Genomic DNA, 144,179 nt, shown 5'->3' on the forward strand with positions numbered 1-144,179 from the left:
TTCCACAGTAAGGTATAAAATAGATCTTATCTCTGCGGAGAATGTTTTGAAGTATGGTTTCAGCTTTCTGTTTCCATGGAATCCTGCAGGTCACATGGTGTTGCTTTAATGAGTTACTGTCAGTGTAGCATAGTTTGTTGCTCTATAAAGGTTCACAAAAACACTGGATCACTTTGATATCATTCCTAAGTGCTGATATGTGCTGATATGTTTGTTATTCTGTTCTGGGAATTGAAACGGAGCAAGACTAAGCAGTAGTGATCGTGATTGATAAAGAAGAGAAAGTGAAAGTTAAGTTGACCAACCAGCTGAGGCGTTGGGTTGGCATCGATGACATATTTTGAAAAGTGACATATTAGAGACATGAACGATAATAATGAAACTGACACAATCACCCTAAAGATGATGACTCCCCAAAAATATTCTAAATGTACAATATTGTTTAAAAAATAAAAATAAAAAACAGAATATGGGCTGCCGCAGAATGATGAACATGAACTTATGAATAACTCATTTATATCACTGCTAGATGTCAGCTTATTGATACTTCGCAGTGACGTCACGCTGGGGGTGTTCTGTCTGTATGTTTATGATGGAATGTTCAGTAGTTACCATGGTGCACACAGTAGCAAACACTGATAAGAAAGTTTTAAGATTGTCTGAAAACTCAAGAAAAAATACAAAATTTTAACAGCACATTTTCAGGAGCCTGTGATCAGTCTGAGCATGATTAGGAGTTTGATTTTCAACTAAAAGGTTCGAGTGACTAACTGAAAAACTATTGGTTAATGCTAGTTTGCTTGTGACTAATGTTAATGAGTGACTAATGTTGAGAGGAACGTGTTTAACATCACAGATCACCTCATCTGTCATCGTTCCAGCTACGTCAGCTCTTTCTGCTCAGATTTTGTTGAAACAAAGCTCAGATTAAAGTCTAACTTGAGTAACAGACCTTCAGACAGAGCATGCCTACAGTTAGCGCCACACACCCAAGGTAGGTTGATGACATCAGCTGCAAAATATCAACAAAAATAACACTACACTATTACAAACACAACAAATATTGGCCCCAAAACTGATTCTTCCATTTATCATTTATGAAACAACGTGTCAATTTAGAATTTATGGTGACAGGTCTAGTGTTGGGTGGGTACGATTTTCCTGGCTTTTGATTGGTTCAGAGCCTGTATATTTTCTCCTCTGTCATCTGAACATTGTGACTAACATTGGGTGTGACAGTGTGACTATTGGTGGTCTGTAGTCTGAACTAAACATCACCTGTATTGTTCTGGGCCTATTACACTGGCTCCAATAATAACAGCCCATTTCCACATCTCATGAGTCATTCAGGGAGGTTTTCGGTCTCTCACTTTATGACTCACCCGCTCTTCAAAAAGCGCTATTTTGGTTTGGTTTGGGAATGTGTTTTTTTGGCCCAAATGAAAAAAATTTCGTTGGATTAGATTCGATTTGCGGTGTATGTTTTACAAGTAGGATTTTGTTTAAAGAGCGCGTTTCAAACATGTCCAGAAGCATTTATGTTTTAGGTAGCGCTGAAATCTGAGATGCTGAACTGATGCAAGACTCACATGAATTTCAGAAGGTCTAAACTAAAGGCTATACAATATTTTTTTTTTAAGTTAAGAAGGCAGTTTGTTTTTTGCTGAGTAAATTCTATAGTCGAAATAACTGTAACTTTGAGATTTGATAGTTGCGCGTATACTGAATTACGATTAGGCTTTGTCTGGAATATTTCACAGTATGGCATTTTAATACCATACTGTGAAATATTCTATCTTCATGGAGACCAAACCAGACCAAGTTACAAGTCAGATCTGTGGAGAGGCAACTCCCCACAGTCAGAATGTTTTTCTAGGTATTTTTGAGCTATAAAACCACCTGTGATTGAATAAATGTTAGGTATAGCTGTTTAATGTCACACTGTGGAATATTCCTGGCAGAGCAATGACATCGCCATAGAAACAAGCAGGTGACGAACCCTCCACCAGAAACGTTACACAATGCACCTGACCTTTCTTTAATTACAGTGCAATATTCCCTGTACATTTTCTGACAAACCTGGAGAACTTTGGAGACTAAATCATTTGCACTTGTGCTGTTACAAAACAAATATTTATAATTAGGGGTGTGACAATAACCAAAATATCGTGATATCGTATCGTCAAAGTTCTCACAATAATATCGTGGACCATCACAATATATCGAATCACAAGTTTCTTTGCTTAAATAAAGAGTTATGGTGCAGCAGTAGCTAAAAAAAGATAAAGGGAACTACATAGACCATGATCCTTTGCTCCTTTTCAATGTAGATTACAAGAAGAAATAACAGTTCTAAACACTTTTAAGTCTTAGTTGTTTGGATTAAGTCTTGTCAAGGCATTTAAGAGGAAAAAGTAGCATATTAACAGTTTTGTTTGCCTCCATAAAATATCGCAATAAATATTGTACCGTGAGATGTATATTGTGAAAATATTGCATAAATATCGTAAGAGATTTGGATATTGTTACATCTCTAATCATGCCTCTCCACCATATCATGAGGTTTCCCATGATATCGCAGTAAATATCGTACCATGAGGTTCATACGTATCATATCATGATATCTTATCGTGAGACTTGGATATCGTTACACCCCTATTTATAATAAAATTTTTATATTATGGAAAATTCTTAGTACCAATCGGTATCGGCATTGGACTTTGAAAAAACATGGATCTGTAATAAAAACTCGATAAGGCATTCTCCCTCTATCCCAGCTCGAGACTGACTAGTGGTCGTTCCAGGTACTGCAGGTCTCGGGAGCTTGGGCCCAGAAAGAATTCTCCATTAGAACACAATGCATTTTGGGAATTCAAACTGAACGTGTTCGTCTGACAGAGCATCGATAACTTTCACAAAGGTCGGATTTAGTAGGAATCGTTTTCTACACTGCAAAAACTGGAGGGTTAAAATTTTAGGGTAAAATATTTCAGAGTTGTTTTTAACACCAAAAGTGTTATTTTAACTATTTGAAAGTTAAATGGGGGTTTGAGTTGGGGTTATTTGCCAGAGTTGATGTGGTTGAGGTTAATTCAACTTCTCTTAGTGTTAATTTGACTCCTCCGATTCACCACTTCAAACTCTTGTGAGAGAAGACCAGTTTGAACCAGTTTTATACATAATTTCATCTTAAATTAACTAAAATAAAGTAAAAATAAAACACTTCTGTGTGTTGTTTAGCTAAATCAGAATAACTCTACAAAGTGTTATCTGTTTACTCTCAAAACGTTAATATAACTCTGGATTTCGGGGTTAAACAGGAACTTTGGTCCAGTGTTACTTAATTAACATTTCCAAAAATGTTAAATTAACTCTAGAACAGATTGAACTCATATAAACTCTGAGAAAATGTTAAAGTTGATTCTGTGAGAGTCAATTTTAACACTACACTTTTTGCTGTGTATTTTCACAACATAAACTTTTTAAACTTTTCAAATCCCCAAAGCGCCTAAAAGTGAGCTTTGTAAATCTTAGCCTTGCCTCGCTCTGAGCCCGCACAACCTCTGGAAGTAAATGCGGAAGAGAAAATATTTTTGGGCCCACGCGCCAGTGAGCACAAGCCACTGAAAACAATATGAATCATTTTGGGTTCACCTTCCAGATTTTATTATACTAAATGGGAAGTATATGGGAAAAACTCATATCAGTCAATCTCTATTCAGTTTCACACTTGTTATCTTCAAAGCTAGATAGTCACTTGACCAAACATGTGACAGGAAAGCTTATGAATACAAATGACAGTTTGAAATAAGTCATGAGAGTCCAATTGTTTGATGGAATCCTATGACAGATCAGGTGTTCACTACTGTTGTTAGTGGTGTTCTACCAAGTTTGCAAATCCAAAAATATTACACTTTTATATTTCTGACATAGATCCAGACTGTTCAAGAAATATAAAAGTCTGTCCGAATTATTGGAAAAAAATGGGAATTATGGTTAGAGAACATAAACCGTGAAGAGATTTCTTATGGTACCATCAAGACACACTCACGTCACTTTCATCAAGGTATTTGCTATTTAAATTGTTTCATAGCTTATTTAATGAGAGAAGCACATTTACTGAACTAAAATGTAAAAAGAAAACATTTGCAGTGTGAGTGGCAGTAGAAACTGTATCTTCCAACGCACATATAAACATGTCACTCGTCGTAGGACCCATGTTTTCTTCATTTCACTTTTTGCGAGTGGATCTTTCTAACGTTCGTGAGGATCTTTTCATGGCCGATTCTTTCGAGATTCGGCTCACAGACTCTTCGACTCGTGTTGATCATAGAAGCCCAATGTGGGTTCGTTGAATCGTAAACTAGTGCAGGTTTTCCAGGATAAATTAATTAAATTTCAGTTCAGTAAATGTGCTTCTTTCATTAAATAAGGTATGAAACTATTTAAATAGCAAATACCTTGATGAAACTTCGGGTGTCTTGATGGTACCATTGGAAATCTCTTTGCGGTTTATTTTTGCTAACTATAATCCACGTCTTTTTTTCGATAATTCCCTTGTTTGAGCTCCTGATGAGTCATTTCCAGAGAAATAGTGAAGAAACGATTCGTTTTATCCCATTCAGATCGTCTAGAACAACCAAATACACAACAAAACCTGCCCATGTTTCTCTGATGCTACTGAAGTCAATGACATAGTGTGCCCGGTGTCATGGCGGCATAGGTACCGTTGCTATAGGGGTCACGTGATGGTGCAAAGCCTCTATATAAGATTTTGTCTGGATTTATACGGTGGGTAGTGATATGACAAGATAATATAAGCCTGTATTGTCCCACACACTAGAAATAAACAACATCCAAACAGTGTCACACAAAATACATCACTCAATGCTTCTATTCCACTGACCAAGAGTTGCAAAATCCATAGAAAAGAAAAACACACATATTCACCTCCACATGCACACAAACAATTACAAAATCCCTCCCTGGCCTTAAAGTACAGTTCAGATTGCACTCTCCCACATGGCCCCAAAAGTGCAGTTCAGAATTCACACACTACTCCCTAGTATTGCATATTTCTTCCGAACCTGTGGATATTGATACTTCGCAGAGACATCACGCTGGGGGTGTTCTGCATGTATCTCTATTGTTTAATGTTGTGTAATGTTGTGTAATTACTATGGTGATACAATGCAAACATTAGCAAACACTGACAAAAAAAAGATTTAGCTTGTAATCAATATGAGCGTTCAGAGTCTTGTTTTGGTGTTTAATTTTCAACAAAAAGGTGAGAGTGACTAACTAGAAAACTGTAAAAACACAAATAATTGCACTTTTTAGTCCAATTAAGTCCATTCTTTTTGGTCAGATTGTGTTAAAACCAAGCTCAGAATAAAGTCTAACTAGAGTAGAGCTTCAGACGGAGCAGAGCCTCCAGTTAGCTTCAAACACGCTGAGTAGGGTGACTAGATGTCTCTCTTTATACGGGACAGTTCAAGTTTTGAGCCCTGTGTCCCCTGTCCCATCAGATTTATATAAAACTAGTGATTTGTCCCAGTTTTCTACAAGAAATGTCCCAGATGTCCCAATTTTTGACCAATTTGATCTAAACCAGGACTAAACGATGACTAAATCGGGACTAAACTAAGATTAAACCGGGACTACATCAACTCTAAACCAGGACTGAACTAAGACTAAACCAGGACTAAACCAAGACTAAACTAGGACTAAACTAAGACTAAACCAGGACTAAACCAAGACTAAACTAGGACTAAACTAAGACTAAACCAGGACTAAATCAACACTAAACCAGGACTAAACTAAGACTAAACTAAAACTAAACTGGGACTACATCAAGTCCAAACCAGGACTAAACTAAGACTAAACCAGGACTAAACTAAAACCAAACCAGGACTAAACTGAGACTAAACCAGGACTAAACTGAGACTAAACCAGGACTAAACTGAGACTAAACCAGGATTACATCAACTCTACACTAGGACTAAACTAAGACTAAACCAGGATTAAACTGAGACTAAACCAGGACTACATCAAGTCCAAACCAGGACTAAACTAAGACTAAACCAGGACTACATCAGCTCTAAACCAAGACTAAACCTGGACTACGTCAACTGAAAACCAGGACTAAACTAAAACTAAACCAGTACTAAATTAAGACTAAACCAGGACTACATCAACTCTAAACTAAGATTAAACCAGGATTACATGAATTGTAAACCAGGACTAAAACAGGACTGTCACAATTTTTGACTAATCTGATCTCTGCCAACAGTAAAGAGGAGCATAAATTTGTCATTTGTTTTGCCAAAATACATAAATCCGTCTTTGCGAATGACCATAAAGCAAAAAAATACAGCGACAGAAGTCTCTCAGATTATGACTGACACAAGAATGCACAATCTTGCACGTTCTTTTCACAAATTTATTCATACCAACCATCCCAAACCGGGCATGTCCCAGTTTAGAATTTTGAAAATCTGGTAATTCTAGCCCAGGGCATGTTGACGGCATCAGCTGCAAAGTCCCAAAAAAGAGAAGTGCCCAGTTGTTGAGTTGTTGTTCTTCATTCTGTCAGTAGCTCCATGGGATACTGGCTCCTGAACACAGATATTGCACTGCCACATCGCATGAGTCACGCTCAGGGATCCAGACTTGACACAAATGAAGGAAGTGTCTCTTTTGTCTGGCCCAGAATGACTCACCGTGTCTGGGGTTGAGCCAGCGGCCGCCCGGGCAGTCCGCGGTGGAGGTGGTTCAGGATGTTGTGTGAAGACAAACCAGGAATCAAAACACTGAATTCGACGAGGAGAGATTTAAAGGTTCTGCTTTTGACGGTTTTGTTGTTTCCTCCTCAAAAATATACCTGGAGTTGAGTAATCCCGATGATCCGAAGTGTTCCTCTGGGTTTTGAAAGTCCAGTCTTCCATTCTTTACCAAACTTTTTTTTGTACTTAAGCTTTATTTTTTGCTCAGAAATGGCCAAGTGACCCTGCTGAATCCTAATTTTATCACTTTTTAAGAGAAAATAATTTGACAATGAGTACTATATTCTGAATACTTAGAATACTTTTACATCAAGTTACATTTAAAGTATAGAGTAGAGACACGTAATATTTGTTTCACTTCCTATCACTAACTGGAGAAGGAAAAATGTCACATGCCTCACCACAAGAACAGTGTTTCATATTTTTTTCTTTCTAGTTATGACGTTCAAGCACTGTCAAGTTCTGTAATGTATTACTTTGATTTTAGAAAAGTAGAATAAGTATTCTCGGTACATGTATTCAGTTACTTCCCAGAACTGTGTATGTGGGGAAGTAGAGCTGAGGAATTTGAAAAACATTTTCTTGAGAAACATTACAATTATGATTAGATTTGAGATTCATCTTTCAAAAATAGGATTCTGTTCAAAGTGCATTTTAAAAGTGTCCTAAAGAATTGAGAAAAAAGCCTGAAAAACGAATACGGGATCCCATTTCAGAACGTGTTTGTACAGATCTAAAGTGCAGGGTTGGACAGGATATTTTGTCGTTTGTGGAGGAAATGATGGTAATTCAAAAACTGCAGGTACAAACTGTGATTTTGATTCGATCAGTACTGAAAAAGTATTTCATAAGTAGGACAAAGTTGGAGCTTTACCTTTTGGGAATCAAACCTAGGGTGACCAGACAGTCCCTGTTTACCCGGGACATTCCCAGTTTTGAATCCTGTGTCCCCTGACCCAGCAGATTTATACACAACCAGTGATTTGTCCCAGTTCTATACAAGAAATGTCTCAGGTGTCCCTATTTTTGACCAATTTGATCTAAACCAGGACTAAAACAGGACAATCACAATTTTTCACTAATCTGATCCCTGCCAACAGTAAAAAAAAGAACATAAATTGAATCCGTTTATCATTTGTTCAGTCGTTTTTTTTAACTATTTTTCTTCATTATTTGTCTACAAAAATAAAATGAAAAAATGGATAATGATTCTTTTTTTTTTTTTCCGTTTTCAATTTGTGTTTAAATTAATAATGGAAAAAAAGGTTAACGGCCGTTTTGTGACTTAAATTGCGATGTCGGACTTTTGCGCTGTATACAGACTGAACCAGGAGTAAACCAGTCTCAGTCCCGGTCTAGTCCTGGTCTCAGTCTGCGCGGGCACACCTCCAGGCCCGTCCCGACACTCAGTCCTGGTTAAGTCCTTGTTTAGCCCTGGTGTAGTCGTGTTTTAGTCCTGGTTCAGTCCTGGCTCAGTCCTGGTTCAGTCCGGCATCGCACTTTAAGTCACGGAAAAGAGAAACAGCCGTTTGTTTTTTCACTAACACTAAATCGAAAACTGAAAAAAACAAATTGTTATCTGTTTTTTCATTTTGGTTTTAGAGACAAATAATGAACAAAACATTTATTTTGTTTTTTTTCATTTTCTTATTTTTGGTTTTATGTTGAAAAAAACAACAACAAATTAACGAATGATACATGGATTAAATTGTCATTTGTTTAGCCAAAGTACAGAAATCCGTGTTTGACCATAAAGCAAAAAAATGCAGTGACAGAAATGCCTCAGATAATGACTGACACGAGAATGCACAATGTTGCACGCTCTTTTCACAATTTTATTTACACCAGTCATCCCAACCCGGGTGTGTCCCAGTTCAGAATTTAAAAAATCTGATCACCTTAACCCAAGGCATGTTGACGCCTTGGGTTAAGAAATCTGACCCCTACCAACAGTAAAGAGAGGCATAAATTGTCATTTCATTTGGTAAAATACAAAAAAAATAATAAATCAACTTAAAAATGCCAACAACACAAAGAAAATGTGACTATACTTATTCAGATGTTAGTCATGAGTGGTTTTCCTTAATCACGCACTCATTTCACAATTTTATTATTACCAACCACCAAAAAAACGAGGGTGTCCTAGTTTTTTATTTTGAAATTCTGGTCACTCTAATCAAACTCCAAAACTTACTACTGTGAGAAAAGGAACTTCAACCACTTTGCCACTGTAGAGAATCTTAATGGCAGGGGTGAGAGAGTGCATTTATGTGAATAGGCTGTGAGCTGATTGGCTGAGAGGCGTGAGTGGCAGGCCGTGATTGGTCGATAATGACAGACAGGTTACAGGAGGCATGAGCTCGACGAGGAAATACAGTCTTGGTAACCTTTTAAGCGGTTTTAAATGGGACTCTGGGGGATAGTGGAATGAGGCTATATACTCTCCCTCTCTCCCTGCTTCTAAATCTGATTGGTCACGGTTCAACTCCATGCGTTGCTCAATGGACTAAAGGCGCTACAGTGAATGAGTCATCTGGGAAGTTTTTTGTCTTTGAGCTTGAAGTGTTCCTGGAGATCAGAGCCCAGGTCCTGTAGGGCACAGGCTGAGGTGTGGTTAGCGTTTAGGGAAGTCAGCACGCATGCTAGCAGCCCGGCGCCATGGCAACCTGCCACAAAAATCTGGGTCACATGACTTTGTTTGAGTTTGAAGGCAAGTCTCAACCTTATTATGATTACTGTGGATTGGCAAACCACAAGATCAAGAAAGAGAAAAGAGAATGTAGTCGACTGGTGTAAAGTAAGTAAGTAAAGTCAATAAGTACATTTGGAAAGATAATTTCAATACATTTTAAAAGTATAGTAGCAGTTGTAGTAGGCCTAACCATGGGTTTCAGAATGATGAAATTTGGAACATTGCTTTAGTGATTAACAATAGTAATAAAAAACTAAATCATATGATATAAATTATATCGTTTGAGTGGGAAAAAGTTCTCAAATGATTGCATATAACAGAACAGAAAGTACTACTAACCACGGACTCAGCAGTAAAACAACTACAGTGGAAGTAGAAATACTTTGTAAACTTTATTTTAGTGAAATCTGAATTATTTGATCCTTCCCCAGGCAAACAGGCTTGTTCTTAAAGGGACTATATTACACAAAAGTGACTCTTGTGAGCTTTAAGTCATGTTAGAATGATGTTACCTCATCACAAACACATTGGACCTGGACTTGTGTTTTGTTTCATTCACATACACATAATCCTTTATTATTAGCAGAGGTGTTTTGAGCCCATAAGTCCAAGTTAAGTCCAAGTCGTCTGCTTTGAGCTTCAAGTCATTTCAAGTCTTTAAACCAAAGAATCAAATACAGCTTAGAGTTTTGCAATTTATATGAATTTTAAACTAAATTGTACTTAAATAGTCATGGTACATTCCATTTTCCTTTTAAATGTCTTATCAAGATCTTAATGTGAATCATTACTGTCAGAATAGAAAGAATTCAGATTTAAAAAGTGCTACAGTTATTTTGTCATGAAGGATCATGTTCTCTGTACTTCGCTCTGTATTGTACTGTATTGTTCTGTATATTACTGTAGTACATTTGATGACACCATATCACAGTACTTCAGTTCCATCGAAAGTAACAAACAGAGAAGTGGGAGGGACATGTTCTAGTTTGTTCCTGTAAAATGAATTACCGCATTTATCAACTGTAAAGAGAAAAGTATTTTCTAAAAACATATTTTTTTTAGCATCAAGTCCAAGTCAAGTCCCAAGTCTTAGTCCATTTTATCAAGTCATGCTTCAAGTCCTAAAAATAGTGACTCAAGTCTGACTCGAGTCCCAGTCACGACTTGCTAGTCCCCACCTCTGATTATGAGTCTGCCTACATCTCAAAGCTCAATATGCTTTGCATCATCTTGTGATGTCATGAAGTGGTAGTTTTCAATTTTTACCTTTACCTTTTGTTCAGTAGAGATTGGCAGTCCCAGGGCTGAAACAATCCAAATGATTCTAGTGAAGGTGTATGGAGTTTAAAAACACAGTGCAGCTTTCCCTGTATTGCCACATGACATCACAAGGTGGAAGGTGCTTTTCTGGTTTGTTTGTTGTTATTGTTGTTGTTGTTTTCATTTTGAAAGAAGAACTCAGCTTAAATCTGGGGTTTTGTGTCTTAAACATGTGTGAATGAAACAAAACACAACTCCAGGTCTGTTTGTGACGAGGAAACATTAGATTAGAACATAGAACAGAAGATGGCAACAGCGTATTATGGGCCCTTTAATATTTTACTTGGTTAAATAAATGTGAAATAAATAAAAGTTCACTTGTTAATCATTATAACAACCATTCTCATTTTTCATCCTTCTGAAACTCCAGAAATGTTGCCAATTGGAAACAGCGAGATCTGCAACCATCACAAATGACACAATCTTTCACTTTCCCATGACAGTATTTAGTCTTGCCAAAGGACACAAGAACAGTTTGCAATGCTGGAGGGATTGAACCAGCTCAGCGACAGACGCAGTATAAGTTGATTGCAGTGTTTTATGATCGTATTGCATACATTTATGTAACAGTACCATGACTCGGAGGTACTAGTACTTGTTTTGTGTAGTGTTTTGAAGTATCTCCGGTCTGTGCACGCTCCGGCTCCTGCGGTTTACCTCCAAGTTAATGATAATATTTGTGTGAGCAGTTTTATGGTTATTAAACAGATGGAGTGTGCCTCGACATGTCCACTTCACTTCCACTCAATAGAGCAAGATATGACAACAAATACTACATACAGTACCTGTCAACTACGGAGAATAATAGCATACAGTTTAAATCAAGTTTTTGACACAGTAAGTTCAGTTAAAGTCCACATGACGCTATTTTCTGATCTATTTTATAATGTTGTTACCTCATCACAAACAGTAACTCTGCCAGTAGCTCTCCACCCCCGTCCAAGTAGCTCGCCAAGGGAAGCCCCAATTTGTGCCCAACTTTGTGTACTAATAAATGGACAGTGGTTTGTGTTTTATTGGCGTCTAACTGTGCCCAAAGGCTCGTCCTCTTTCTTATAATCGTCTCAATTTCTTGCGGACGCTAAAATGAGTAGCTCTCTGGCATTTTTGTTTCGTAAAGGTAACTCACGGCAGGAAAAAGGTTGGAGAATCCTGCACTATACCATCCTAGACACTGTTTGTATCATGTTAATGGTCCTATATTAGGCAAAACTGACTCTTGTGAGCTTTAGGTTACGTTTACACTGAAACAAATCACTTTATCACCATATTACCATATTGGAAATGATTTGCATCCAAACACATTGTTTCTGTGTCCGCAAGTCTTCCCTGTCCACACAGATTTGAGCATATTTGTTTACGTTTTACAGAAACAAAACTTAAAACCACATGGCTAATTTGCATAAACTAAGAGCTCAAAAAACAGCTCGCTCAGCTTCTGTCAGGTCAGCTTCTGTCAGACTTAAAAAGGACATGACTCAGTGGAATATATGTGTTCTTTCTGTGACAGAGGGGTGTTCTGCTGATGTTGAGTCTGTTCTGTGCAAATAGTTCTATCTCCGCTGTTTCCCGTTTGTCTCTGTTTTTCTTAAGCTGTTTTCCACATTAGCGTCACATGACCGATGTCACGAATCCTTCGAATCAGGAAGGAGCAAGTTACATTGACGTGGTCCAATAAGGATGACGACTAGAGCTCCTATGTCAGCGTATCAACGTTTTCAGGCGTCCACACAGTGCCGCCTCTGGAGCTGTTTTCCATCGGATTAGTGTGGACGAACACTGCATCTGCAATGAAAATGACTCAGATACATACTAGTGTGGAAGGAGCCTTAAGTCACGTTAGAATGTTGTTACCTCTAGGGATGCACTGATATTGAAAACAGTATCAAATATTGGGCATCGGTTCCATGATATTGGTTAAGCCCAGTCTGGCTTTTAATGGATGTAATAAGATTATTTTGGAGTAAATATTTTAACTTTTCATACAAAGCTGTTCAGTAGTTATTAACAACCTTACATTAGATGGTTTGAATAGGCCCGACAATAATTACTATACCAACTTATCATTCAATATATTAAAGAGTATTGTTATTTTTATGTAGGATTTGAGCTTTAGAGGGTAAAATAAATAACTTCTATAACTAATTATTATTGTTTCATTCTATATTTGTTGCAGCTCATGGCTTTTAAAGAATATATTACAGTTATGTAACATCACTGGATCTCTTGTGTGATAAATTAACCGTGTTTTAAGGAAATCATTATCAGTATTGTTACGAGTATCGTTATCGGAACTGAAAAAGCTGGATCGCTGCATCCCTAGTTCTCAAAAACAGACCTGGAGTTGTGTTTTGTTTCACTAATCCTGCTTTATTAGGCTGTCTGTGCACCCTCTGATGTGCAGTTTTAAGTTAACTGTTACCTTTTACCTTTTGTTTAGCAGACATTGGTGATCCCAGAGCTGAAATTAACCCAGTGGTTCTAATCTTACGTTAATGAACAGGGAAATCAGTCAGAAAAGTGCTAAAGTGTGTTCAGATATTGCAGTATTATTGAATAGACTGTAAAATAAACCATTACATTCAGTTTTTCTACTTTTACTTTTTCATACTTGACTTCTTAATCTTGCAAATCTTAATCTTGGAGAGGGAGTGAGGAGGGGCAGAGGGAGGAGAGACGGGGCGAGGGAGGGTGAAGGGGGGGCAAAGGGTAACAAGGCCTCGCTTTGAGCCTGCCCCACACCCACTCGTCACAACACTAAAGCATGCAGCTCTGTGTACACACCCACACACACCGCACACACCACACACACATACACACACCTATGGACGCAAGGCTCAAGGACGGAGACATTTCAAAGTGTACAGCCCCGAAAGAAGTCCAGTACCATCTCACTTTGTAATCCAGCTGCAATATTGCCAAATTATTAAGAAACAGAAGACAATTTTATGCATTTTTAACCAGACATACTTCTACATTTGTCTTGTTTTGTTGTTCTGTCATTCTGTCCTTGTAAACTCTGCTACATTTGACCAAATATTTCTACTTTTTCTAAGCCTAGTTTACATTATTATAAGTTAAAGATGCACTACGTAACTTTTCTAATGGATGGTAGTGCATGTTAGAATGCCATAACTCCTCGAAAACAGAGCTGGAGTTGTGTTTTGTTTCATTCACTTATGTTTGAGTAATTCTTATTATCAGTCTGTCTACATCTCCAAAGCGCAAAATGCTCTGTTTCACCTTGTGATGTCATGAGGTGGTAGTTTTCAAGTTAACAGCTACCTTTTGTTGAGTAAAGATTGACAAAAAAAGATGTAAACACTTAATTCCTAATGATTATTCGGAATTAAACTTATTCAAAACTAAATTTAAATCCAAATTAAGTGGATGGTTTATTCCAATTTTAAAGCCAAATTTTTTTTTATTTTGTGATCATGTATCATCATGTTTAATCCTCTTAAAAATAATTGCGGTCGTTCAGTGCATGCTCACTGGGTCGCCCTTCTGACATGATGACGCATTGCAAATTGGTGAAAAAAGTTTGTACCATGTTTGTGTTGGGGTCAGCTCGATATCTCCCATATCTCTGTTTCACGGTGCCTGTGTTTCCCGGGGAAACAGCGGGACCTCCAGTTGCGAAAGGTACTGATATTTCCTGTTAACACTGCGAGCCGTCCTCATCCCAAGTTATCATCATGAACTCATAAAAAAGAACGCCCCATACCGCGCAGCCCATCCTCGGTCTTCGTGCTGTTCTCTGCGTGCATTGGTGTCCTGTGATAGGTCCAGAGGCTCCATCCTCCAGACAGGGGCGAGCAAGACCTTTGCGCAATGGACTGGGTCCGAGTGGTTCCGTGCCCACCTCTGCACACGGGATCCATGCAGCGAAAGTGAGAATACGCTGCGGTCTACAGGTTTGGGCAGGTTAGTCTGGTCCTCTGTGCTCGAGGACTGCGGCTGGTATTGAGGTTTTGCAAAACATCCAGACAGAAGCACGAATCCCATTTGGTTGGTTATATGTTGTTCTGAGTGATCCGTACTCCGTGCAGGTGGTTCTTCCCGGGGAAAGCGCTTCTCAGGTACCACTCCCCACTCCAGATCATGTAAGACTGACCTGAACCAGAGCTGTTCCCCGCTGGTTCAGGAGTCTGAGTTTGGATCATTTAAACTCATCCAAATGATTCTAGTGAAGGCGGGTGGAGTTTAAAAACACAATAGAGCACTTCCTGTATTACCACATGACATCACAAGGTGGAACAGAGTGTTTGAGAGAAGAACTCAGCCTAAATGCGCAGGGTTTGTGCTTTAAACATGCGTGAATGAAACAAAACACAACTCCAGGCCTGTTTGTGATGAGGATACCACATTACAACATAAATCAGAAGACAGAGTAATACAGGCCCTTTAAATCCGGGCCCCTGTACTCCTTCTACTGTGATTTACGTGTATGATCTCGTCTCCGTCATTGTGTCCTGTAGAGCAGATCTGACAGTTGAAAGATGGCTGCCGTGTGCTGTGTGTGTCACTGAGGCATGAACGCACTGGTCTGTGTGTGTTTGTGTAGCAGCTCAAAGCACATGTTATACACACATCTGGGACCAGGCGTTCTCAGGTCACTCTCTCACGGATCTCCTCTGGATTCAGGTTTTGAATACGATTTTGTTTGTCAATTTTCTGAAAAACAATATTTACGAACAATTTTTATTCAGAAAATGTCAGGTAATATGTGATGTTAAATTAAAGGGGCCATGTTACGATATTTTCTGATCTTTGTTATAATGTATTTCCTTGTTACAAACAGACCTGGAGTGTGTTTTATTTTGTTCGCACATGTTTAACACACATACCTGCATATTTACACTGAGTTCTTCTCTCAAACACTCTGTTCCACCTTGTGATGTCATGTGGTAATACAGGAAGTGCTCTATTGTGTTTGTAAACTCTACACACTTTCACTAGAATCATCTGGATGATTTTAGACCTGGAATTGTCCATCTTTACTGAACAAATGGCAGCTGTTAACTTGAAAACTACCAATATATGACATCACAAGGTGGAACAGCGCATTTTGAGCTTTGGAGATGTAGACAGACTAATAATAAAGAGTTACTCAAACATGTGTGAATGAAACAAAACATAACTCCATGTATGTTTTTCATGAAGGAGCTACATACTCATGAGGGTCATTTTTATGTAAAATAGGAGCTTTAAATCAGAATCTGAATTACTTTTATTCATCCTCAAGAGTCAAAAGAGAAAAGAGTTATCAAAAATAAAGTTGAGATAGTTTGAATAAAATATAAAAATAAAATATCAATAGCTTAACGAAAATAAGTATAGTACGTCTATATCAACTGAACCCCTGTGAAATAAAATAAACGTACATTTTAACTGCACAACTTTTCTGATCAAGGGTCTGCTGTTTTATTAAAAGTTTATATTTATTCAGTTATGTTTTATTTCTCAAAACAGCAGTAAAAACATATATTATTACTGTGAATGGGTCTTCTTCTCCATAGAGCTGACCTGTAACCTGGCCTGTTGTGTGGCCTGCTTGTCGCCATGGAGATATAGTTAGTAAATGTCTTCCTGGTGAACATTACATGGAATTGTGCTGGTAGCAGGCTGTCTACAATGCAATAATAAAATAAATGACAAAAATATATTAACCTCATAAGACATGTACATCTTTATTTACAGTAACAGTGTTGGGCAAGTTACTTCAAAACTGTAATGTGTTATTTATCACTTGTTACTGTCTTTTCAGAGTAATTTGTTACATTAAAATATTACTGCATTTAAAATATAAGACATTACACGACTACTGAAGTACTTTAAGTTACTCTCACCAAAACAACTGTGTGAAGATGCTGAACTTTGCACTATATATGGACTAAATTATGACTGAACCGAAGTTAGGTCTAAACCAGGATTGAACCAGGACTGAAACAAAGACTAAACCACAACTGAACCAGGACTAAACCAGGAGGACTAAACTAGGACTAAACCAGGACTAAACCAGGACTGAACCAAGACTAAACCAGGACTAAACCAGGACTTAGCCAGGACTGAACCAGGACTGAATCAAGACTAAACCAGGACTAAGCCAGGACTAAACCAGGACTGAACCAAGACTAAACCAGGACTGAACCAGGACTAAACCAGGACTAAACTAGGACTGAACCAGGACTAAACTAGGACTGAACCGAGAACTGAACCAGGACTAAACCAGGTCTAAACCAGGACTGAACCAGAGCTAAACCAGGACTAAACCAGATCTAAACCAGGACTGAACCAGGAGGACTGAACCAGAACTGAACCAGGACTAAACCAGGTCTAAACCAGGACTAATCTTGGACTAGGACTACCTGACGGTCTACGCGGGTGCATCTCCGGGCCCGTCTCCACATTCAGAACCGTAACTATGGCGTCCGACTGCTGCTGATATCGCCGTGATTTTAGAGAATTTGTATGAAGAAAAACACAAAACCCACCACTTCAATCCAGGTTAAAAAAGCATTGTGACGCACGGTACTGACATTTGTACCGAGTAAAATATTTAAAAAAATTTCTCTGTAATGCTGTAACATTACTGCGTTACAGCAAAAAGCAACGCATTACAGTAATTTGTTACTTTTATAACTCGTGAATCACAATACTGTACGGTAAAACTGTAAAAATTACGTACAGCGCCTTCAAATATGAACTTAGTGAGAAGTGTGCCATATATTTATAGCACATTAAACTGCTTTTACTTTTATCCACACAGTTTTTCCTGTATGTCGCCCCAGCCCGCTCCGAGTACCGCTGGGTGTTTACTGTCCCGTCTCCTTCAGATTCTGAGGTCGGCTGTTCCTCTTTTAGATTCACACAGATTTAAATAAATTCTCAACGATTCAAAGTATTTTTACAACAGATCTGAGCGAGCGGAGAAGGAGCTGGAGATTTTTTTTTTCTCCGGTTCACAAACATTTCTCAAACGTCTGCTGCTGGTTTCAGGTCATTTGCAGCTCATGCCAACAAAGCACACTTAAAGGGCTCGTATTACGCTGAATTGACTCTTGTGAGCTTTAAGTCATGTCAGAATGTTGTTTCTTCATCAAAAACATACCTGGAGTTGCGTTTTAGTTCGTTCACACCCGTTTGAGTAATCCTGCTTAGTCTGTGTTTTCAATTTAACTGTTACCTTTTAACTTTTGTTCAGTAGAGATTGGCAATTCCAGGGCTGAAATGATCCAAATAAGTGAAGGTGTATGGATTTTGAAGCACTTCCTGTATCACCACATGACATCACAAGGTGGAACAGAGTGTTTTCTGTTTGAGAGAAGAACTCACCTTAAATATGCAGGTTTGTGTGTTAAAAATGAGTGAATGAAACAAAACACAACTCCAGGTCTGTTTATGATGAGGAAACATTATAACTAGTGCAGTAGTAGTAGAGTGAACCAGGACTGAACCAGGTCTGAACCAGGACTAAACCAGGACTGAAGCAGGACTGAACCAGGACTGAACCAGGATTGAACCAGGACTAAACCAGGACTAAACTAGGACTGAACCGGGATTGAACCAGGACTAAACCAGGACTGAACCAGGTCTGAACCAGGACTAAACCAGGACTGAAGCAGGACTGAACCAGGACTGAACCGGGATTGAACCAGTACTAAACCAGGACTAAACTAGGACTGAACCGGGATTGAACCAGGACTAAACCAGGACTGAACCAGAACTAAACCAGGTCTGAACCAGAACTGCACCACGACTAAACCAGGACTGAACCAGGACTGAACCAGGACTGAACCGGGATTGAACCAGTACTAAACCAGGACTAAACCAGGACTGAACCAGGACTGAACCGGGATTGAACCGGGATTGAACCAGTACTAAACCAGGACTAAACTAGGACTGAACCAGGATTAAACTAGGACTGAACCAGGACTGAACCAGGATTGAACCAGGACTGAACCAGGACTGAACCAGGACTAAACTACAAATGAATGAGGAGGACTAAACCAGGACTAAAACAAGACTGAACCAGGACTGAACCGGGATTGAACCAGTGCTAAACCAGGACTAAACTAGGACTGAACCAGGACTGAACCAGGACTAAACTAGGACTGAACCAGGATTGAACTAGGACTGAACCAGGACTAAACTACAAATGAATGAGTAGGACTAAACCAGGACTAAAACAAGACTGAAACAGGATTGAACAAGGAGGACTAAACCAGGACAAAAGAGGACTAAAACTGTACTAAACCAGGACTTAACCAGAACTAAAACAGAACTAAACCAGGACTAAACCAGGTCTAAATCAGGACTAAGCCAAATCTAAACCAGGACTAAGCCAGAACTGAACCAGGACTTGTCAGACGGGCCTGGAGGTTCGCCCCGTAGACCATCAGGTTACCGCAGTAGAAAGGACAGGGTGCCGCAATTAGGTTAGGTTTAGGACTGAATGATTTTGGCAAAATATCGAAGTGCAATTTTTCTGATAAACAGTGAAATTATGATAAAATTACAATTTATGTTTTAGTATTAACATTTGAGAGAAGACTACATTCTGAACACATAAACTATAGTACAAGAGTCAGTGAGTTTCAGAACATGTTTGTAAAAGTCTAAACTTAAACTTAAACTTTAATATCACACTTGATTTTGGGGTTAAACAGGAACATTTTAAACACTCCACTTGTGAACATTATTAGTTTTATAGCATCAAACTGATTATAGTGTTACTGTTTTGTAGTAGTAGTACTATTATGTGCAATAAAAGTTTTAGGTATACTTATATGCTCGCACAAATTCCGCATCAAAACTGGAACTATAGAAACTAAACCAGGACCAGACCAGGGTCAGACCAGGACAGCTCTGTACGGCAAATCTTGCACCTTCCTGTCACATATTTTCCCTCAAAATTTTCACAATTTTTTCACAAAATTTTTGTATTATTGTATTGTGTAGTACTTTAACTATCCTCCTGTCACTCTGTCTCTCTAATGTATACTATTTTAACTTGCAAAATCTACTCTTCCTCTAACTTAGGGGTTACTGAACTTATAACCAAACTTATAACTTATAAACCATAAAACTCTGAACTAGAGACAGACCGATATTTAGGTTTTCCGATATATCAGGCCGACTTTATGGTGTATCGGCTATCGACCTTAAATCTCCAGTTTTGGTTGATCTGCTAAAAAATCTGCTTAAAAAAATACACACAAAGCTTCATTTGAACACTTTAATATGAAGAGAAAACGTGACACACAGTTTGTGGTGAAAAAATAAATAAATAAAAAGAGCTTGGGGTGAGTTTGTAAGAAATTTAAACGAGATAATTTGAGGAAAACCATGAAAATCTGCACTACATATCGGTTCTAAAATACTGGCAGACCTTATCGGTGCTTGATTTCAGCGGATTCTAAATAATCTGTATCGACATCGAGCATATAAAAAAAACAATCAATCTGTCCTCTGGTTTAATAATGTCAGTTTGTGTAGTTGTTTGTGTTATTTGACTTAATTTACAGAGATTGGGACTTGCAAGACTCGACTTGGACTTGACTTGGACTTATGGGCCAGTGGCTCAAGACTCGAATTGGACTTGACTTGGATTTATTGGCCAGTGACTTGGGACTTGACTTGGACATGACTTGGATTTATGGGCCAATGACTCAAGACTTGACTTGGACTTATGGGCCTGTGACTCAAGACTTGACTTGGACTCGACTTGGACTTATGGGCCAGTGACTCAAGACTTGACTTGGACTTGACTTGGACTCATGGGCCAATGACTCAAGACTTGACTTGGACTTATGGGCCAGTGACTCAAGACTTGACTTGGACTTATGGGCCAGTGACTCAAGACTTGACTTGGACTTATGGGCCAGTGACTCAAGACTTGACTTGGACTCGACTTGGACTTATGGGCCAGTGACTCAAGACTCGACTTGGACTTGACTTGGATTTATTGGCCAGTGACTTGGAACTTGACTTGGACATGACTTGGACTTATGGGCCAGTGGCTCAAGACTTGACTTGGACTTGAGTTGGATTTATGGGCCTGTGACTCAGGACTCGACTTGGACTTGACTTGGACTTATAGGCCAATGACTCAAGACTTGACTTGGACTTATGGGCCAGTGACTCAAGACTCGACTTGGACTCGACTTGGACTTATGGACCAGTGAGTCAAGACTCGACTTGGACTTGACTTGGACTCATGGGCCAATGACTCAAGACTTGACTTGGACTTATGGGCCAGTGACTCAAGACTTGACTTGGACTTATGGGCCAGTGACTCAAGACTCGACTTGGACTTATGGGCCAGTGACTCAAGACTCGACTTGGACTCGACTTGGACTTATGGGCCAGTGTCTCGGGACTCGACTTGGACTCGACTTGGACTTATGGGCCAGTGACTCAAGACTCGACTTGGACTCGACTTGGACTTATGAGCCAAAGACTCGGGACATGACTTGGACTTGAGGTCAAAGACTTGAGACTTACTTGAGACTTGCAAAACAACGACTTGGTCCCATCTCTCCTAATTTCACACAAATATACAGTTTTCAATTATAAAAACTGAAAAAATAGAGTGTCATGACCTGAGTTTAGTGCCTCGTGACCCGGTAACCGTCGCTTGACTGGCGCTCAGTGCTTCTGACAAATCCCCTTTCCTGGATCTTTGATTCTGCACACTGGAGCTTATGTCTTGGTGTTGTAGTGTGCCGCTCACAGGCAGGGCTGCCATGTTTCCTGTGCTGCGGGGCATCTGACACAAAGCTACAGTATTAAAGTCCCATTAGGCCTGTTGTACCACACTCAGCCTTTAATGAGCTCCTCCATTCTCTCCATAATCTACAAGTCTGGACTCCATCCAACCTGCTCCCTCTTTCACTCCTTATCTCCTCTCTCTCTTTCTTTCTCACGCTACTGCCCCCCTTCTCTCTCTCTTCTCTTTGTCTCCTTTCTATATCCTCCTCTCTCTCACTTGTTCTCGCTCTGTCTCTTACTTTCTCTTCCATCTCTGTCCCTCTCTTCTTCTTTCTTTCTGTCTCCTCTCCTTGTCTCTCTTTCCTTCTCTTCCCCCCTGTCGCTCCCTAGCTGCTCAATTTGTTGCCCTCTTATCTCACTCTCTTTCTCTCTATCTCCCCCTCCCTCTCCCCTCTCCTCTCCTCTCTCACTCTCTCTCTCTCTGCTTCCTGCTTCTCCTCTCTTTCTCTCACCCTCTCTCCATCTTCTTCCTGCCTCGTTTCTTCTTTCTCTTTCTCCTTCCCTTCTCCATGTCCCCTGTCTCTCTCTCTCTCTCTTTCACCCTCTCTACATCCTCACCCTGCTTCTTCTCTCTCTCTTTCCCTCCTCTCCCTCCCCTCTCTCTCATCCTCTCTCCCTCCCACTCCGCTCTCGTTCTTTCTCTCACCCTTTCTCCCTGCTCTCTCTCTCACCCTCTTTCCATCCTCCCCCTGCCTCCTGTTTCTTCTCTCTCTCCCTCCTTTCTTTCTATCCTCTCTCTCTCTCTCTCTCACACACACACACACCCTCTCTCCCTCCCTTCTCCATGTCCTCTCTCTCTCTTTCTTTTTCTCACCCCTTCTCCATCCTCTCCCTGCTTCTTCTCTCTCTCTTTCCCTCCTCTTCCTATCCTCTCTCTCACCCTCTCTCCCTCACTCTCCCCTCTCTTTCTTTCTTTCTTTCTTTCTTTCTCTCACCCTCTCTCCATCCTCTCACTGTCTCCTGTTTCTTCTTCTCGCTCTCTCTCGCTCCCTCCCTTCTCCATGTTCTCTCTCTCTTTCACCCTCTCTCCATCTTCTCCCTGCTTCTTCTTCTCTCTCTTTCCCTCCTCTCCTTATTCTCTCTCTCACCCTCTCTCCCTCCTTCCTCCCTCTGCACCGTCTTTCTATTTCTCACCCTTTCTTCCTCCTCTCTCTCTCTCTGTCACCCTCTCTCCATCCTCTCCCTGCCTCCTCCCTCTCTTCTGCCTCTCTCATCCTCTCTCACTCCTTTCTCTCTGTCCTGTCTCTCTCTCTCTCTCTCTCACCCTTCCCCTGCCCTTCTCTATCTCCCCTCTCTCTCTTTCTCTCACTCTCCACTGTTCCACCCTTTCTCCCTCCTCTTCCTCCCTTCTACCTCCTCTCTCTCACCCTCTCTCTCCTCTTCTTCTCCTCTCTCTCACCCTTTCTCTCTCCTCTTCCTCTCCTCTCACCCTTTCTCTCTCCTCTTCTTCTCCCTCCTCTCTCACCCTTTCTCCCTCCCTTCTCCATCTCCCCTCTCTCTCTTTCTCTCCCCCTCCCATTCCCTCTCTCTCTCCTTTCTCACACCTTCTCTCCCTCCCTTCTACCTTTCCTCCCTCTCACCCTTTCTCCCTCCTCTCTCTTTCTTTCTCTCTATCTCCTCTCACTTCTTTCTCCTCTCTCTCTCCACTTCTTCATCCTTTCTTCCGTGCTCGTGTGTTGTTGTTGTTGTTGTTTGTGTTGTTTAAACTCTTCTTCTTCTTCTTCTTCTTCAGTAGTTCAGATGAAGCTCTCTGTTCTTGTGTGTGGAGTTTGGCTCTTGGTCTGGTCTTTGGTCTCTGGTCAGATTCTCAGAGTGTTTCTCAGTGTGTTTTATATTAGTTCCACTCATTACTGTTGGCCTCTGGGTTACTACTGCAAAGTACTACTGCAGAGGTGAACAAATACTCACTCTCTTTACTCGAGTTTGATAAGGCTGGAAGTTAAAGGGCCCATGACACTGTTTTATGATCTGGAGTTGTGTTTTGTTTCATTCACACATGTTTAACACACAAACCCTGCAGATACAGGACAAAAAAAACAAACACTCTGGTCCACTTTGTGATGTCATGTGGTGATACAGGATTTCAACTTGTGTGACAAAATGGACCTTTGTCTCATTTAAAACTAACATTAATTTGTTTACTTTCACACATTAGTTCATTTGTTATCATATCCTCCTAACACTTTGACATATAATTCTGGTTGTTGTTTTATTAAATTATCACCAAACACATTGTGACTTTAAATATACTTTATTTGTCAATCCATTTCAGTTACATCATACATCCACCTACAGTACGTACCTGTTCGTCCACGTGGTCTCGAGGCAAAAGAGGGGACGTGCTCGAGGACGGACATATTTATAGTCTCTGGGGAAGTTCTGGGCCACGCCACAGTTCCTTTTTGTTTCATTGTTTTTGTGTATTCAGGTTCATTATTTTAGTCTTTAGTTTATGTTTATGACTTAGGCCCATGTAAAGGAACAGTCTGGAATTTTGGACATAGGGCCTCATTTCCTAGTGAGCCAGAATGTTGGAGACGTGTGGAGACACTTTTATAAATATTCCCTCCAGTCCTTGTATTTGCAGAGGTCGCTGGTGCTAGGCTAGTGCATGTCAATGGCCATAGTTAGCCGGCCACAAAAAACAGTCTTACCCACACCACAAAACACCTGAAGCAAAACTATTATTACGCCAGACTGTCCATGTGAATGTCTGTGTTGATAAAATAATGTTTGAAATAAAACTAACCTTGCATCGCATGAATCGTTGAATGTTGAGGGACTATTTTCTCATATATCAGTCCGCCACTCAGAAAGAACAACTCATTGCTGCTGCTCAGACATAAATCCTTCAAATGCAATGTTGGTTTTACTTCTAAAATTATTCTATCAACACAGACATTTACATCAACAGTCTGGTGTAATAATAGATTTGCTTCGGTGTTTTTGTGGAGTGGGTAGTGGGTGGGAAATGATACTTACCTGATACTTACTTAAGCAGTCTGTTTTTGTCAATCAGGGAAAAAGAGACTTGTGTGCAGTGGGTGTACAGTGTTGTTGCTTTTGATTTAATTTAAGTAACTTATTTTCTGTTTGTTTGAACAGTTTATTTGTAATTAATTTACTTTACGTTACATCAGGAGTCTATTTTAATAAATTGTCTGGTCAAAGACACTTTTGTTTTTAGTCTGCCTCCTACTTTGACCACGTTGGGCCAGCTTCCCCACAGTCTGGAATTGCCAATCTCTACAAAACAAAAGACAAAAAGGAGCTGTTAACTTGAAAACTACTGCTTCATGACATCACAAGGTGGAACAGAGCATTTTAAGCTTTGGAAATATAGACAGACTGATAATAAAGAGTTACTGAAACATGTGTGAATGAAACAAAAACCCAACTCCAGGTCTGTTTTTGAGGAGATAACAATATATATAACATGACTTGTGTAATATTGGACCTTTAAGAAAATGAATCTTCTACATTTGACACATTTTCTTGGTTATTCAATTTTATCACAAGTCATATAGTGTTGTCTTAAATAGATAAATAAATTAAATTAAACACCCTTGGGTGTTTTTTTTTTTTTTTTGTTTCAGTTTTTTTGATTCAGTTGCTTAAATTCATGTGTAATAATAGTGATATATATTAACAGTAATAATAGTGCTGTTTACTGGTGTAGTGTGTGTACAGAAGTGAAGCAGCCCCCAGTGCCCTGACTCTGTGAAACTGTCATAAAACTCACTGTGTGCATGTGTGTATGAGTGTGTGTCTGTGTGCATGTGTGTCTGTGCATGTGTGTGTGTGTGTGTGTGTGTGTGTGTGTGTGCATGTGTGTGTGTGTGTGTGTGTGTGTGTGTATGTGCATGTGTGTCTGTGCGTGCATGTATGCATGTGTGTGTGTGTGTGTTTGTGTGTGTGTGCGTGTGTGTGTGTGTGTGTGTAGTGAGGATGTAGAGGAATGTGGTGCAGGTTTACGACTGCTGCAGGTACAACTTCACCTCACACTTTAAACAGAAACAGAAACACCAGCACCAGGTTAGGTAATCCTCTCTCTCTCTCTCTCTCTTTCCGCTTCCTGCCACTCTGCTTCTCCCTCTCTCTCTCTTCCATCTCCCCTTTGCTGTCCCTCTCTTTTTCTCTTTCTGTCTCTAACTCTCCTTGTTGCAATTTATCCACTCTTCTTTTCTCATCTCCCTCTCTTCACCTCGATCTCATCTTTCCCTCTCTTTGCGTGTTTCTACCTCTCCTGCGCTCTTTCATCTTTCTATTTCTCTCTCTCCCTCATCCCCTGTTTCCTTCTCTTTCTCTCTTCTTTCATTCTCTCTTTACGACTCCTGCAGGTACAAATTTCATAAAAAGGGTTCACTTAATCGGGAAAACAAGTGTAGATTTTTTCTTTTTCTTTTTTTTCTTTGCAAAATCTTAAATATAATGATTAATTGTGATAAATCTAACCTGTCAGAAGAAGTTTAAATCAAACTTCAAGCAGAGGAAGGAATCCGTGTATCATTCGTTCATTCGTTTTTCAAAATAAAACCAAAAATAAGAAAACGAAAATGCAACTATTTTCTTCATTATTTGTCTCCAAAACCAAAATGAAAAAAAAAACAAAAAAAAAAACAGATCACTTTTTTTTAAAAACGGATAACCATCCTTTCCCGTTGCCGAACTTTTGCATCACATACGGTCTGAACCAGGACTAAAATAGGACTAAACCAGGACAAAACTGTTTTCAGTCCCGGTCATATCCCGATTTGGTCCCGGTCCTGTTCGAGATCTCAGTCCCGGTCTCAGTCCTGGTCTCAGTTCTGGTCTCAGTCCTGGTCTCAGTTCTGGTCTCAGTTCTGGTCTCAGTTCTGGTCTGATCCCAGTCTGGTCCTGGTCCTGTTCTAGGGCTCAAGTCTGGTCTCAGTATTGCTTTCAGTTCTGGTCTGGTCCCGGTCTCAGTCCCAGTCTCAGTCCCGGTCCTGTTCCAGGCCTCAGTCCTGGTCTCAGTTCTGATCTGGTCCTGGTCCTGGTCCTGGACTCAGTCCCGGTCTGGTTCCGATCTGGTCCTGGACTTGGGTTAGTCCTGTTTTAGTCCTGGTTCAGTCCGGTCCATATGTGACCCATAAGTTCAGCATCGCAGTTTAAGTCACAGAAACGGGAAACGGCCATTATCCATTTTTTGCATTATTCATTTAAACACAAAATCGAAAAATGAAAAAAACGAATCATTATCCGTTTTTTCATTTTGTTTTTGGAGACAAATAATGAAAACTTTTTTTTTTTCATTTTCTTATTTTTGGTTTTACTTTGAAAAACAAATGAACGAATGTTACACAGTTTGGGAGGGCACCTGATTTATCTGTCAAACACGAGGAATATAGCTGTAATTTAGTTTTTTAATACGTTTAAATTTGTTTTTGTCACATATATATTGAATGAAGCAGCTCTTAAGACCTCTCGTTGCTGTCTGCGTCTGAGTATAAGTGCTTTTACCATTCATGAATCCAAGAAATAAGGCCGGTGCGCTGTTAGTATGCTAGTTGTTTTTAGCATTAACTCCGCTGTGGCCCTGCGGTGAATAATTAGGATGCTAAAATACCTCCCGAGCCTCTCCTTTTTCTTCTCTTCTCCTCCTCTCCTGACTCTATCTTCTCATCTCGTCCGCTCTCCCTCTCTCCTTCCTCTCCTTCTCTCTAATGACTCTGTGAGCTCGGCGGGTTTGGCGGTTGGGAGCGGATGCCAGCTCGTGATTGGTCGTGAGTCCTGAGAACGGGACAGGAGCTGCGAGGAGATTTAGCCACTGCAGCTATTACAGAAGAGAAAACACATGGGCTTTTAACTCATCGTGCTCCAACGTGAACTCGGATGAACTTTGAGACAAGATACACTTTCTTTCTTTTGGGGAGTTTATAGTTGATTTAATTTCAATTTTAGGATTCAGTTCAAAGTTCATATTTTAAACACAGAAGAATTGACGGATCGAAACTGTTGTTGGCGATGTGCTTCTCTTCAGTGACACGGAGTTCATTAACAATTTTCACCTACTTCAGAGCAGAATAGTGACATTTGTGGCTTGTTGATAACGTGTAGGTGGATGAATGCGCTTTGGCCGTTCAGACTGAAGTCCCATGTCAAAAGATCAGATATGTATCGGTTTTAGGAGCACAAATTGAAGTGTCCTGGGTCATATTTGAAAAAATCAGATCTGTGTCGTTCAGACTGTCATTTTGGCCCCTATGTGACCTGTATCTGATCTTTTAATGACTAGACCGGGACTAAACCAGGACTAGACTGGGACTAGACGGGACTAAACAAGGACTAGACCAGGACTAGACCGGGACTAAACCAAATAAACATTAGGAATGAAGTGTTTACATGGTCTTTTTTAAAGCGGAATGAATTTTTATTGTAAATTAAGGCATTTTTAATCTGATTTAAAGCTCTCATTTCAACGTGGCAGTCGTGTGGTTCTAGGCTGGATGAATAGGGTCGATTCTCATGCAGAAAATATCTATCGTCAAAAGTTCTCCAAAAATGCATTGTTAGAGCAGTTGAAGCTGTGGTGAAGTAGAGATATAGACAGCCTGTGTATTCCAAGGTCAGATACTCTATATTCTTTAAACAGTAGCAGAAGAGTTTCAGTTTATTTTTACTCAAACTCACTGGCATCAGTATCAAATCGATCGTTGTGATATTACTCCTATTATTGAAAATTGTGATCCTAATGACAAGCCATGCACCTTAATTATTATTTAATCATTTAATTGCCCTCAGTCCACCCTCAGGAAGTCTGTTTGTGATGGTTTGGGCAGAGACATTCACACCAGTGTCCTCCTGGAGGTCATTCTGCATCGCACGGTTCCTCTGATCACCACTGTAGCCAAAGCAGCACTAGTGGAAACCAACCAAAAAAGACCAAGATGGAGAAACTTGAAATGACCTTCACATGTAAAAGCAGTCCTGTTTTAGGGGTTGTCTCACTGTTCACGCTCTAGTGCGCTGCTGTGAACTTCCACTGAAAGAGATGGCGTTCTTTTGTTCCTAAGACATTGTCCTGTCCATATTTGAATACATATCAATTTTTTCACATTGAGCTCTGATTTGTTATTAAAAGTGTTTGTTATACTTTTTGAGCAGTGTAATATCAATTATTACCTGATATGGGTGTAACAAACTTAGTGATATCACGATATCGTCGTAGTAGAATTGTCTCGATATCGTCACGGTCTTGTCACAGTGTCTTTAGGCAAAAATAAGAATTTTCAGTCTGCTCCTGTGGCGCACAGCACAGTAAACTACATGGACCACAATCCTTTACGGCCACGTCATCGGCCAGTGCACATGTTGTGGATGCACCAGCAGCTTTTAAGTCTGAGGTCTAGAAGCATTTTGGGTTTGTCGTGACACGAAACGAGAAAGGAAAAAAGGTGACGGACAAACAACAGACAGTGTGCACACACAATACACCGTGCAGTTCACCTCGGGAAATACTAGAGAAGTCACTTGATAATCCCACGTGCCGAAAACTTCCAAGAATGTGTTCAGAAAATCAAATTGGCACAAAAAACTATACGTGTTATCAGCGCTCAAAAAATAATGAAATACGTCTCAGAATATACAATGAGTGATTTGCATCCATTTTCCATGGTGGACGGCGTTGGGTTTAAACTACAGAGCCTCAGCAGTCTTAGAGTATCTCACTCACCACTGAAGAGTGACCCACAGTTTTATTACAGTTGTTTAGTTGTTACTTGAATTTTGCACTTCGACTTCAAAGGCTTTTCAAGCTGTTCAGAATATCATTGATATTAATATGATAATACATGTTGTACCAAACGATGCTCAAAGCATTTTATAATCTCACTCTTGATGTTATGGATAATATCATAATATCATGAGCTTCGCCACGATATCACTGTAAATATCGTACTGTGAGGTTCATACCGTGACGTATTGTGAGACTTGAATATCGTTACACCCTATTATCTGATTTTCGATACATTTGACTCCCTCCTTTCGTTGTGCATCTGGTTTGGATCGTCCAGCTGCTGATGGATCTTTTGTTTGTGTTTGTGTGAATGCTCCACAGATGAACAGGAAGTGTGCTCCATTTCTCTGCTCCTGTTTATACCTCTGCCCCCCACACCGCCCCCGGACCCTCTCACGTCACAAACAAGTCCTCCTCTTCACCCCACTGTCTCACTTTATCTCACTCTCTCACCTTCTTTCTCTCTCTGTCTTTACCTCTCTTCTCCTCTCTCTCTCTCCTTTATTTCTCCTCTGTCTTCTCCTCTTTTCGTCCTCTCTTTCACCTCTTTCTCTTTCTCTCTCCTCTCCCCTCGTTACAAAAGCCACTCTGCAATGAATGAGTCATTTCTAATCGTCAGCTTGGCTCTTTTATAATTGCAGGTTACTAACATTTCAAACTGTATTTAGATAAAAAAAAAAAGAAAACACTTGATTCTTGATACTTGACAAAGTATTAAAGTAGTAAATAGGGATGGGCATTCGGTAAAATTTTCTTAATCGAACGTTGGAAGAATTAACGATCGATTATCGATTAATCATTAACGTTTTTATATTAAAATGATCATCATCATTATTATTACTATCTGCACTACTAATCTGCATAAATAAATTCAACTTTATGACATATAAACCGTAACAACTCTAGAGCCACATCAATCCGTTTGACATTATAATGTGTTTAATTCAGTTTTGCGCAACTCTCACAGAAACGAAACTTAAAACCGCATCGCTAATTTGCATCAACTCAGCGAAGATAAAACTACAGCTCTTGTGTCGCTGATGCGGTCAACTTCTGTTGGATTAAAAGACATGATTCAATGGAATACAGGTGAAGGCTGTAACACATAATAAAGTGTCGTGAGTATACCACATGCAATTATTAAATGCTGAAATCATATATTTGTTTAAATGTTGTTAATGAAGTCACGCAATTAATGCTTAACTATTGAAATCTGATATATGTGTTTAAAGAAACTGCTGTGTAGGTTGTGTCTTTTTAAGGAAATTCTGTACAGAGCAGCTGACAAGGGGACATCCTGGCTGGCTCCAAACCTAAATAGATCCGGTCATTCCCATAAACGGAGAGGCTTCGGGGAGGATCCAAGGCATAAACCTGATCAACATATCATTATGCATATTTCTGTGAATGTATATATACTGGGTTAAGGGACAGATGCAGGTGTTCAGACTGCCTGTGTAGAATAGACCATCAGGGATAGTGGTTTGACCCAGAGCTCTGTATTAGAATTGTATTGGACAGGGAATATATTCTTTTTACTTTTAATCGATCGATTCCAGTTGTGATTTTTGATAGAACACGCCTAACACAGGTTAGTGTGACCATATTTGCGTTTGTCAAAATCAGGAGACTGTACGGGGGGTGGGAGGTGGGGACTCGTCATCGACATTGCGCTTCTCTCACATGGTAAAGCTTTTTCCCACTGGACAACGAAACATATGTTCCTGCTTTATACACTGTGCACATGGCCTCCCACGTGTCCCGAACGCAACGAAAAGCGTGGAACTTCTTGTACAAATCATCGTTAGGTACGCTGCAGACTGACCGAATGTTTGTGTTTGCTCGCTCCTTCTGATGCAGAGACACATGTACGGACCCCTGTTTGGTCACGCTACGCACAGCAACCTACATTCGGTTTGTCGATTAAAATGAACGTAATCGATGAAATTCTTAATGATTGATTATCGATTAATCGATTAATCATGCCCATCCCTAGTAGTAAAAGTAGTGAAGTTCTGTACTTAAGTAAAAAAGGTATCATTTCCAGAGTATGACATTAAACAAATATATCTTGTTCTCAGCGACATTTTATTTGTCAGAACTACATTAAAAACATGCATTGTTACTGTGGGCCCACTTCTCCACAGATCTGACCTGTAACTTGACCTGGTGTGTGACCTGCTTGTCTCCATGGAGATAGATGATAGATTAAATGAATAGATTAAATGCCAGACTGCAGAACATTTCAGGAAAAACAATAGCATGTATGTGGAGTCAAACAGGTGACGGACCCTCTAGTAGAAAAGTTATTCAGTGCATCTTTAAGTACATTTTGAAGTGGATACTTTTAACTTTTACTTCATTACATTTGAGAGCAGGTATCTGTACTTTCTACTCCACAACGTTTTTGAACAAGACTGGAAACTAAAAGTATATTTGATTATAGTTTGGGATCTGTTGAAATGGTCTTTATTGGACTGTTGTGGTGAAAAAGGAGCAGAGCTGAAAAGACAAAGCTCTTGATTTACCATCAATCTACTTGAGCTTTGGGTAATGACCGAAAGGATGAGATCACAGATACAAGCGTCCAAAATGAGTTTCCTCCGCAGGGTGGCTGGGGGCTCTCTTAGAGATAGGGTGAGGAGCTCAGTCACACGGGAGGAGCTCGGAGTAGAGCCACTGCTCCTCCACGTCGAGAGGAGCAGTTGAGGTGGCTCGGGCATCTGTTCCGGATGCCTCCTGAGCGCCTCCCTCGGGAGGTGTTCCGGGAATGTCCCACCGGAAGGAGACCCTGGGGAAGACCCAGGACATGCTGGAGGGACTATGTCTCTGGGCTGGGCTGGGAAAGCCTTGGGTCCCCCCGGAAGAGCTGGAGGATGTGTCCAAAGTCTGAGGGTTTACTTTTAACATGTTCATAGTTTGAGCAAATGGAAATATACAAATAAAAACATATATATATATATATATATATATATATATAAAAAAATGTGTTTCTCACCTTCCACGGTGGTTAGGTCTCTCTCACCCTCATTCAGCTCGGGTCCTCTACCAGAGGCCTTGGGAGCTTGAGAGTTCTGCGCAGTATCTTTGCTGTTCCCAGTACTGCACTTTTCTGGACTGAGATGTCTGTTGTTTTTCCCGGTATCTGTTGTAGCCACTCTTCCAGTTTGGGGGTTACAGCCCCGAGTGCTCCGATCACCACAGGCACCACTGATGCCTTTACTTTCCAGGCTCTCTCCAGCTCTTCCTTGAGCCCCTGGTATTTCTCTAGCTTCTCGTCTTCCTTTTTCCTGATATTACCATCGCTTGGTATTGCGATGTCAACCACCACGGCTCTGCTCTGTTTCTTATCCACCACCACTATGTCTGGTTGGTTCGCCATCACCATTCTGTCAGTCTGTATCTGGAAGTCCCACAGGATCTTGGCTCGGTCATTCTCTCCACAACCTTTGGAGGTGTTTCCCACCTTGATCCTGGGGTCTCCAGCCCGTACTCTGCACAGATGTTTCTGTACACTATGCCCGCCACTTGGTTATGTCGCTCCATGTATGCTTTCCCTGCCAGCATCTTACACCCCGCAGTTATGTGCTGGACTGTCTCAGGAGCCTCTTTGCACAGTCTACACCGTGGGTCTTGTCTGGTGTGGTAGATCTGGGCCCCTATTGCTCGAGTGCCCAGGGCCTGCTCCTGAGCAGCCAGGATCAGTGCCTCTGTGCTGTCCTTCAGACCAGCCCTCTCAAGCCATTGGTAGGATTTCTTGATATCAGCCACTTCAGTTATGTTCCGGTGGTACGCCCCATGTAGGGGTTTGTCCTGCCATGATGGTCCCTCCAGCACCTCTTCCTCTGGACCCCACTGTCTGAGACATTCTCTGAGCATCTCATCTGCCGGGGCCTTGTCCTTGATGTACTCAAGGAGCTTGGATGTTTCATCCTGGACAGTGGTTCCCACACTCACTAGTCCTCGGCCCCCTTCCTTCCGGCCTGCGTACAGTCTCAGGGTGCTGGATTTGGGATGGAACCCTCCATGCATGGTCAGGAGCTTTCGTGTCTTAACATCTGTGGTCTGTATCTCCTCCTTTGGCCAGCTTACAATCCCTGCAGGGTATCTGATCACTGGCAGGGCGTAGCTGTTGATTGCCTGCACCTTGTTCTTGCCATTGAGCTGGCTTCTGAGGACTTGCCTCACTCTTTGCAGGTATTTGCCGTATTTGCCTCTTCAAGGTTGCCATTTGCTTGTGGGATACCAAGGTACTTGTAACTGTCCTCAACGTCTGCTATTGCTATATATATACATATATATATATATATATATATATATATATATATATATATATATATATATATATATATATATATATATATATATATATATATATATATATATGCTTCTGTTGAACAAAATTCTGCACAAATTTTTAACAAAATCATTTCATATTTGAAGTTTTATTAGATCTCATAATTTGCGTGAAATACTTTTATGTTTTACTCTTTAAGTACATTTTAAAGCGGGTACTTTAATCCTTTTATTTAAGCAGATTTTTCATGTGATCCGAGTAAAGACCATTCAGAACGTTTTCATGTCAGAGATTTTATCACTGATACTGACCTCCAGTCAGTCATGTAAATTTGATGCTACACTTTTGCAGGTTATTATAAATTTGTTGACTTCCATACTTTCTCGATCCTTCTCTTCTTCTTCTCCTCTTTTCAGCCTCTGCAGACCACAAACATGTCCAGAGGGCCCGTACTTGTTGACCAGTGTAAACTCACACACAGCTCCTCTTCACTTCAGAATCACACTTACATAAGCATCAGACTGAGGCTTTGATTCACTGTGAGAGATGGGCCCCTCACCATCAGCTCCTGTTTGATCAGACCAGGAACTCGCTCTTATATCACTGAAAACTCCTGTACTACACTAAACTGACTCTCTGAGCTTTTAGACATGTTAGAATGCTGTTACCTCCTCAAAAACAGACCTGGAGTTGTGTTTTGTTTCATTCACACATGTTTGTGTGAATGAAACTGATAACTTTGTTATCAGTCTAGCTACACCTCCAAAGCTCAAAATGCTTTGTTCCACCTTGTGATGTCATCAAGCAGTAGTTTTCAAGTTAACAGCTACTTTTTACCTTTTGTTTAGTAGAAACTGGCAGTTCCAGAGTTGCATGGAGTTCAAAAACACAGTGAAGCACTTCCTATATTACCACATGACATCACAAAGGTGGAACTGAGTGTTTTTTATGTTTTCAGAGAAGAACTAACTATGCAGTTTTTGTGTGAATGAAACAAAAGCCCAAACAAACAAAACACAAAAAAACAATTGCAAAAGCATCTCTTAATGTCAAAATTGGACTGCTGTGTGCTGTCTGCATCTAATGATCGACTCAGGAAGTGTGCTGTTAGCCTGCTGGTTGTTGTTGTTAACATTCCTGTGACACCGAAACAACTCTCTGGCCTCACAGTTATGAAATCCACTTTTTAACTCTATGCAGTGAATAATTATATGTTATATGTTTTTCTTTTTTCTTTCTTTTCTTTTTTTTTTTAATGGTCGATATCAATACCAATTTGTTTAAGATACAGAGCAACCAATGGTCGATGAGCTCTGCTGAGTCTGCTAAGTCCCGGTCTCAGTCTTAGTCTCAGTCCTGATCTTGTCCTAGTATGGTCTCGGTCTCAGTCCTGATCACCCGACAGTCTATGTGGGCACAACTCTGGTCCCATCCCGACACTCCTGGTTCAGTCCTGGTTCAGTTCTGGTTTAGACCTGGTTTAGACCTGGTTTAGTCCTGGTTTAATCCTGGTTTAGTCCTGGTTCAGTCCTGGTTTAGTCCGGCATCACAGTTTAAGTCACTTTTTTCCATTTTCCATTTAAACACAAATTTGAAAACTGAAAAAAAAAAAAACAATTGTTATCTGATCTGAATTGGTTTTGGAGACAAATAATGAAGAAAATAGTAGCTTTTTCATTTTCTTATTTGTGGTTTTATTTTGAAAAATGAATGAACGAATGATACACGGATTCTTTTATTATTTATGTATTTTTATTTAGTTTGTCTCAAAATACAGGAAAATGATGAACTTTCTATTTCGGTCTTTCCGTCCTTGAGTTGTGATGTTTGCGTTTCGCAGGAGCCTCGTGTTGTACGGCTCGTGGTTTCCGTGGCGTCGGACCCAAACCTCCATCTTGTTACATTTTTGAGGCGACCAACTTGAGCTCCTTCAACTCTTTATAATCTCACCCACACATCTCCGTCTAAATATACTCACGCCAAATATGACGCGCGATACTCTCAGAAGGAATTTGTTTGTGAGAGAAAGATTGAGAGAAAGAGTGAAAGAGAGAGAGAAAGAGGAGTGAGAGGGGTAAAAGTAAACAAACAGCATCGGGAAGTGGGACGTGGTTTGGACCTGTACGTTTGTGTGATGAAAGATAGAAGAAGAGAAAGAAAGAAGAGAAGAGAGGGGGAACGGGGGATAGAGAAACAGAGGAAGAGAGAGAGTGAGAGAAAGAGAGAGGGGAAGGTGAATGAGGAGAGAAAAAGAGTAGGGTAGAGAGTAGAGAAAAAACAAGAAAGTAAGACAACAAAGTATAAATAGATAGATAGATAGATAGATAGAGATAGAGAGAGAGAGAGAGGAGGAGAGAGAGAGAGAGAGAGAGAGGGATGGATGGATGGATGGAGAGAGAGAGTGGATGGATAGAGAGAGGATGGATGGATTGAGAGAGAGCAAGGGATGGATGGATGAGAGAGAGAGATGGATGGATGGAGAGAGAGAGAGAGAAGCGAGAGAGAGAGAGATGGATGGGTGGATGGAGAGAGAGAGGGGGATGAATGGATGGAGAGAGAGGATGGATGGAGAGAGAGAGAGATGCATGGATGGATGGAGAGAGAGAGAGAGAGAATGCGAGAGAGGATGGATGGATAGAGAGAGGATGATAGAGAGAGAGAGAGATGGATGAATGGATGGAGAGAGAGAGAGGATGGATGGATAGAGAGAGAGAATGGATGGATGGATGAGAGAGAGAGGATGGATAGATAGAGAGAGAGAGAAAGAGAGAGAGGGGTAGATAGATAGGAACAGATGGAGAGAAAAAATAGGAAGTAAGAAGGGACAGAACTATAGATAGATAGATAGATAGATAGATAGATAGATAGATAGATAGATAGATAGATAGATAATACAGATTGAAGAGAGAGAGGAGAGAAGATAGGAGAAAGGGAGCAGAGTAGAGCGATGGAGAAATAGAAGAGAGAGGAAGTAAAAATTCAGGAGATCGGATGGATAGATAGATACATAAATGAGTAGAGAGGATGGGAAAAGAACGAGAGGAGAGAACTCAGAAAGACAGAGAAAGGGCAGAAAGAGAGTAAAGAAAAGAAAAGAGAGAGGGTAGAATATAGAGAGAAAGAGGAAGAAAAAAATTACGAGATATTGAAGTAAGAATGGAGAAAGTGGAGGCATGGGGACGAAGGACCGAAAAAAGAAAGGAGAGAAAGACAGAAATAGTAGCAAGAATGAGAGAGGCGTGAGAGAAAAAAATTAGAAGAGAGAAATGTGGTGATTTATTCATTTTTATTTAACCGGGTTTGATCTATTGCTGCGTCACCAAGTGGTTTTCAGCGCACGTCAGAACTTAAGACATTATCATCAGAAGAAAGAGAGACACAAGAAAGAGAAAGAGAGCGAGAAGAAAGAGAGAGAGAGAGTAGATTATGAAAAGCAGCTGTCTATATTTGCCTTGTCCAGTGTTTGTGGAGGAGGTGTCGTGCTCATATACTGTACTCGATTCATTATTCTTTATGTGAGGGGCCCAGAACACACGGCTCTGTTTGGCTCCGTTCAGGCTTTTGTTTCACTTTATGAGATCAGAGCTTTTGTGCAATATGTAACTCTGAACAGTGTTAGAATGTGGCTCCCTAATCCAAAACATATCCACACTTAACGCTTGACTTAAAGTGTAGAGATATGAAGCACAGTACAAGGTTTAAGGGGCGTTCACCTGTATCTGCTGGATTCTGATTTGGGCCCAGTTTAGTCCGGAAAAATGTTTATTCAGTTCTGGTTAGACAGTTGTGGACACGACATTTCCTTATATCTTATAAATCCTCAAAGGAGTGACTTGTGGCTTTTAGGTGGAGATGTACAGAAGACTGAGGTCCTGTGTTGCTCTCTCCTCTGTGTTGGTACATCCTCTTGTGAAGTGGCTGCTTTGTTTCTCGAGTGTAGCGTTCACTACAGTCTTCACTGCACTGGATGGAATAAACCACATTGCTTTGTTTATGTCTTTGGGTGGACCATTTTCTGTCTGAAAGTGTTAGTAGCCACGAGCCACTTCTTTGAGGATAGTAACGTACAGATCTTAGCCAGAGAAAAAAATTGGTTTGAGGGGGGAGTTATTTTTGTTAGGAAAGACAATTCTTTCTTAAGCAGAAATCAAGGCCTCAGACATCATCTGTCTCCTATTTACAAAAGGAGTAAATATTACACCATTATAATTTTATGAAAAATTACAATAGGGGTAGCCAGGTCAGGGCCAGAGGTGTGAAAACACTCACACTCATTATGGGCCTGAATGATGATGCTAATATGACCCCCCCCATTTACCCACCCACCCACACACACACACACACACACACACACACGCACACACACACACACACACACACACACACACAAACACAGTAGAGATGAATAGGCCTAACTAACAAACAGAAACTGTAAACAAGTGTGTGTGTTAGTTTCAGAATAGTTTCAGTGTAGTTAGCTCCTCCCTTCAGCCAGATATAAGGAAGTGTCCACCAGAACTGAAGACGCAGCTTGGATGAGCTTGAGGTTTTCCACCTAAATAAACTTTTGTCCAGTTGACACTGAATTTGAATTTCTTCATTGCCATGGATTTTACCTGGACGACTGAGACTGACTACACAGATTAGTTCCAAAACCAGTCCCAGTTTTGTACAAATTTTGATGGTGGTCGTAGAAGAAGTTCTCAGTTTTGTTACTTAAATAAGTACAAGTAATAAGTACAGATACCGGAGCAAAAACTAAAGTAAAAGTAAAACTCAAATGATCATCATCACATGGAGAATCTAGCTGAAAAACCAAGTCTGAGATCTGATAAAGTAAAGTAAATACATTTTTATTTTTATTGTACTGTTTGTTGTTCCTGTACTTGGCATTGGCAACATTGAAATTTCCCCATCGAGATTATAGTTGATTTTTTTTTTTTATTTTTTTTAACAATTTGAGATAGCGATTTGATTTGCAATTATAAATATGTTTATAAGGTGCACTGTGTAACTTTTTGTTTGGGGGGCATTGTCATTGCTCTACCTGGAAAGTTCCACAGTATGACATTAAACAGCTCTACTTCTACATCTGTACAGGTGGTTTTACAGCTCAAAAAAAAAGAAAAAACTGTAACTTGGTCTGGTTTGGTCTCCATGAAGGTTTAATGCCATACTGTGAAACAGACAAAAGCAATGACATCTCCATGGAGAAAAGCATTTGACGGGCCCTCATAAAAGTTACACAATGCAGCATTATAATCAAGACAACTTCACAGTTCACTTTTTAAAACTGTCCAGAAGTATTATTATCAAGACTGAATGTGAACTTTTAAACTAATACAACAACATTCTAAGTCTTTATCATTTGCTAATTGTGACTATTCACATTGCAATTTCAGTTAAGATATAATTTAGCTTCTCTTTTTACTCACTTTTCTTGCTCTTCTGTTTCTTCTCGTAGATGTGGTCCTGACGTACACAGAGCCGCTCATCGTCAGGTGCAATGGCCCCCAGAGGATCCTGTGTCAAGATGGAGACACCCTCATACTCCCCCATACGGACATCAGCACGCCCGCCCGACTGTCACATGTGAGTAAACAAACACACCCACCCACCTCAACTGTTACATGTGAGCAAACAAACACACCCACCCGCTACAACTGTTACATGTGAGTAAACAAACACACCCACCCGCTACAACTGTTACATGTGAGTAAACAAACACACCCACCCGCTATGACTGTTACATGTGAGTAAACAAACACACCCACCCACCTCAACTGTTACATGTGAGTAAACAAACACACCCACCCGCTATGACTGTTACATGTGAGTAAACAAACACACCCACCCACCTCAACTGTTACATGTGAGTAAACAAACACACCCACCCGCTACAACTGTTACATGTGAGTAAACAAACACACCCACCCGCTATGACTGTTACATGTGAGTAAACAAACACACCCACCCGCTACAACTGTTACATGTGAGTAAACAAACACACCCACCCGCTACAACTGTTACATGTGAGTAAACAAACACACCCACCCGCTACAACTGTTACATGTGAGTAAACAAACACACCCACCCGCTATGACTGTTACATGTGAGTAAACAAACACACCCACCCACCTCAACTGTTACATGTGAGTAAACAAACACACCCACCCGCTATGACTGTTACATGTGAGTAAACAAACTGCACACAACCTCCCACTCAAGCTCAGGTTCCTTCCCCCCCAGTGACATTCCATGTCCCCAGAGCTAGTTTCCATATCCAGAGATCCGATCGCCGAGGCCCCCACCGACAACTGCTGCCCAGATCTCCATGCACTGGCCCCCTATGAATCCTCAGTCAGGTGGTGGGTCCACAGGAGGATGGCCCCACGTCGCTTCTTCGGGCTGAGCCTGACTGACTCCTGTGGGGAAAGGCCTGGCCACCAGGCGCTCGATACTGAGCACCCACCCCAGGCCTGGCTCAAGGGTGGGGCCCAGGTACTGCCAATCCGGGCGACGTCACTGGCCTCTGTGTGGTGCTCAGCATAGGGCTTCTGAACCGCTCTTAGTCTGACCCGTCCCCCAGGACTTGTTTGCCTTGGGTGACCCTACCAAGGTCCATGAAGCCCCCTACAACATGGCTCCCGGGATCATTTGGGCACTCAAACCCCTCCACCACGTTAAGGTGGTGGTTCGAGGGTTACCATTTTGTCCGTACATAAATTCCATATATAGAACTTGTCTCCAAATTCACCCCATAACTACGCGCCTCGATGAGCTTCATTTGACTGGAGCTGAACACTGTGGGTGACGTCACACTTCCTTAGTCCACTTCTTTTTACGGCCTATGTGAGAAAACTCCAACTGTCACCGTCTCTTATGTCAAATGTAAGGCATATACACTGACAAAAGTGTGATTCAATTATACAGCTTTATATGACAAAGAATTTATTTATTTTTTTCCTCTATATCCCTGGATTTTTGGAGTGAATAAAAAATATGATATCTTATTTAAATGTCGAAAAGTTCTCAAAATGGTGCATATAAACAAGAATCTGAAACATGAATATTTATTAGTGCCATAAAATACAACAATTCATGAATTATCCAGATTGACAGCTGTGTGTAATGTCAAAACCTTCAGATTATGGGGTTTCTGCAATTTTTACACTTCAAACTGGATTATTTTGTAATGTTGTATAGAAAACAGAATTTGCACTTTATTGGCAGGGTTGATTTGAATATATGAATACATTTTCTCTGCATTTGACCCATCTGTCAATAGTGCTGGGTCAGACCACTATGAGAGAGCATATGCAGCGCCCAGACACCTTTTCCAAATTATTTGCAAGATTCATGGTTACAAGTAGTATTGTTATTATACAAAAACTGAAAACTGGATTCTGATATTACCCTAACAACTCCATTAATGTTTGTAATGTTTAAATGTGAGTAAACAAGTGCCCCCTCCCTCTCAGAACAGTGAAAAAGAGGAGGAGAAGAGGGGGATTGTGGGAGTTATAGTTTCCATTACTGATGGCTGCCCACTGACTCACTCTGCCCTGACCTTTAATACTCCAACCCCCGAGAAGTGGGTCAGCTATCAGTCACACAGGAAAACACCACCACCAGCATGAACTATGACTAATACAAAAAACGATTCTATCTGAGGCTGTTTTGTTTGAATTTCTGCTTCAGATTAAATGTGATTATTATGTGAGTATAATGTCACACAGCTGTGAGATTACAACTAAAATACTTTCACTCACTTTGAGGCTGTCAGTTTCTTAAAGGTGCACTAGGGAACTTTTCTGGTGGGGGTATGCCATCTGCTTGTCTTCATAGAGATATTAATGCTTTGAGTGGAATGTTAAAATTTTTTTTTTAGTACTTTTTATTATCCCTGTAGGGAAATTGTCCTCTGCATTTCACCCACATGTGGCGGGACCTAATCTCCCTGATCTTGCCAGGCTTGGTCAGGACCTTAGCTGGAGGATTTAACCTATGGTGCATGTTTTTGGGTTGGGTTGTTTTTTGGGAACCCGGAGTGCCCAAAGGAAACCCACACAGACACAGGCAGAACATGCAAACTGCACACAGAAAGGCCCAGGCTATCCAGGGATTGAACCCAGACCCTTCGTGCTCTGAGGCTGTTACAGAATGCTGTTTTAATTAATGGCAAAGGACAAATTCAGTTTGTCTGGACAAAAGTTTATTTGGTCAAATGCTTTTCGCAGCTCATCCAAGCTGCTTCTTCAGTTCTGGTCAAAATGCTGGTGGACACTTCCTTATATCTGCCTGAAGGGAGGAGGTAACTACACTGAAACTACTCTGAAACTAAACTCACCTACTTGTTTAGAGTTTCTGTTTGTTAGCTAGACCTTTGGAACTGTACTGAGTGTGGGCTCATATTTGCATTCAGGGCCATAATGGAGCTTTTCACACCCCTGGATCTGACCTGGCTACAGCTGTTGTTCTCTTGTTTGTTTTGACTTAGGTTTGAGGATGGAGTTGTAAATAGGAAATAGATGGTGTCTGAGTCTGTCTCTGTTTAGAGAAGGATTCCCTTTCTTAACAAACATTGCTTCTTTAACTCCCTTCTCAAATCAGTTCTTCTCCCTGGCTAATCTCTATTAGCCAGGCTGGTGCCACCTTGTGCCTCTGCTCAATTAAATTTCTCTCCAGCAACTCGGTCAGGAATCAGAATACAATAGAAGGTTCGCAAAAACCCGGAAGTGTGAGTTCAGGCACCAACCAATCAGCAAAGAGCCATACAGTCTGTGTTGTCAACGATTCCCGAGATCGAGGATTTAAAGCCGGAACAAAGAGAATGTTTGGTGAATTTTATCAAGGGGAAAGATGTTATTGCCCTTCTTCCTACGGGATTTGGGAAAAGCTTAATATACCAGTTAGCCCGGTTAGCGGCGCATTACATATGTCACGACCAAATAGCAGGTTAAATAGCAAATAGCAGGTTAAATAAAAAAGTACTCAACTACCATCGAGCGAACAAATTCTAATGCTATGAGGTCAGACGGTTTCTACGGTTTCTAAGAAGTGAAATGAAGTGAAACCGGCTGATGAATCAGGCTAAAGATCTATACATCATTATTCTTAAAAGAGTGTCCAGTGGCTTTTAGGTGGAGATGTACAGCAGACTGAGGTCCAGTGCTGCTCTCTCGTCTGTGTTGGTTAGTTTTTAAACTAATCTTAGATTTATTCAATTACAGAGGTTTTCACTGTGAAATGTTTGCAGTGTGGGGTCTCCTCTTCACAGATCTGAAAACTACCACTACATGACATCACAAGGTGCATTTTGAGCTTTGGAGATGCAGGCAGAAGGGTTTCTCAAGTATGTGTGAATGAAACAAAACACAACTCCAAGTCTGTTTTTGAGGAGGTAACAACATTGTAACATGACTTAAACCTCACAAGAATCCATTTTGCGTAATATAGGAGCTTTAAGTTGATGCCACTGTGCAGATTTAGACAATGCCCTTAAATAAAAAGTCATTTTGAGTATGACTTTTATATCCTGTTTTTGACGATCAAGAATGTAAAAGATGTTTTGCTTTCCCAACACCTCAGCTTATTGACTCACAGAAGGAAAAAACAAGTTAGTGAGCAATGCAACCTGCTGCTGTGAGACCCCTGACCAGATCTGCGTCACTTCTAAGCACTTGAACATCTGCGTGCATGTGTTTTCGCGTCTCCGTGTTGTTGTTGACGTCAGCGCGGCGGTGATGTCAGAGTCTGCAGCAGGTTGACGGTACCACGAGGGCCGCTTCTGTTCAGAGTGAGTCAGATGCAAAAGCGTTAAAAGACAGGGACCATTCTCCGCCAGATCTGTCTCCACTCTCTTCACAGCAGCTTCCACAGGGCCCGCAGCCAGACGCGCATTCTGCAGCGCTGATGTCATCACTACGAGACGCGCGGAGGGTGTCGGGGGGTTGAAAGTTTGCGCTCCCGTGTCTGTAGCCTCCAGTGAAAAGCTCAGGGATAATTAGAGCAGCGGTTTTATGAGCTGCAGGAACAGACTGTGGACAGGTCATTGTGTAATTAGAATAGATGGACTTATATAGGTGCTCCAAAAGATATTTATACAAAAAAAATATTTTTTTTACTACAATCATGACTTATCTGAGATGTTATTATGTGCTGTATTAAAGGGTCCATATTACGTCATTTTCTGATCTAAGTTATAATATTGTTTCCTCATCATAAGCATACGTGGAGTTGTGTTTTGTTTTATTCACACATTTAACACAAAAATCCTCCATATTTAGGCTCAGTTCTTCTCCCAAACTGAAAACACTCTGCTCCACCTTGTGATGTCATGTGGTAATACAGGAAGTGCTCCATTGTGTTTTGTGTCTATACACTAGAATCATTTGGATTGCCCATTTCTAGTAAAATATTAAATCAACTGTGGTCATTTTTTCACTGGAATAATATAATATAATAAAATTCTGTGAGAACTACTGTACAACTTGTTTAATAGCAATGGACAAAATGTACTTATTTTTACAAATTTTTACGTACTTTACTTTTTTACTTTTACTTTTTACTTTGTAGTGGAAGTATTGTGTTTAATGAGTAACTACTATAAAATCACCAAATGTTTGAAAGGTTTTACAGTCTCTGCTCACAAACGTAGAAATACTAAGTCACACCAAAGTCCTTCTCGATATTAGTCCCTCCACTCAACGGCTGCATATTTGGGGCAGGGTGGAAGTAGCTCAGAGTAAGTAAGAACGTTTGTCCTCTGATCCAAAGGTTGGTGGTTCAAATCCCTCTCTCAACATAAAGCAAAACAAAACAATAAAAAAACATCATTGGTTGAGTGGTAAGGTTAGCGGTGCAGTTCCAGCAGATGAATACTGTTGTTGTGTCCTTGGGCAAACAATTAACCCAGTTCGCCCCTAGTGTCTGCGTACACTGCTGTGAATGAATGTGTCTGTGAATGGGTGAGTGGTTCCTTGATGTAAAGCTCTTTTGGTGGAAAAGCGCTGTATGTGACCATTTATACATCAGTAAAAAGTAAACATATAATATTCACTCTTAATTATTTCATCACAGTAATGCAATTAATTATGACTATATTGTATATTTTTATTTACATAAACATGACTTCTAACTTTAAAAAAAAAGAAAAAAAAAACAAAAACTGAGTAACAATTGCTCAGTAAATTCATGAGTGTTAATGGTGGTGAGTACATTTTACTTAATACTATAAGGACTACAGGACTGAACCAAGACTAAACCAGGACTAACCTAGGACTGATTCCAGGACTAAACCAGGACTAAATCAGGACTAAACCAGGACTAACCTAGGACTGATTCCAGGACTAAACCAGAACTAAACCTCGGACTGATTCCAGGACTAAAACAGGACTAAACCAGAACTGAACCAGGACTAAGCTATGACTGATTCCATGACTAAACCAGAACTAAACCAGGACTAAACCAAGACTAAACCAGGACTGATTCCAGGACTAAACCAGAACTAAACCTAGGACTGATTCCAGGACTAAACCAGGACTAAATCAGAACTGAACCAGGACTAAACCAGGACTAAGCTATGACTGATTCCATGACTAAACCAGGACTAAACCAGAACTGAACCAGGACTAACCGAGGACAGATTCCAGGACTAAACCAGAACTGAACCAGGACTAAACCAGGACTAACCTAGGACTGATTCCAGGACTAAAACAGGACTAAACCAGAACTGAACCAGGACTAAGCTATGACTGATTCCATGACTAAACCAGAACTAAACCAGGACTAAACCAAGACTAAACCAGGACTGATTCCAGGACTGATTCCAGGACTAAACCAGAACTAAACCTAGGACTGATTCCAGGACTAAACCAGGACTAAACCAGAACTGAACCAGGACTAAACCAGGACTAAGCTATGACTGATTCCATGACTAAATCAGGACTAAACCAGAACTGAACCAGGACTAAACCAGGACTAACCTAGGACTGATTCCAGGACTAACCCAGGACTAAACCAGGACTAAGCTAGGACTGATTCCAGGACTGAGCCAGGAGGACTAAACCAGGACTAAATCCGGACTAAACTAGGACTAGACCAGAAATTAACCAGGGCTCACTGTTGGGACGGGCTTGGAGGTGCAAGGTGTAAAAAAAAAAAAATTGCACTTAAAAAAAAATCCACGAAACAGCAAGGCCACAAAAAGTGAAGGTTATAGCGAGGGACGAATGTATATAACAAAAATAATGCGACAAAACATGCATCATAAGAATCCAGTTTAACAGGTACTTCCTACTTATTTTTAATTTGTTTCGTTTTATAATCTTTTTTTATAGTTATGCTTTTCAGCTTCCCGTTTATAGGCACCATTTTGAGGACTTTCCAACATTCAAATGATATAAATATTTAGTTTTGAATCGTAAAACCCAAATCATTACACCATTTCTGATCCAATTATTTAAAAAGGAAAAAATAAATAAATAAAAGAATATATATACACACACAATTCAAGAAAAACTGATTTCACTGCATCGTCTCGTTTTCGACGCACATAATGATGGATGGGGTTGTGTTTATTTGAGACTAGACTGAGACTAGACCTCTGTCGCTACTGTCTGCACGGAGAGAAAGAGGGAGACGAAAAAGATGGAGGAAGAGACGGATAGATACAGGGAGGAGAGATAGAGAGGATGAGAAAGAAATATCGCCCAGAGAGGGAAGAAAGCGAAAGAGACGAGAGACTGAAAGGTGAAGGAAAGAGTAAGAGAAGGAGAAGAGAGAGTGAAAGAGAAGGAGTAGAGAGAGGAGTGCGCGGTATATGAGCTGTGAGAGTGGGCCCGTGGAGGTACATTGTGTCCAACCACACTGGCGTTGCATAACTCTCAAACATATGGAGCTGCTGGCTTTATTGGGGAATAAAATAAGAGCAGAGGGGGAGAGAAGTGCATATATTCACTAAAATGTTACTTCAACATTGAGATTATTGAAGTATTATTCAAACACAGTACAATTTAAAGATGTGTAAAAAAAATAATATATCGGGATAGTAAATTTGGAGTATTTTTTGGTATCTTTTAGCTTTTTTTGTGTGGGACAGCCGTACAATTCTGTTTGTTATTTAGTGGAAGGAAATACTTTTGAATCCTTGTTTGATTCATACTTCATTTTTCAAAATAAAACCAACAATTTTCATTATTGGTCTCCAAACCCAAAAGGAAAAATCGGATAATGATTCGTTTTTTCAGTTTTTAGATTTTGTGTTTAAATAAATAATGGAAAAAAACTGATAACAACTATTTCCCTTTTGTATGACTTAAACTGTGATGCTGGATTTTTACACTGCATACGGACTGAACCAGGACTGATCCAGGTCCAGGACTAGACCGGAACCAGACCGGGACTGAGACCAGGATTGAGTCTGGGACCAGACAGGGACTGAAAATGGTTTAGTCCTGTTTTAGTCCTGGTTCAGTCCTGGTTCAGTCCGTATGCGGTGCAAAAGTCCAGCGTCGCAGTTTAAGTCACAGAAACGGGAAATGGTCGTTATCTGTTTTTTCCATTGTTCATTTAAACACAAAATCAAAAAAATGAATAAACAAATCATTATCTGTTTTTTTTTCATTTTGATTTTGGAGACAAATAATAAAGAAAATAGTTGTTTTTTCGTTTTATTATTTTTCGTTTTATTTTGACAAACGAATGAACACATGGATTCTTTTGACATATTCACTGTTTTGATAATTAAAATGGATAGATTTGATATAAAATTTGCATTAGTAGTGGTTTAACAAAAAATATTGTTGGAAAAATGCATTTGATTCTTTAAAAAAACACAATGCATTAATCGATTTGATTGACTAATTTGTTTCGGTCACAGGTATATTCTGACATTATTCTACAGAGTAAGAAAGCTTTCATTAATATTTGTGTACATAGGATAGAAATCTGTGCATATTTGTCTGTAGTTGAGCATAAAATAAATATTTGTAAATTCTCCTATGAGTCCAGTCGTACATAAAATGTGTTGTGTGTATTTTATCCATTGGCATATGAATTGAAAAGTTACGACATCAAGAATTACAATCATGAAATGAAATGTACAATTATACTTTCTTCAGTACGAATACAAATTCACAGATGTGACTTTACTGTCAAAAATACATCATCACTTCACAGACATTATTTATTAGAAGAAACATTGATCAAAATGTATATGGACAGATCAAGGACCGAACCAGGACTAAAACAGGACTGAACCAGGACTAAACCAGGACTAAACCAAGACTAAACGAGGACTGATCCCAGGACTGAACCATGAGGACTGAACCACGACTGAACCAGGACTAAAACAGAACTAAACCAGTACTGAACCAGAACTGCCAATCTAAACTAAAGGTAAAAGGAGCTGTTAACTTAAAACTACCACTTCATGATATCATAAGGTGGAGCAGGATTACAAACAAAACACAACTTTGGACATGTTTTTGAGGAGGTAACAATATTATAACATATGTCAAAGCAAAACAAGAGTCATTTTCGCGTAATATAAGACCTTTATTATATTTCAAGCTCACATCATTTTTACTTATCTCTATACAGATGGAATATTTTTGCAGTGCACACGAGTAAACAGGAAGTCTCTCCTTATCACACACCCAGGGTTTTCTAAGAACACAGAGACAGGTAGAAACAGGGACACAAAAATGCCCTCTTTCTCTCTCTTCTGTCTCTCTTTCTCCCTCCTCCCTCCCTCCGTCTCTCTGGTCTTATCCCGTACTTCCTGTCATATCCGTTCGACTGGAGCTGTGTGTTTGTGTCCAGATTCCAGGAAAACTCCCCACTTTTCTGACACCCGCTCAAATGTCACCCCTGGCCCCCTCCTCCCTCCTCTCGCTCCTCCCCCCTCCTCCCCCCCCTTCGTCCCCCCTCCTCCTCCTCCTCCTCCTCCTCTGCCCTCGTCTGTTCGCTTCAAAACAGCAGTGACTTGAATTCGAAATCGTGAGGTTTGGACTTGGTCTTGATCCTGTTCTGCTCCTGGTTTATTCATGATTCTGGTTAAATTCTTTAGTTATGAACACAGATATGAGATATTTTTACTGGTTTCAACATTTAATTTTTTATTTAAAATTGTCTAAAATTGTCCAATTGTCCAGAATTCTGGGCCCTGGGTACAAATCATGTCGATGGGCCCGCACTACATGTTGTCTGATGAAAAATGTGCATTACAGACTTTGTGAGGGGCCCGTCCTTGCACCGGGCCCTGGGTAAACAGTGCCCTTTATCCCCCCAGTCTGACGCTCCTGCCTCTTAGAGCCAGTTTGAATCATGTTTATTGTACTCACTTGGGTTAATCCAAACAAAAAACTATTGCAGTCTTTATGTCCTGGACCATTGTGTTCACTGAAAAAATTAAAATAAAATAAAAAAGACTTCAGATTACACAAAGGTGAATCAGGTATAGTGAAGGACAGAGGTGGGAGCAAGTCGTTGTTTTGCAAGTCTGAAGTAAGTCGCAAATCTTTTACCTCAAGTCAGAGTCAAGTCTTTAACTGTACTTTAAAAAATCATAGTATATTTATATTTGAATATCTATAAAGTATGTACGAGTTGCAGAAATGTTCATTTTTTCCTTTTTAAATGTCTTGACAAGATCTTAGTGTGAATAATTACTGTCAGAATAGAAAGAATTCAGATTTAGCTTCTCAAATCTTCTTAAGTCACAGGCCTCAAGTTCAAGTCAATTCCCAAGTCAGCGAAGTTCAAGTCAAAGTCGAGTCCCAATCAAGTCAATTTATCAAGTCAAGTCTCAAGTCCTAAAAATAGTGACTCAAGTCTGACTTGAGTCCAAGCCACGACTTGTAAGTCCCCACCTCTGGTAAAGGACCTTTAACACATTTACACTGATTTCATTTTATTTCTTTTATCTGGCAACAAAAGATTGTTTTGATTAAGGGTCATATTTAAAATATATTGAGATATTTTTAAACACGTAATGGATTCTGACATATTGTATATATCGATATAAAGCTTATATTTAATTCTGATTTTGCCACTTCACTTGTTTGCCTTCTCTGGTTTATATGTTGTAAAGTTTAGTCATGTAAATTATTATTTTTGTATTTTTTATGTTGCAGAAGTACTTTGTTCCTACATGAACTGCCTACCTCTCTGCATTTCGATAAAAAAAGGCCTTGTGGAATTTGGCATATTTGTTTTTGCAGGAGTTTTTGGGGGGTTATTTTTCCTGTACAAATATTGAGATATATATCGTATATCGAGATACAGCAAAATATGTCAAGATATATATTTTTGCTCCATATCGCCCAGCCCTAATTTTTATGCAAGTTACAACTTTTTTTTTACTGTGCATGATGGCAATTAATGTTACTTGAATCTAGAAGGTTATACTGTGTGTCTATTCAAAAGACTGTCAAAAGCACCAAAAAATCTAAAACTAATCAGTATAAAAACCAATATCGAAACTAGATACTCTTTTGAGCAGGTAAAAAGGAAACAGGAAAAAATGGACTTATCTGAACAGTTTTAGGATGATCTCATGATAACATAAAGGAGCTACTATTTTGTGTTGAAAATGATTGAATTATATTGTTTAAATTATAGTTTTTGAAGTTTGAAATTGTAGTATTCTGACAACAGTACGAAACATACAAGTAGACATTAGATATTTATTTGTTTACATGTACACAGTGTTCCTCTGTCAATCACGCTCTATTCACAAAGATACATCACAGTACTGCATTTATGAAGTATCATGTACTTTGGTGTATTTTGGGTTCACGGCCAAACATTAGCTGTAGTCTTGCGGGTGTCATTATAATAAGCTCTGGTCATTTAAGTGAAAGAAATTATAAAGCAGGAACAGAGGAGATGTACTTACAATGTACTTTTGAGTTTAATGAGGTTTAAAATAGGCTGTGAGCAGAGGTGGAGGGAGAACTGTGTGTGCTGTAATGCAGTACAAGTACTGCAGATCTGAGAGTGCTGTCCAAGTAGTTAAAGGAGAAGCATGGCATAATTAGTTGTGTAAAATAGAAAGGAATAGGTCAAAAATGAGGGCTGCACAACAGAGAGAGAGAGTTTGATGACAGGGAGAGCCAAAGGATTTCTTCTGGAAGGTCTTCTGCCACATTTACTGCCACATATGGTGTAAAAAGTCTATAGCATCTCCAAGGTACACAGATAGCTGTCTACATGGATAAAGGGGAAAAAAAGTTCATTTCACACAATCCAATGGGTCATATAATACCAACTTTATTTATACAGCACTTTAAAAACTTTACAGCTGGCCAAAGGGCTGCACACAAACAGAGAACAGACAAAGACGATCACAGTCAAAGTCACAATACAGCTATTATAACACAGAAAACTATAAGACACAAGATCCTCAAGTTAATTCATTACAAATCTCACTTGTAAAAAGACAGTGAATAATAGTGCGTTTTTGTGTTCGTTCCCTTAAAGTATTTCCTCTGTAAGGTCTTCTGCCACATTTGCTATGGTGTCAGAAGCTTGCAGCATCTCAAATATAAAAAAAAATCGTGGTTTGAGATGGTACAATTCAAACTTTTGAAAGGCTTACCATATTTTTCGGTCTATAAATCGCACCGGATTATTCTCTCTGCTATTTTTATACATAAGGCACACTGGATTATAAGGTGCATTAAATAAAACAAACACTTGAGATTGATCCTTTAGCCCAGGCATCCACGATCCATTGGCAGATCATGGCGTAATTTGTCCGGTGTTGCCTCCTTGTCTTGGTGAATGTGTCTTAAGAATATGAATGTGGGTGGATCATTTACTGTAAGTTTGTTTTCTTTTTTTTATTTTCTATGAGAACGACTCAAATATACACTGAGTAATAATGTGTTTAATGCAGCTTTGCGCACATTTGTTTACGTTTTACAGAAACGAAACTTAAAACCACATGGCTCATTTGCATAAACTATAAGCTCTGAAAAGAAACAGCTTACTCCTTGGGCGTTGATGCTGTTCTGTTCTGTCGGATTAAAGGACACGACTCACTTAAAGCTCCGACAGTCCATCAAGCGGTGCGGTTTCATAGTTTACCAAAGTCATACTAAAACATTTTGACAGATTTCTGAGTGCCGTGTACCACATAAAATCAGTTTGAGATCAGTAAGCACAACCAGAATTAATACATAAGGCGCACTGGATTATAAGGTGCACTGTAGATTTTTGAGAAAATTAAAGCATTTTAAGTGCGCCTCATAGTCCGTAAAATACAGTAATTATTTAGATAACAGAGTGTCTCCTGCAAAGAACTAAATATTCTGTATTTCCATAGAAGAATCTTGTTGTAGCTGTAGTTTATAATAACTGAAATTCATGGGATTCTTTTATTCAGCCTCATATCCCAGTCTTCTCTCAAATGTCAGTGCTCCTGAAGTTGTTTACAGTATGCACTTTGCATAATCACAATCACAGTCGTAATACTTTTCAGAAATATTACTCTTTTCAAAATTGTGCAGACCTGTTCAATATTCAACTTACTGAACTAACAGATGAAGAATGTAGCAGCACTGGCACATTCACAGTTACGCTTTCACATCAAACTGGCACTAAACTGAAACCTAAACCAGACCAGATCTTAACCAGGACTTGATCAGAACCACACCAAGTCTACACCAGGAATACGCTGGGTTCAAACCAGGACCAAACCAGGACAAGTCTGGACCCAGCCTGTGTTGTTTTTAGCACTGGAGCTTTTGTTGAGTTTGCATGTTCTCTCTGTGTTGGATGGGTTTTTGTTTTGCCTGGCTAACTATGAATAGATCAAGTCTATATTGTCTGTAAGTTTGTTTTCATTTCAAAATAAGAGTCCAATTTTATGTTAGAATAATGTTAACAGAACAATATAGGTTTTCCCCATCAACCCAAACATGTCAAGCTTCCTTCTTTTGGTACTTCTGACCACAAATCTATATCAAACAAAGTATTATAAGCAGGAATGACACTTGTAGTAACAGTATACATATTTATAATGCAATATTTTATCTATAAGAAAAGTTAACTGAAATACTATAGTTGTGGGCATGACCAGAGGTGGGTAGAGTAGCCAAAAAATTAACAATATCAAGTAAGAGTAACACACTTCAAAATAATAATACTGCTCTGTACAAGAACAAAGTAGGGGTTTAAGAAATAAGTTAGAATAAAAAAGTATTTAGGAAAAATATTACTCAAGAAAGAGTAAGTTGAAGAGTAAATGTCAGGGCATAACTGTTACTTTTATTATTACTTTAGAGTCTATTTTTAAGTCTATTTTTAAATAATTTTCAAGCCATTATCTATGATCTTGAGTTATGCATTGCAACACTGGAATTTACCCACTGTGGGACTAATAAAGGCATATCTTATCTTATAACATCTGATTTATAATTTGAAGTTAATATAATTTAAGTAATCTGGCATTCATCATGAGACAAACATCATATATTTGAAGTAGCAGTGTAAACAAACAATATTTAAATCATTTATCATTGTCAGTATAAAGCTTTTGTAGACTTACTCACAAACTGGAGTAAGAGTAAAAGTACACAGATAAGTATAATGTCCTTTACAAAGCTATTCCACTAAACGGAACAATGTATAAAACTAACAATATCTACTAGCGGAGGTGGGGACTCGCAAGTCGTGACTTGGACTCGAGTCAGACTTGAGTCACTATTTTTAGAATTTGAGACTCGACATGATAAAATGGATTAAGACTTGGGACTTGACTTGGACTTGAAGGTCAGTGACTTTGGACTTGACTCAGAGTTGAGGCCTGTGACTTGAGAAGACTTGATGCTTCTTCTAAAAAATATATATGTGTTTATAAAATACTTTTCTCTTTATAGTTAATACATGAGGGGCTGAATTTTAAAGGAACAAACTGGAACATGTCTCTCCCACTTCTGTTTGTTACTTTGGATGGAACTGAAGTACTGTGATACTCACATGTACTACAGTGATATACAGTACAATACAGTTATATACAGTATAATAAAGTTATATACAGTACAATACAGTTATATACAGTACAATAAAGTAATATAGAGTACAATACAGTTATATACAGTACAATACAGTTATATACAGTATAATAAAGTAATATACAGTACAATACAGTTATATACAGTACAATAAAGTAATATAGAGTACAATACAGTTATATACAGTACAATACAGTTATATACAGTACAATAACAGTAATATACAGTACAATACAGTAATATACAGTACAATATACAGTAATACAGTACAGTATACAATGTACATATATATACAGTACAATACAATAATATACAGTACAATACAGTAATATACAGTACAATACAGTAATATACAGTACAATACAGTTATATACAGCTGAGCAGGAAACTACATAGAACATGATCCTTCCATTTCAGACACACAACAAAATAACTCTTTAGAGCTTTTAAATCTGAATTGTTTCTGTTCTGATTCTAATGATTCACACTAATCTGGTCAAGACATTTAAAAAGGAAAACTTAGCATTTCTACAACTTTTATATAAATACTCGTATATAAATATACCATGACTTTTTAAGTACAACTTAGTTTAAAATTCATATAAATTGCAAAAACTCTAAGCTATAGTTGGTACTTTGGTTTAAAGACTTGAAATGACTTGAAGCTCAACGCAGACGACTTGCACTTGACTTATGGGCCAGTGACTCGACTTGGACTTGCCTGTCCTTGATTTGGGATTTGACTCAGACTTGAGGTCAAAGACATGAGACTTACTTGAGACTTGCAAAACAACGACTTGGTATCATTAAAGTTGACTTATAGTGAGGTGAGGATCTTATACTTGCCTAACCTTTGTCCTACTTTTGTGGTTTAGCCCCTAAGTTACATTGAGTTTGGAGACAGACACAGAGAGAGGAGGGGGAAGGGGGTGAAGGGAGGTGTCTGCTCCAAGAAAAGTCTTTAAATGTGGGAAGAGGTTTGGGTCCCAGAGGAGAGAGAAAGAGAGAGGGGGAGAGAGAGAAAGGAGAGAAGCAGTGGTGACATTTTGGATTAGAAAAAGAGACTGGGAGCTGGATTTTGCTGTGATCCGATTGCACCAATTCTACCTGTGGGTTTAAATAAAGTTACCTGATAATATTCTATCTTCAGTATTGTTGTAACTATTATTTTACCTTTTTTAATTTTCTTCCTTTCGTTTTGCTCAAGGGCAGAATAAGAGTTTGGGATTACCCTCTGGTTGAATCCTGAACTCTAATCAGAAAGTCTGCCTTTTGTTGGTTTCCCTCTATTGGTACCTTTGTATGTCTAGACAGTTCTGGAGAAACTGTTGTGATTGTGAATAGAACAGTTCAGCAAATCAAGATGAGGTTCAAACTGCTCATTTTAAAGTCATTCAGGAACATTTTAGGAAGGACAGAAATAGGAGCAGCTCTAGTTTAAAGCTTTAGGCCATGTTAGAATGTTGTTATCTCTTTAAAATTTACCAGGAGTTGTGTTTTGTTTCATTCACACAGGTTTGAGTAATTCTGTCATGTGATGTCATGAAATGGTGGTTTTCAAGCTAACAACTTCTTTTAATTTATGTTCAGTAGAGGTGGGAAATTCCAAGGCTGAAATTACCTAAATGATTCTAGTGAGGGTGTGTGCAGGGTTTGTGGAGGGTTTGTGCGTTAAACATGTGTGAATGAAACAAAACACAACTCGGGCATGTGAAACAACATTAGTACATAGATCAGAAAATAGTGTAGCCTTTAATAAGAGCCATAGAAGACACAGCAAGAGTTCTTTGCCAAGGACATCACATTACCTGATGATTTCAGTCTAATTATTCAAATTTCAATTTCAATCAGATCGCAATTAATCATCAGACCAAAATAGACACATACATCGACTGTCTGCTAATGAGAGAGTGGATTATACCTGCAAAATAGATTAATTGTTCTGATCTTCCTGTTTTAAAGGGGACATAGCTTTAAGTCAGGTTATAGGAGTGCTCTCTCATCATTCGTTTATTGAAAGTTGTATTTTGGATTATTTTATGCATGTTTGAATAATCTAGTATTGTCTAATTCTGTTTATATCTCTTGGCAACCTTAAATACTCAAAGCGCCATTTGGAGCGTTTCAAACTGAAAGAATTACACCCTGAGCCTCAAACACTTGTGACATCTGCAATGACACTGCATTTCATTTTTTTCCCTGTATCCTCTGTATAAAAGACTATAGTGTGTTCTGTAGTGTGTGTAGGGTGTGCATTTATGAAATCAATGAACTGCTAGAATATATGTCCATTCATTTATATGGTCATGTGTATGATGCAGATTTATAATCTGTGAAAAGTTTCACATGAACCATCTCCACCGCAATATACACACACAACAAATGAGGCATGTGCTTTTAAATTTTGTTTCTGTAAAACAAACAAATGTGGCAAAGCCGCATTAAACACATTATTACTCAATGTATATTTGAGTCCTACTCATAGGAAATAAAAATCCAAACTTAAAGTATCCTAAAACACTGCCTGCTTCTGTGTTCAAGCATCATTTTATCTCATCAGCCGTGAAAGAAAATGAATCTGCCCATATAGCATTAAACGTTCTGTTTTCTTCAGAAACTTTTCTTTTCTTGGATTTATCCATCATTTGCCTACCAGGGGTCAAAAAACTCAATAAATCATGCTGCTGGTGTAGGACCTGGTAAGTCCGGGTTGCCAGATTTGTGCCGGGTGTCATATATCAGCAGCTCTGACGTATATTTTGAGCGACAGAAATATTAAATACGTTTTATTTGAATGTTACAAGATTACCATAAAAATTTAGAATTACATTTAAAAATGAACCAACTAAAATAAGAATACATCGTAATTAAATACTCATTATTTATTTTCCAAAGTCACAGGGAGCCACAACAGTAGGATAAAAGAGCTGCATCTGGCTTCGGAGCTGCGGGTTGCCGACATCAAATATGTATGATACATGTACAGACTGTATGAAGACGTGGACTAAGAGAGTGTGACGTTACCCATAACGTTCGTCTTAAGTCAAATTATGAGCGAGCAAATTGAGAGCCAGTTCCATATTAGGAATAGAAATTTATGTAAGGACAAAAGAAATAAAAATATCTGGATCATGTAGAGCGGGTGAATACGAACATTTTAAGACCATAACGACAAGGCTCCATGCAGCAGTTACAGAGAGAGGGGTGATCTTTTGGTTATATAAAGTGAATTTGAGCCAGAGCAGATGAGCCGGAAGTGCCACCATGCTCACTTTTTATTTATCAGGTTAACCACTTCCATTTAAATCTAGTCAAATCTACAAAATCAACCTTTTTTCATTTTTTAACAGAAAGTCAGTGGTACCATTTTTATTTCTTAGTCTTTTAGGATCAATGTTGTGGTTTACAATGAACAAAATGTAAATATGTTAGAAGTATTACTAACTAATTACAACAAAGAAGTCTCCTTTAAATGTCCTTTATGACCAAAAAATGACTCTTGTGACCTTTAAATCGCATTAGAATGTCGTTATCTCCTCAAAAACATATCTGGAGACTCATCCTACATTTGCAGGCTTTAGTTATGAAACATGTGCGAACGAAACAAAACTCCAAGATATCTTTGTGATGAGGAAACAACATTATAACATAGATCAGAAAAAAGCATAATATGGGCCGTTTAACACAGGAAAGATGGCTCCTCTGTTTGTTATTATGCTGTCATCGGAGGAGGAGGGGTGGCCGTGTTGTTTCAGAATATGACAGAGGGAGACGTCTCTTTAATTAGAGCCAGACTTCTGCTGCTGCTGCTGCTGTTGTGAAACTCTGACACATTTTAGGCTCTGTTTGTGTTTTCAGCTCAGTTCTGTGGAGCTCGGAAGTCCCACCAAACTCAAACACTCCACTGTTTTGATGAGAGCACTTTGGGATAACATGATATGAGTTTTACTGGATTATGTGAGGGCAAAAAAACAGTCGCTTCTATGTGCTTCAGTTGAATTTGTGCGGATTTGAACTTGAACTTGGATAGCTGTTACGATTCATGTTATTGGGCGACTACTTATATCTTAATGCTGAACCATCCTCTCTTTAGTTGATGGAGAGGGACTTTTTGTGATGTTTGGTCATGAAAAGGCATGAAATTTAGAAATAGGGTATAAAAAATGTTATGATCATGGTTGTAGGGCAAGACAGTCATAACATTAACCAGGCTTTGTGTCACTCTGTATTGAGTTCTACACATTATCAATCTCGAATGGCTCTCACAGAAACAATCGGAAAACGCAGAACATCATCATGTCATGAGAACGTAGAACATCATTTGATTCAATCAGATTTGATCGAAGTGTCACAACAGCATAACAAGCCAAAAAAATCTAACTTTAGTTACTACTACTATCTAGTTGAGAGAAAAGCAGAGACATTGTCCCTGTCCTATGGAGTAAGAAAGCTTTCAGAAATATTTGTATTGTATTTGTGCATAGGATAGGAATCCGTGCATATTTGGCTGTAGTTGAGCATAAAATAAATATCCGTAAACTCTCCAATGAGTCCAGTCGTACATAAAATGTATTATGTGTATTTTATCCGTCAGAATATGAACTGAAAAGTTATGACATCAAGAATTAAAATCACAAAATGAAAAGTTACAATTATGCTTTCATCAGTACGTATACAAATTCACAGACGCGACTTTACTGCCAAAAATACGTCACCACCTCACAGGCTTTATTTATTGAACAGAAGAAACATCGATCAAGATGCCAGACATTTGCAATGCATACGGACTGAACCAGGACTGATCCCAGGCCTGAACCAGGAAAACTTAACCAGGACTAAACCAGAACTGAACCACAAAGCTCTTACCTTCTGCAAGTTTTTCACAAACTGAACAGTCCGTATTGTCTGTAAAAGGCTGAAGTACATCTGTTGGCTTGCTTCTCAGTTATTTTCTGTCACGCCCCCCTAGGAAGAAGAAAACATTTCGCGCTCCTCTACTCTAATATTCGGCATGTTTTCACTGAAAAAACTCAAGCGGCTTATCAACGTGATTGAGGTGTCTTTAAGCGATGCCGTGATTTATTTGGCTTCATACTGTCCACTGCCAACATTTTTAGACACGGTAAACAGGCCGGTCTTTCCTCATTTCCCACCGTAGTCACAGTGAAGTCAAGCGCTACATACGTTTCGTCATATTTCCTCATCTTAGCTTTCGGGAGACTGTCGTTTGTTTCATTATCTTCGCCTTTCTTTGCATCCCTGATAAATATTTGCTGCGTTTGCATACGCTCAGTGCAAAAAACCCAACACTATACTGCCAACTACTGTAGTGGATGTGCAATTACACTTTATTCTAGTACAGAAAAAAAAAAAAAAAAAAAGAAAAGAAAAGCATGTTCCCTGAGGTCACAAACTCCCCACTATTTCAGAAAGACATAACATAACAGTATAATGTTACATGCTATATTATGTCCAACTAAGAAATGTATATTTGTGTTCTAAAAATGTTACCTCCAACCAGATGGTGACCAGTTCTCTTATGTAGGTCAAACTGTACTTGTGTAATATCTAACAGGCAGACACGCTAACATGGTGTATTTACTTCACCATCATTTACTGCGAGGCTTGAAGGGACTTGACTTGAACCTGCAGCCAATGAGTTCATCTAGACTCTAGTTATCACATGCCATTTATCAAAACAGTGCTATTATTAGACCCAAATAGCACAGGAAACAATACATTTTGGGCTATTTTAAAAGAAAAGAACATTGAATACTATCTTAAGTTGGGAAAAACACGAATTATTGTATGAACTGTTTTATATTAACCAAAAAATAACAAATGAAAACCCGACTGACTGCGTTTTGTATTGTGTTTGATTCGTCATTTTGTAATAATCTGCTGACTTTTATCTTTTTTTAATCCTTTGCATGACTCACATTGAATAATACGCCATCCTAATTCGAACGTTAACGCCGAGAACAGCAGAGTTAGCAGATTTAGGCCGAGTTAGCAGTTTGTTTGAATGGGACGTGTGCCGACATGACTCGCATCGGTCTGTGCTCCTTGTATTCTCTCTGTGATATCTGCAGCTTTATTGTATGCACAATAAATACAGGCTGCAAGTGTCTTTATGATTATAGAGTCTTTACCCACGTTTTACCCCCACAGGCTCATCCTAAAACAACACTGCATTATCCAAACCTGCCTCTGATCCTCTCAAAACATCTGCAAGATTTGCTTCATTAAAATAAAAGGTTTCACATGAAAGCGTTGCTCTTATGCTTTTGTCTCTTACTGTACGGGGCTATGCTTAGTAGGTTTATCCAGTTTAAGCAAGTTCACGCTTTTTGGAATCAACATTTCAAGTTTTGCAGTGTTCAGATGTGAAAAACAGATGAATACAGATAATATAAAGTATTATTATCATGAGCTTGTTGTAAAGCTTCAGTCTCTGTGCAGAGTGAAAGCACTGGGCAGTCAAGAGCACATGTGCGAACCCACAGACCCCAAGCAGAGTGTGGGGTTTGTTTTGTGCAGTCAGACATGTGTTAAGACATGAAATACATGACAGTCAGTGGCAAAAGCAGTGGTGGTTCTAGGATTTTTCTGAAACAAGGGCCATTAAGTTGCCACATGTTTCATTCAGGGGCCAAGAACTAGCTCAAGATCTGGAGATAGGTTTGGGGGAACACTGCTTTGGTCACCAATGCTCCTCACAGACTGGCCCAGTGCTACCAAAGGATCAAATGCATAGACCGTATATATGAGTGGACATAGCTAACGCACTACCCATCGTGTACCAAATAGGAAGTTCACCAGGAGGCTCTTCAGGCTCCTTCTGACTCTGGCTCCAATCATCTTACATTAGGATCTTGTCACCCCTCTTTCTGTAACTGCTGCAGTGAGCCTCGTCATTTTGGTCTTAAAATGTTCGTATTAACCTGCGACACATGATCCAGAATTTTTTTTTTTGCTATTTTGTCCGTCAAAAAGATCCTATTCATAACATAGATCCTGGTTCCAGATTCGCTCCTGTAACCATGAGCATCATGAGCCTCATTTGAGCGGTGCTGAACACAATGGGTGACGTCTCACTTGCTTAGTCCACTTCTTTTATACAGTCTATGGTCAAATGTTTGGGATGATTGGTAATAATAAAATTGTGAAACAAGTGCATAATTAAGGAAAATTGTTCTGCACTCGGCCCATTCATAACTTAATCACAAATGTTAATTAGTATATAATCACATTTTCTTTGTGTTTTGGTCATTTTTAAGAATGCTTTTCTGTATCTTACCAAAACAAGTCTCTTTACTGTTGGCAGGGATCAAATTGGTCAAAAATAGGGACACCAGAGACATTTCTTGTATAAAACTGAGACAAATCAATGGTTTTGAATAAGTCTGGTTTTGGACATCTGGTCCCTCTAGTCAAACACAGAGGTCACATTTCCTGATGAGACAGTGTCCCATCAGTTCTTGTGAAATTCCTCAGAATGAATTCATAAATAGAATCACTATTTTAGCACTTTTTATTGCAGACTAGTGCGAGAGACAGATGTTTCAGACAGTAAGCATCAGCTGTAACAGAGACTCCAGTCTGACTCTAGTCTGAGGGAGGGAGGTGTCAGGTTGTGGTTTAGGAGTTAGGACAAAGGAGTTAGGACCTAGGAGATTGCAGTTAGGATTTAGGAGCTACAATTTAGGATTTAGGAGCTAGGTGATAGGAGTTAGGAATGACTTTGGAGTTATAAGCTTGGGGGTGGGCGTTTGGGTGTGTAGGGCCAAAAAACCCAGATTAACACATGCTAACACAAGCTAACTCACGCTAACCCAGGCTGCGGTTTCCCAGGGCCATCATGCTAATCCCACTCATTTAGCTCTTTATTTAACCACAGCCTTTCATTGTGTTCTCAGTCACACCCTAGTGCACAAGTTTAGCACGAGATCTGGATTCTCCCGTAACGGTTTAAAGTACGGCCAATTATTTACCTAAAGATTTTTGTGCGGTTTTGACCAAAAAGGAAAATGATGCAAGTGTGCACTCGCTTTGTTGTTTGTTGTTATTCATGGCTTTCTGACAAACAATTCCTTCCTGATTTGAAGGACTTTGTGTGGACCCTTAAAGGACCTTTCCCCATTCAGAACATATAGTATTTGGATTTGAATAGCTTCATTGTTATGACCACGGAGGACGGTTGTCATAGCTTGAAATAAATAGGCCTACACATATTCTTAAACAGAGTAATCAAAGCTCTACACTGATTTTATTTATTTTATTATCTTCCTGTCCTGGTTTGCAGAGGTGTGGAGCTGCAAGTCGTGACCTGAGACTTGGACAAATGAACTAAGACCTAGTGTACCAGCTCATATTTTAGGACTCACTCAGATGTTGTTGCTCATGCCTAAAGTGTGCATTACCAGAACCTGGATTCTAAAAAACGTAAATCATCAAAAAAGCTCCCATGTGTTAATTTTTTGATGTGAAAACTCAGTTCCACCCACAGACTGTATAAAAGAAGTGGTCTAGGTGAGTGTGACGTCATAATGTTCAGCTCCACTCAAATGAAGATAATGAGTGAATCTGGAGCCGGGCCATATTTGGAAATCCGACCACAAGTATCAGAGCAACCACAAAAGCCAATCATGACTGAGGTTGTTAAATGTGCCCGCCCTTTTCCCTGGAAAGGGGAAAGGGGGCTTACTTAGCAATGAAACACACTAACTGTCAATCAAACCTGTTGCTAATCCTAGTGGGAGTGACCTCAGGGAATGAAAGCATCTGATTGGTCTGGTATTTATGTTCATATCTTGATTTAAGAACAAAATAGCGAAATAAAAAAATCAGGATCATGTAGAGCGGGTTAATGTGAACATTTTAATACCAAAACTAGAAAAGCACTCAGAGAGCACAGACCTCCGCCAAGGACTACAGTCCCCCTCATATTAATTGTGTTTTCCATAAATATTTGTCTCGTATCTTTCAATTTGGAATATGAAAGAGGATCCCATTGTCCATCCCTGAGTCAAATTTCATGGGGTTTGGTCAATAATTAACCGAGATATTGAGAAACAAAATTTTTGGCCCCATTTACCACAATGTTAACTAAAATTTCAAAGTGATCCAGAATCCAGGATTTCTTTTGGATCACCCCCAAAATGAAAACAGTTCTTCCTTTTCACATTTCCAACAAATCCTGAAAATTTCATCAAAATCGGTCCATAATTTTTGAGTTATGTTGCTAACAGACAAACAAACAAACAGACAAACGCCGGCAAAAACATAACCTCCTTGGTGGAGGTAATGAGTAGGATCACAGCATCAGGTACAGTCGTCCCACGCTGTTTCATGGATTTTTTTTAGTGCAACTTTGCATGATTTTTTTTTTACAGCGTATGAACACGGACTAAAACAGGTTTAAACCAGGACTAATCTTGGACTTAAGAGAGAGAACGCCGAGCAGTTTGTCCGGAAAGTGCGATCAGGCCATTGCCGATCTTACCTCCATGAGGTGCAGAGCTCTGCGCGGGTCCTTTCTCCTGAGGTCACCCCCGAGCCTATCCCGACAGCGAGTCCTGGTTCAGGTCTGGTTTAGTCCTGGTTTAGCCCTGGTTTACTCTTGTTTTAGTCCTAGTTCAATCCAGGATTAGTCCTCCTCTTCAATCCTGGAATCAGTCCTATGTTAGTTCTGGGTTAGTCCTGGTTTAGTCTTGGTTCAGTCCATGGCGTATGCAGTGCAAAAGTTTGATATCATCTTGGGTTAACGGGTGGGTGCGGTGCTGTACTGCAGAACTGTGCTGTAGGCTCCATTACAGACTAAATGAATCTTTGGTTTGTTACATGAAGAAGGAGGAAAATAACATAAGGACGACAGCAGCTGTAAGTTTTAAGAAGGATGCAAAAAAGGCACGTGTCCTGTCTGAGAAAAGTTTATAAAGCGTGTGGTGTTCACCTATCGCAGATTATTTTTAGAACATAACCCCCGCGATAAATGAGTAAACCACTGTACAAAGAAAGGGGCCAGGGTTAGAAGGTTCCTATTTGGAATGCGACGACTTGCGCATGAGTTATGTCTATTCATATATGCAGTCTATGGTTCCACCTTGTGATATCATGAAGTGGTAGCTTTCAATTTAACAGCCTTTAACCTTCAGTTCTGTAGAAGTTGGCAATTCCAGAGCAGAAATCATCCAAATGATTCTACTGAAGGTGTATGGAGTTTAAAAAGCACAGTGGAATACGTCCTCTATTACCAACCTTGAGAAAAGAGCTCAGCCTAAATCTGCAGGGTTTGTGTGTTAAACATGTGTGAACGAAACAAAACACAACTCCAACTGTGTTTGTGATGAGGAAACAACAGTAGAACATAGATTAGAAAATAGAATCATGTGGTTTGTTTAAGTCATGGTACAGTAATTGTGGTCACAGATGCACTGGGGACCTGATTTGAACTTGAGGTGAAAGACTTACTGAAAGGGTATTTTGAAACAGTCGAAGGAAGCATTGTGGGTTTTTTAACCTAAGATGCCAGTGTTTTGTTTCAACTGGATGATGAGGAATGCTCCACATGATCATATCTTCTACAAACATGTTCTGAAACGTAGGGGATTTGTGTTTTAGTTTAGCTTATCTTTAATATTGTGTGTAAAATTGCCTTGTAAAATATGAAACATGAATTTAATTGCTATCCTAACTGCTTCCTATTGATATCTGACATCACGCTGGAGGTGTACTACATGTATGTCTATGGTAGAATGTTTCAAATTACCATGGTAACACAATGCATACATAGCAAACATAGTCAAAAAAGTTTTCAGGAGCCCGTGAACAACATGAATGTGTATAGTCCCCACAAATCACCTCATTTGTTGTAGTTTTTATGATCAGATTGTGTTAAAACAAAGCAAAAATTATCAATATTCACAAACTGCTTACCCTGCTTGAAGATTTAGTCATTTGAGTTTTGCCTCCCGCTCCCTCTCTCCCTTTTTCTCTGTGTTTTCTGTACCCTTTGGCACAGTTGTATTTTAACACCAGTCTGACTTGGCGCAGATCTGGCCCCATAAAGAAGCCCAAGCTGGATTAGAGGCAGTTTTTTGGTATTTTGGTTTGGAAGCTTGTGCTTGTGGGAAATACTAAATGTTAATAATTTCATGGTTTTGGTGTGACGGTAGTGCGTTTGAGTGTGGGTGTGTATGTGTGTGTGTGTGTGATGACAGGCATTTTTCACATCGTGTGGACTGAAATCAGGTCCCAATGACGTAAATCCTTTATTATTAGATCAATGACATGGTTTAAAGGTCTTATATTACGCAGATTGACTCTTGTGAGCTTTAAGCCGTGTTAGGACATCGTTACCTCCTGGAACTGGGTTTTATTTCATTCACACATGCTTGAGTAATCCTTTATTATGAGTCTGTTTACATATCTAAAGCTCAGAATGCTCCACTCCACCGTTTATGATGTAGTATGTAGTGGTAGTTTTCAAGTTAACTTTTACTTTTTACCTTTTGTTTACTGCCCTACAAAGGAAAAAGACCTTAACTGTGTGAAACTGAGAAAAATGACTTCAAAGTTTCTCTTTTGTCCAGACAAAAGTAAAATAAGTCGGGCTCCCAAAATTTGACAACTAGTTTCTATAATGAAGAAATATTTGTATGCGAAAAATATTGAGTTCAAAATTGACCTTTGACCCTTATTTGGCAGTTCCGGTACTTTGCCTTTGTATCATGAGACAAAAATAAGGAGTCGTGCAAAAGGCAAAACGCAGAAACTGACATGATCATTATTTGCTTGATTTACTTCCATCCACGAAGGTCAAGTCAACATGGAGTTTGTTTGAAATGATACAGAAGAGTTTTAGATTTCCCCGTTTCGTGCAGATCAGGATCATGCGGCAACACTTACACAGTTAAACAGTTTGACTCACAAGTGACTTTGCAGTATAATGTGTACAGTATGAATAAATACACCAAATACTTTCACATTCAAGATAATTGAAGTATAACTGAATACAAATGTTTTTTATTGAATGTGTTAAGACTCTGTGCTAAGGCTGCAACAAAAAGAAGAAGGCGAGAGGTTGGATTTTAAATTAAAATATATTTATGAACTAAATCACAAACAAAACACACACAGTTTCTGCCTTTTGTCTTTGCATGACTCTTTATTTTTGGCTCATGATACAAAAGCAGAGTACAGGAACTGGTCAAGGTCAATTTTGAGCTCAATATTTTGATATTTATTCACGTGATAAAGGAAGTCTCATATACAAACAAAATGACATAACTCATTTTTGACCAAACTTGATGTTACAATGCCCTGCCTTTGTTGGGCAGTTTAGTGGAGATTGGAAATCCCAGATCTGAAATTACCCAACTGATTCTAAACGAAGGTGTGTGGAGTTTAAAAACACAAACACAGTGAAGCACTTCCTGTGTATTACCACTTGACATCACAAGGTTGAGCAGAGGATTTGTGTGTGAATGTGTGAATGAAACAAAACACATCTCCAGGACTGTTTGTGATGAAGAAACAACATTAGAACACAGATCGGAAAAATAGCGTAATATCTGCCGTTTAATGTTCAGATTTGGATTATCAAGTAGTAGCTATGGTTACGTTTAGGCTCAATCTCCAGGAAAATGAATGAAAAACATAAAAACCCATTGTGTGTGTGCGTACTGACTGCAAAAACGAGTATCTATGCATGGATTAAAAGGCATGAAGTTCAAAGTATTTTTCTTGAGTACTTTTGACTAGTTTGGAGTCATTGGGTTTTTGGGGCTTAGCGATGAAGTTACCTTGTAGGCAGAGAACCAAAACTTTACGGTAAAATATCGCTGAATGAAAGTAAAGTTGACAAGTAAAAATTAAAAGTTGGCAATGATACGCGTGTTTGAGCACAACATCTGATTATGTTTTGCAGTATTTCCTTTTGGTGGCCGCATTGAAACAGCACAAAGGGTCATGCAGGGTAAGGTTTAAGTAAGGATACACACGCGAGAACCAGATCTCTTTGGAGCTAAATCAAAGTTAACAAGTGAACAAAAACGAACGCGCAAAACTGTGACCTACTTAAAGAGACTGTACCCGATTATTTTCTGTGTATTTGCGCAAAATACGTGTTGCATTACAGATATGTTACATAAGCAGCAAAGGAGGTCAAAATAAGTATCTTAGGTTCTGTCTGCACCTGATTATAAAGGGTTTTACCATTCAGTTATCTGGAACTGCGCTGTTAGCATACTAGTTGTTGTTACCGTTGACACCGTGGCAAAACAGAACTCCAATCCAATCACTATAAATTGTGAGAAGTGCTCAATAATCACATCATGGTGAGAAATTAGGATGTTCAGAAAAGTTGAATACGGTTCGCTGTAGCGTTTCCGTCTACACTGACCAAGATGCAAAACTCTGGTCAGATCTGCTCACACTCATCTGTACACGTTTATGTAACAAACATCACCACCTCGCATCACGACCGAGCCGTCTGGCATGCATACCCAATCCAATTCCACACACTTGTACGTCACCGTATGCACAGATTTCCTTCCGAAAAAACTCGTCTAAAGGCGGAAAAAAAGTGAAGACACTACGCCACTTTTACGTCTTCTGTTCAAACCGTCATCATATAAACATAGCTTTATACATCAAAATGAATGCATTCTGTGCAACCAAATTTAGAGATTTGAAGAAAATGTAAACTAGTCAACACTGTACTGCAGAAAACAAAATCTGGCCAAGTTCTGACTTGAATTAAGAAAGTTTTTAAGAAAGTAAAATAAGACTTTTTGTACTTAAAATATGAAAATACATCTTGCTACACTTAAATTAGAAAAACAACAACTTTTTGCACTTAAAATAAGAAACAAAATTGAATGTTGCTTGAATTAGGAAAAACACACTTATTCCATTTGTAGATAATTACACTTGTCAAGTTAAATTTACTCAAAGATAAATGCTCTCAATTTAATTTATTGTGATATCGTGGGAAAGCTCACGATATGGTGGGGAGACTCACGATTAGGGATGTAACAATATCCAAATTTCTCAGTACAATATTTTCACGATATACATCTCACAGTACAATATTTGTTGGAGCTAACAAAACTGTGAATATGCTACTTTTTTCCTCTTAAAATGCCTTGACAAGACTTAATCCAAAGAACTAAGACTTAAAAGTGTTTAGAACTGTCATTTCTTCTTGTAGTCTGCACTGAAATGGAGCAACAGGATCATGGTTTATGTAGTTCCCTCTGTCTTTTTTAGCTATTGCTGCACCATAACTCTTCATTTAAGCAAAGAGACTTGTAATTCGATATATTGTGATGGTCCACGATATTAATGTGAGAACTGCAATGATACAATATCACGATATTTTGGTTATTGTTACATCCCTATTAGCTAGATTTTTTTTTTTCGAGTGTGCTCTAAATGAAGTTTTTGTATTTTCTGATCTAATGTTGTTATAATGTTGTTTCCTCATCACAAACAGACCTGGAGTTGTGTTTTGTTTCATTCACACATGTTTAACTCACAAACCCTGCATATTTTGGCTGAGTTCTTCTCTCAGAATGACCTTGTGATGTCATGTGGTAATACAGGAAGCCGTCCACTGTGTTTTTAAACTCCACACACCTTCACATGAATCATTTGGATAATTTCAGATCTGGAATTGAGAATTTCTACTGAATAAAAGGTAGCTGTCAGCTTAATAAATGAACAAAACACAACTCCGGGTCTGTTTCTGATGACGTAACAACATTGTAACGCGTCTTAAACCTCACAAGAGTCAATTTTGCGTCATGTAAGACCTTTAACTTCAGACCAGATAGAGATTTCACAGTCCATCTCAGATCAGGGCTGAGCTTAGACCCACTCACACTCCCAATATCTGCAGGCAACAACACGTGCTACACTCTGAGCAGCAGCAGCAGCAGAAGGAACAAGGGCCCTTTGTCTGAGAGGAGCGCTCACAAACCAGGTCAAACATGCAGAAAGGGACCAGAGTATGAGAGGAGTCTGACAAAAATGTGCTTATATCAACACTATAGCAACCATTCATGCTTATGTGTGACCCAGTGCGGATCGGAGCCAGAAATAGCATACACAATTACTGTAAATGATTCAAACAGAAGTAGTAAAAACAGACGATAATTATTCAAGTAGAAGTAAAAATGTGTTGCAAAACTCTGACTCTCAAAAGATCTGCACTTTTTACCACTGTCTGAGAGGAGAGCTCACAAAAGAGGTCAAACTCGGAGCCAGAAATAGAACACACAATTACTGTAAATCACTTAAATAGAAGTAGTAAAAATAGACAATAACCATTCAAGAAGCAGTAAAAATGTCTTGTCTAGCTACTTAAAGGGACAGTCCGGAATTTTGGACACAGGACCTCATTTCCTAGTGAGCCTGTTGGAGACGTGTAGAGACACTTTTTAAAATATTCCATTCAACCTTGCATCGCATGAATCGTCGAATGTTGAGGGACTATTTTCTCATATATCAGTCCACCGCTGCCAAACTTTCTATCAGGAAGTACAACTCGCTGCTGCTGATTTTTATATCTCACATCAGGCGAAGTAGGTGGACGGCGTACCCCCACGTACCACACACACTACACCCCTGATTACAAGTTTTTTACAGCTCAAAAATCCATTAAAAGAACATGAATTCTTGCCATATGCAGGCTTGCTTCTCCATAGACCTGACTATTGACTTATCTCCATTGTGATTACCAAGTTTATTTCCATGCTGTGACATAATCAAGGCAAAACAGTAATATCTCCATGGCGACAAGCAAAAAGTTACACAGTGCACCACTTTGAATCAGATCTCAATTTTGACTCTTTTTCTTAAGATTTTGACATATTTTTACTCAAATTTACTAAAGGTGTAACAATAACTGAAATACCGTGACATCGTATTGTCAAAGTTCTCACAATAATATCGTGGACCATCACAATATATCGAATTACAAGTCTTTTTGCTTAAATTAAGAGTTATGGTGCAGCAAAAAGACAGAGGGAACTACATAGGCCATGATCCTTTGCTCCATTTCAGTGCAGCCTACAAGAAGAAAAAACAGCTCTAAACACTTTTAAGTCTTAGTTCTTTGGATTGAGTCTTCTCAAGGCATTTTAAGAGGAAAAAGTCGCATATTCACAGTTTTGTTAACTCCACAAAATATCCCAATAAATATCGTATCATGAGATGTGTATTGTGAAAATATCGTACCGAGAGATTTGGATATTGTTACATGGGTAATCATGAGTCTCCCCACCATATCGTGAACTATCGTGAATATTGTACTAAATATCGTGTCGTGAGACTTGGATATCGTTACACCCCTAAAATTTACTCCAAACAAGCTCCTTCAACAGTAGGGACCCATTTTCGCATGTTTTTTATACATATACAAAGTTTTATTTAGATTACCCATATTGACATATTGGCTTATTAAACACAATTAGATTTTAAAAGTCGACATGAGCTTGGGTAGAGTAGATTTGGACCTGAACGACCAAACTTTCTATTATTATTACAATACAGGGACAATGCCTTGGCAGCACGCTCTGATTTCAGCTCGTTTTCAGTATTTCTTCTTGGTCAAACTCACACAGCCTTCACATCCTGCCAAACATCTGGAGCGGGGCGAAAAAGCTGAAAACGCTCAATGAAAGAATCTCTAAAAACAGTGGCTTGGGTTTTGGGGGTTGTAGTTCTGAGCCAAAACAAACATGGCCGCCGGGTTATCTGTCCCGCGCACTAATGAAAACACTCTTTAACACAGCTCAGAGTTTAGCAGTGAGTTTGTAGGACTACTGTACACATGCAGGAACTCTGGACTGTAAGCTATAACAAAGACTCAATATAGTCTGGAGAAGTTTTGACTTTTGCATCTGTTACTTTTGTTAAGATTTGTTTCCCTTAATATTAGCAACATTTGTGTGATTTTTATGTATGAATTAGATTTTTTTAGATGAGTTTTGTTACTCCAGATGACAAAAAAGCATAATATAAGAAATCAGAATGTCTAGTCTTTGAATTATTGATATTATATTGTTTTGAAGATTGCATTAACCGTTTTTGATGGAAAATGTTGCAAAAAGTTTAATATTTTTATGAAAATAGAAACAAATATATACCGTAAATTCCGGACTATAAGCCACTACTGTTTTCTCACACTTTGAACCCTGACGGCCTGAACTTGAAAACGTTCTTGAAGACGTGGACACCTGCGTCTTATATTCAGTTATGGCCTATATATGTACAATTTAAAACATTTTGTTAAAATTTTGTTGATGCACCGAATATTCAGGTGCACTCAATAGTCCGGAAAATACGGTATGTTGTAAACTTCTAAGTAAGAGTATATTATTGTACTTATTTTTTATATTTTTGTACTTTTTGATCCCTTTTTGTACTTTTGGTCCTGTTTTTGTCCCCCTTCTGAAACTTCTACTTCTGATACCTCAACTACCACTTTAAAACCCAACGTTACTTCTCAAATTGTTATCAGTATACTCAATTGTTGTCAGTATTGCCCTACCCCAGCCCTATTCTTACCAATTAAATTCAAAACTAGTCAAATCATAAGTCTGATTTCTGAAGTCAATTGAAGAAATGTGTATATTATTTTTCTCAGTTTGTCCTACATCTCCTTAAGTGTAGCCACACCTCTTGTGCACCATATGTTTTGGGGTAAGGAAATATTTGGGGCCTCTGTAGGATATTAAATACTAGCATAATATGTAAGTGGTGGCTCCCAGCGGTGTCCAGTTTCAGGGCGTGTGTTTGGGTTGGCCCAGAGGAGGTCCGTGTGAGGAGATACAGACAAGACTGTGGCTGTGAAATCAAATAAATCAGCGCTATGCTTCAGTGTAAAGGTGCACTGTGCAACTTTTGGGGGGAAGGGTCCATCACCTGCTTGTATCCGTGGAGAATTATTTCACAGTATTGCGTTAAACTTGTATAACTTACATTTATTTAAGTATGGGGGATTTTATTGTCTTGAAAAATATGCATTCTAAGGCTACGTTTATATGATGACTGTCTGAACAGAAGACGCAAAAATGGCGCCGCATCTTCACTTTTTATTCCGCGTTTAGACGAGCGTTTTCGGGAGGTGTCGCAAAAGTGTGTGGAATTCGATTGAGTATGCATATGTATGTGACGTAAACGTGTACGCAATGAGAGCAGATCTGACCAGAGTTTTGCGTCTTGGGCAGTGTAGAAGGAAACATTACGGAGGAGAGTATTCAACTTTTCCACTCTGGAGGGTGGTCTCACATTTTTGCATTTTTAAGCCCCAAAAACGGCGTCACCATCTAAACGAAAGGCACTTCCAATAAAATATTTTGTAATTTTTACCCGCATGCTTTCTCGTGTACACAGGCCCTTAGCTGGGAGCACGTTCACGTCGCAGATCTGACCTGTAACTTGGCCTTGCAACATCACCTGCTTGACTCCATGGAGATTCCTGTTTAATGTCATGGCATGAAACATTTCTAGCCTGATTCATCAGCCGGTTTCACTTTGTAGAAACTGTCTGACCTTGCAGTGTTAGAATTTGTTTGCTTGACAGTAGGCGGGTACTTTTTCCATTTAACCAATCGCTGTTATTTGGTCGTGACATATGTAATGCGCCACTAACGGGGCTAACTGGTATATTAAACTTTTTCCAAATCCCGTAGGAAGAAGGGCAATAACGTCTTTCCCCTTGATAAAATTCACCAAACATTCTCTTTGTTAGGGCTTTAAATCCTCAATCTCGGGAATCATTGACAACACAGAATACATGGCTCTTTGCTGATTGGCTGGTGCCTGAACTCACACTTCCGGGTTTTTGTGAACCGTCTAGTGTAATGAAATGGATTGGAGGCACTAGATGGCGCCAGCCTGGCTAGCACATTTCAGCAATAGCATCTTCATGGAGACGAGCAGTCAAGCTTCCATCAGAAAAGTTGCACAGTGTAGCTTATTAACAAGTGGTATTGCAAAAGTTTTACAATTTTACATTATTCTGTAAAGAGATTTTGGTGTGTGTCGCTTTAGTTTCTGATTCTATAAAGAAAATTCTCAACTTGATCCATGAAAATTACACCGTAATTGCATTTTTGGTCCTTCTTGCAGTGGAAGAAGTGTTCAGTTTTGTTACTCAAAGATGCATTGTGTAATTTTACTAGTGGAAGGTCCATCAAATGCTCCATGGTCATTGCTCTGCTTGGAATGTTCCACAGTATGACATTAAACAGCTCTACTTTGCATTCATTCGATTATAGGTGGTTTTATACCTCAAAAATACAGGCATTCTGACTTTGAGCGGGGTCACCTCTCCACAGATCTGACCTGTATCTTAGTCTAGTTTGGTCTCCATGATGGTAGAAATGTTTAATGCCATACTGTGAAACATTCCAGACCGAGCCATAACGTATCCATGGAGCAAGCAAAAGCATCTGACGGGCCCTCCACCAGAAAAGTTACACAATGCATCTTTGGGTAAAAGTATTAAAGTACCTGTTTAAAAATGTACTTAGAGTAAAAAGTCAAAAGTTAAAGTATTTCGCGTAGATTTTGGGTTCTAATAAAGCTTAAAATACAGTGATTTTTGATGAATTTTTGTGATTTTTGATGAATTTTAAATACAGTACTTTACTACTTTTACTTCATTTCGATCCATCACTGCCGTCTTGGTATACCCAGTTGTATTTTATTGTATACTTGTGTGCAGTAGTTTAAAGTAAACTTATTTCTATAACCAAATCACTACTTTACAAATGAAAAGAAGATGCCATAATATGATCAAATGAAATAGTATCTTCATTAAAAAGTATAGTAGTTTAGTAGTTGTTATTGGTTATCCACTAAAAACCACAATCTAAAAGTGTAAATATGTGTTTGTTTTGTTTTTTATGAATGAAGACAACATAGTAAACAAAGTCATATTCGACCCAGTGATATTGGAAGGACTTGTATAATATAGTATTTTAAAAGGACACTACTCTTGGGTCATTCCTCCCTTCAGACATACAGAATGGGGCAGTTCTCTCTCCTCTGGACAGTTGCGTAAGAGTCTAGACAGAGGAGTAAAGCAGAGGTCAGACTCCTCCCTCAGTCTGACCTGGAGCTCCACACATCTGCTCTGGTCTGGTCCTGGTCTGGGTCTCAGTCTATTCTACACGCTCCGTTTCATCCATGATCAGTCTGGCACCTTGTCACTTAAAAGCAGACACTGATTTTCCCCAAGGTGACAAAGACGGTTTTCTTAAAGGTCCTATATTACGCAAAATGGAATCTTGTGAGCTTTAAGTCGTGTTCCAATGTTGTTACCTCTTCAAAAACTGATCCGGAGTTGTGTGTTGTTTTATTCACACGTATCTGAGTACCCCATCATTTTGAGTGTGTCTACATCTCCAGACTTCAAAATGCTCTGTGCCACCTTGTGATGTCAAGAAGCAGTAGTTTTAAAGTTAACAGCAACCTTTTAACTTAAGTTCAGTAGAGATTGGCAATTCCAGGACTGAAATCATCCAAATAATTCTAAGACAGTGGAGCACTTCCTGTAATACCACATTTTCAGTCTGGGAAAAGAACTCAGCATAAATGTGCAGGGTTTGTGTGTTAAACATGTGTGAATGAGGGGGAAACATTTTAACACAGATCGGGAAAAGGCGTAGTATGGGCTCTTTAAAATTCAAACTGAGCCGTATTCCTCATCACTACTTAAGCAACTTAGTGTAGTTTATGCATTACTGCCCTACAAAGGCAAAGGATCTTAACTGAGAGTGTGAAACTGAGAACAATGACTTCAAAGTTTCTGTTTCCCAAAATTTGATGACTAGTTGCTATAATGTAGAAATATTTGTGTGCAAAAAAATTGGCAGTTTCTGTACTCTGCCTTTGTATCATGAGCCAAAAATAAGGAGTCATGCAAAGACAAAAAGCAGTGACTGACATGATCATTATTTGCTTGATTCATTATAAGAACTTTTCAACTATTCATTATGGAGTTTGTTTGAAATGATACAGAAGAGCTTTGGGTTTCCTGTTTATGATCAGGATCATGCAGCGACACTTACACAGTTAAACAGTTTGACACACAAGTTACTTTGCAGTATAGTGTGTACAGTATGAATACACACACCAAATGCTTTCACTTTAAAGATAATTGAAGTATAATTCAATACAAAGGTTTATTTATTGAATGTGTTAAGACTCTGTGCCAAGGCCCCAACAAAAAGAAGGAGGTGAGAGGTTGGATTTCAAAATAAAATATATTTATTAACTAAATCACAAACAAAACACACACTGTTTCTTTTTGCCTTTGCACAACTCCTTATTTTTGGCACATGATACAAAGGCAGAGTACAGGAACTGGTCAAGATCAATTTTGAGCATTTTTCACGGTATTTATTCACATGATAAAGGAGGTCTCCAATACAAACAAAATTACAGGAACTCATTTTTGACCAAACTTGATGTTACGGCGTTCTGTCTTTGTAGGGTAGATTCAGTCACTCTGTAGCTACAATAATCCGTATTTGGAAAGTTTACTGTACACCACATGCCCTTCCAATCACAGCCAGTCACAAATATACAGAACATATTGTTATTTGAGTGGGCAACGTAGGGGAAGTGTATTGCACATGTACACAATGACAGGTTTTGACCTGCATGGTGACGACAGAAGAAGACTTAACTTACTACATCACCTCTGCCTCCAATACCACTAAAAATATGAGGAAAATAGAAGTAAAAATGTATTATTAATGTTTTGATTTTCTTCTCTTGTCAGGTCAGCCTGTGGCCCGCTCCACCCCAGTCCACCACACCCAGCCCTGTCGGACCCAGCCGGGCAGCGGGCACCTCCGGAATGGCACCAAAGCACACTGCCCGCATCACACGCACTCCTCTTCCCACCACAACCACCAAACCCACACCCCCCTCACGCACTCCATCCAGGCCAACGGGATGCGCAACGGAGGCCCTCACCCCAAACTGGGCTCTCTTCCGCGGGGAGGTTCGTCCACGTCGTCCTCCTCGTCGGCTGGTCCCAGGCACTCCTCCAGGAAGCTCCAGTCCAACCCCTCCATCACGTCCCAGAGCAGCAAGAGGAGCAAGAGCAGCTCCAAGAGTAACAGCTCACAGATCCCCACAGAGGCCCAGGACGGTGAGGCCAAGGCGGGGCAAGGGAGCAGGTGGAGGGCATGGGTTGGGGGTGTAGTAGAAACTTTACATGAAAGAGTCTGTTCAGGTTACTTAAAATCTCATACTCACGCATTCAAATGTGTGAACCAAATGTATGTTTAGTTACTAACAGTGGCTCCACAATGTTAGTTTGATACATCAGACGGTTTCACTTCGTAGAAACCGTCCTCACAGCGTTAGAATTTGTTCGCTTGACAGTTGGTGTGTACTTTTTAAAATTTTACCATTCACAAACATTCTCTTTCTTCCGGCTTTAAATCCTTGATCTCAGGAATCGTTGCCAACACAGAATACATGGCTCTTCACTGATTGGATGGTGCCTGAACTCGCACTTCCAGGGTTTTTGTGAACCATCTAGTGTATTCTGATTCCTGACCTAGTCGCTGGAGAGAAATGAAATTGAGCGGAGGCACTAGGTGGCACCAGCCTGGCTAGCACAACGTTGCACTCAAAACAAAATTGCAATTTCAGTTGGCATAATTATCAAATCACAAAGGCTTCAATTACTGAGATAATTTTATTTAAAAAAATCTTGCACTTGTTAGCAGTTTAGACATCTACAAACGGAAATGCATGTGATTCTTGTTCTTTTGTTCTTGCATCTTCTTATATTTCAGTCTTCTCTCAAATTTGAATGTGCCTGCAGTTGTTTACGTTATGAAGCCTCAACAGAATCCTACTAATAAAAAAGAGCTGTGTTTCATCACAGCTCGCTAACAGTTTGCTGACAGAACAAAGTGCAAAAGCCATGTATATTTATCTTTGACAAAAGACTGAATAATTGCAATCATTTCTCGTCCAATTATATTATGAAATCATGGTTGTAGCTGCCAATATCTGTCTTTGCAAATGATTTATGTTGATGGATGTTGACGTAATGTCTGATTTTATTGTCTATACAAAACCACAATATAACTAGTTTAGAAAAGATAGAACTTTGCTTATTTCATTATTCACTAGATAATAAGATAATAAGATAACAAATACATTTTAAGTAATTGATACTTTGCGGTGACATCACTCTGGGGGTGTATTTCTGTGGTGAAATGCTTTACTATGGTGACACAATACACATTAGTGGCTACCAAAAAAGTTTTTAGATAATCTGAAAACTCAAGAATATGTACAAAATTGATTTATGATTGATTTATGTATTTATTTTGGGAAAGTAAGAAATGTACATTCTTTTACAATAGAACACATAACATGAATGAAATCACAGCAGAAATAACAACAACAAAAAAGTATTATTATTATTATTATTTGAATGGCCCAAAAAGGATTTAAACAACACATTTTCAGGAGCTTGTGATCAATACAAGTGTTACTGGTCCTGTTTAGTTGTTTGATTTTCAACAAAATGGTGAGAGGGATTCACTGACTGTAATTTTATGTGTGAAAGACTTTTTTTAAGTGTACAAATCTGCTCATCTGTTGTAGTTCCAACCAAGTCAGCTTTCGTCTTCTTTCTGCTCCGACTCAGTTAAAATAAAGCTTAGATTAAGTCTATTTTAAAGGGACAGTACGGAATTTTGGACATAGGGCCTCATTTCCCTAGTGAGCCAGAGTGTTAGAGACGTGTGGAGACACTTTTTTAAAATATTCCATCCAGTCCTTGTATTTGCAGAGGTCGCTGGTGCTAGGCTAGTGCATGTCAATAGCCATAGTTATCCTGCCACTAAAAACAGTTTTACCCACTCCACTAAACACCCGAAGAAAATCTATTATTACACCAGACTGTCCATGTGAATGTCGGTGTTGATAGAATAATGTTTGAAATAAAACTAACCTTGCAACCTTGGATGTTGAGGGACTATTTTCTCAGCAGCAGCGCAAGTTTACTTTGCCGGTAAGATAGGTGCTAGGTGATATCAGTCCGCCGCTGCCGAGCTTTCTATCAGGAAGTACAAATCGCTGCTGCTGCTCAGACATAAATCCTTCAAATGTAAGGTTGATTTTACTTTAGTCTTGTGTAATAATAGATTTGCTTCAGGTGTTTTGTGGAGTGGGTAAGACTGCTTTTAGTGCCAGGCTAACTATGGCCATTGACATGCACTAGCCTAGCCCCAGCGATCCTCTGCAAATACAAGGACAGGATGGAATTTTTAAAAAAGTGTCTCCACACGTCTCCAACACTCTGGTTCACAAGGAAAAGAGGCCCTATGTCTAAAATTCCAGACTGTCCCTTTAAGTAACAGAGCTTGTAACAGTGTAGTGCTTTCAGTTAGCATCACACCCCCAGGGAATGTTGATGACGGAATGTTGCTCGTCTGCAGTATCAAAATTACAAGTATTTCAAGTATTAATATTCCAAAGTCCATTAAACCTCCCTCTCGTCTCTCCTCAGACTGCTGCGTGCACTGCATCCTGGCGTGTCTCTTCTGCGAGTTCTTGACGCTGTGTAACATCGTGTTGGACTGCGCCACCTGCGGGTCGTGTGCGGGGGACGACTCGTGCTTCTGCTGCTGCTGCGCCTCAGAGGAGTGTGGGGACTGTGACCTGCCCTGTGACATGGACTGTGGGATCATCGACGCCTGCTGCGAGTCCGCCGACTGTCTGGAGATCTGCATGGAGTGCTGTAGCCTCTGCTTCTCCTCCTGAGGACCACCGGGATCTGAGCGATAAGGGGTCTTCTCAACTGAGCTACCGGGATTAACGTGAACCAAAGTACGACGAAGATGCTTAAGTCTTCTCGTTCAAGCCCAGTTAATGCCAAGTTTACAGAAGCGATGGTTTTGAGAGCTCGCCCTGTAAGACCATGCAATCTTCTTGGAAAAAAAAGTTGTCTTCTAGTTCAAAATTGTCTTCTAGTTCATTTTTCTATCATCAAAAGGCAAATTTGATTCATTGATAAAGTTGCATGGTTTATTCCGGACTCTGTGATCGAGACAAAGTATGATGAAGATACAAGTCTTGTTGGTCAAGACCAGTTAAGTTCCAAGTTTACAGAAGCAATGGTTTTGAGAGCTCTCCATGTGAGACCAATCAAGCTTCATGGAAAAAAAAAAAAAGTTGTCTTCAAGTTCAGTTTTCCATCATCAAAAGGCATACTGAAGCTATTGAAATCTAGCTTCTCCACCTCCTCCAAACACACTTTACTGATGGTTTATTCTTGACTGCTCGATCAAATTAAGTTGGAGCGGTGTAGATCAAAGTATGACGAAGACGCATAAGTCTTATCGGTCAAGACTTGTCATTCAGGTATCCATCAGGTCATAAGTGATGAATTTGGAGCTATTCAAATCTAGCTTCTCCATTCGAGACTTTGCACACATCCATAAAGTTTCTAGGTAACTCAAATCAGTCAATCAACTTTGACTGTGTGATCGAGATGAAGACGCGCAAGTTTTATCGGTCAAGCCCAGTTTACAGAAGCAATCCTTTTGAGAGCTCTCCATGTGAGACAATGGAAAAAGTTGGAAGTTTTATTCTGTATTGACTGAGGGATCGGGATTAACTTGAAGTATTATCAAAAGACGACAAAAATGCACATCTTCAAATTTTCCATAAGGTCATTTGTGATGAATTTGAGAGCTGTTTGAATCCAGCTTCTCCGCCTGGGACTAAACACACGTCATCGATAAAGTTTCTAGGTAACTCAAATCAATCAATAAATAAACTTTGGCTGTGTGATCAAGATTAAGATGGACCAGTGTAGAACCAAAGTATGACGAAGATGCATAAGTCTCATCGGTCAAGCCAAGTTTACAGAAGCGTTCGTTTTGAGAGCTCTCCGTGTGAGATCAAACAAGCTTCATGGAAAAAGTTGGTTTGGAATTTACTTGGAAGAGTACGACATCAAATCATGGCAAAGTTCAACACGTCGTCTTAAGAGGGAATGTGATAACCCCTTGTGTCCAACTGACCTAGAAAGCATTTGTCAGCTATAAGGAACATCAACTGTTCACCAAGCCTTCCGAAGCCAACAGGTCTATGCACAAACACAGAAACAACAAAATACCAAAGATTCACTAACATGTCGAAATCTAGGTTTGACATACTGTATAGCTAGTGAAATTTCTGGTTCAACTTTCAAGCCTTTTCAAATATTTTGGTTGGGCTAAAACTTGGACTTACTTAACACTAGACAAGGTGTTTTTTTGTGCAGAGAATTCATTACAAAAATAAGACTGTTCTGTAGAGTCTATGGACATTTTCAAACAGCCTGGTTGCGATTTGCACTCTTTTCCTTCAACTTACAAGTATTTCTGGTCTTTTTTGAAATTTCCTTAACAATAAAAGGACTTGTATTAGCGACTGCGTGAGGTCGACATTACTGCAATGCTTTCAATGCAATTTAGGAACAGAAGTCTCGCCTACCTTTTTCTTTTTGTTGTTTTGGTTTTCATAACACAGCCTATTGCACTCCCAAGCCTTCATCGAACAAGCAGCAAGAAGCTTTTACTCCCTGGAACAAATGACTAACCTAAAATGCACTTGAGTCGGTTAGAATTCTACATTTTTGAAAATTCATACTTGATAGTTAACTATTAAGTTCTGCAGAGAAGTTTTTTTTTTTTTTTACAAAAGATGTACCCGCTTCATCCCTAAAATATCCAAGAATGATAACCTTAACAATACTGACAATTGGAAACAACACTGGGGCTGCTATCTACGAAGGATGGGACAAGATCTAGAGTCACAAGATCTTGCGAGACAAAATTGTGCACACAAGTGAAAAATTATCTCATGAGATTTTCTTTCCGTAATTGAATTGAATTTGGATTGGACAAAACAGTTAAGTGCTAGTGAGTTACACCTTGTTGAGAGTTGTATTTTCAAAACACTGTGCTATAATGACAACAAAAGTATTAAATATAATAAATATAAACAATTCTTGTACAAAGTAAGCTGGATTGGACAATTTATTTATTGCAAATCTTTCAAACTCTTGTTTTGTCTCATTCTCGTAGACCTCGTAGTCTTTATACTTTGACAACTTGGCTTTACAGTTAAAAATTTCAGAAAATCCATTCTTGACACTGAGATTTGTTGAAACCTTGCGAGAAATTTTAACTTTTTCACAACTGATAACAACATTTAAAATGCAAATGTACGTTTTTTGGTTTGGACATCGCGGCTTCCCCGTCAATGTTATTTGCAAGGACTGTTTTTAAAGAAGGACTACATGGGAGAAAAACTGACATATTTCAAATCAAATCATCATAAAACCTTCTATTACAGGGAATCTTCTTGTGCCTTTTTGACTGACTGGAACTATTTGGAGCGTTCAAATTGACCTCTAAAGGCAAATGAGAAAATGGGCTTCTTTTAACTGGATTTAGATAAGAGCAAAGACCTATAATGGAAAAATGGCTTCTTAGATCTTGGTTTAGTCTCCACAAGGTTATTTCCATTCACTCGCAGTGGCTTTTGGGACAATGGTGGGTGAATTGGCCACTGTCTGCTTATGTCCTTGTTTGCAACCTACAAGAAATAGGAACTTGCTGGTGGCTTGTTGCAATAGAAGAGACTGAAATAGACTTATTCAGAGACAATGTTGCAATGGATTCCTGATACTGGATCGTAGACTTTGCGAAAATTGGAACAAAAGACTGTTTCAAATTTCGATTGTGTTTTTTTTTTTTTTTTTTTTGTGGACTTTCTGTGCCTTTTTTTCATTTTGATTTGCTATACACTGCAAAAAAAGATTATCTGCATCAGGTGAAATTACTAGAATTTCAAATGCTTAACTTGATTTCAGTAAGTTTGACGAACATGGATTTATTAAGTTTGTCTCGAGGTATTTAGTCCTGTCACAATAACAAATTTAAAAGTGCCTAATTACCTAATATTATGCTATTTTCTATGTTATAATGTTGTTTCCTCATCACAAACATACCTGGATTTGTGATAGTTTCAGCTCTGGAATTGTCAATCTACTGAAATAAAGGTAAAAGGTAACTTGAAAACTACCACTGCATGACATCACAAGGTGGTATTTTGGAGATGTAGACAGTGAATGAAACAGAACACAACTCTAGGTATGTTTTTGATGAACATTATAACATGGCTTAAAGCTCACAAGGACCTTTAAGTAAATATAAACTATAAACTAAATGAAACCAAACCGGAAATTCTAAATGTAAAAAATTAGCTGCAATAAACAACAGAATGTGTCATAGAAGTTCCTAATTCATATTTCTACAGCTCAAATCTGATCATAGTACGTAATAATAACAAAAAGCTTCCCAGTACTACAAACTAGAGGTCTGCATGGAACAGAATTTTTAGTCCCGCTCGCGCAAAGTATACTAATTTTCAGTCACTCTCCTGCCCGCATCTGTGATATTTTGTCCCGCTCCCGCCCTCAAATCTCGAAGATGGGGACGTTCGCTTTCTCAAGCTCTACCAAACACGGAGGAGCTGAAAGGAATTGTCTAAAACTGTGGTCCCTAACCTTTTTTGCACCACGGACCAGTTTTATATCAGACAATATTTCGCAGACTGGAATGAAATGAGTTGTGTGTGGGTGGAGGTGCGGTGGGCGGTCCGGTGGCATGATTAAGTCCTGGCTAAATCCTGTTTTAGTCCAGGTTTTATCCCAGTTTTTCTGGTTTAGTTCTAGTTTAGTTCTGGTTTAGTGCGCGATGTACGTGGGGGGGTTGGAGGCGGTCTGCGCAACGTATGGCAGGGGGACGATCTGCGTGGCATACATGTTAGTGTGCGGGTCTGCAGCTTATCATCTCACCCGCCCGCTCCCGCATTGTGCAGTCCCGCTCCCGCCCGCCATCCGCAATGAGTTTTCAAAATATGTCCCGCGCCACACTGCTTTGCGTCGGGTCCCACAGGAGTGCAGGGCTCTACTACAAACCCCCCACCCAAAAAAATAGTGTTCCATGTATCATCAAATGAATTATTATTATGTCATTATAGTTATTATTGTGACAGGCCTAAAGGTATTTCATTGTTATTTCAACACGTGTTCTTATTTAAAACTAAACTGTATTAGTAAGAAATTGCACTTAAGAAGTTAACTTGATATAAATATAAAAAGAAATTGACCAAATTACTTACAATACCAGTTGAAACTTGTAAAAAATATTGATATTGAAATGATCAGATTCAATTTCAGCTCATATGGATAGTCTTTTTTGCAGTGAAGGCGTTGCCATCTAGATTTCTTGTACCAAAAAACCTGTATTAATCCTTGTTTTGTAGATTTTAGTTAAAGATATTTTGCATTCCTTCCGACCAATGTGAAAAACTCCTATATCTTATGCCTTATCAGGTCGCCGTCTCCTGGAAAGTTAATTTAATTCAGCGGAAAATCTCACAATGTTATGCACACTTCGTTCTATATGCGTCTTGTATAAATGGTACGTTTTTGATAACAGAAATTTCATATGCCCGAATGCATAGCCTAGCCGCATTTCAATACCTCCCGTGTATTGCCTACCAGATCTGTTGCGCATTTAAAATAACTTGATACCAATCTGGCTGGGACCAATAATAAGAAACAGTATTATTTGTGCAATCATATTTTTCATGGAAATACCAAAGAGTTTGACTAGAGCTAAGTTTTCTATAGCCTGTAATTACTTGTTCGTGCGGCAGTGGTTTTACATAAAGCCCTTTTATGGGAAATCTAACACTGTTTAATATAAATATACAATAATGCAGGGTTCTTTCAATGGGAAAAAGTGGTATGTACTATCAAATCCAATAAGCATGAAGGGTCTGTAACTCAAACTCCAAGTAAGTAAAGTAAATAATAGCAATACATTTTACATTTAGTGCCAAAAAATTTACGTCTGTTTTTTTTTAATAGTGGTAGAGTTTTTATTCAGATTATTGGAAGACTAAAAAGGGTAAAGGTCCTATTATTAGTCTGTCTACACCTCCAAAGCTCAAAATGCTCCGTTCCACCTTGTGATGTCATGTAGTGCTGGTTTTCAAGTTAACATTTTTACCTTTTGTGTAGTAGAGATGGCTAATTCCAGGGCTGAAGCAATACAAATGATTCTAGTGAAGGTGTATGGAGTTTAAAAACAAAGTGGAGTGCTTCCTGTTTTACCACATGACATCACAAGGTGGAACAGTTTCAGTTTAAGAGCGTAAAATGGGCCCTTTAACCAGTCTCCACCTCTGCCTTGTCCACCTTTATAGTAAATTCTTCTTTGTAATTCTTATATTGATTTTAATGAGAAAACAAACTACCGTAAATTCCAAACTATAAGCTGCTACTTCTTTCTCACACTTTGAATCCTGTGGCCAATAAAGATGCGGTGAATGTATGGATGAATTCTTAGTTAGTCACATTGTCCATTCATATATATGGTCTATGGTTTGGCAACACACCGGATACATGCAGCCTGAGTGCAGAAAACACTGCTGTTTGTGCAGGTAACACATGGTAACAGCGATATTGTCAGAGCACTCAAACAGTTTATCTCCCTGTGATAAAATAAGTTATGATGTTAAATGAACATTAGTGAGGGGGATATGTCTTACCCGTTTGCGTAAATGATGACAAGAACTGTCTCAAACGTCAGTAGTCGGACATCCACTCATACCTGATTGATAAAACTAGCCCCGCCCCCAAGAGTCTGAAATCTGCTGAAATCCTCCAAGACACTGACATGATACAGACAGAAGAGAGACTCTTTCTGCAGGAGACATGCGCAGTAGAGTGCGGAGAGAGACGGGGGTGATGCGTCGAGGAAGATGCTTGTTTGATTGTGTTTTGAACAGTTATTTTGCGATTCACACACTCCTCATGGAAAACACACATAGAAATGCAGATGATGCAGATTTTAAGTTAATGACAATTGATGTGACTGTGGAAGAAGGAAACAGAGATGCTGCATGTGAGCTCGACATCAATGAGTCGATGGTGAAAATTTGGCGACGGCAGTGCGATGAACTGACTCAATGCAAAAAGACAACAAAAGCTTTCAAAGGCAATAAAATCAGACGGCCTGAACTTGAAAACGTTCTTGAAGACGTGGACACCTGTGGCTTATATTCAGGTGCGACCTATATATGTACAATTTAAAAATTTGTTAAAATTTAGTTGATGCAGCTCATATTCCAGAATTTACGGTAATTTGCAGTTCATTTTGAAAAAAAGTCTTATTGAACAAAATGCACAGTTCATATTTACAATAAGTGAAAGGGTCCAATTGGAATTCATAGAATAGTTCTTTTAGTATCATTTTTATTCAATATTTTTACTTCACTTTGTCACTAATGTAATGCCATTTTGAAACTTGGAGGCCCAGTGTAACTTCAGAATTAACCCAATAGTGTTGATTGTTTGAGTATTTGGGTTATTGGGTTGGTTATTTGACTTTTCTTTATCTTTAAGGATAACTGGACTTAAACCAAACTATGCACATTTTGCTTTGTTTTGCCAGCTCAGGTTCTCTTCCTGTCAGAAAAACAGGACCCAATCCAAATATATACGTTTGTGTGCCCATAGGAAAATCCTGTTTATTGTTCTAGTGATATTGTCCACGATGTTTCTCTATGCAAGACCAAAATGTATGTAAAAAATACCTTTGTTTCTGTGTACCAATAGGATCCAGTTTACGGACTATGTAATACACTGCAAAAAGATATATCTAGGTAAATTGAAATGACTCAAATTAATAACATTGACTTTTTTTGAGTAGATTCAACAACAATTTTGACATTTGACAAGTAAAATGATCTACCAGTGTTTTTTTTCTTATTTTAATCAACACTACATTTTCTTTGTTACTTTAAGTGCATAGAGTTTTTGTTGACATTCTGTAACTTTTAGGTTGCGGGTCTCAACTTTTTGTTTCTATGGAAATGTAGTGCTCTGCTTGGAATATTTCACAATGTGGCATTAAACAGAGCTATGTTATGTTGTTGTTGTTTTTTTCAGTTGCAGGTGGTTTTATAACTCAAATATACTTACAAAAACAGGCATTTAGCTGAACGGGGAGCGGGGTCACCTCTCCACAGATCTGACCTGTAACCTGGCCTGGTTTGGTCTGAAGACAGAAAGGTTTAATGCCATACTGTGAAACTTTCCAGACAAAAGCAAGATCTTCATGGAGAAAAGCATTTGACAGACTCTACGAGAAAAGTTACACAATGCACATTTAAGTGTCAAGTGTTTAAGTGTTACGCAAGATATATTTTCATATTTTAACTAGATAAAGTCTTGTTCCATTGATAGATCATTTTATTTGTGAAATTTGCTCAGATCATGTTAAAACATCAAGTAATCTTAACTTGGCTAGATTTTTGCAGTGTACTAAGCATCTCAAGTTGGACCAAAGATCCCTCTATGCATTCTTGTGTGTTGTGTTGCAGATCTGTGCTCATCTTATTTCATGTGGACCTGTTTTACACTGCAAAAACCTGTTAAAATAACTTCAGTGTGCTGAGCTGAGTAACTGAGTAGCTTTGACTTCGATTTATTGAGTTCATATGATAAGATTATTCGCTTGGAGCAACATGGAATTATTTCATAGGACAAATATGCAATCCATTTATTTAAAACCAGTGGTGGAACGTTATTAAGTAAAAGTAGCAAAATACTGTTCGGAGGGGTTTATTTTGAACTCAGAGTTGTGGTTTGAGCAAAAAAAAAAAAATGCAAATAAAAACAGCTACAAATAAAACGACTGATAATGTGTTTCTGGAAACAAAATTCAGCACAATTTCATACATTTGAAGCTTTACCAGATCTCAAAATCTGCCAAAATACTTTTACTTTTTACTCTTTAAGTACATTTTTAAACAACAATCAACACTTTTATTTAAGAAGAATTTTCATGTGATACTTTTACTTTTACTGGAGTGTTGTTTTGCTCCAACTTTTACTTAAGTAACAAGATTGAGTACTTCTTCCACCACAGTTTGAAGCCATTTTTATTTTTATTTTTTAAGAATTGTCTGGCAAATAAACACCAAGTAACTGTAATAAATGCTGTAAAACCCGAGCAAAAAAGTATAAATAAGTCAAAATTGCTCAAAACAAGGTATAAAAAAAAAAAAAAATTAAATAGTTTAAATTCCTTCAAGTATTTCTTCTTTTTTCCCTTTTTGCAGTGTGTATATCCTTATTTAAAGTTGGACATGTTTTAGGGCTGGCCACCTGTCCGTAGTTAGCATTAGTTGAGTTGTTTTTGTTAGCCTGTAGTCCACTATATGTCGCTGTGTTTACATTAGTCTATGTTAAGTCCGTTTGAATCGCTGAATCCTGGAAGTGGCATTCAGACCCTGTAAAACTGAATAAACAATGTGAAATACAGGCTCGACTGGGTTTATGTGACTCTTATTAAATGTGGCATGAAACAACTTTGTACAAATATAAAGTCATAAAAACGTCTGGATGAATACATCACGTTACATAATACGAAGCAGCGGTTCCCAAATGGAGGGCGGGGGCTCGAAGTGGGTCAGAGGTGAATGTTGTACGGTCTTTAGTGAATTTTAAGGTAAATGGACTGTTTTATTAAAAGAAAACATGTGTAATATTCTCCGTGTATTAAGGGTTTATGATTCGGAAATGGCTGGTGATGTGACGTTTGTGAATGAGTCGGCTCTTTTGAACGGTTTCCTTAAGGTGAACTGTTGGGACCGGACCTCATTTTTTTTCAAAGAATCAGATCTTTTTGTTTCTGATTTGTCACATTTTTACCATAGACTGTATCTATGAATGGACATATCCAACCTGTTCGCCACCAAGTTTCACACTGACTCTGTTTCTAATTGATTTTACATTGAAAAACTGTGGTGATCTTAAAATATTCATAGTAACCCACTCTCTTGGTGTTTTTATTTTGCAGTTTTTTCCGTAAATAAATTCCTATTCCTAATATAACGCAATATCACCGCTAGCCTCCTTGAGCTTCATCTGACTGGAGCCGAACACTATGGTTGACCCCACTCTTAGTCCATTTTTTATACAGTCTATGATTTTTACACTGAACCAACACAAGAATCAACACAGAACACAGGCAGCACAAGTGAGAGCTTCATGCATGAAAAAATTATATGATATTTGGCATCAAAATAACAGTTACTTTTTTTAATTACCATATTTTTTGGACCATAAGTCACACCAGCCAAAAAATGCGTAATGAAGAAGAAAAAAAACATGTATAAGTCGCACTTTTGGCGGTAAATTTATTTTATAAAATCAGAAACCCTGCTTAGACTGCTGCCCCTGCGACCTGGAACCAGATAAGTGGAAGAAAATGGACGGATGGATGAAGTCAGAGACCAACAATAGACATTTGATCTTGAAATGTAAGTTCTAGTAATAACAATAGAACAGAGAACAACAGACTGTTAACGTTACATATGAACAGTTCTTCAGATAACTATAACATAAACAACAGAACAGAACAAGTTTACCAAACTCTCCATCTCACTCCAAATCACTAAATCCATTCAATTCTTCATCCTCTGTGTCACTTCCGAACAACTCTACGACGTCCAGAGGTAAACGGAAACGGTAAAGACTCAGCATCAGTTCCAGTTAGAATTATTCCGGCCTTTCTGAATCCCGACAGGATGGTTTTGGTTGTCACTGAAGCCACTTAAATTTTAAATTGTCAGTGGTACAGAAGTAATGGTGCGATCGACTGACATGATACAGACAGACCAGTGGCTCTTTCTGCAGGAGACATGCGCAGTAGAGTGAAGTGACAGTGGTACAGGAGTAATAGTAGTAGCAGATACTGACACCTCTCGCGACTGTGAGTGTGAAAATTTTAATATATAAGTTGCACCACACAGGAATATAAATCGCAGGAAACACCTAAACCATGAAAAAGAGTGTGACTTATAGTCCAAAAAAATACGGTATTCATTGTGTTGCATATTGTTTAGATTATGTGTAATTTCAAAGGGTAAACACACTCCCACTCTCAGTCTGAACCATTTTAAACACACCTGAGTCTTGGTCATTTCTCTCTCTTAGTTTGTAGATAAACTGTTTTCTCACATTAGACTCTGTCACATAAATACATTTACAAAGAGACTCTTTGATGTGAACTCATCCAAAAGATTCGGATCCCACAAGAGCCGAAAGTCCCAAATATGTGTGCAAATATGAAGCTTTTTTATTTTATTTTCAAGAACGATATTGATACTTTTGGTCTTAATACAAACTAATGATAGAAGAAAACTGATAATATATGACAAAACTGATCCAAATATTATACTTTAGTTTCAAATATGTATTTTTTTTTTTTTTTTACATTCATGCATGCTCCTGGAACCTACTACACATGCATATTTTGGGCATTTTCATCCCCAGACCTGAAAACGTACTGTTCCACTTTGTGACCAGTGCTGGGAAGGTTACTTTTAAAATGTATTCCCCTACAGATTACAGATTACAGACCCCAAAATGTAGTCTGTAACATAATCCATTAAATTACTTAAAGTGAGTAACGTAATCTGAATACTTTGGATTACTTGGGTTGCTGTAGAGAAGCAAAGACGAGGATATCTTCACGTAAGATGTTTTGTCTGCTGAAAGAAAATAAAAATCCTAGACTTTACTGAACCAAATTAAAAGTATTATTGACAGGAGACGAGGAGACACAGTCTGCACAGCATGATTTAGTCCTGTTAAATCCTGTTTTAGACCTGGTTTAGACCTGGTTTTAGTCCTATTTTAGTCCTGGTTTAGTCCCAGTTTAGACCTAGTTTTAGACCTGGTTTAGTCCTGGTTTTAGTCCTGGTTTGGAATTGGTTTAGCCCTGGTTTAGGTCCTGGTTTAGTCTTGGTTTTAGTCCTGGTTTAGTCCTTTAGACCTGGTTTAGTCCTGGTTTTAGTCCTGGTTTGGAATTGGTTTAGCCCTGGTTTAGGTCCTGGTTTAGTCTTGGTTTTAGTCCTGGTTTAGTCCTGGTTTTAGTCCTGAGTTGGAACTGGTTTAGTCTTGGTTTTAGTCCTGGTTTAGACCTGGTTTTAGTCCTGGTTTAGTCCTGGTTTTAGTCCTGGTTTCGAACTGGTTTAGTCCTGGTTTAGTCTTGGTTTAGTTCTGGTTTTGGTCCTGGTTTAGTCCTGGTTTAGTCCTGGTTTAGTCCTGGTTTAGTCCTAGTTTAGACCTAGTTTAGTCCTGGTTTTACCTGGTTTTAGTCCTTGTTTTAGTCCTGGTTTTAGTCCTGGTTTTAGTCCTGGTTTAGTCCTGGTTTTAGTCCTGGTTTAGTCCTGGTTTTAGTCCTGGTTTAGACCTGGTTTAGTCCTGGTTTTAGTCCTGGTTTAGTCTGGTTTTCTTTTAGACCTGGTTTTAGTCCTGGTTTAGTCCTGGTTTTAGTCCTTGTTTAGTCCTGGTTTAGACCTGGTTTTAGTCCTGGTTTAGACCTGGTTTAGACCTGGTTTAGACCTGGTTTTAGTCCTGGTTTAGTCCTGGTTTAGTGCCGGTTTAGATCTGGTTTTTGTCCTGGTTTAGTCCTGGTTTAGACCTGGTTTAGTCCTGGTTTAGTCCTGGTTTAGTCCTGGTTTGGACCTGGTTTTGTCCTGGTTTAGACCTGGTTTTAGTCCTGGTTTAGTCCTGTTTTAGACCTGGTTTGGACCTGATTTAGTGTCCGGCAATGAGTGGAATTACCGGGGGTAAAAAAAATGTAAAAACAGGAAAAATGCCGCTATGTAATCCATTTACTTCAACAAAGTAACTGTAATCCAGTTAACACTGATTAAAACAATAACTGTAACCGAATGCAGTTACTCATAATTTATACTCTGGTACATGTAATCTGTTACTCCCAATACATCACTGGGTGGAAATCTGGTAAATGCTCCTCCATGTTTTTCAAGTTCACCTACTGTCATCAAACTCTTTGCAACTCAGATTTTCAGTGTCAGAATGGTCAGGTATTGTTTTTAGTCTTATTTAGATTTGGTTTTAATTATTTAACTCAAATTTCCCAGGTTTTTGGCCGTGACTCTGACTGGTTTGTTGGGTCACAATAGAAAAATCAGACATACAATTGGATCTGAGGGTTTGCAAAGAAAATATTTAAAGTAGAAATTTAATCTTGCTGTAATATACTAAACAGTTTGGATTTGTTATTTTGCGGCGTCTCCTGCAAAATAACAGAGAGAGTGGTAGAAACGAGGGCACCGAAGAAAACAACAACTGCTCCAAGGTTTAATGTGAGTGTTTTTAAAGATGTGCCAAAGTCTTAAGAGGAATGTGAGTTCATGCCAGTGCAGCAGAAGAGAGAGGAAGAGGAGGGGGAGAGGAGAGGAGAGAGGGAGAGGAGGGGGGGTCAAGAAGAGGGAGGAGAGGAGGGACAAAAGCAGGATGGGAGGGGAGGGATGGAGAGAATCCGCAAAGGTGAAGCTAAACTAAGTATAAAATAAATACACAGTTTGTGGCATTTTGGAGTACATTTTTAAACTTGTACTTTGACACTTTGAGTACAGTTCCAATTGCAATCTTTGGCTGGAGCTCAAAGTATGAATCAGTTTGTAAATAGTGAAAAAGATGAATCTAAATGCTACTAGAACTGCATACAAAGCAACTTGAGCAGCGTTTTCCATTAATACTTTACTTATACTTAACTCAAGTACAAATTTGGCAGCGGTAGGTAGCCATGTACAGGATTCCCACGGACATGGAAATCCTGGAAAAGTCATGGAAATTTAAAATGTCATTTTCCAGGCCTGGAAAAGTCATAGAATTTTATAAATCCAATGAAAGTTTTGGAAAAGTCATGGAATTTTAGTATCTTTTTCAAGCAACTACAGTGTTCTGTAAAGTTCTCAATAAATAAATGCACTGACAGTATTTTAAATGTTAAAAACTATAATCCCAAACCATAAGGTGAGTGGAAATGATTAACATTTCATATTTAGCCCTAAAATTCTGAACATTTCTATACATGTAGGTGCCGTAAAGTCATACTAAATTTACTTTAGGTCATGAAAAAGTCATGAAAAAATTTTGAAATGTTGTCAGTGAAAAGAGTGGGAACCCTGCATGTAGCTGTAGTAGCAGTGGTCATACCAGTTTGTCAAAGCTTGATCCCGTCAGATCAGAAGCTAAGCAAGGCCGGGCCTGGTTAGTACTGGGATGGGAGACCACTGGGAAAATCAGGTGCCACAGTGAGGGGTCAGTCACAAAACTGTCATTGTGTCCATAGGCAAGGCACGGTGCGTGTGTGTGAGTGTTGGTGGTGGTCAGAGGGACCGATGGCGCCGATTTGCTTGGCAGCTTCAGTTCGTCTGCTCCAGGGCAGCTGAGGCTACAATAGTAGCTACCACCACCATAGTAGCTAGTGGAGTGACTGAATAATGCTCTGTAAAACATATTTGTGACAAAATGTCTATATAAATAAAAAAAACATACTTACTAAACTGTACTTTTACTTGAGTACAGATTCTCTCATGCCTAAAAAAATCTTGCCCCACCCTTATTCTCTGAACCAGATTCAAGACCAAATTCTCTGTATCTATGTGTCGAGTGGAACCAGCACACTCCCTGAATGCTCGTGAGTTCATCTGCAAAATAAAAGCACAGTTAGAAGTTTGTGTTATACACTTATGTGCATTCACTAAACCAGGACTAGAACAGAACCAAACCAGGTCTACGTCAGGACTCAACATGGACTCAACCCAGAACCAAACTGTGTTTAAATCCATGAGTGTCCAGTGCTCCACCTGCATCTGTCTCCAAAAGTCCTTGTCCTCCATTGCCCAAACCCTGTCTGTCTCTCTCCACATCCAACCAATCACTGATTAGAATTCCACATATCGTCGCCTTCCCCGTCCACTGTGAATATTTCTATTTCATACATTGATAATCTCATGTCCTCTCCGGGCCACCGTAGGGACTCCTCAGACATCTGCCACTATTTTTAACAGAAGTCACGCTCCAGCCCTTTAGCCTTCCCTCTCTCGCTCTCTCCTCTGCCATCTCTTCATCTCTCTCTTCCCTCCTTCTCTCTCTTTCTCGCTCTCTCCCTCCCTCTCCCCTCTCTTCCTCTCTTTCCCGCTCTTCTCCTTCTCTTTGTCTCTCTCCTCCTCTCTCCTCCTCCTCTATTTCTATTGTCTCTCTCCTCTTCCCTTTCTCTCTCCCTCCCTCACATCTCTCTCTCCCTCTTTTCTCAGTCTTTCTCTTCTTCCCTCTCTTTCTCATTCCCTATCTCTGACTCCTGTCCTCCTCTCTGTCTCTCCTCCTCTCCTTTGTCTCTCTCCCCCTTCCCTCTCTCCCTCCCTGTCCCTCTCTCTTTTTCTCTCTCTCTTCCTCTCCTCTTCTCTCTCTTTCTCTTTCCCCATCTCCGGCTACCGTCCTTCTCTCTGTCTCTCTTACCCTCTCTCTCCTCCCCCTCTCTTTCTATCTTCTCTCTCCCATTCCCTCGCTCTTTCTCTCTGCCTTTTCCCACCCCACCTCTCTCTCTCTCCCTCTTTTTTCTCTCTGTCTTCCTCTCTTCCTCCCTCTCTTTCCCTATCTCCGACTCCTGTGCTTCTCTGTCTGTCTCTCTCACCCTCTCTCTGTACTCCCCCTTCCCTCTCTCTCGCTCTCTCTTTCCCTCCCTCTCCCCCTACTTCTCCCTCACCTCTCTCTCTCCCTCTTTTTTTCTCTCTCTCTCTCTATTCCTCTCTTCTTCCCTCTCTTTCGCTTTCCCTATCTCCAACTCCTGTCCTTCTCTTTGTCTCTCTCACCCCCTCTCTCTCCTCCACCTTTCATTCTATCTTCTCTCTCCCCTTCCTTCCCTCTCTCTCTCTCTCCCCCTCTTATTTCCTCTCTCTCCCTACTTCTCTCTCTTCTTTCTCTGCCCCCCTCTCCCATCTTCCTCTATTTTCTATTATCTCTCTCCCCTTCTCTCTCTCTCTCATTTCTTCTCTTTCCCTATCTCTGACTCCTGTCCTTCTCTCTGTCTACCTCTCTCTTTCTCATCCTCTCTTTCTACCTTCTCTCTCACCTCTCCCTCCACCCCTCTTTTTTTCCTCTCTCTCTCTCCCTATTTCTCTCTCCCTTTCTTTCTCTTTCCCCTCTCCGACCACAAATTTGACGAATCAAAAATCACTCCTCTCCCATAAATTTCCCATGCACAAAGCTCACCGACACTGGGGACAAGTGGCTATTGAATATTAACCATGAAATTACAAAGGCTGCATTCTAATGGAGGTGATGAGGTCAGCTGTCGCCATGGAAATCATAAATTAATACCCCTGACATGAGACTTACCCTTGGTCCAATGCAAACTGTTCCTTTGCCTTCACTAAAGTCAGCCTAGGAAATACTATTTATTATTAATACTAGGTCAAATGAATGGCACAACACAGTGGAGCGCTACAATATGGCTTTTGTGATGTGTGTATTGTACTAAATGACGTACGGCGTAACCTTCATATGTACCTACACTTAGTCTGGTATAATTGTCCCATGCTTTCTACTCCAGCTGCCCTCACATACACGCAAGACATCTGAAAAGAAAAAAAGGCGAAAGAGTTTGTGACGTTGAAATGACAAAAAATGTAATATCAAAAGTCCAACGTCAACTTTGGTGGTGGTTTTGAATGGGTCATTTTAAACTATTCCAACTATTAGAATGTAAAACTCTTAAAATCATATTATTCTGGAAAATAAAACTGAAGAATGAAATAAGTACAGAGGAGTTTGTGTGTGTCTGTAACGGTGAAAATTCAAATTTTTACAGTTTTTTCGGACTATAAGTCACACTTTTTTCCATGGTTTGGGTGTTTCCTGCGACTTATACTCCGGTGCGACTTCTATATTAAAATTTTCAGACTGAGAGCCTTAAGAGGCTCTAGGCTTCTGTATCAGTTTTCTGCACATGTCTCCTGCAGAAAAAGCCAGTCCTGCTGCATTTAGTGAAATATGCAGCAGAAAACAGTAATCGAGCAACAGAAAGAAATTTTGGAGTGAGAGAGAAACTTGTGAGGGACTGGCAGAAAGCGGGAATGGAGAACACAGCTTCACGGCAACCGGGGGGGTATGCACCGTGCAACTTTCCTGGAAGACATTGGATGATAAAGCATGGACTCCAGTGACATCCTGAAGTTGCACGGAGTTGCTCAGAAGTGACATAGAGAATGAAGAATTTAATTGATTCAATGATTTTACTGATTTGGAGTGAGATGGAGAGTTTGGTAAACTTGTTATGTTATGATGTTTATGATATAGTTATCTGAAGAACTGTTCATATGTTATGTTAACATATTTACGACTATTCAGCCTGTTGTTCTCTGTTCTATTGTTGTTACTACAACTTGTCTTTCAAGATGAAATGTCGGTTCTTGGTACCTGATTTTATAAAATAAATTTCCCCCAAAAAGTGCGACTTATAGTCCAAGGCGACTTATATATGTTTTTTTCTTTTTCATTACGCATATTTGGCTGGTGCAACTTATACTCCGGAGTGACTTATAATCCAAAAATACGGTAGTTGAATTCTATGTGTGTGATAAGGTGTATGCTCCATTGTCACTGTTGATGCCGGAGAAAAACAACAAAGAGTTTGTGACTTTGGGATGACAAAGAATGAAAAATCAAAAGTCCAATGTGAAATTTAGTGGTGGTTTTCAATGGGTCACTTTAAACTGGTCCAACTATTCAGATAAAATGTAATACTCAAACTTAAAATCTGAGAAATAAATATGGTTTGAAATATGACATCTTGAAAAAGTTATTAAAGATGACTCAAACCTGCATGAATCACTCTTTGGTAAAGGTTCATTCTGTCTTCCAGATATAAACTTAGAATTAACAATACTTTTAGTCAGACAGTAGAGTTTGTAGATAGTTGCATTCCGTGTGTGATAAGGTGTGTGCTCCCTCCTCACGGTTGATGTTCCTTGGACCTCACTTACAGATCAACTCCTGCATGAATCACTCCGAATGCAACTTCAAGAGGGTAAATGAGAAGCGAAAACAACTATAATATGGTTCAAAGTTCTGAAAGGTATAATTGTCCCATGCTTTCTACTCCAGCTGCCTCGCGTGCTTTCACATACACGCAAGACATCTGAAAAGAGAAAACGGCAAAATGTTTGTGACTTTGGGATGACAGAGAATGAAAAATCAAAAGTTCCACGTCAACTTTGGTGGTGGTTTGAATGGGTCACTTTAAACTATTATAGCTATTCAGATAAAATGTATTATTATTCTGCTAATTTTGTTGTGGTGGGACGTCATTCAATGCTATGTGTCCTTTTGAAACATATTTAACCACCAACCAACATGATGAGAAAATGAAAAGGTGAATAGAAAGTGTCATCAGTGCTCATTGTGATTTGAAGAATTTAAAGGTGCGATGTACATCTAGTTGGCAAATAGCTTTAAATGTATAACATTTATTCAATTAAAATCATTTCAACTGCTAAAAAACATTCTTACTGTGAGCGGGCTTGCCTATTCATGGATCCGGACTGTAACTTGGCCTGACTGTGTTACCTGCTTTTGTCAGTGGAGATAGATAGGTTCAATGCCATACAGCAGAATATTCCAGACAATGCAGAAATATCTCCGTGGAGACAAGATAGCAGATTTAATCCCAGTGTTTAGTGCTTTAATATCAGTACTGATAACAGGATTTTTTTAAACAATAAAACTGTCAGATCTTAAAAAGTGTCCCTATAGAGGCTTTGCACCGTCACGTGTCCCCCATGGCAACGGTACCTACGCTGCCATGACACTGGGCACGCTATGTCACTGACTTCAGTAGCATCGGAGAAACATGGGCAGGTTTTGTTGTGTATTTGGTTGTTCTAGATGCTCTGAAAGGGATAAAATGATTCGTTTCTTCACTGGTACTATGGAGATTACTCATCAGGAGCTCAAACAAGGGAATTATCAAAAAAAAGTGGATTATAGCTAGCAAAAATAAACCGCAAAGAGATTTCCAATGGTACCATCGAGACACCAGAAGTTTCATCAAGGTATTTGCTTTTTAAATTGTTTCATAGCTTATTTAATGAAAGAATCACATTTACTGAACTAAAATTTATCCAGGAAAACTCGCAGTAGTTTACAATTCAACAAACCCACACTGGAGCCTATGATCAACATGGTGCACGAGGCAAAGAGTCTGTGAGCCGAACCTCGAAAGAATCGGCCATGAAAAGATCCTCGCGAACGTTAGAAAGATCCTCTCGCAAAAAGCAATTAATTCTAGAAGACATAGTTGTGGATAAGCAAGACAATAAAGAAAACATGGGTCCTATGACGAGTGACATGTTTATATGTGCGTTGGAAGATACAGTTTCTACTGCCACTCACACTGCAAATGTTTTCTTTTTAAATTTTAGTTCAGTAAATGTGCTTCTCTCATTAAATAAGCTATGAAACAATTTAAATAGCAAATACCTTGATGAAAGTGACGTGAGTGTGTCTTGATGGTACCATAAGAAATCTCTTCTCGGTTTATGTTCTCTAACCATAATTCCCGTCTTTTTTTCAATAATTCCCTTGTTTGAGCTCCTGATGAGTCATTTCCAGAGAAACAGTGAAGAAATGAATCATTTCTTCCCGTTCAGAGCGTCTAGAACAACCAAATACACAACAAAACCTGCCCATGTTCTCCGATGCTGCTGAAGTCAATGGCATAGCGTGCCCGGTGTCATGGCGACGTAGGTACCGTTGCCATGGGGGACATGTGACGGTGCAAAGCCTCTATTGTACCCATTCTTTTCCACTCATCGGACCCTCCGACTACCAGCATCACTCATGCACACAACACTTTCATGCTAGGCAATGTGGCACCTGATTTTCCCAGTGGTCTCCCATCCAAGTACTAACCAGGCCCGGCCCTGCTGAGCTTCTGCGATCTGATGGGATCAAGCTTTGACAAGCTGGTATAGCTTAGTGTATTCTGATTCCTGATCTAGAGAGAGAGAAATGAAATTGAGTGGAGGCACTAGGTGGCGCCAGCCTGTCTACCTGATTAGTGCAAAAACAAAGAATATTTTTACATGATATAGTTTCTGAGAAAAATTATGTTCACATCCATCATTTTATGTTTTAATCATTTTGATAGAACACAATAAAGTCACAATTGAATAGTGATTTGTAAAAACTATTTATTAAGAGCCTGAACAACCCAAAAGGCATTGAACATACTACCACTTACTACCATATGTCCACATATGTAGACACCAGGTGCTAGGAGGCTACACGTCATACGCCTTCACACATCATTTGGATAACTTCAGCACTCTGGAATCTCTAATGTCTACTGAACAAAACCTCTTAACTTCAAAACTACCACTACATGATATCACAAGGTGCAACAGAACATTTTGATCTTTTGAGATGCAGACAGACTAATAATAAATGATTACTCAAGCATATGTGAATGAAACAAAACAACTCCAAGCGTGTGTTGATGAGGTAACATTTTAACATGTCTAGAAGCTCTCAGGAGACTATTTGCATAATATAGGACCTTTAAAATTACACAAAACTGTTACTAATTTGTGCTTTAACCTCTGCCACAAACCCACTGACCCACTTTGCAATTACAGCCACGGTGAGATCAGCCCTAAAAAACCTTCCAAGTGTATTTCACAATGAATATTTTTGTCGTCATTATAATCTGGTTGCGGGTTTCTTGAGGTCGCAAGCACAAAGCGGGTGGTGTTTTGGAGGTGGGGGCTGGTGGAAGCTTTAATCCCTGGTTCAGAGCAGTTTGTGGAGGGGAGGGAGGAGGTAGCTCTGAGTCAGTCCGGTCTGTGCCAGTGGAGCTCTACAAAGGCTTTCTTCTCCTCCTGACTTGCACCAACAGAGGACGAGGGCCAGCGCAGGGATAATGAGAGATTATTGTTAATATTCAGTGAGTTAAAATAGTGTGTGTGTGTGTGTGTGTACCTTATGTGAACTGAAATAAAGATTGCATTAGTAATATTAAAGGGCTCATATGACTCTATTTTCTGATTTGTGTTATAGTGTTGTTTCCTCATCACAAACAGACCTGGGGATGTATTTTGGTTCTTCCCTCAAACTGAAAACACTCTGTTCCACCTTGTGATGTCATGTGGTAATACAGGAAGTGCTCAACTGTTTTTTGAACTCCCTACACCTTCATTAGAATTATTTGGATAATTTCAGCCATGGAATTGCCAATCTCTACCGAATGTAAGGTAAAAGGAGCTGTTAGTTTGAAAACTACTGCTTCATGACATCACAAGGTGGGACAGAGCATTTTGAGCTCTAGAGATGTAGACAGACTAATAAACCAGGATTACTCAAACATGTGTGAATGAAACTAAACAAAACTCCAGGTCTGTGTTTGAGGAGGTAACAACTTCATAAAATGGCTTAAACTCACAAGAGTCAATTTTGCATAATATAGGATCTTTTAAAGGGCCTATCTCATGCTAAATCAACTTTTCAGAGCTGTCTACCTTCTAAGAGTGATGTGTGTTTTTTAGATTGATTTGGCTTTTTTTTTTTTACAAATTGCAGCATATTTCTGCCACCCTCCAACAAACTAAAGCCGGCAGCTACACCTATGATGCGTTTGACGTAGCAGAAAGCACTTCGCACCCGCCCCCCGCAGTGTATTGTTCTACACTACAGTGTACACGATATAATACGTTTATCTACTAGCGTTAATTAATTAATTAATTAATTAATATTAATATATGAACTGCCAACCTCTTTGCACTTTGATAAAAAAAAAAAAAGACCCTGTGGAATTTGGCATATTTGTTTTTGCAGTAGTTTTTGGGGGGTTATTTTTCATGTACAAATATCGAGATATACATTGTATATCGAGATATAGCAAAATATATCGAGATCTAACTACAACCATACCTCAGTTTTCATCATTTTCTCACTGACGCACAACTCCAATCGTACTGGGTACATGCAATTAGAAGAGATGAGGCGCCAAATTCCAGATGATTCCAAACAGCACATACATATGCAGTCTTACCACAGATCACATTTATTTCAGTTGATCGGCGAGTCCATTGTCTGGAACTACACCGGAAGTTGTCATCGCATGTTTCCAGACGTCTCCCTGATTTGTGACGTAAGCGTGAGTAAGAGACACAAATCATCTCACCTGTTATAGTTCCATCTGAGTCAGTTCTTTATGATCAAATGATGCTAAAATAAAGCTCAGATTAAAGTCTAACTTGACTAACAAAGCTCCAGACAGAGCAGTGCCTCCAGTTAGCGTTACACCCCCAGGGAACGTTGATGACCAGATGTAAAGCTTTTCTAACTTCAACGAACTCAGAGCGCTTTATATCAAGGAACCGCCCGTCCACTCACACGTTCACACACCAATGCAAGCAGACACTGGGGTGAGGCAGGTCAAGTGTCTTGCCCAAGGACACAACAACAGTGTTTATCTTTTGGAGCTGGAATTACACCCCTCTACCAACAGTGTTATTTCTTTTTTACGTCATGATGGATATTTGAACCACCGACCTTTGTATCAGAGGACTAGCTTTACACCAGCCAAGCTACTGTTGCCTCAGGTCAAGTCACTGTAGAACTATGATTAGACCCAGATGAAAACTTTTGTCCAAATTCTACCATTATGTTCTCATGTATTGTATGTTTATGCAATACACACGACAAGTAAGCACTCCTAAGGTTTAAAAAAAAGGGTAAAAAAAAAAGGGACAGTCTGGAATTTTGGACATAGGACCTCATTTCCTAGTGAGCCAGAGTGTTGGAGACATGTGTGGAGACACTTTTTAAAATATTCCATCCAGTCCTTGTATTTGTAGAGGTCGCTGGTGTTAGGCTAGTGTATGTCAATGGCCATAGTTATCCTGCCACTGAAAACAGTCTTACCCACTCCACAAAACACCTGAAGCAAATCTATTATTACACCAGACTGTCCATGTAAATGTCTGTGTTGATAGAATAATGTTTGAAATAAAACTAACCTTGCCTCACATGAATTGTTGCACGTTGAGGGACTATTTTCTCATATATCAGTCCGCTGCTGCCAAGCTTTCTGTCAGGAAGTACAACTCACTGCTGCTGCTCAGACATAAATCCTTCAAACGCAAGGTTGGTTTTACTTCTAAAATTATTCTTTCAACACAGACATTCACATCGACAGTCTGGTGTAATAATAGATTTGCTTTGGGTGTTTTGTGGAGTGGGTAAGACTGTTTTTAGTGGCAGGATAACTATGGCCATTGACATGCACTAGCCTAGCACCAGCGACCTCTGCAAATACAAGGACTGGATGGAATACTTAAAAAAATGTCTCCACACATCTCTAACACTCTGGCTCACTAGGAAATGAGGTCCTATGTCCAAAATTCTAGACTGTCCCTTTAATGTAAAACAGTTGGGGTAGGACATGGTAAGTTTTTTTTTAAAAAACATGGTCAAATGGTCAGATATGTGCATGTACATATCCTTATGTTTGTAATGTACCTTACTCAAACAAATAAAATTAATGAATGTATTGTATTGTATGAGCACATGGCATCTTTTAAAAGGTCCTATATTACACAAGATGGACTCATACGAGCTGTAAGTCATGCTATGATGCTGTTACCTTCTAAAAAACAGACCTGGGCTGTGTTTTGTTTCATTCACACATGTTTGGACAATCCCGCCTTGTGATGTCACGTAGCGGTAGTTTTCAAACTAACAGCTCCTTTTACCTTTGTCACATAGTGGTACTTTTAACGTCTACAAGCTTATTTTACCTTTTGTCCAGTAGAGATTGGAAATTCCAGGGCTGAAATTATACAAATGATTCTAGTGAAGGTGTATGAATTTTAAAAACACACTTCCTTTTTCTGTTTGAGAGAAGAACTCAGCCTAAATCTGTAGGGTTTCTGTGTTGAATTCAAATGTGTGAATGAACCAAAACACAACTCCAGGTCTGTTTGTGATGAGGAAACAACATTATAACATAGATCAGAAAATAGTGCAATATGGGCCCTATAAAAAGATACTTGGTTAAAGAAACAATAACAGTACAACAATACAATACAACAATAACTCTTTGGCCTTCTTGTTGGTCTACTAAAAACTACTGCGTTTACGACTCACTCGTGCATATGAAACAAAACACCACTCCAGGTATGTTTTTGATGAGGAAACAGCAATATAATAAGGTTACAATCTATAGAAAGTCCAGTTCACACAGTAAGGGCCTTTTAAATTCCTTTCCTGACTAGAAGCACCTTTCACAACAATCCTCTGTGTATCATTAGCCCCTCATTACACATCCTCCTTTAAAACAGCGCACAGAGGACTTTTACAACGTGCTGAACTCAACCAGAATATGGCAGGCAGACAAGGCTTGGAGCAGCATCAAAAATGTGTGTGCCGTGGATTGGGTTTCTGCAGGAGGAGGAGGAGGAGGAGGAGGAAGAAGCACAGCACTGAGAGAAGTGCCTGCACCCTGCCTCCACATGTCCACGCTCGGGGCCCAGAGGAGCAGTGGAGTTGGCACGGAGAGCACTTTTGTTACCACGGCGCTCTCACGGAAACTGCAGTGTGAGAATGGGCGGGGCCGGAGGGGAACTGACCACTGGGATGACTTACTGCGGCTACCGCTACTGCTGCTACTACAAATCATATATATACTGCTATACCACTACTGTAAATCATGTACTATGACTACTGCTAACTACTACTGTTACTACAATTGTTATATTACAATACTTATACTACTGCGACTACAAATAATGCTTCTATTCCTCCCCTGCACAACTATTTTATTTGTACTACTATGAATGAATGAATGAACCACTGGATTTATAGAGCACACCACACCACCACATTCATACTGGGCAATGTTAGTGAAGTGTCTTAGCCAAGGACACAACAGCAGTTTTTTTGTTTGTTTGTTGGTTTGTTTGTTTTTGCCTCTGGTGCTGCACCGTGGCACCTGGTATTCCCAGAGGTCTAACCAGGTACTAACCAGGCCCGGTTCTGCTGAGCTGGCCATTATACCGACACTCCAGTCCTGCACGGGTCCATTTTTGGAGACCCACACCCACCTGCTAACCAGTGATTATTTCAAAGTTAAACCCGTTAACATTCCACCAGTTACCCGCCCATTCCCATGATAAATCACACACAAATTAAAAGCATTCTAACTGAAGCATCCATCAGAATACGAATTGAAAAGTCATGAAATGAAATGAAAGGGTTACGCTTTCTTCATTACAAATACGAATTCACAGACACGACTCAACTGTCATCACTTCACAGGCATTATTTACTGAGCACAAGAAACATTGATCGAGATGCCGCTGAACCACTGGACTGAACCAGGACCAAACCAGGACTCAGCTAGGACTAACCCAGGGCTAACCCAGGACTAACCTAGGCCTGAGTCCAGCACTGAACCAGGAGGACTAAGCCAGGACTAAACCAGAACTGAACCACGACTCACTGTATGGGCACACTGTATGGGCGCCGTCTACAGTAGACTACTGTAGACTGTTGGGTGACTGCAGGCGAAAGGACCAGTGCAGAGCTCCAAACCCCACGAAGGTAAGCGCAGCCATTGCCTGATCATCCAGCTCCGCAGGCTCTGGGTTCTCCTCTCTTAAGTCCAAGATTTGTCTTGGTTTAGACCTGGTTTAATCTTAGTTTAGTCCTAGTTTAGTCCTGGTTTAGCCCTGGTGTAGTCCTGATGTAGTCCTGATGTAGTCCTGATTTAGTCCTGACCCACCCGTGTGTGACCCGCTGGTAGTGCGGGTCACACATGGGTAGTGCAGGACTCTGCAACACTCTACTACTGCTATAGTAATACTGCCACTAGAACTATTGACACTACAGCTGCTAGACTTCTACTGCTACTACTGCAAATGTACTACTGCCATACTACTACTTCCATTTCTTCTGCTACTAAAAACAAGCCTCCATCAGTCACTCACTGACAGACCACATTCATACTAGGCAATGTGAGTTAAGTGTCTTGCTCAAAGGCACAATGGCAGTATGCAGCCACCTCTGCTCCACTGTGGCACCTGCAACTTGTTCCTTCACTCCACAAGAAGCTAATATCACCAGTGCTTCTGCAACAACTGCTCCTTAGACTTATAACTTAACTTAAAGGGCCTTTATCCATACAAGGAGGAACAGAGGAATTTTGAGCTTTGGAGATGTAGACAGATGAATAATCTATAATAAATGTGATTACTGTGTGAATGAAACAAAACACAACTCCAGATATGTGTTTGAGGAGGTAAGAGCAGTATAACATTGCTTAAAGCCACAACTAATTTAAAGTAATATAACATTTCAGAGATCCTATAAGGTCACAAATGGAATCTTTTTGAATAAAGATTGAAATTTGTGTTTAAAAGCTCCTCTGTGTGTTAAATGACACCTTGCAGTTGGCTGATTCTGCTTCATACCTTATAGCAGAAACAATAAATGGCCCTGAGTCTGAGAGGGCGGGGCTTATACCATGAGGCGTGTGAATGGGGAGGGGTATGGGAAAGGCAGAGGAGAGGTGACCAAACTGCCCAGAAACTGAAATGTGATTTGTGTTTGTGACGTCAGATCGTGTGAGAAACAAAAGAGGCGATGACTTCTGCAGAGGACAGAGCTCCATTTCAGGATATAATCTTAAGGTTTAGACCAGGGCCCACCATATATTTTTGTTCATTATAAACGGAACACTACTTTTGTTTGTTTGTACATTGGGTATTTCCTGTAAACCTTTATTTTTTGACCATATGTGCAGAAACAGAGCATTGCCATATTGTAAAATTGAGCCATGGTTCCAATAGCCTGATTCGTCAGCTGGTTTCACTCCGTAGAAACCGTCTGGCCTCACAGTGTTAGAAGTCGTTCACTCGATAGTAGGCGGGTACTTTTTTCATTTGACCAATCGCTATTATTTGGTCATGATGTTTGTAATGTGCCACTAATGGGGCTAACAGAAATATTAAGCTTTTCCCAAATCCTGTAGGAAGAAGGACAGTAACGTCTTTCCCCTTGATAAAATTCACCAAACAGTCTCTTTGTTCTGGCTTTAAATCCTCGATCTCAGGAATCGCTGCCAACACAGTCTCTTTGCTGATTGGCTGGTGCCCGAACTCACACTTCCGAGATTCTTGCAAACCGTCTACTATATTCTGATTCCTGACCTAGTCCCTGGAGAGAAATTAAATCGAGTGGAGGCACTAGGTGGCGCCAGCCTGACTAGGGTTCCAATGCTATACCGCTGAATAAAGGATCAAATGTCATCAATTTGATCTGTTATATAAAGCTGGGGTTTTTGTCATTTTTCAGGCCAGGGACCCACAAACTGATGGTGGGCTGAAGCAGGGGCCAATACTATATATATGGCATACAATTGTGTTTTATATATTAAATTTGGCCTAGTGCCATGTATAAACAAATATACTCTGTTATTGTACGTTCAGTACTAGGCAGGACAGAACCCACTGAAAACCCCTCTGATCTAAAGCATGCAACAACCATAAAGATGCCAAAAGCCAAAATAATTATTAGACATAAACAAATCAGGTGAGAAAAACACATTAAATGCTTGTAGCTCCAGTGCTTTTTAAAATCTCCATTTGTTTAAAGCAGACATATTACCAAAATCAACCTTTCAGGTTTTAACCAACCCTTTTCTTAATCAGTGATACAGGTAGGACTTAGCAGCATCACATAGTCATTTTGGTCCTTTTTTTTTTTTTTTTTTTTTTTTTTAATTCAGTGCTTAGCATGATTTGCAGCTACTCTCAGTTGCTGGGTCTTAGGCCCCACCCACACTAGTACATATTCGAGTCATTTTCTGGCAGATGCAGTGTTCGTCCACACTAAACCGATGGAAAACAGCTCTTGAGGCTGGTGCTCCTACAAATTCATTTGAGTACAGATCTGATCCAGCACTGAAAACCAACGCATCTGGATGCCTGAAAACGTTGATACTTTTACATAGGAGCTCTAGTTGTGTCCTTATTGGACCACATCACTGTGACTGGCGCCTTCCTGATTCTCTGGGTTTGTGACATAGATTATGTGACTATGGTTTAAACAAACTATAGACAAAAGGAAAACAGCGCAGCAAGAACTACTTGCACAGAACAGATTCACCATCAGCAGAACACTCCTGTTACAGAAAGAACACATATATTCCACTGAGTTGTGTCCTTTTTACGTCCGACAGAAGTTGAACCACATCAGGGCACAAGGAGCAAACTGTTTTTTGAGCACTTAGTTTATGCAAATTAGCTGTGTGATTTTAAGTTTTGTTTCTGTAAAACATAAAAAAAAAATATGCTCAAAGCTGTGTGGATAGGGAAGACTTGTGGACACAGAAATGATGTGTCTGGACGCAAATCATTTCCAATACGGTGATTCGTTTTAGTGCAAGCATAACCTACATTTACAGCGACGTCAGCTCCCACTGGACATCACATTTTGAAGTAGCCGTTAACATGAAAAGTACAACTACATGACATCACAAGGTGGAACAGAGCAGTTTAAGCTTTGGAGAAGTAGACAGACTCATAATGAAGGATTACTCAAACATGTATGAATGAAACAAAACACAACTCCAGGTTTGTTTTTGTGGCCGTAACAACATTCTAACATGGCTTAAATCTCACAAAAGTCAATTCTGCTTTATATAGGACCTTCAAAATGAAATGATGATTTATTGTCTTATTATCTTTAGTCTTACCGTTATCTCCATGGTGACAGTCGCCTCGACAAAAACAAAGTAAAGACAGAACTACAATGAGCACTTTTAACTGCAGTATTCTCCGGTGCCTTTCCCTGTGAGCCATTAGCAGCTTTTGGGCCAAACGTGAGCGCAGTCCGGAGTCAATTAAAACCCTGATTAATTATCCATTATTAGGCTGAATTATACTGTCAGCTGAATGCGTGGGTTTGTTTTTACAGGAGCAGAGTGAGTCATGGGCCCCGAAAATAACAGAGGAGAGAGGAGCAGAGAAGAGCTACACACTGACCAAAACAAAGGATTCTGACCCAGTTTGGACCAAAAAAAAAACCCACACTAATACAAAACTGTGTTAAAAGGGTCCCCAGTTGATAATTATTTGAGCTTGTGAATGTGTAGTTACTTTGAAAGAATATTACAGTAGAAGTACTCAACAATCAGTAACCAACTTGAGTGGTAGTCATGGGTCAATCAACACCAAAATATCAATATATTTTACTGACTGAGGTATCAAAAAGAATCGTTTCTCAAGCAAAATTCCTGAAATTTGATGACATGTTTATATTTGAGTTTATTTGTACATATATTTCATTTCTAGATAGAGATAGAAGTACCAAGTAATAGTAATAGTAATAGTAATAGTAATAGTAATAGTAATAGAGCAAAGCTAATGATATGAATGGTATTAGTATCAGATTTTGTGATACTTGCTATACTATTACTATACTATTACTAGGAGTATGCAAAAATATTGAAATATCGACATATCGTATCATTTAATGTGATGATACAGTATCAATGTCATGAGCTGCTCTTTAAATATTTCGCCAACAGTATTTTTGGTATATTTTACTAAATTATTTTGTTACAGTGCCACAGTTTTGTTGCTTGTTTAGAGGATGGAAACTTGTTTATTTGACATTTTCACTGTTTTGATGATTAAAATGTGTGTATTATGTTCACTTTGCACATGAAGTGGTTTAACAAAGACTTTTAGTATCACAGCCATGATTTTGCCTTTATTTTTTACTGAACTGTATTGAATTAATTTGAAATATATCGTATTGAATCGAAAGCTCACTGTATGGAGATATGTATAGTATCGTGACCCATGTATCAAGGTATGTATCATATCGGCAACTTTTGAATGATACCCAGCCCTAACTCTTACTATTACTATTACCAGAGTTGGGCATTTGCAAGTTGTGACTTGGCCTCGAGTCAGACTTGAGTCACTGTTTTTAGGACTTGACACTTGACTTGATAAAATGGTCTAAGACTTGGGACTCGACTTTGACTTGAAGGTCATTGACACGGGACTTGACTTGGAATTGAGCCCTGTGACTTGAGAAGACTTGATGCTTAGACTAGTTGACAAATTAACTTTTATTATGCACTCTGAAATCTTAATTCTTTCTGTTTTGACCTTAATAATTCACACCCTTGTCAAGGCATTGAAAAAGGAAAAATTAGCATTTCTACAACTTTTATTAAAAAAAAATTCATATATAAAAATGCCAAGACTGAAACATAAAGAAAATGCGATATATTTGGTTTAAAAACTTGAAATGACATGAAGTAGACGACTTAGACTTGACTTGGACTCATGGGCCAGTGACTCGAGACTCGACTTGGACTTGACTCAGACTTGAGGTCAAAGACTTGAGACTTACTTGAGACTTGCAAAACGACAACTTGGTCCCACCTCTGACTATTACTATTACTATTACTATTACTAATACTAATACTAATACTAATACTAATACTATTAATATTACTATTAATATTACTTGTAATTACTATTACTACAAAACAAAAAAATATATATAGCATTGCCCATCATGATTCAGCAGAAGTTAAAAATCTAACATAACTTCAAAATTCTTTGGATTTAGAAATGTTCTTTAAAAGGGACAGTTCAGAAGTTTGGACATAGGACCTCATTTCCTAGTGAGCCAGAGTGTTGGAGACATGTGGAGACACTTTTATAAATATTCCATCCAGTCCTTGTATTTGCAGAGGTTGCTGGTGCTAGGCTAGTGCATGTCAATGGCCATAGTTATCCTGCCACTAAAAACAGTCTTACCCACTCCACAAAACACCTGAAGTAAATCTATTATTACACCAGACTGTCCATGTGAATGTCTGTGTTGATAGAATCATTTTAAAAGTAAAATCAACCTTGCATTTGAAGTATTTATGTCTGAGCAGCAGCAGTGAGTTGTACTTCCTGATAGAAAGCTTGGCAGCGGTGGACTGATATATGAGAAAATAGTCCCTCAACATGCGACGATTCATGCATGCAAAGTTAGTTTTATTTCAAACATTACTTTATCAACACAGACATTCACATGGACAGTCTGGTGTAATAATAGTTTTGCTTCGGGTGTTTTGTGGAGTGGGTAAGACTGTTTTAGTAGCAGGCTAACTATGGCCATTGACATGCACTAGCCTAGCACCAGGGACCTCTGCAAATACAAGGACTGGATGGAATATTTTTAAAAGTGTCTCCACACGTCTCCAACACTCTGGCTCACTAGGAAATGCGGCCCTATGTCCAAAATTCCAGACTGTCCCTTTTTACAGTGCAGTATTCGTGAATCATCGACATTCAGGTTGATGGGAGAACACTCTGACCACTGCCACCCACAATATTTATTATATTTTGTGAAATAAAATGCATTGTCCATGAAATTAGAATTGAACCCTCAAGTACTTCAAGTCGATTTTAAGCAGTCTGCAGTGTACTTCGTTTGTTTTTAACATGAGACGTGTGTTTATCTGCGATTTGTGAGTTTTTCTTCTGTTTTTTTGCAGTTGAAACGTCTATTAACTGGTTCTGCTCCTGCTCCTTGTGTCCTTGGGCAATACACTTCACCGATCGTGTCTAAATCTGAATGTAGAGTGTGAGTGACTGGAGGTGGTCGGCGGTGGCAGACATCGATAGCCCCAGGTCTGAAGTAACCTTGGTGGGAAGTGAATAAATAATTGCAGTGTAATGTGAAAATGAGAGGCCAAGTAAGTATTACGTGACATACTTTTACTGTACTTGAGTCAGACGTGAGCACATGGTTTTGGTGTTAGATTTGTTTACGACTTGACACAATGAACGCTCACATCAAAGGCTCCTGTGTGTGAAACAGGAAGTCTTTTACCAGCGTGTCGTCACACGGACACAGGAGAGAGAGATGAGAAGAGAGGAGAGGAAAGACAGAGAGGAGAAAGAGGACAGAGAGAGAGGAGAGGTCAGAGGGAGAGAAGAGAGAAAGGAGAAAGAGGAGAGACAGCATAGCGAGAGTAGAGAGAGGAGAGAAAGAAGAGAAGAGAGAGCGGATAGGAGAGAACAGAAGAGAGAGGAAAAGGCATGAGAGACGGAGAGAGAGGGAAGAAAGATAAGGAGAGAACAGGGAGTGAGAGGAAACAGAGAGGCGACAGGGAGAGAGACAGGAGGAGAGCTAGGCAAGAAGAGAGAAAGGAGAGAGAGGAAAGAGAGGTGAGAGAGAGGAGAGAGCGAGAGAGGAAAGAGAAAGAAGAGAAGAGGAGAGAAAGAGAGGAGAGAGAGAAGAGGAGAATAGAGAGAGAGGGAAGGAGAGGACAGAGAGAAGCAGAGGCCTGAGAGAGAGGAATGAGGAGTGAGCTAGAAGAGGAAAGGGAGAGGAAAGACAGAGGAGAGGAGAGAGAGAGGAAAGAGAGAGGGGAGAGAGAGAGGAGAGAGAGGAGGAGAGGAGAGAGAGAAGGAGCGTAATAGGAGAGAGAGGAAAGAGCGTAGAGAGAGAGAGGAGAAAGAGATGAAGAGAGAAAGGGGAGAGAGAGAGGAGAAGAGGGGAGAGAAAGGATTGAGAGAGCAGGAGAGAGGACAAGAGTAAGGAGAGAGGAAAGAGAGCAGAGAGAGAGGGGAAACAGGGAAGAGAGGTGGAGGGGAGAAAGGAGAAGAGAGAGGAAGAGGCATGAGAGACGGGGAGAGGAGAGAGAGGATGAGAGAAAGGACAGAGAGGAAAGAGTAGAGAGAGAGAAGAGGAGAGAAAGGGTAGAGAGAGGAGAGAGAGAGAAAAGAGAGAGGAGAAAAAAGAGAGGGAAGAGTGAGGAGAGAGAGGAGAAGAGGAATGAGAGAGGAGAGAGAGAGGAGGATAGAGGGGCCCAGGCACCCCACTGCTTTAACAGGACTATTATGTAAGCTCTGGCCGCGCTCCAGGCCCTGTGGCTCGGTCCAAACCACAGAGACGTGGTTGAGAGAGGCACCGGACGGAGGAGACAGACAGACGCAGCTCACACCTACTACTGCAACCCCCCCCTCCTACCTCTCTCTATCCTCTCTCCTCCCTCCTTCTCCTCCATCACCCCCCTAAACAAACACACACATCATCATCATATCACCGCTCCTCCAAAAACACCTCCGCTCTTTCTTCACGGGTTTCAGCGTCCTGGTTTACGTAGGCGACATTTTGAGGACTTTTGCCCATTGCTTGGTTTCAGTTTCAGATGACATCAACATTCTAGAGCCTCATGATATTACATACAGATGGGTGTAGCTAAAATAAATATTGTTCAAAAGTAGGTTTCTATTTGTAATCTAGTTAGTTGATAAATCTAGAGTCACTAATATAAATGTTCAGGTTCAACGACAGTGAATTGAAATATTTTTTTAAGTAAATACATAACAATCAATAAGATAACTGTCCTAATTTTTCATCCTTATGGAGTTATGAAAGTGGAATTCATCCAAGAAAACTGCATTTCTTAGGTGTCTGTCACTGTCAGCCAACCACAGCCTGGGTTTCTTTACTTTCAACTCAATTTTTGCATTACAGGTAAAAATCCGGACTTCTCCTGCGCAGTCTTTGTTTATATTGACCATCATAAAATTCTACTGCGGTCAGATAGTGTTTTGTTTTTTTTTTTCAATTAAGAATGAAAAACGATAAAATGGGAAAACAGTTTGTTATTTCATTATTCTCCTTTAATGTAAAAAAAACACAACAAAAACAAAAACATACATTTCGACCTTTATTTCCAATATTTCATTTAAAGTTTATTTAGAAAAAAAACATCAATCAAAAACAGTCTCAGTGCCTATTTCAAGTTTGATATTATATTCTCTCTGGGTCATATGCCCCAGAAGTTCTGCTGACTTAACTGAAAAATCATTGCAAACATGCTCTCTTCTTTTGTAGTGACTGTTACAGCCACAGGCCTCCAGTTCTGACTTGTTCTGTGTTTTAGTTTCTTTTGCTGGCTGTCCTGATGGTTGGTGGGGTTTGTTTACGCCCTCGTCACCTGCAGCCGCCGCCCACTATTTAAGGAGATTGACAGCACCTTTTTGGGGCTTTTTGCCTCTGAGGTCAGTCTGCCATTTTGTGTTTATGTTTGTCTCTTTCGTGCCAGTCACTCATTTGTACTACTACGTGTCTGACTTTATTTGTTGTGTTGGGACACTTGTTTAGTTTAGTTCTGTTTTGTGCCTTTTTTTATTTTGTCACTCGATTCTGTTTGTGGGTTTATGTGGTTTTACTTTGGGACACTTGTCTCAAATTAGTTTGATTCAGTTTTGTTGTGTGTCCCTTAGTTTTAATCATTTGTTTTTGTATAGACCTGTGTGACCTTTTTTTGGCACAAAACTCATTAAATGTTAATCCTGTTATTTTGTTTCTTAGTTTAGGTTATTTTCTGTACTTATTTTAGCCTGTTTTGTTAAGTTTATCTTTTGCATTCCTGTTAATTAAACATTACTTAATTTATTCCATTCTCCATCTTGGTTCTTTTGTTACTTCCTCTGTCTCTAGCAGAGTTGGGTCATAACAACGATGCGTTTACTTGCACGTCTCAGAAAGTCATTGTTGAACTCCATGATGAGAAACAAGTAGCAGTGATAAACTTTGTTCAGTTGACAATGTAGAACTACAATAAAAATTGTTTTTATTATTTTATATTATTATATTATTATTCACACACGGCACACAAAGCAGTAGAACTTCCAGGGCACATACACCAGAGAGTATAAAATATTACACACATGCACAGAGACTGTTTTTGATTGGTGTTATTTGAAATAAACTTTAAATTAAATATTTTTAATATAAGCTCGGAATCAGTTTTTTGTTTGACGCTAAAAGGGAATAATGAAATAACAAACAGTTTTCCCATTTTATAGTTTTTCATTCGTAATTGAAATTCAACAGAAGGAATGGTACACAGACCCTCTGTCAGCATAGCATTCACTTTTGTTTATTTTCTCATTGTTCTTTAGCATCATGTTCAAAAGGGAATAAAACCACAGAATGCAGAATATGTCATTATCATTTGAGTGGTCCTGGGCACTGAAACAAAACAGTTTGCCAATTGCCTTCTCCTTACCAGGACTGGAGAAAACAATATGGAAGACAATGTGGAAGTGTCTTGCCCAATCAGCACAATGGCAGTATGTCAGTAAAACATAAAAGTGTAACTACAGTGCGAGGCCTGCCATGGAGATAAGTCAGGCTATGTTAAGACTGCAGCCTGAAGTGACCCAAATCAGATTTTTTTCACCCCTATGCTCCTGTATCTGATCTTTTAATGAATGACACAGATCAGATTTTTTCAAATGCAACCCAGGACACTCAGATATGTGCTCCTAAAACCGATACATATCTGATCTTTTGACACGTGACTTCAGTCTGAAGGGCCAGGTCGCATTCATCCCACCTACTTGTCACAAATGTACACAAACGTTCTTCTCGTCATTCTCAAAAATTGTGTCAGTGAAGCACGTCGCAGTCCCACCAGTCTTGGCTGCGATGCCTAGAAAACTTGTACTACTTCTTCTCAATCTCCTCCTTAAAACAAATAAGCTGTACATGTTCTGACTCCAGTACAACAGCAACTTTAAAATGACGCTCAGTGGTAGTGTCCATGTTTAGGCGACTTGCGTAAACACTGAGAGACACTTTTGGGGTGTTTAAAGTTCACACTGGAGATAACATACAAGTCACATTTAACTGGAAATGTGAACAACCTCACAAAAAAGTCTGATTTCAGAAAAAAATCTGAATTAAGCATTAACCCCTGCAGTCTGAAGCCAGTCCATAGCCTTAGTGTCATAACATCTCCATATAGACTGGCAAATGACAGAAAAGTTACATAGTTCACCTTTTGTAAAATGTGTTTTTTTTCCCTGCATCCATGACTTTTTATAGCCATGCTGGCGCCACCTAGTGCCTCTGCTCAATTTCATTTCTCTTCAGCGACCAGGTCAGGAATCAGAATACACAAGACGGTTTGCAAGAACACCAGAAGTTGTAGACCGCGCACCGGCCAATCAGCGAAGAGCTGTGAAGTCATGACGTCAAACTCAAGCACCTGTCTGTGTCCCTTTTGTGGTACAGCACAACAATAAACAAAACGGTCGAGATGGATGTAGATGAAGACAGACATTCTGTGTTGGCAACGATTCCTTAGCCTGATTCATCAGCCGGTTTTGTAGAAACCGTCTTACCTCGCAGCATTAGGATTCGTTCGCTTGACGGTAGACGGGTACTTTTTTTAATTTAACCAATCGCTGCTATTTGGTCGTGACGTATGTAATGTGCAGCTAACGGGGCTAACCGGTATCTTAAGCCTTTCCCAAATCCCGTAGGAAGAAGGGCAATAACGTCTTTCCCCTTGATAAAATTCACCAAACATTCTCTTTGTTCAGGCTTAAAATCCTCGATCAGAATCATTGACAACACAGAATGTATGGCTCTTCGCTGATTGGCTGGTGCCCGAACTCGCACTTCCGGGGTTTTTGCGAACCGTGTAGTGTATTCTGATTCCTGACCTAGTCACTGGAGAGAAATTAAATTGAGTGTAGGCACTAGGTGGCACCAGCCTGGCTAACGATTCCCGAGATTGAGGATTTTTGTTTGGTGAATTACATTACATACGTCACAGCCAAATAGCAGTTAAATTTAAAAAAACTACCCGCCTACTGTTGAGCGATCGAATCCGAATGCTGCGAGGTCTGACGGTTTCCACAAAGTGAAAACCTTCCGAGGAAACACTTTAAGGGAATGACTCATTTCGTCACCAATCGAAGCACCAGCGGAGTAAGAATGAGTCCTTTCCTGTTGTGTTCACCTGGCTCCACTTGGACACTGCTGAAGGACACAGAGGAGGGACACTTTTGGCTCTTCCTCTCCTCAACATGCCATAAAAATGATTATAAACAGCATTGAAAACATATTGAGTTTATTTCACTGCACTTCACTTCACACGTATATTTTTTATCCTTCACCAATATAAAATAAATCTCTATTTCAGTCACGCACTTCTATCTGGGTCATTGTAATTCTCTGCAGTGAGGTGTACAGAGGGAACATTGGGGTCAGTGAGTAGCCGCAGTGCTCCGACGGGGCCCTGTGGAATTGTGGGTAAAATAAACGTGTGTGAGAGGAGCGTTTGGCCCGGACAGAAACAGCTCGGTGTTTAGAGCTGAGTCATGGGCCTCTTACACAAACAGGAGCACAGACCGGAGCCTTGTCCCTACACGCAAACACACTCACAGACACACACAAACACACACTAAAATGTATTAGCAACAAGTCAACATCCCCTGTACACTGTAAAAATGTAAAAACAACTTCTATTCATAATATTCATCTTCATTTGTTTTGTTTGATTGGTTTAGCTTCCCGTTATCGGTGTCACTTTCACTTTTTTTCCAATGATACTATTTGTGTTAAATTGTGAATCACTTGATTGATGATGATGTTCATTTCTCATTGTTCTAAAACTCATGGATTTTATGATTTTACCTATTAGTTTTTCTTTCTTTTTTTGCGATTTTTGTGCCCTTATCTGATCAAATAACTGCAGTGTGAAATGGGGAGAAAGTAGTGTAGAGACATTCAGCAGAAACTACACCACCATTGAGCATTTTATTTATTTCAAATCAAAATTGCAGTAGTGAAACAAAAGACAATAGAGTATGGCAGCATAGTAGTATAGCTCTCAGGGTAGTACCAGTAAGAAGGTTCCGAGTTTGATCCCTGACCCAGAACGTGTTTTAGACCCTGTTTACACTGAAACAAATCTGCGTATCATCGTATCATCATATCACCGTATCGGAAACGATCTGCGTCCACACACGTCCTTTCTGTGTCTGCAATCTTCCTTATCCACACAGCTTTGAGCAAATTTGTTTACATTTTACACTTAAAACCACATGGCTAATTTGCAAAAACTGAGCTATTGTGCACTGATGCAGTTTCAACTTCTGTCCGACTAAAGGACACGACTCAGTGGATAATATCTGTTCTTTCTGTGACAGAGGGGTGTTCTGCTGATGGTGAGTCTGTTCTGTGTTTCTGTCAGGTTGGAGATGGTTCATGTTAAACTGTTAAGAGATTATACATCTGCAGTTCATACACATAGACCATATATATATGAAAATATTCAAGCCTCTTAGCATTTAGGCAGTGAATTAGCTACTTTGCGATGCATAGACCTACATCAGTGTATCAGCATTTTCAGGCGTCCACACAGTGCTGGATCAGATCTGTACTCAGATGAATTCGTGGGAGCTGGCGGCACCAGATCATTCCGTCTCTGGAGCCATTTTCCATCAGATTAGTGCGGACGAACACTGCATGCACAACGAAAACAATTCGAATACGTACTAGTGTGGACGGAGCCTTAGTTTGTGGAGTTTGCACGTTCTACCTACATCTGGAGTTGCCCTGGGCCAGCAATTAAAGGTTAAAGGTCCCATATTACACAGAGTTGACTGTCATAAGCTTTAATTAAGCCATGTAATAATGAATGCTGTAGTTACCTCATGAAAACCATACCTGTGTTTTGTTTCATTCACATGTTTGTGTAACCACTTTATTTTTTTCTTTTGTGTAGTTGGTTGCATATCGCCCCAATTGTATATATATTTTTTGTGTTATTTATGTGATTTTGTGTCTTTGATGTCTCTGTATTTGACCATGTTGAATTTAAAAAAGAGAAAAAAAAGTTCCATGTTCCGCAAGAGAATTGGTACAAAAGTGTATTTTTGGATTCTCACTACATAACAATTAAAAGGTGTTAAAGATGAAAAAAATAAAATAAAAAAGTAACCATTTATTAGTAGTTTGTCTACGTCTCCAAAACTCAAAATGTTCTGTTCCATCTTGTGATGTCATGAAGCATTTGTTTTTAAGTTCAAAGCTTCTTTATGTTTTAAGGTGTGTGGAGTTTAAAAACACAGTGGAGCATTTAATATATTACCACATGACATCACAAGGTGTTTTCTGTTTCTGAGAGAAGAATTTAAACAAAACTCAACTCCAGGTATGTTTGTGATAGCGTAATAAATATTTTTTTGTATTTTGTACAGATCTATATTGGTCAAAACTACAAAATGTTAGGTTGATGTCCAAGTTCAGGCCATTTTAAATTTTTATTTTCTGTTTTAAATATTTTTTAGTGCAGTGGCCCTGGGACTGTGCTGCTGTCTCTCCACTGACCCTCTGCAGAACTGTCGACGCCAATAACAACACAAGTATCAGCTCATCAGGACTGCATCCAAATCCATCCAAACACAGCTGCACTTACAAATGTCCATTGTTCGGCTCAAGAGAGAGGGTTGTGGGTTTAATTCCCCGGCTAACTCGAGCACTGAAAGGACTCGTCAACACCCCAGTCACCTGCCCATCACTGTCAGCCAATCGGAGCCTTTGCCTCTCAACTAATCCACACACAAACGTTTTATTTAAATGTTCACCATTATCCAGTTGTTTTGGATTTAACCTCCTCTGTTCTGTGTCTTTGAAGCAGCACAACTATCAGCCTCCTCAGAATCTCTTCACCAACGCCAGTGTTCAGTGTTCTGTGCAAACTTATATACCGTATTTTTTGGACTATAAGTCGCTCCGGAGTATAAATCGCACCAGCTAAAAAATGCATAATGAAGAAGAAAAAAACATACATAAGTCACACTGGACTATAAGTCACCCTTTTTGGTGGAAATGTATTTTATAAAATCAGAGAGAGACCAGGAACTGACATTTCATCTTGAAAGGCAAATTAAAGTAATAACAATAGAACAGAGGACAACAGACTGTTAACGTGGGGCGGCAGAAGCTCAGTTGGTAGAGCATTGGCCCACTGATCTGAAGGTTGGCGGTTTGATTCCAGCTCTTGACATAAACATCACAGGTTGAGTGGTCAGATCCACTGCCCCACAGGTTGGCTGGTGTGATTCCAGCTCCCACAGATGAATGCTGTCGTTGCGTCCTTAGGCAAGACACTTAACCCACTTTGCCCCTAGTGTCTGCGTACACTGGTGTGTGAATGGGTGAGTGGTTCCTTGTTGTAAAGCGCTTTGAGTGCCTTGAAGGTGGAAAAAAGTGACCATTTACCAATGTCATATATGAACAGTTCTTCAGATAAATATAGTATAAGTTTACCAAACTCTCCATCTCACTCCAAATCACTAAATCCTCTTCATCCTCGGTGTCACTTCTGAGCAACTCCACAACCTTCGAAGGTAAATGGAGCACCGCTTCCTCTTCTGTGTAGCTGTCATCAGACTCAGCATCAGTTCCAGTTAGAATTATTTAGCCTTTTTTAATCCTGACAGGATGGTTTTAGTGTCACTGAAGTCACTTAAATGTAAATATTTCTGTGGTACAGAAGTAATGGAGTGATCAACTGACATGATACAGACAGGACAGAGGCTCTTTCTGCAGGAGACATGCGCAGTAGAGTGAAGTGACATTGGTACAGGAGTAATAGGAGTAGCAGATACTCACACACAAGCCTAGAGCCTCTCGCAGCTGTCAGTGTGAAAATTTTAATATATAGATTGCACTGGAGTATAAGTCGCAGGAAACACCCAAACCCTGGAAAAAAAATGCAACTTATAGTCCGAAAAAAACAGTACTGCATTATACAAGCTTTACAAACTACTTTTTGGTCACAGTACTATTGATTTTTACATGTTATAATAACTTACGTATGTATATGGCAAACACATATTTTACTCCAGATGTGTTTGCATGCAGAACAGAACTAAAAGTTTCTATATAGCGAAAAATTGATTCTTGCAAGGTTTAAGTCGTGTTACAATGCTGTTACCTCCTCAAAAACATACTTGGAGTTGTGTTTAGTTTCATTTACATGTTTGAGTAACCCTTTATTATTAGACTGTCTACATCTCCAAAGCTCAAAATGCTCTGTTCCGATACGATACATACCTCAATACACAGGCCACGATACGATACATATCTGGATACAGTGCACTTCGATATGATATATTCCAAATCAATTCAATACGGTTCAATAAAAATAAAGGCTAAATCTTGGGTGTGATACTAAAAGTCTCTGTTAAACCACTTCTTGTGCAAAATTCATAAGAAAAACCCATTTTAATCCTCAAAAAAGTGAAAATGTCAAGAGTTTCCTTCCACTAAACAAGCAACAAATCTGTAGCACTGTAACTAAATAATTTTGTCAAATATACCAAAAAATACTCTTGCCAATATATCGATACAGCAGCCCAGGATATCGATATTGTATCATAACATAAAACAACACTGTACATCGATATTTTGATATTTTTGCACAACCCTGTTTCACACAATCCAGTCCCTTGTGTTCATTATCGTCTTAATCTGAAGTGAGATAAATTTGTTTTTATTTTTAAATAGATAACCAATGAGCTCCATCGTTTCACCTGCATCACTGAAATAAACAAATCTGATTGGACAAGCTGTTTGGTCAGGCTTCCTCTGTTTAAAAAACACACAGGTATGATTCTGGATTTGCCAGGCAGCACTTGACCAGGGTGTTGTTAGCGTGTCATTAGTGTTGTGTTAGTGTTGTGTTCGCATGTGTCTACGTGTGGGACAATAGCCCGCGGCCGTGTGCAGGACAGTGGACAGGAAGCTGGTCTTTGTTTGGAGCAGACGCCTCTTCCTGTCTGCTCCCTCAGGACTGTACCACCCCCACAACATGTGGCCTTCATCCACTTCACCAAACCACAACATAAACCTGCATGAGCAACTCCCACAAGCCCTGTGTCCTCAGTGTATTTAAAAAACGGCAGAAACATTTTTAAGCTTTAAAAGTGCACTGCGTAACTTTTCAGGTTGGGGACCTGTCACCATGGACACCAGCCAAAAAATGTGTAATGAAGAAGAAAAAAACATATATAAATCGCACTGCACTATAAGTCACACTTTTTGGGGGGAATTTATTTTATAAAATCAGAGACCAGGAACCGACATTTCATCTTGAAAGGCAAGTTCTAGTAACAACAGACTGAATAAGCATCTAGTATGTTAACGTAACATATGAACAGTTCTTTAGATAACATAATTAATATATATATATAACAAGTTTACCAAACTCTCAATTACACTCCCAATCACTAAATCCATTGAATTCTTCATCCTTGCTGTCACTTCTGAGAGACTTCCATAGAACTATAATAAATTATTATAGATCCATGGCAATTCCGTGAGGAGGTAAACAGAGCGCTGCTTCCTCTTCTGTGTAGCTGTCGTCAGACTCAGCATCAGCTCCAGTTAGAATTATTCCGGCCTTTCTGAATCCCGACAGGATGGTTTCGGTTGTCACTGAAGTCCAGGCTTTGTCGATCCATCCAGTGGCTTCCAGGAAAGTTGCATGGCGCATCCTCCTGATGGTGCACCCGCCTGGTTCCCGTGAACCTGTGTTCTCCATCTCTGCTTTTCCCCAGTCCCTTACACGTTTCTCACTCACTCCAGACTTTCTTTCTGCTGCTCGATTACTGTGTTCACCTGAATATTTCACTAGCATGAGACATGCATAGTAAACGGTGAAGTGATACACAAGCCTAGAACCTCTTGCAGCTGTATGAAAATTTTAATATCTAAGTCGCAGTAAAGTATATGTTGCAGGAAACACCCAAACCATGAAAAAAAGTGCAAGTTATAGTCCGAAAGATAGGGTAAGATGCATTTATTGAATTGTGGGTCTATTTTATCAAAAATATCTTTAAAACATGCATTCTGACTCAGTGTGGTCGCCCCCTCACAGATCTCACCTTTCATATCAGTTTAATGGCGTACTTGGAACAACAGCTCTGTGGAAACAAGCAACTGGCGGGCCCCCTACCAGAAATCTTACATACTGCACCTTGTGATTCCTCAAAAATATATAGTCTACTGTTTGCAGCTATAATAAGTGAATGGATTAAATTTGAAGATTATATTACATTTTTGTCACATTCAAGGGGCCAGATTTCAGTTAAAAGTACAGTGAAGTTACACAATTTAATTTTATTTGTTTACTTGTGTTTTAAATCACATTTTTCGGATGCAGGGTCTACTAACTTCTTGCTTCCAGGTGATGCAACAAGACTAAGTTACAGGTTAAATCTGTGGAGAGGCAACCCCGTGCCCATTTATGAGAATGCCTCTTTTTCGACATATTTTTGGGCGATAAAAACAAACATAATTGAATAGATATAGTTCAACGAATGAATAAGTTTGATGTTTTAATGTGGAACTTCGCATAAAACAGAAAATTTACATAGTGCATCTTTATTTCTTCTGGTATTTCTAAACTCAAAAGCAGATGTTTAGTGTAACGACTTAAAAACTTCCCAAAAGGTGAACGTAAATACATTGACTCAGGTCTGCAGCTCATAAAGGGAGAAGGGGGACGGAGGTGGGGGGCGGGGTCACGGGGCGGGCAGCGGAGAGGCTTCGGAGTCACAACCAGGAGTCTGTTTGACCCAAAACCTCCTGTTTCCATGACGACCGCGGAGGCCACTTCCTGTCAGCGCATTAGATTTAGAGCCGAGGACCACCGGCGCGTCCAGGGTCAGAGAGGGGCTTCAAACGGTGGGATTAGTTATGGGAGAAATCATGTGCGTCTGTAATGTGTTTTTAAATGTGCTTGACTGTGCGTTCAGATCAGAGCTGGAAAAAAACCCTGACACCAGCAACCGTCGGTTTGGCAAAGACTTGTGCAGCTTTATGGGCCTGTAAAGACTATACAACTATATAACTATTAATGGTGTTCTGCTTCCTGTTATATCGTGCCATTTTGAGGACAGTTGACCTTTCCAAAGATTCTGTTTTGAATTGTTAACTTGACTTTTCATCATGCTGCAGTCTATACTTATATAACGCCACTGGACAAGTTACTTCAAAACTGTAATGTGTTATTTTTTATTTGTTACTGTCATTTCGATAATTTGATTAGAAATTAAAAATTATTCCATTTCAAAAAGACCATGTAAACACTTAATTCCTAATGATTATTCAGAATTAAACTTATTCGGAATTAAACATAAATCCGAATTAAGTGGGTGGTTTATTCCGATTTTAAAGAGGAATTCATTTATTCTATGATCGTGTAAACGTTTATTCGGCTTCAAAATAATTCCAGTCGTTCAGCTCATGCGCGTTGGATCACCCTTCTGACATGATGACGCGCTGCAATATGGTGAAAAAAGTTTGTATCATGTTTGTGTCTCTGTACCTCTGTGTCCCGTTGCCTCTGTGAAAGGTACCGAGGTTCCCCGTTAACACTGTGAGCCGTCCTCATCCCAAGTTATCATCATGAACTCATAAAACAACAGATGTAGCCTAGAACTTTGCACAACTCACCACACATCAGCCCGGAGCTCTGAGATCACGTAACAGCGGTAAATTCTCCAAGCGGGTTGGTCAGATAGATCCATAGGCTCCATCCTCTATGTGCTGGTTCCAGACGGGGGCGTGCAAGACCATGCACAGGATCTGTGCAGCAAAAGTGAGAATCATGTCCTCTATGTGCTGTCATCCAGACAGAAGCGTGAATCCCGTTTGGTTCATTATATCTTGTTCTGAGTAGTCCATCCCTGCTCTTAGTTCTTCCCCGGGGAAAGCGCGTCTCAGGCCAAGGCACCTAACACCACTCCCCGGTCCAGCTCATCTGGGCCGACCTGAACCGGAGCTGCTCCCTCTGGTTCAGAAGACTGAGTTTGGACTGCTGTTCCCCAGTTTGCTTGGGCGGGGGAAGAGATTACATGGGCTGAGAGGCGCAATGTAATCGTAAACTGCTCATGTTCGGCTGACAGGGCACCTACAACTTTTAAAAATGTCGGACTTAAATGATCCACCCACATTCACATTCATAATACACATTCACCAAGACAGGGAGGCAACGCTGGGCGAGTTACACCATGATCTGCCAATGGATTTTGGGCACCTGGACTAAGGGATCAGTCTCAACTGTCATCCGTTAGTTTCGCTTAATGCATCTTATAGTCTGGTGTGCCTTATGTATGAAAATAGACAAGAAAATTCAACATTATTGATATTGCGCCTTATAATCCAAAATAGTATGGTATAAAACTTTCTATCTTCATGGAGACCAAACCAGACCAAGTTACAGGTCAGATCTGTAGAGAGACAACCCCTCTCACAGTCAGAATGCCTGTTTTTCTAGGTATTTTTGAGCTATAAAACCACCTGTAATTGAATAAATGTAAAGTAGAGCTGTTTAAATGTCACACTGTGGAACATTCCAGACAGAGCAATGACATCTTCATAGAAACAAGCAGGTGACGGACCCCCAACCAAAAAGTTACATAGTGCACCAGTCATTTTAGATCAATATTACACTTTAATGTCAAAATATAAAATGATGTTCCATGGATGTCATAGATTTAAACTCTTTTGACCCATTCTACAACTTATCATGCCATCGACACAAAAGTGAATTACCTCAATATTTTATTCATTTTGATCTTTCACATTTTCAAATTTTATAACCATTCCTGCACAGTTTGTCCCATTTTAATCTAAACCAGAATATCGAGCAGAAAGTTCTTCATACAGTAAGGGCGCCGGAGGAGGTCGGGGTGTGACTTTGGTGAAGAATTTAACAACTGAACACTTTGTCCTTCTGCCATCTGAACCAGAGAGCGCCTGATGTTCGCGAAAACCTGCTGTGATTAGAAATATCTCACTAATCTCTCCACAAGAACATTTGAGCTACAGAAACTCCATTAACGCCGTATAGGGCCCTCTCCGCTGGACGTCGCCGGGATCTCAGCCCGATCAGAGGGCCTGGCAGGTGGGAATGAGACTGTTCGCAGAGGGGGCTGGAGATGGAGATGTGGAGGAGATGGTGAAGATGGTCTCTCACTTTATGGAATAGAGACACATAAGTATAGTCTATAGACATCCATGTTTCAAATAGGACACCATTTTGTACGTAATATCATGGGGTTTTATCATGTTAGCAGTGGGAAGTCGGTGATCTTTACTTAGTTAGAACTTTTTGAAGAAATTACGTTAATAGTTTTATCCAGTGATTGGTGAATTGTTTTTAAGATTTTATTGTTTGTTTTTAAAGATATGAATGGACTAGCCCCACGTTACATCGCGGATCTCATCCAAATTTACTCCCCTGCGCTCTGAGGTCCGAGGCCCCAGCTGCAGCTCGTGGGGTCTAAGACAAGACTTAAAAACAGGGGGGACAGGGCCCAAACTGTGGAACGCTCTGCTCCACCCCCACGTCCCAACAGCCCCCATAGTGGAGTGTTTTAAGTCTCATTTTAAAATCCACTTTTACTCTCTCGCTTTTAACACTGTGTGAGTTGTGTGGTCCTCTGTGTCTTTTATTTATTTTTATGTGTTTATCTTTTTATAAGTTATTGGTTTTCTTGCTCTTATTTGATTTTACTAGTTTTATTATTAACGAGGACTAGTGGAGTTAGTTTCCAGAGTGTTTTCATAACTAAAACATTTTGGAAACTGTTTAGTTATGAAATGTGCTATAGAAATAAATTGTTATAGTCGAGCTGTAATCTCTGATTACATTTCGACTAAAACAACAATCAGACTTAAAGGGACGGTCTGGAATTTTGGAAATAGGACCTCATAGGACCAGAGGTTGCTGGTGCTAGGCTAGTGCATGTCAATGGCCATAGTTAGCCTGCTACTAAAAACAGTCTTACCCACTCCACAAAACACCCGAAGTAAATCTATTATTACACCAGACTGTCCATGTGAATGTCTGTGTTGATAGAATAATTTTAGAAGTAAAACCAACCTTGCATTTGAAGGATTTATGTCATATGGATTTATGTGAGCAGCAGCAGTGAGTTGTACTTCCTGATAGAAAGCTTGGCAGCGGCGGACTGATATATGAGAAAATAGTCCCTCAACATGCGACGATTCATGCGATGCAAGGTTAGTTTTATTTCAGGCATTATTCTATCAACACAGACATTTACATCAACAATTTTGTGTAATAACAGATTTGTTTCGGGTGTTTTGTGGAGTGGGTAAGATGTTTTTAGTGGCAGAATAACTATGGCCATTGACATGCACTAGTCTAGCACCAGCGACCTCTGCAAATACAAGGACTGGATGGAATATTTTAAAAAGTGTCTCCACACGTTTACAACACTCTGTATCACTAGGAAATGAAGTCTGATGTCCAAAATAACAGACTGTCCCTTTAGCCCTTTACTTTTACTTGGGTAATTAGTAATGTCACTACTTTTTGCTTTGTAGTTGTCTAATGTTATATGAAAAAAATTACTTGCTCCCACCAGTTTGTACTGACATGAGTTTTGAGTGCTGAAAATTGTGAACTGTTGCCATAGCAATTAAAGATTCTTCATGGCACAGAAATCCTCATAATGGGAAAAGATTGTGTCTGCAGCGGCCACAGTGACTTATTTGTAATTCTCTCTTTGTATGAAAATCTTCCATCCAGGTACTCCCCCTGAAGATCGGTTAAATGCCTACAGCTTCAGACCACAGCGCCCCCTCTGGTCATGCATTTAACTGCAGAATCACTTTTTTTGGTCTGACTGTACAAAACCCAGTGTGCCCTGAAACAATAAAAACATCACGTTTGATTATCTTACCTTATGTTAGCGTTTATGCTCTGCTACTGTTGAAGTCTGAGGTTCGGCTTCTTTCACAGGAGCAGAACAGGAAGTAGTGACTCCAAATCCTGCAAATCTGAAATGGAACCCGGGTTTTGTCAGAACAATTAGCGTCTCTGTGCTGTATGCTGCACCGCCATCTGCTTTTGTTTCACGATCCCATTTTGGTTTAAGCTGAAATTCTGCCTCTGAAAACTGCATTACAATGAGATACACAATATGTCCTTAGGGAGGAAGTTAAAGCTATACAACGTAAGGTATGTTACTTAAGAAAAATATATTACTACAAATTACATACAGGCAATGGCTAGCTTTATAGGTGCGCATTTTCGTTGGGGTCTGTTACCTGCTTGTTTCTATGGAGATGTCATTGCTCTGCCTGGAATGTTCCACAGTATGACAAAAAACAGCTCTATCTTACATTTATTCAATAACTAGTTTTACAGCTAAAAAAATGCAGAGAAAAACAGGCACTTTGATTGAGCAGGTTCGCCTCTTCGCAGATCTGACCTGTAACATGGTCTGGTTTGGTTTCCATGAAGATTTGTATGCATTTTTGTATGAAAAGCGCTCTATAATATAGAGTTTGATTGGCTGATTGAAGATAAAAAGGTTTAATGGCATTTGATGGACCCTCCACCAGAAAAGTTACACATCCCATATTTACTATATTTGCTATGTACCATTCTTTGTGAATTTGAATAATCTTTTGTGCTTGGAAACTGTATGCTCTCGGAGCATGGGAGCAGACGTCTCTCAAGGCTGCACGGAGAGTGTCTGAGAGCTAAACAAAACATATGCACCTGCTGTTGATGACACATATTTGAATGTCTGGTGTTTCTGCTGTTTTCACCACCCTCCCTGAGAGCAGAGACACCCATTGTAACTAGAGACCCTCTTAAGACAATAAAAGAGAAGACGGCTCTGAGTGCATCAGAGCGGGTCGAGACTGTAACGGTGAATGCACTCTCTGTCCGCCCTCTTCATGAGAAAACAGTTCTAATCTCCTGTCTTTCTTCTTATTTTTGCAATGATTAGGTGGTGTTAAACCTGTCAGTGTACTTACATGACCAGTAAACATTAGATCAGAATAGAATAGTGAGATAACCCAGTAACTATCAGTGTTGGTGTGTTGTGTTTACCCAGGACCAAGATCAGGGAGGGGCTCTTCACAAAATATGGACTATGGTATTTTCATATAGATCTATCCATCCATTTTCTTCCACTTATCCGGGGCCGGGTCACAGTGGCAGCAGTCTAAGCAGCAATTCGCAGATTTCCTTCACCCTGGACACTTCCTCCAGCTCCTCCGGGAGGACCCCAATGCGTTCCCAGGCCAGCCCAGAGACATAGACCGTCCAGCATGTTCCTGGTCTTCTCTGGGGCCTAATCCCAGTGGGACGTGCCCAGAACACATCCCGAGGAAGGTGCCCAGGAGGCATCCGGAACAGATGCCCGAGCCATCTCAGCTGGCTTCTCTCGACGTGGAGGAACAGCGGCTCTACTCTGAGCTCCTCCCGCGTGCCTGAGCTCCTCACCCTATCTCTAAGGCAATACCCAGCCACCATGCGGAGGAAACTCATTTCAGCCGCTTGTATGACCATAGGTGCGGGGACGAATATAGACTGAGCAGTAAACGAGAGCTTTGCCTTTCGGCTCAGATTCCTCTTCACCACAATGGTCCAATACAGCGACTGCATCACTGCCGATGCTGCACCGATCCACCTGTCAATCCCATGCTCCATCCTCCCCTCCCTCATGAACAAGACCCCGAGATACTTGAACTCCTCCTCTTGAGGCAGGGACTCTCCAAGCCACCTTTTTCGGGTCGAGAACCATGGCCTCGGATTTGGAGGAGCTGATCTTCATCCTATATTTTCATATAAATAATATGTTATATGGACCCACCAAGATGGTTTGTACTTAGGGCCCAAGATTTTGTACGACACCCCTGCTGATCATCAAAAACACCTGGTGACATGTCATTTAATCTAGGGCTTTTTGGACTGTTTTATTCAGAGACAAAGTACAAATAATTTTAAAAGAACTCTTTCTTCAATATTTTCTCTTTCAAATTAGTCTTTGCATACTTTTCCGTGTCAAAACCTGCACTCATATGAACAATCAGAATGAAAAATCAGATTACTGTTTACATGACATTTCTATAATTTGATAAATCCAGAAATCAGACAATGATCAGATTTTTGGTGAACATAGCCACTGTTTTGTTTTATTGCAGCTTTTCGAACATTTCCACTTTCAAACCAACACCCCTTTAGTGTTAAAACTCCCTCTCTCCTACGCATTTTCATTTCCGAGCTCCATTTTTGCATAAGTCCATTCTGACAGGAGAAAGAAGCAAATTAAGCCGCCTTACCACAACACTGAGAGCCCATTAGACCTAAAACATCTCCTCTCCTCCTTCCTCTCCTCCCTCCTCATCCTCTCCTTTTCTCACCACTCCAAAGGTTAACGGCGAGGTGCTCTTCCAGACACTCCAGTCATTCGCACAAGTGAGATTTCCTTTAATTGGCTTGCCTCTGCCTTTACTCCTCTGGTCTGTTCACTGGGGCCGAACCTCAGACCCATGCTATAGAATTGTTGTAAATGTCTCTGGATGGGGAGCGTCGTCATGGATACTTGGAAGTGCCCCGAGTAAATTGAGTCGTCTGAACTCTTTGGTCGGAGCTCTTGACATCGTAGTCTTCGTCTCTTGCACTGTCACATGGAAAATTCATAGTCGCCGCGGTGACAGGTGAAGACTATTAGCGGCCATAGCATCAGAGTAATAGGAATCATGTGTGAGAAAAGCAAAGACGTCATCCAGGCTTTATTATGAGTGTATAGATGAGAGTGCTCGGAGCATACAGATACTGGGGGTAAATATTCTATATTCACTTCTGAATACTTTGACTATGGTATTTTTCGAACGATAAGTCACTTTTTTTCATGGTTTGGGTGTTTCCTGTGGCTTATACTCTGGTGCAACTTATATTTAAAAATTTTCACACTGACAGCCTTGAGAGGCTCTAAGTTTGTGTGCCAGTATCTGCTACTCCTGTACCACTGTCACTTAGCTCTACTGTGCATGTCTCCTGCAGAAAGAGCCTCTGTCCTGTCTGTATCATGTTAGTCGATCGAACCATTACTTCTGTACCACTGAAAATTTTAAATTTAAAAAACTTATAAAGACAACTGAGAAGACTGAACACAAATGTCCCTAAAAAGAAAATCATATTTTGCAGATTACAAGCTGCAAGTAGTGAAATGTGCTGCCAAAAACGGTAATCGAGCAGCAGAAAGAATGTTTGGAGTGAGCAAGAAACTTGTGACACCGGGAGAATGCACCATGCAACTTTCCTGTAAGTCACTGAATGAATGGACAAAGCCGGGACTTCAGTGACACCAAAACCATCCTGTCAGGATTCAGGAAGGCAGGAATAATTCTAACTGGAAATGATGCTGAGTCTGACGACAGCTACACAGAAGAGGAAGCGGCTCTCCGTTATACCTCCGGAGGTCGTGGAGTTGCTCAGAATTGACACTGACGATGAAGAATTCAATGGATTTAGTGATTTGGAGTGAGATGGAGAGTTCAGTAAACTTGTTATATTCTGTTGTTTATGCTATAGTTATCTGAAGAACTGTTCATATGGGATGTTCACAGTCTGTTGTTCTCTGTTCTATTGTTATTACTAGAACTTACCTTTCAAGATGAAATGTCGGTTCCTGGTCTCTGATTTTCTAAAACAAATTTCCCCCAAAAAGTGCAACTTATATATATTTTTTCTTCTTCATTATGCATTTTTTGGCTGGTGCGACTGGAGTCGACCTATAGTCCAAAAAACTGCTGTAATGCTACTGTCTTAACGTGAAAAACAGAACTAGTTTTAGACGGTTAGCCTTGGTCTAAAGTTATTCTTCCTTTACCTTGTGCATTCCGAGCATCCTATAATTCACCGACTGTGATGACTTTAAGTGCTGTTCACAATTCCTGACATCCTGGTTGGGCCTTTAACTGGATGTAAAAAGACTATCCACGTTATTCCAGAAGTTGCCGTGAGCATTGCCATCATCAATCAGGTTGTATTATTTTATATGGGTCTGCCGATCTTGACAGTAGATAAGTTCAATACAGATGATAAAGCTGTTTTAAAGACCCTCAAGTGTTTACTTGTGGGTGCACATGAACAATGAACATTTTACACAAATGAAATGACTTTTTTGTCATATTTAAGATGCAAAACATTTCCAAAAATTGAAGGAGATCCCTGTTAAGCTGGAAGTGCCGCCACTGATAAGAGCAGTTTAGGAGCATTTAGAGACAAATTGGGCAGGAAGGAATAAGGTGGACAGGCTGATTTTGGTCTAGAACAGGGGTCTCTTGCCTTTTTCCTCTGGTGAGCTGCCTTTACAAAACAAAAATCTGAATGAGAGCTACTCAATTTAGAGGTTGGAATAAATCGAGTAAATATAAGAGCGGCAGCGACAGGTAGATGCCTTTGAAGCATAAACCATTATCCATGTATTAATACACAAATGTAGGCATTAAAAGCATGCTTTTACAATAATAAGCATTTAATGAATCAGACCTTAGTTATTCAGCACAATATGCACAATTCAGAAATCCCTTGGTGAGCTACTTGGAAAGTGATGGACAGCTGCTGGTAGCTCCTGCACTACAGGTCTTGGTCTAGAAATTCTCATAATATTTGAAGTTTTATACAAAGCTGGTCTGTATTTGAAGGATAACTCAGTTGGATCTCTTGTGTAACAAGTTAATTGAGTTTAAAAGAAATAAGTGCCATGTTCCGTCAATAAACAGGTGTCGGTTACTATCGGGTATCAGCACATACTGTATTTTCTGCACTATTAGGTGCTCTGGATTATAAGGCGCTCTGTCATTAAATGGTCTATTTTTGAACTTTTTTCACAAATAGACCACACTGGACTTTAAATGAAACACAACAGTTGGATGGGTCAGTGGGATTTTGTTTGGCGCGTTCACAGTGACTCTGGGCTTTGTTCAGTTGTGGCGTGTAGGGAGGGTGCTGTCTGGGACCGCTGGATTGTCGGCGTGTTCGCAGTGACTCAGTTGTTCAGTTGTGTCTAGAAGTTGCACATTGCACTCCCTTTTTCGGTTCGTTCCTCCGCTACGTTCCCCGTCGGCGTGGAGTGATGAGTGTGTCTGTGTGTGTTTTTCGCTGAGCGGTCGCTGTTTGCTCCGTGTGTGTTTGCGTGCTCTGCGGCTGGTGCAGCTTTGTAGTTTACTGAAGTTGTGCTGGTACACCCGAGTGGATTCGTGTATAGGGTGCTCTGGATTGTGGGGCACGCAGTCGTTTTTTGATGGGGTTGGAGGCTTAAGATCGCGCCCTATAGTGCAGAAAATACGGTACTTAAAGGTGAAGTATTGATATTGGTATTGGTACTGAAAAAGCTGGATGGGTGCATATCTATCTAGGAGCACACTTCCTGGTCAGTTAGAGCTGGTCAATGGCATGCAGACAGCACACACTCATCTCATTTTGAATCTAGGAGCTTCTTATACCAGAGACCTCCAACCTCTAGCTCTCCGCCCCTCTTCCAAGTAGCTTGCCAAGGGATTTCTGAATTATATGTATTGTGCTTAATATCTAAGATCTGATTATATACCAGTTTAAAGGTATCATTTTGATTCATAACTTGTGCGCTAATAGATAAAGGGCATGTTTTATAGGCTAACTGTACCCCATTAAAGACTTGCCATGGCTCTTATATTTCTCAGTTTCTTGTGACCGCTAATAGTAGTAGCTCTCTGTCATTTTTGTTTTGTCAAGGCAGCTCAGCAGAGGAAACAGGTTGGTGACCTGTGTCTTATACAGTGTACAGGTATACATGTACAGGTGTACAGTGTACAGGTGTACATGTACAGGTGTACAGTGTACAGGTATACATGTACAGGTGTACAGTGTACAGGTGTACAGTGTACAGGTATACATGTACAGGTGTACAGTGTACAGGTGTACATGTACAGGTATACATGTACAGGTATACATGTACAGGTATACATGTACAGGTATACATGTACAGGTGTACAGTGTACAGGTGTACAGTGTACAGGTATACATGTACAGGTGTACAGTGTACAGGTGTACATGTACAGGTATACATGTACAGGTGTACAGTGTACAGGTGTACAGTGTGTACAGTGTACAGTGTACAGTGTACAGGTGTACAGGTGTACATGTACAGGTGTACAGTGTACAGTGTACAGTGTACAGGTATACATGTACAGGTGTACATGTACAGGTGTACAGTGTACAGTGTACATGTACATGTACAGTGTACAGTGTACAGTGTACAGTGTACAGTGTACAGGTGTACATGTACAGTGTACATGTACAGGTGTACAGTGTACAGTACAGTGTACAGTGTACATGTACAGTGTGTACAGGTGTACATGTACAGGTGTACAGTGTACAGTGTACAGTGTACATACAGTGTACAGGTGTACATGTACAGGTGTACAGTGTACAGTGTACATGTACAGTGTACAGTGTACAGTGTACATGTACAGGTGTACAGTGTGTACATGTACAGTGTACAGGTGTACAGGTGTACAGTGTACATGTACATGTACAGTGTACAGTGTACAGTATACATGTACAGGTGTACATGTACATGTACATGTACAGTACACTGTACACTGTACATGTACAGTGTACAGTACATGTACATGTACATGTACACTGTACCTGTACATGTACATGTACACCTGTACATGTACATGTACATGTACACTGTACACTGTACATGTACACTGTACACTGTACACTGTACATGTACATGTACATGTACAGTACATGTACATGTACAGTACATGTACATGTACATGTACATGTACGTGTACAGGTGTACAGTGTACACCTGTACAGTGTACAGGTGTACAGTGTACAGGTGTACAGTGTACAGGTATACATGTACAGGTGTACAGTGTACAGGTGTTACGGTGTACTGGGACAAAACTCATGAGTCTTTAATACATGAAAAGTTAAAGTACAGCCCTATTCCAAATGCATGGAACCTGGTCAAATGATCAAATGATAGTATCTATGTTGTCTCTACAAATGTGCATGAGTATTGATGCTGTTTGCAATTATGGTACATTTTAAGACATCAGTTTTCGACATGTGAAGGTCATTTCACGCCTGCAACCTATTTTTAAACACATATTTACTGAAATGCCTTCACACATAAATTAAACCAGTGTCGGTATGAAAAACAAAATTACCCCTGAAAGTATTTGACGTCAGATCCACACCAAATATTGTGTTGATCAAAAATAAGATTAAAATGATTGGAAGTGTCTGTTGAAAGAATGCCCACGCAGTACACTAGTCTATTGTAGCCCTGGTCAGATTGAAGTAAAGATATTTCTCTCCCCTTCACACTTGGACTCGTCGGAGGGAGGGGGAGAGGGGGGGTGAGGGGGGACTGGAGCGTGTCAGGGGAGCGAGGGGGGAGGAGGAAGGGGGGGCTGCGCGGGGAACCCCTTTAATTGCAATCACCGTGGCAGCTCTGTGGGGATCTGCATGGCACATATACAATTAGAACAGGGACGAGAGGAGAGAAGGAGGGAGGGAGAGGGGACAGAGGGGAGGAGAGAGAGAGAGGGAGGGAGAGAAGAAAGGAGAGATCGAGAGAGAGAGGAAGAGGACAGGCCTAGAGAGAGGAGAGGCAGAGTGAGCGTGTGAGAGAGAGAGGAGAGTGCTAGGGTCAGAATGAGGGAGCGAGACGAGAGCTAGAGAAAGGAAGGGGAGGGTAGAAAGAGAGACAGAAGAAAGGAGGGATGGAAAGAGAGAAAGAGGAGAGTCAAAGAGAGGAGAGTAAGAGTGGACGAGGGCGAGAGAGAGGAGAGAGCTAGGGTCAAAATGAGGGAGGAAGACGAGAGATCATGAAAGGAGGGAGAGGATAGAAAGAGAGAGAGAAGAAAGGGGGATGGAGAGAGGAAGAGGAGAGACCTAGAGAGAGGAGAAGCAGAGCGAGGGTGTGGGAGAGGAGAGAGACGAGAGATAGCGTTAGGCGGGAGAGGGTAGAAAGAGAGAGAGAGAAGAAGGGGGGGATAGAGCAGGAGGAAGAGGAGAGACAGAGAGAGGAGAGGAAGAATGGGTGAGGGCGAGAGAGAAGAGAGAGCTAGGGTCAAAATAACCGTGACTTAAACTGAGATGCCGGACTAAACCAGGACTGAACCAAGACTAAACCAGGATTAAACTGGTCTCAGTCCTGGTCTCAGTCCTGGTTTAGTCCTGGTTTAGTCCTGGTTCAGTCCGGCATTGCAGTTTAAGTCACGTAAATGGGAAACAGTCCTTATCCGTTTTTCCCATTATTCAATTAAACACAAAATTGAAAACTGAAAAAACTAATTGTTTTTTCATTTTGGTTTTGGAGACAAATAATGAAGAAAATAATAGATTTTTTGTTTTCTTATTTTTGCTTTTATTTTGAAAAACGAATGAATGAATGATACATGAATTATCTAGCTTCCATTTATTAATTTTTTCCATTTACATGTGTTTTTATTGCTTTAAAAAACATGAGCAGGGTCGCTTCTCCTCAGATCTGACATGTAATTTGACTTGCTGGTGTCACGTTTGATGCAACACTCTGGAGCATTGTGGATAAGGCAGCAAGATCTCCATTGAGACGAGAAGGTAAGCTCTGAGTGCCACTGTAACGGACCCTCCACCAGAAAAGCTACGCAGTGCAACTTTAATTTTAATCTCTCCAGGAAGTGAATGTAACGTCTCTGACACACGTGTAACCCCAGCGTTTGTGTGAGCGAGCGTGTTTGTGTTGGAGGGTTAATTGAGACACACTGCTCGTCTGTGGTCGGAGCGAGGTCACAGCACAGCGCCGCGCCTCCCCCCGCCTCCATCTCACCCCAATTTATACTGCCCCCTACTGTCAGACCCCCAGACTCCCAGACCCCCGTCACCAGCACCAGCACATGACACACACACACAGAACTGTTCATTTAGACTCAATGTGCGGCAACCAGTCTGATGTACGTCTATGTCATGACACAATCCGCTTTAACACAAGATCGTCACAATAACAATGTCTGTTTATTTAAAGGTGCACTGTGTAACTTGTTTGTTTCCATGAAGATGTTATGCTCTGAGTGGAATCTTTCACAGTATAGCGTTAAACTTGTCAATCTTGTGTTTCTTAGGCCCCATCCACACTTGTACATATTCGAGTTGTTTTTGTTGTGGATGCAGTATTCGTCCACAAAGTCCGATGGAAAACGGCTCCAGAGATGGAACAATCTGGTGCCGCCAGCTCCCACGAATTCATCTGAGTACAGATCTGATCCGGCACTGTGTGGACGCCTGAAAATGCTGATACACTGATACGCTGACGCAGGTCTATGCACCACGAAGTAATTCACCGCCAAAATACTAGAATATATGTCCATTCATATAAACGGTCTATGAGTATGACTTGCAGTCTATGAGTACGACCTGCAGACGTATAATCTCTGAAAAGTTTAACATGAACCACCTCCAACACGATAGAAGCACAGAACAGACTCACCATCAGCAGAACACCCGTCTGTCACAGAAAAAACACATATATTCCACTGAGCTGTGTCCTTTAGTCCAACAGAAGCTGAACCGCATCAGCGCACAGTATCGAGCTATTTTTTTTAGCGCAAATTTATGCAAATTAGCCATGTGGTTTTAAGTTTCATTTCTGTAAAACGTAAACAAATATGCTCAAAGCTGCGTGGATAGGGAAGGCTTGTGGACACAGAAATGACATGTCTGGATGTAGATTGTTTCCGATACGGTGATACAGTGATTTGTTTCAGTGTAAACATAGTCTTAAACTGTTAGTAGCCTCTCCACAGACCTGACCTGGTTGTGCCACCCTCTTGCCTCCACGCTGATTGTTAAGTTTGTTGGAACTTTGAGCCAAAATAACTGCTCTTTCTCATGTATGTTGAAAAACTCAAACAAGATCAGGTTCCCATGACAAAAATACACAAATGTAAATGTTAGCGGACAGCACATCCTAGTATCCCATTTTGAATATGAAACAAGAGACTTGCTCTGGATTCAACTCTTTAAAGACGTGGTATTACTTTTCTTATTTCTTATTTATTCCTATTTATTTATTTGTAAAGGAACAGCACATATTAATGAACAAATGTAAATATGTAAAGATTATAGCCAGCGTGGTTAATTTTCATCTACAGGACAGAGAAAAGTACAACAACAATCACACAAAAGCCAGCACACTGACATACAAATTAATTTCAAACTGTTCATTTGAAGTTCAAAGTCAAGAGTTTAAGAGTTAAACCAAGAGTTAAACCAACAACCCCTCAATATAAAAGAAAATGTAAATTGGTTAAACATGTTGACATATTTGGCCATTGAACAACTACTGTTTTAGAGCTTTAGAAAATGCTGCAGTGTAGAACGTTATCGTATATGAGCTGCTCTGTGTTCCATGTTTGACCTGCTCGATAAACAAAGAGCTGTCCAAAAGTCGCCTCTAGAGCTGCTCTTGTTGTGTGATTTGAATTTCTTTTCAGAAACACCTTCAGAGGAGGTGGAGGAGATGATTAAAAACTTTGTATACCAAAACTAAATCTGCATATTTGAGTATGTTGTCCCAGTTTAGAAATTTGTATTTGTCAAGTATTCTGCAAAAGTGATAATTTGTGGGCTTTTTGTCTAATACCTTAAGGTCATTTAAGAGTACTTTTGCTTCTCAGAGTCCAACTAGTACTGCAATCATTTAGGTGCGGCAAAATCATTGAATTTAAATACATAATTGCCGAGTTTGCCGTTAGAATATTTCTTATATGACGAAAATGTGATAAATTATATTTGATTTTATTCATTGTTCTTTTGACATGTTGCTTGAACGATAAATGTGGGTCCAGTGTGACTCCCAAATGCTTCACTTCATGGACCCTCGCAGATACTTCACTTTTTGGAGATTTCTATCATGTTATAACGTTTCTTCATCAAAAGTATGACTAAAGAAGTTTTAGATGTCATCCCTGCATGTTTTAATAATCTAACAATCTCTCCTGTGCCCTATTTGAACCCTCCGAGCTGCACAAGCCTGTCCTCGACTCAACCCTCAAAGCTACGTTACCCATGCAACTGTAACAGTTTTTTATAAAAATCCAAAAGCATAATACAAAACAATACACACTGATTGTGTTGTGACATCGCTCTAAAAGAGGAGTAACAGGGAGAAAGGGGAAGGGGGACTCAGGGCGTGAAAAAACAAAACTGAAACTAATTGTGATATTTAGTAACATTTTCAAAACATTAAAAGGTAACATGGTGATACATGTATTATGTTAACAATTAATACTGCATAGAAGTAAAATACTCCTTCTTCAAAGGTCCTATATTACACCAAAATGACTCTTGTGAGCTTTATGCCATGTTATAATGTTACCTCTTCAAAAATATACTTAAAGTTGCGTTTTGTTTCATTCACATTTGTCTTAGTAACCCTACTAAAGTTTGTTTCTATATCTCTGTAGAGGACCAAACAGAAAGGCAAAGATAAGGTATAAAAATAAGTTTAAATTTAATAATGTCCAAAAAAGAGATTGTTTAACAAAGGCTGAAATTAGGCAAATCATGAACAAAAAAGCAGGGCCCAACTGGGAAAACTTAAATCAAACTAAACAGAACAAAACTAACCCAACCAGACAAAGAACAGGGCTGTTTAAATACATGAGGACCAACTAAAACTAAACACAAGAGGAGAGAATTACACTAATGAATTAACTATAACTATTAACTTAAGCAAAGTAACAAAAAGGCAAATAATTATAATACACAAAATAATAAGTGATAATAAAGTGACCTTAAGGCAAACTAAACCATGGTCTCTTGTGAAAGTCCTCTATCCGGCACTCAAGAAAACAAAAAGAACAATTGTATGTAAATAATTCAAACTTATATTAACTAAAATGTGTGCACCAACATTAAGTCTAAATAAAGGAATTAAATTATGTGTAATGTAATCAACTTAATGTAAATTAAATGAAATTAAAGGGCCCACCTCATACAAAATCAACTTTTCAGAGCTTTCTACCTTCTAAGAGTGATGTGTGGGCCTTGTATATGTCGCCAAAGTGCTTTTTAGATTGATTCAGTGTTTTTTTAACAAATTGCAGCGTATTTCTGTCACCCTCCCACGTGACAACGAACTACAGCTGCTACAATAATGACGTGGCAGCTATACCTATGACGCATTTGAAGTAGCAGAAAGCACTTCACACCCGCCCCCTTCCCCCGCTCCACCGCCTCCGCCCTGCATCTGTTGACAATTCCCACATGAACACCTAAACAAAAGCGACAGCATGAGCTCATTGTTCTACACTGCAATGCACACGATATAATACGTTTACCTACTAGTGTTTATTAATACTTTACCAATCAGTAATGTTCAGTGCACCTCAAAGTCCTCGTTCGATTCTGGGTCCAACACATCCGGCTGAACGCGCTGTATCTCCATGATGAATAAAAGTTTATTCCTACCTCTATCAGGGTGCACGCCTGTCTCCCCCTCCCTCCCTGAGATGGCGGAGGAAGGGCGGCTCACTCAGAGCCTACGTCACGTTTGGAGGGCGGAGCCTGTGCTTTCTCAGGACAGGCGGGGGGATGAGCAATAGTCGGTCTTTCATAGTTCCAGGTCTGTGACTGCCTCCAAGAAATCAGTAAGATTTCATAACTATTGTGTAATGGGTGTTCCAAAACCCAAATTGTGCTTATATATGTGCAGAAGATACAATGTGAAAAGACTTATTTTGCATGAGATGGGCCCTTTAAATAATACTGACACAATGGAGCGGTGGCAGAAATATTTACCACAATCTCCCAAAGCTCAAAATGCTCTGTTCCACCTTGTGATGTCATGAAGCGGTAGTTTTCAAGTGAACGTCTACCTTTTACCTTTAGTTTAGTAGAAATTTGCAATTCCAGTCCTGAAAAAAAATGATTGTAGTGAAGGTGTATTGAGTTTAAAAACACAGAGCACTTCCTGTATTACCACATGACATCACAAGTTGGAACAGATTGCTTTAAGTTTGAGAGAAGAGCTCGGTCTAAATCTGCAGCGTTTGTGTGTTAAATGTGTGAATGAAACAAAACACAACTTCAGGATTTGTGAGGAAACAGTATTATAACATAGATCAGAAAACAGTGTAACATGAGCATTTCACATTTAACATTTAACATTTAATACAAACACATTGGACTGAAAAGACGATAGAACAGTTTGACTCCCTTCTCTCTTCTCTCCAGTCCAGTACGAGCCTGTGTGTTGGTATTCTCCTCTCTCTCTGTGTGGCTGGCCTCTCGACTGGGCCACATGTTAGCTAATTAACACCGCTGTTAACGATGCTCTCTGCTAATTAAATAATCAAATAATTCATTCATTAAAACAGGGCTGTGATCTCTGGCGCGCTGCCTGGGACAAACCGCCCCGGCCGCTGCAGAGGAAAACCCAGAGGGGCGGGGCTTCAAGATGAGCATGTCACCGGTCACATGCACCTGTCAGAAGCACCTGTCAAATGCACCTGTCAGAGGAGTTTAAGCAAATGGTGCAGGAAGACAAAAGCTGAGAGGTGAGGCGTCTATTATGGATTAATCAAATATATGTACTGCAACTTTATTTTAATTGTTTGGACAGGTTTGTACTTATATATCTCACGTAAATACACCGTTTTGCCATTTATATTTTGTGTTCAACTTTTATTAACTTGATTTTCCTAAAAAAAAATAATAATAATAATAGTTGCATAAAAAGTGATTGCCATCTTATTGTATTGACCCGAATGTTCCAAATTTGATATAACACTTATCTATCGTGCATTTGCAATTATATGTGTTTTTACTGTTTTAGGTCACATCCACACGACAACACTCCTGGATTTTTTTTCTTTTTTTTTTTTTTTTTTGCAGGTTGAAAAAAAAATTGTGTCCACACACATGTCGGATCAATAAATATTCACATCCAGATCACAAAGGAGCACTGAGTGAAAATGATGTAATACTTCTGCCACACCTGTATGTGGCGCTGTTAACAATGATAATAATATTTAATAATGCAGATCTTATAACCATTTTTTTTTTTTACTTTAAGGTAATGTAGCCTAGTTTAGATGTATCCCAGAAATATCGCGGTTTTGTTTTGCAAAAGTTAAACATAAGTTTTCGTTTTTAGCCATAAGATTTGGATGAGAATTATTAGAATAACTTGGTCTCAAAATCCAACAGTTTAATTACTCGTGTGTAGTCTTTGTTATTGATCCGTGTGCGTAATCTGCGTGGTGTGTGTTGTTAGCATTAGCACTGGCAGCGGGTCTTGGTTGTTGGGCGACGGGAGCGGCTCCGTAGGCTGCACCAGTCCCATTTCGGCAACGCTCTTGTGGTCCGAGGAGGCAAGTTCGAGGGCTGCAGACTCCGCTGCATCAGAGGATCCTGGCGATGACGGCGTCGCAATGTCATCGTTTTCCAAAGCTGCATTTTGTTTGTCCACACAACAACGCAACGCTGGTGTTCTCAGATTTCCATTTTCGCCCTCCCAAAACACCGGCTCCATGTAGACGAAAGGCCAAAACTAATACAAACTTATATTAGTTATAACTTATAACTAATAACATAAAATATCAGAAGCCAAATGAACCTGATTGGACTATGTACGTGTATCTCACCTATTTTAGCTTCTCTCCATTGGCTCCCAGTGTCTTTTAGAGTCGATTTTAAAATGATTTTATTTACTTTAAGTGTTTGCTTGGCCTCGCAGACCTGATCCACCCTTACACCTCCTCTCGCACTCTCAGATCAGCAGACCAGCTCCAGCTCACCATCCCAAAAACTAAACTTGAGCTTCGTGGGGACTGTGTGTTTTCTGTTGTTGCAGCTCTGGAACCAGTCGACATTAGAGATTAGATGGGCAGAGTCTGTACCTGTTTTTAAATCCATCCCAAAAACGTACCTTTTTTCACTCTTTTAACAAGTGACGTGCATTTCTTGTTGTTGAGTATCTTACTGTTTTCTGTGTTTTTAGTAGTTGTGTTGTGTTTGTGTTGTGTATTATCTTGTACTGTGATTGTCCTTGTCTATTCTGTGTTTGTATACAGCAATTTGGCCTGATCTAAAGTTTTTAAAGTGGCATGGTATAGTGTATCTCACTGCAACCAGCCACTCTACCCATCTTGGTCACAGGAACCATATCGAAAAAGTTACATAGTGCACCTTAAAAACACCTCCCTGCACAGATTTTACTTGTAAACAATGGTGTCCCTACTTCCTTGTTTCTATGGAGATACATAGGTGTAATGCCATACTGTGGAACATCCCAAGCAAAGCAATTTAAAAAACAAACCTGACTCTTCATACCCAGGAAACAAGGAACCCAAAACAACAACTCCCTTTAAATTTCTGAAGCTCATGTCGTTTTGTCTTTGCGGTGTTTAAGGAAAGAGTGCTTTTGAACACATGAGTGGCACCTGTCACATGAGCGCAGGAAAAGAAACTGTTCTTTTTCTATTGTGGATTCTTCAAAAGCCTTTAGACTGAAGCAGGGAGCTCCCCCAGACTCTCACACGAGTCTGTAACTTCAAACCAAACGCACGCACTCGCCTTTCTATTTATATGATTCATTATCTCCTCCTGCAAAAGGCAATTACTGCAAGACCAACGGGACAGAGAGGGACAGGAGAGGACAGGAGACAGGAGAGAGGGACAAGAGAGAGACAGGGAAGGGACCGAAGAGGGACAGCAGAGGGACAGGAGAAGACAGGAGAGAGACAGGGAAGGGAAAGGAGAGGGACAGCAGAGGGACAGGAGAGGACAGGAGAGAGACAGGAGAGGGACAGGGGAGAGACGGACTGGAGAAGGAGAGAAGAGGGACAGGGGAGAGACAGGGAAGGGACAGGGGAGAGATAGGAGAAGGGACAGGGAGAGAGAGAGGGACAAAGAGGAGAGGGACAGAGAGAGGGACAGAGGGAGAGAGGAGACAGGGGAGAGAGAGGGACAGGAGAGAGGGAGGACAGAGAGGGAGAGGGAGAGAGGGACAGAGAGAGAGGGACAGAAGAGAGGGACAGGAGAGGGACAAGAGAAGGGAAGGGACTGGAGAGGGATAGAGGGACAGAGAGGGAGGTTTTAACAGTGCAGAAGTATCTTATAAAGAAAGAGAAGTGCTCCACGTCAACCTGAAGGTCAGAGGTTTAGTTCCCACTAGGCCCAGGTTCTGTCATTGTGTCCTTAGGCAAGACATGAATGAACATATTCAGGGTGAGTGACTGGTGGCTGGAGGAACCAATGGTACAGAATGTCAGAATATCATTGGTTCATTTGTTTTTCAAAATAAAACCAAAAATAAGAAAACGAAAAAAAAACTACTATTTTCTTCATTATTTGTCTCCAAAACCAAAATAAAAAAAAAAAAAGATTACAGTTCGCTTTTTTCAGTTTTTGATTTTGTGTTTAAATGAATAATGGAGAAAAAAAAAAACGGATAACGGCTGTTTCCCGTCTCCTTGACTTAAACTGCGATGCTGGACTGAACCAGAACTGAACCAGCCACAGTCCTGGTCTCAGTCCCAGTCTGGTCTCGGTCTGGTCCCAGTCTGGTTCCGGTCTGGTCCTGGTCTCAGTGTAGGTCTCAATCCTGGTCTCAATCCTGGTCTCAGTCCCGGTCTCGGTCCTGATCACCTGACAGTCTATGAGGGGGCACCTCTGGGCCCATCCAGACACTCGGTACTGGTTTAGACATGGTTCAGTCCTGGTTTAGTCTTGGTTTAGTCCTGGTCCAGTCCTGGTTCAGTCCTAGTTTAATCCTGGTTCAGTCCTGGTTTAGTCCTGGTTCAGTCCTAGTAGTTTAGTCCAGGTTTAGTCCTGGTTTAGTTTTGGTTCAGTCCTGGTTTAGTTTTGGTTCAGTCCTGGTTTAGTCCTTTTTTACTCCCGGTTCAAGTCCTTTTTCAGACCTGGTTTAGACCTGGTTTAGACCTGGTTCAGTTCTGGTTTAGTCCTAGTTCAGTCTTGGTCCATTTTTTCGTTTTGGTTTTCGAAACAAAGAAAGAAAATAACTTTTTTTTTTCATTTTCTTACTTTTGATTTTATTTTGAAAAACAAATGAATGAATGACACACACGGACTGTTATGGAATAAATGCCGGACAGACACGTTTAATGCCGTACTGTGAAACAACATAACTCTCAGAAAAGTTTCATAACGCACCTTTAATAAGCATGACCAACTGAATTCGCTGGGTCTCCATAACAACTACAGTAGCGCGTAAGTAACCACACAGCTTTAGCCGTAATTGAAGAAACATAAATATACGTAAATATTACCATCCCCGTAATGTTTAATGGAGTGTAGAAAATTGTTCCAACGCAGGCCTCAGCGCGCGCCCCCAAACGCGTCATGTGCTTTCCGTGGTTTCATTTTCCATCTTTAATAAAACAAAAGCTGCCCCGCGTTCTTAAATTTGGAGTGTGAGCGATGGCGTTTTCGGGGTAGGGTCCCAGACAGATAGATGGACCCTTAATACAAGCGATGACACCCGAAGAAGGATGGATCGGGACAAACTAGGTCTTTCATCATCTTTTTTTCCCCCCCTCATCCAAAAAAAGAAAGATGGCGACGTGGATCCGGCATCATCTCTCAAACAAAAGCCCCTCTCTCCTCTCTTTCTCTCTTTCTCTCCTCTTCTCTCTCTCCATTTAGGCACTCCGTTAGCTATAATCATTTTCATATAATTCATTTTCATACAATTCCTTCTCCTAATCATTATCAGGCCCACTAACGTCTTAATGACTTCATAAATTTAAGCTATAAAAAGTAATGGAGAAAGACAAATGATATAATTAGGGATAAATCTTAGCAAAAATCCATTTATCAAAACACGCAAGGCCCGGAATATTCCCCGCCATTAGGCCCTGGTATAATTAACACAGAGCTCTCAGTTATGAAGGAAACCTGCACGCCGAGATATTAAGATTGCAAAGCCCGACTGTTATTAAATTGACCGATGAAGCCACGACGTATAATATGATGTGGATTATTAGAAGCCTTTTTAATTAAAAAGAACGTGCGCGATTTTTTCATCCTTTGCTCTTTTTTTTATATTTAAATTTTGAACGCTTTATGGAGCCCTGAACTCATCTGGTGATGGGGCAATGAGACGGAGAGGAGAGTGGACGCAGTGGCGGGAGAAAGCAAAGTCATCGCTCACGTTCGCTAATATGGAGGTCTGCGGAGAGAACGTACATGTACCACACCGGATTTGGCCAGATTACATTTTAAAGGGTCTATATTACACAAAATGGACTCTGGTGAGCTTTAAGTCATGTTAGAATGTTGTTACCGCATCAAAAACAGACCTGGAGTTGTGTTTTGTTTCATTCACACATGTTTGAGTAACACTTTATTATTAGACTGTCTAAATCTGTGTCATTCGTTCATTCGTTTTTCAAAATAAAACCAAAGATAAGAAAATGAAAAAACAACTATTTTCTTTATTATTTATTTCCAAAACAAAAATGAAAAAACAGACGATACATTTTTTCAGTTTTTGATTTTGTGTTTAAAAGAATAATGGAAAAAAAAAAAAAAAAAACAGATAACAGCCGTTTCCTGTTTCCATGACTTAAACTACGATGATGGACTGAACCAGGACTAAACCAGGGCTGATGTCAGAACTAAACCAGGACTGCACCGGGACTAAACCACATCCAGGACCAGACCGGAACCAGACCAGGCCGGAGACCAGGACCAAGACCAGGACCGGGACTGAGTCTGGGATTGAGACCGGGACTAAGACCAGGACCAGACCAGGACTG

General features: G+C 39.8%; 1 protein-coding gene and 1 pseudogene across 1 annotated transcript; both read left to right on the top strand.

Moving 5' to 3' along the window:
• The first annotated feature begins 14,631 nt into the window (after nucleotides 1-14,631).
• Nucleotides 14,632-79,423, top strand: mdfi (MyoD family inhibitor). Its single transcript, XM_055160327.1, has 5 exons — nucleotides 14,632-14,690; nucleotides 14,850-14,903; nucleotides 39,091-39,218; nucleotides 75,456-75,830; nucleotides 78,216-79,423. The coding sequence occupies exons 1-5, from the start codon at nucleotides 14,632-14,634 to the stop codon at nucleotides 78,467-78,469; spliced, it is 870 nt and encodes a 289-aa protein (XP_055016302.1). The 3' UTR covers nucleotides 78,470-79,423.
• A 12,380-nt stretch (nucleotides 79,424-91,803) lies between these two features.
• On the top strand, nucleotides 91,804-91,919 carry LOC129411129 (5S ribosomal RNA; annotated as a pseudogene).
• The last annotated feature ends 52,260 nt before the right edge of the window (nucleotides 91,920-144,179 follow it).

This window comes from Boleophthalmus pectinirostris, unplaced genomic scaffold (genome assembly GCF_026225935.1).
Source record: "Boleophthalmus pectinirostris isolate CB_2022bp ecotype Guang Dong unplaced genomic scaffold, ASM2622593v1 HiC_scaffold_3, whole genome shotgun sequence".
Classification (NCBI taxonomy): Eukaryota; Metazoa; Chordata; class Actinopteri; order Gobiiformes; family Gobiidae; genus Boleophthalmus; species Boleophthalmus pectinirostris.

Excerpts from the sequence above, each read along its gene's own strand:
- mdfi (XM_055160327.1), top strand. The coding sequence starts at position 14,632 with ATGGACTGGGTCCGAGTGGTTCCGTGCCCACCTCTGCACACGGGATCC. Across the intron at positions 14,691-14,849 it reads ACGGGATCCATGCAGCGAAA|GTGGTTCTTCCCGGGGAAAG; the intron begins GTGAGAATACGC and ends TACTCCGTGCAG. Across the intron at positions 14,904-39,090 it reads CACTCCCCACTCCAGATCAT|ATGTGGTCCTGACGTACACA; the intron begins GTAAGACTGACC and ends TTCTTCTCGTAG.